The following is a 144179-nucleotide window of genomic DNA, read 5'->3' as shown; positions in this document are numbered from 1 at the left end:
TAAGGTAACTAGTAATGCACAGACGTAAATATTTCGGAATTCATTTTGATCGTGAAATTCTCGAAAATTAATATCGTACAAAGAAAGCTGATTTTATTATTACACTGGTATGTTGGTAAAGAAATCAGGCTCCAACCAAACTAAGATCAATATATGTTTTACAGGACTAAAACTATTATCCCTAAAGAACTTATAACGACACGCCCATTTTTCAAACATATATTTTTAATTCGTCAGATTTCAGATAAGCATATACATTACACATAGATGCATGTCCGCCGAGACAAAATTAATTATCAAATTTGAATTATATAAAGAAGCTTTGAAGTTGAGTAAACATGTAAAAACGGAAAATATAGTCGCTGCAGTTTTATTTTTATCACAGCAGATTGGAAAAGAGCAAGTTATACATGATAACCGAAATAGCAAAGATTTCACGTGGTTCACCGATGGTTTTATGGTATTCATTAGCACTTTATAACTCCTGACGATGCGTTTTTATGTGAAGACACGCAATTTAGTGTTCACAGAAAGAAGCTATTTTGACAAATGAATGAGGTCCCATCATGACAGAAATAGATTCAACCGTCCTCTAGGAATACGATGTCTTCTCGATGTTCATGCATATTCACATTATCATGAATATTCCATGACTTCTAGATTATTATCGGACATATTAAACACAATGGAGCATATTGTGAAGAATGAAATAGGCATACTTGCTGGTTAATACTATAAGGCTTTTCTTTATTTTGGCATTTTTTCTATGTTGAACTGAACAGCTCAAGAAAAATATCAATATATACAGTAATGACATACAATATATATGTGGATATGAAGAATATTCCACAAGGCTTACAGAATGTAGCAAAACTACATGTCGCATTTTGCATTTTATTTCAATCCCTCGGATAGAATATCTTTATTCTCCATATCCACAAAATTATAGTATTTTTCTCGTATCTAGTTTTTTATAAAAAAAAAATCTCATATATTCCGTCCGCTATTTTCAAGCTTCTGCAGGATACCTATATGTTCTTTGAAGCCCGCTATCTAAGTACAAACATCCACATACGACATAGTTGTATTGCATGTATGACAGAACACAAAAACTTGATGAATCAGCACGCTGTCTGCGTACAGTGTTTTATATAAACAAACCACATACCTATAATTTACTTGTCCATACTTTCACGTCAGTTCCTTAAAGAGATTTCCACTTACCTCTATGTTTTAATGTAACCAATAATGATACTAATTTATCATGCGTGTTCGACCTCTACATATTATTGAAAGTCAATATACTGATGTACTATGTATGATTCTGTGTATACGGTCTGGTGCTATTTGACCTTATTGCACTAATGCAATTACTAAATTTCCATGGGCTCTATCTACATGTATATTGATGGCTTTAAGGAGAATATGGTGAATTATTGCTTCACAAGCCTACTATCGCTACGTCATATGGAAAGACAGCGTAGTGATGTTCACAAGGAATTTCAGTACTGGTTTTATAATTCTAACGTCTTGTTAACAGCCAGTGTGAAGCGTGTGTTAAGTGCGAGGTGCGTGGTTTGGGAGATTGTGGTATGTTTATGTTGTGTCTTCATGTATAGTGGAACTGTTGCCCTTTTTATACTGATATATGTTTGCTTGTTAATTGTTTGTTCGTTTAATTATTTTAACGTCTTATTGACAGCCAGTGTCATGTAAGGACGGCCTCCCATGTATGCAGTGTGTAGCGTGTGTAAAGTACGAGATGCGTTTTTTGGGAGACTGTGGTATACTCATGTTGTGTCTTCTTGTATAGTGGAACTGTTGCCCTTTATAAACTGCTTTGTCACAGAAGCATGCCGCCGAAGACACCAAACAACACACCCCACCCGGTCACATTATACTGACATCCGGCGAACCAGTCGTCCCACTCCCAGGGCACAGAACGCATAGCCTTCCTCACAGGGGCGAACGCTCAACTCAAGGCCATAAATGAGGCGGTGCCAAGGGAGGCAATATGAAACATGCATTTGTCTAGTGATAGAATTTCATCTTAGGCAATCGGTGTAGATGTTGTGGCGTAGGTATTCAAGTTATATGTGCCGTAACTGAGAAAATATTTTGACATGTTAATTTTTCTTCACTAATCATTTGAAATTCATAAGGTTTGATTAACAAAGCCGTGAAAATCATTCAAATGGCTTCAGATGCCTTATAAACGTTGGTTACAACACCGAAATTGAATGTATGTACTGTAAATAATATTGTTGTATTGTATGCCTATGTTTAGATGGAAACTCTCCTGTAGAGATCACTTTACAATTACTAATAACACGGTAAAAATGTGAAATGAAATTGTAGACCACCATTTGGCTTCATGGTCTGTCCGTAGATACTCATTTCGCTTCACGGAGCATTTTCTGCTCTTATTTATATTTGTAAAATTAAAACCAATGCATTGAATAATGTAATTTTCAAAATTTTAGTAACATTTGGTGATAATGACATATTAAAAGCTTATCTAAATACGGCATATTTAACTTCAATTAACTTCGTTTTTTGGAAACGTAATAGTCCTCTATGGTAAAACTACCATTTTTATACTTTATCAGTTCTATTGACGCAAGTTCAATTGCAGCCTGGCTTTTAATAGGACGTTAATAAATCAAACAAACAAATGAATGGATTTTAGTTATGAAATAGACATTTCCGTGAACGTCTGCTGTACGTTGGCTAGGCCCACACCAATACTTACTGATTGTATCGAGTTGTTCTACATACATCTCTGTTTGCTAAACACACATGTTCGAGACCGTATCGATATATCATGAATATATAATCTAGTTATAATTAGTATTAACTCGGTCTATTGCACGACTCCAAAGGCAAGTGTTCGGCAATACCAATTAAATAAACGCATGGCTCAGCTGTGATAGGATAGGCTATGTCTTCAGAGAACGATAAACCTATAACTTCTCATTATGGGTGGTACGGTCAAAGCGGAACTGCTCGTGATGTAAATATTAAATCAATGATTAATACCACTGCTTAGAATATGATGTGTAATTAAACATATAATGATTAATGACGCAAAGCGTCAATTACAACAAGGGGTGTTGGAATGACAAAGCGTGATGGTGTTTAACATCTGTTTATTTAACATTTTAACCTTGACGATGCCATGGCGTTAGATTTGCAGCATTGAAAGACTAAAATTATGTTGGGATGGGACGACTGGTTTGTCCGCTGTCAATTTAATGTGGCCGTGTTGTGTGTGACGTCATATATATATATATTATGGCGTTAAGACTATCTTTGACGTCACATTAGTGTGTTTACACATGTGTCTTACTTTGAGTATTTATTAAAACTTCTTAAAATCCATTGTTTGTTGTATGTTTTTTGTACTTTGTTGCCGATCTAACCATAGTGAATTTACTAAAACATACAGACAGATATTGTGTGCACACTGAATCAGCGGCTGATAGATCCATGTGTCGAAACTGATAGGCGGGTCTCGGGTCAGTAAGATCTTTGCACTTTATTTAAGTGGTCTATAACATGGAAAAAAGAAAAGTACATTACATGTAATTAAAATATATGTAGGTATCGTTGAGGAAGCATTTACCTTAAGCCATGGACGTCACTCATTCAGATTTATAATTAATACAACATTGGTTTCTTTTGTTTAAAAAAGTATAAATTGTATACGATCAGGTCCGGCAGCACGGCAGCGTCAGTGGAAACATAAGAAACAATTAATGTAATGTTATATTAAAGTTGCACAGTACGGCCGGTCATTTTCGCAGTACAAGCAGTTTACGATTAACTTTAAGCGAGAAAGTCTGATTTGAAGGAATTTAATTTTTCTTTTGGAATGTATGTCATTTATCTGTTGAAATATTTCGAGGATTTAAAATATTCATTTATCACAGAACTGACCCATTCAGCCATGTCACAAATATCGTAAGAAACACGTGTAATATCACTATTGTGACGTCATAGGTAATAAATAATATCAAATCCTAGCCTGATTTCGCCACTCTTATATAGAAACGAAAGTTTTGTCTATATTTTCATTAACATTAAAGGGACAATTCACTCAGGCTAATTCTTTTACATAACCAAGAAGCAAAATATGCCATAATGTATTGTTCTTCATTTCTTATGAAACATATAACATAAAATATTGACAAATTCCACGTCACTGTTTAGTATTTTAATTAATATCGTTGAAATATCAAATCGTTGATCAATACGATTAAGCAGGTACAATAGGGACTCTGTACCCATACCCGAGCCAAAGTCACGCACGTTAAACAAATAAACTACATAACCACCGAGATAGTGATAAAATGATTTTTAGGCAAGACAATTCACCTAATAAGGTAAACACACTACTGTCAGAGCGATTTGAACAGTTCTAGACAAAAGTTGCATTACTCTACACCCAAGGGACAGGGTTCGGCATACAAGAAGTTCGACCACAATGTGTAATGGCGGACAGCGAGCAAGTTTGAACATTTCACACACATGTCGCCACCGTGGGCTTTTCAGGCCTATCACAGTAAAACCGACTGATCTAATTTCCATTAGTTTTTTCTGATATATGTACAAATTTTAATGTTCTCTTAGACTGAATTGTCCCTTTAACATTTATAATGTGATAAGTAGAATCTTACAATAATATGAAATTTATTAAACTCGTTAAAATAATTCGATATGCCACTCGCCTGTAACTCGTTTAATAAATTTCATGTTACTAAAGATCTTCTATTTAGAATACATAATATTAATTGAAAAGGGAAAGTAATATCAAATATCATATGAACATCGCGGTTTTCAATCATCTTTTGGATTTTGAATTAAGAGTGTGTTTGAGAGCATTAGTTTTGCTTACTGATTTGTACTGATATTTCTGATTCTGAAATGTTTATCATAAATATTTACCTTTTGTGGAGAAGAAAGCATACTGATTCATAAAGCATCGATACACAGTCGCTATTTTCTTCATTGTATGTTCTCTGAGCCGATGGTTATGGGAAACTTAGGAATCTTTTTATCGACTTGTGCTGTAAATACGTTTAAACATGAAGTCCTCAGAAGTGCGGTTAACCTTGTAGATATCGGGAGCATGTTTGTATTAAGTTATTGCCCATACGTATAATGGAATAGATGTACTCTATGGTGACAAACTTCTGATGGACGACGCTGATGTTGATCTGTATGTCACAGCAGTGATTGGTACAAATCTTCATTAATTGTATCTCGGTTTGGCGCGTGTAATTCACAGAGGTCATCCTCAGATCAAACATTAGCCTGGCTATCAATACGAGACTCGGCCACACAAACAGATCTGTAATTCTGACAAATTTTATCTTTCGGGATGTCAAAATACAAATTCTGAGGAATTAATTTATCACGTCAAAATACGACCTGGTTCTGAGCAGTTTATGTTTCTCGCGAAAGACACATCCTTATTCTCACTCTATTTACATGAATGAGAATCTGTATTTCAATAAAATATAACATAAAATTAAAGTTTTAGTCCTACTAACAGTTCCTTTGTTTGATATAGGCATATCTATTGACAGATATTACGGATTTAATGGAAAAAAAATATGAAATAATAATATGAATTTCATTAATAGATATAAATACTGTGTATATTCATTTTCTATCGTCTGAATTGTAGCAAAAAACTGGAAGATGATGGTTTTGTTTTGGTGCTTTTCGATTACGACCGACAGACATATGCTCCCTACATCAATTGCCTCAGTGTTTTGTTAATGACTTTAGTGTTTATGTAAATTTTGAGATCTCCTTTGGCTGTCCGTGTAAGTTTTCTTGGTGTACTGTTATCTACAATATGTCTTCTTTTATTTAATTTTCAACCAGAAAAAGTGTGTCTCTTGCCCTATAGCAGAACATTTAAGTAGACAATCCTTGCGATTGTCCGTGTAATTGTCTGTGTATGTTCATGTCCAAGTTGAATTTATTACCGACATCGCCCACTTGGTACATTAAGAAAAGTGCAATTGTCTTCATAGATACAGTGTTGTAATTCCACGGTGTGGTATAAACAATAGCAACAATTCAATTTATTTCCCTCAACACTCGTTATAAACTGATCTTTTGTATGTTTACGTTGTATACAATTACCATAGTAACACTATAATACATTTGGACTGTATAGGGATGAGTTCACCTTGTAGGTATAGTTTTATGTGTTCATGGTTATGTAGAGCCAAAATGTATCTAAGATTTGTTCTTTGACTCACTTTTAAGAAAACAGTTGTGTTTCTCCCAGTTCCTAAAGTAACCGTTTACCGTCTATACAACAGTGTAAGGATCTTTATAGACTTTAACACTGTATATTAAACCTGTCTATTGTGCTTTTGTCATGGCTTTTGTAATGTTTTATAATCTGTGAGGTAGACTCTGGGTTCTGTTCGCTGACGTAGACAAAACAAAGTCGATAAACGTGGTAGATCCTTCTTAGCACTAAGCATAATGGAGTGGGACGACTGGTTCCCCCGTTTTCAGTATAGTGTGACCGGGTGTATTGTTTGGTTTTTCGGAAGCATGCTTCAGCGATATAGTATTATAAAAAGGGTAACAGTTCCGCTATGCAAAAAGACACAACACGAATATAATCTCTCAAACCAAGTACCTCGCACTTCATACACGCTACACACCACATACAAGGGAGGCCGTCCTTACATGACCCTGTGTGTTAATAGGATGTAAATATATATTAAACTAATCCAAACACAATAATTGTATGACCTATTGTCTACAGCCGTTACAAATCTAAACAAAACGAAACAACGAAGTACTTGACACTAATATAGCAGAATCAGAGATTGAAATCTCATTTGAACAATTGGACACTGTTCAATATAACTCAAATAGTACTTTTGACATAAAAAACTAAAACCAAGTTATGAAAATCCAAACCAAATACAACAAAGACAGTGAATACTTAATTTCAAATTAGTATGGAAATGCATGGGAAAGAATAAGAAATGAAATTACAACCAGGTGTTTAATAAACGTAAGCACTCGTATGTCCACACACTATCTCAAATATATGTAAAACAAGACTACTGTTTGCATTAGATGTTATATAAGTCAACAAATTATATGTAGGAAAATGTTCCCAACAATTGGAAGTTTCTACTCTTTTTAGAATTAAGCATAAAGGGGGAAATATACCACAGTTTCCAAAAAACGTCATTTAATCGCCATATATAAGCCCAATCACATGTACTCTCCATCAAACGTTTTGGCTTAACATCCTTTGATGAGATAAAATCACTGATTGTAACCCGAGCCCTTCAAAATCAAGATAAACCGTGACACAGATACTCCTGTACACAATTCTCCATTGAAATCGTGCAATGTTTTGTTCCCTTTAATGACCACGATGGTCATCTTTGTTTCACTGGAAAAAAACACACATCAACATAACATCCACTACAGTGATAGGGCGGTTGTGTTTCAGTAGATGGATAGACGGCTATATTTGCAAAGGGACATGCAAACTCATTTGAAATACTTATTACGATCTGCAGTAGATTACAATGACTGACCCCAAGGAGCTGATGGGGATGAGACAGGGGGATAAGTAAATTTCGGCATAATTACGTATGATTTGAACTAAAATTGGTTTTAACAAGGACAAACATTAGTTCTTCATAACTGCATGGTCAGTTGGTAGCCGCAGATCCATTACATTAGTTCTTCATAACTGCATGGTCAGTTGGTAGCCGCAGATCCATTACCCCGCTACTGCTGATCGAGCGTCTGTGCTGATCATATCTGAGATGATCAAGCACACACACACTCAGGTCGCAGTGGTAAATAGTGTAGTCCTTGGTGTAATCTCTTGTGAATATCATGATGGGTGAATGATTACTAGGACAGATAAAACATTTTATAACAATGATTTCCAATCATTTACATTTGTACTATACTAGTTGTTGATGATTTAGTCTATAAAATAACGTAATAAAGTGTTACTAAATAGTACAGTTGTAATATGCTACCTCAAGTTTTCCGAAATATATATGTGGTGCAGTCGAGTTATAAAACGACTTGTTGAGATACTTGAGGTCCACTATAATCATGTAAAGTTGACTAAGCTTATCACGAAAATGGTAATTTATATCTAGACGTCTGGTTAAAAGTCGACTTACCGACAATAATATCTCAACAAGGGTACATTGTCTAACAATAGAAAATCCTAATGGTATATTACCGTTACAACTTTAATAGAGTTTTGAGTAATTGTGTAGGTAATCATGGAACTCCAAGAAATTTCGATTTGCCATTCACGAATACTTTTTTTGTCGGTAAAAGTATTTCGTTGTTAAGTTAACCATTTTATATACCAAATTGATGTGTTGTAAAAAGTGTTCATACAGTTGCAATTTTGATGATTTTCCCAATGTAATAAAAACTTAAGAAAGCCTTATTAAGAAGGATGTGAAAAAATTCTTTAAACATTTAACACTTACATTATTGTGCAACTTTTGAAACTGATGCAGCCTACATACTTATTCAGCAAAACCTTTCACCTATCTTTCGAAATCTCTTTAGTATTGTTCGGTGGTCCCTGAATGACCTTAACTTTGCGTCAAGGTTAGCCTTTAATACACCTAGTAGGAGGATACAGATAAAGTACAGATTTTATTTGTATCACTTCGTGTTTATGATCTCTTGTGTCTTAATTCATTAGTTTCAACATCAAAGAGATGACGAATAATGTTGGCTCTGTTCGTTCCATTTCTCGGACGGTATTGCAGGGTACAAATGGATCAACAGTGGAGATACTAAAGTGATGGCAAACGTCTCATTTTTACTATATTTTGTGCATTTTGACAAATTTTCAATCGTTTTTCACGAATTTGTTTTTCAAGGGTTTCCCTGTGTGAAAATAGACAGTTTTTTGGCAGATACAAAATATAATGCTTTATAATTTTTCAATATATATGTATGATACAAATTTATAATTTTCATCAGCGTAATAAAGTAAGGAAATCATACATTTAAATTGTGTTACATTGTATGTGATCGTCTAATTCACGTTTAATAAGGCAATTATATTAGTACTTAATTGACATGTCCAGGAAAACAGTCTTTATTACCATTATTACTTAATTTATACTTCCCAACCTGAACAAAATGTTAAAGAAAAAATAATATGATTTAGCTATTGTCACGTCATTCATACATTGCAATCAAAACAACGAAATATGTTCCAACTGAAATTACTTAATGCTCAACGCAATAAAAACACATTGCAATCAAAACAACGAATTATGTTCCAACTGAAATAACTTAATCTTTAACGCAATAAAACACTTGTAAGTCAAAACAACGAAATATGTTCCAACTGAAATGACTTAATGCTCAACGCAATAAAAACACATTGCAATCAAAACAACGAATTATGTTCCAACTGAAATAACTTAATCTTTAACGCAATAAAACACTTGTAAGTTATGAGGTAATTTACGTTAATGTACGTACACGAGCATTTATATTTTATCATATAGCAAAAGGACACCGCTGAATAGTGATTATTAGTAATGATTCCATGGGGATCGGAGAAAGAGGCCCTCGAGAAATACAGGCTAAAATGATAATCTTACAGCATATCTTGGTAATAATCTAATATAGAGTTGGCAACTCGGTCACATCACCTACGTCATCCCACATCACTTTAAGCGATTAAAAAGCAAATTCAACATCTTACAAAGATACACAACCGTATTTCGGAAATGTATATCTTTCATTTAACGTATAATTCAATGCCAACACTTTTACACAATTGGAGAAATCCGAGAAAATTCTCAGATTCTCAATGAGTGTGGTGATTAATGTACTACATTTATATTATTTCACTGCACACTGTCAATTGATAGTTTACGTTGCTAATGTAACATGCGGTGTCTGTAGGGTTGGTTGTCCTCAAGATGGATGGTACATGTATTTAAAAAACAAAAAACAAGTTGAGAGCGTATCGCATTTTTTAATTTATTTGTAGGCTGTGTTGAATGTGCAGCAATCTAAGTTCGTATCAGTTTACTGTTATGTACTTTTTAAAGTTTACACGGCATTGTATTTCAATAAATAGACTGTTCTGAAAATGGGTTTTTAGTTATTTTTCAAAAATAAAAGTTGTGACTACAATGCAAGAAAAAGCAGAAAAAACACCAAACATGTAACGTTGCGCAACAATTATTTTTTTGTATTTGATCGATACTGTTTTGTGCATTTAAGAAAACTTGCGCCTGTCTTCTATGTAAAGTATACACGGATACTATCATATACATTCAATTTTATTACTATTATTATTAAGTACTTATAACTAACAATTTTTAGCATCCAGAATACATCACTCATTCGCTAAATGAAATTAAGCATAACAATGTCAAGCTTATGTCATGGCGCGGCGTCCGTCGTCCGTCCGTCCGTCAACTTTTTCTTTGAAACGCTACTAGTTATATATTTCTGCATGGATTCTAACCAAATTTACTTGGTGTAAAGGTGGACAAATTTTGAACCTAGAAAGGGCATATGAAACATATGTTATCTAAATCGTAAAAGCCTAGGTTTGTTCAGAAGAATTCAGAAATATCTTTCCACTTGTACTAGAACGAAATATTTTTATGCATGTGGTATCTCTAATTTTTATATTGTTCAACAGTTTGGAATGGTTTTTAATTCCAACTTGATATATAATCTTTTAAAGCACAAAAACAGAAAGCAAAGTGAAGTTTAGATTGCCATTTGACACTCCATCTGCTGACATGTTTCACGCGTTAAACTGAATGCCAATAGTTGAGTATAAATATAGCATCAATTATCTGGCTCCTGAATACCTACGTAATGCTTTCCATCTGCAATCTCATGTTGGTACCGTATTACAAGATCTAGTCGAGATCAGACTTTTTTTCCAGTTCCTAAGCATCGTACCAAATTTTCCGCAAAAACCTTTATTATTTTCAGGAAGTCAGATTTGGAATGATTTACCATATAATCTAAGGGAGTCTGTTAAATCACTACTTTTAAGCTTTCACTTAGTAGACAGCTTAGAGATCACATGTAACTCCTGACAGTTTTATCATCTTAATGATTTTTATCAACGTTTGTTTACTTCAGTATTATACGACGGCCGATAGCGGCCACCACATAACAGTATCAAAGTAATTGTTTTGTGTACATGTACATTTTTTTAAATGTACATGTACAGTACAACTACTTAATATTGCAAAATGTGTACATGTACATTTTTTGAAAAAATGTACGTGTACACATTTTGCATTTACATTAAATTAACATTCCAAGCTTAATCGCTTGACCTTAAGGTCAAAATCAAGCAGAGAACAAGTATATCGCGGGAAATGTAATGCGAGTGTTTTGATAAGAAACTGAAATACAAATGCGAGAACACGTACGCGTTTGTATTGTGAGCAGAATGAGTGCAGGTTTTGTCATGGATCCGATTATATGTAAGTTGTATTTTCTACTATTAAATGTAAGATTTGTAAAAAGAAAAGCCGGTATACCACGCCTCATTTAAAATAAATCATGCTGATGGTTCTCGGTTTTAGTACACATTTTGTAATATTAAGTAGTTGTACTGTACATGTACATTTTTCAAAAAAATGGACATGTACACAAAATAGTTACTTTGATACTATTATGTGGTGGCCACTATCGGCCATTGTAGTATTACTCCATATCATATCGACTTTCACATAGAGATTTAAGTATATTTTTGTCTATGTGTCCTAACCATCTGATATTTAAACCTCAAAGAATTTAGTATATAATCAAATATTCTCCAGTGCTTATTACATGTTGCCAAATTGTAATTATAGCAAATAAGATAGTGCTATGTAAGCATATAAAAATGTCATTTATTATTTTTTCGGCGATAATAGCATGTATATGTATTAGGCAAATGCCATTGAATTGATCAACATTTATGCATGAAAGGTATGTATCCTGTGATATTTATTAATAAGCTACTGTATTATAACTTTTTCATTCTTTATATTTCTCCTATTTTTTATGTATGTACTTTAAACTAACCTATTATTACATTTTTCACTAACTATAGAGGCCCATGTGGTAGATAAGCCGTTAACAAAGCATGCTCATCCTCAGTGAATAAAGTTTATTATTATTTTTATAGCTTGTGTATCATGATGTCTAGTGTGTTTTATTAGTATTCTACACTACAAATGACAGGAACAGATTAATTTTCTGTGTCTGTCTTCTACACCTTCTTTATATCTGTCTTTGTTACTGTCCCGAGAGAACGTGTCACCTTTTCGCCCGATCATGTTTTTCATCAGATCAATAATGCACTATTTCGACTCCATTAGTCACGCTGTCCCGGTGATTGGTTTTTTATATGATACCTCAGAGTATCGTATCTCCTTTATCGATATGAAGAGGTTTTAAATTAGAAGTGGAATTGGTTGATATAGCAAATCATCGGCAATGTAAGCTTACAGTTTAAAAGTAGAGTGTGGACAGAATAAAAAAAATAATTGATTGACCATCCATCGTGAATATTGCAGTCATATAAGATAGTATGTATTGTTGTTTATTATACGATTGTATAGTCAAGCGTGAATTGTGTATAAAGACAGATACCTTTCCTCGGCTGCAGGGTTCAAGGAGAGTGTAAATCTGGTTTTATGTTGCAAGCTCTGTTTGTTTGTTTGATTAAATTAACGCCCTATTAACAACCAGGGTCATTCATATAAATCATTACTCTGGGACAGGTTACCAGAAGTTATTTATGTGTCTTTTTAGTTAGCTAACTATACGTATTGAGGTAGGCGTGTAGTAATTTTGTCAACATGCGTTTAAATTGACAAAATGTATGGAGAAAAAAACATAGACCTTTTGCAGATAACATTTACCATGTAATCATGTAAAAATGACCAATAATACCTTCTTCTGAGTCTCTGGCAGCATGCGTCAGTGATATTTAAGATTGATGCCACTACCACTATGTTTATGACATCTGGCCAATGTCTCATTAAATCTGGCCAATGTCTCATTAAAGTTGTTTATGACCTCCAGAAGCGATAGGGATTCCTTGCTTGCAAAGTAGTTGAAAATGTTAACAATGCATATATCGTATAACATTGGGCAATGAGAATCTCCAGATATCCCAGTTACAGCGCAATGACAACCAGACTAGTTTTCACAGAGATTACGATACCGGTACTTCAATTTGTACAGTGGCTTTATTAGAGACAAATTGGAGTTGGCTGGCATGTTTTCTTTATCTGATATCCCACCCTCCCAACCTGTCGTATAATTTCTCTTATATAAAAAAATGTGTTGCATGAAAGTGGTATAGCTCATTTACATACAATGAAATGTATCATCGAACGTATACCTTACGTTTTCGGAAGGGAGGTAACTCGTACAGAAATTTTTCCTACTAATGTAAGGTAGAGTTTATGTTCGAATTCGAATCGAAAAGATATGTTTAGGTCACCTGACCATAGGTTATGGTGACCTATTGTGATAAGTCTTTTGTCCGTCGTCGTGCGTTGTCCTTCGTGCGGTAATATTTCCTTGTGAACGCGATAATTTCAGATAATATTTGCCGAGCTTAATGAAACTTTATATGTAGACGTGCATTGGAAAGATCTCGGACGATTTCGAAAATCGACTTGATACGACTTAAATTACGGAGTTATTGCCCTTTGCACTATTAATAATTATTATTGACCCTAGTGAACGGGATAACTTGAGTAAATACGAACCAAGCTTAATAAAACTTTGTGCTAAGACTAACATTGGAACGATCTCGAACGAGGTCGAAAATCAGCATGATTCAACTGTTATTTACGGAGTTCTTGCCCTTTGCACTATTACTAAATATTGGACCTTGTGAACGCGATATTTGTAGTAAATATGAATTGAATTTATTGAAACTTTGTGAGTAGACTAACATTGGCAAGATCTCGGAGGAGGCCGAAAATCAGATTGATTCAACGGGAATTTACGGAGATATTGCCCTTAACACTAATAATTACTATTGGACCTTATAAACACGATAACTTTAGTAAGTATAAACCGAGTTTAACGGAACTTTGGAATTAGACTTAACATTGGGAAGATTATGCACGAACTCAAAAATAGGCCTGATTCGACAGTAATTTACAGAGTTATTGTCCTTTACACTAACAATTATTATTGGACCTTGTGAATACAATAACTTGAATAAATATGCACTCAGCTTCATGAAACTTTGTATTTAGACTTACATTGGAAAAATCTCGGATGAGTTTGAAGATCAGCTTGAGGCAATGGTAACCCACGGAGTCATTGCCCTTTGCGATTATAATTATTGAATATTGTGAACATGATAACTTGAGTAAATATGATCCGATCTTAATGAAACTTTGCATATAGACTAAAATTGGAAACATCTCGAATGATTTTGAAAGTTATATACGGAGTTATTGCCCTTTACAATAATAAATATTGAACCTTGTGAACACAGTAATGGGATTAAGTTATAAGCACTATGATTACCCGATAGCAGGTGAGTGAATGGGGCCAATTGTGCGCTTGTATAAGTCAGAGTGCAATCTGATTAAAATACAAATTTTTATTATAACTACGTTTGATAAGAGGATCTGACAACATTCCATTAGGGGTCACGTCCAGATGACCTTTGGAAATGGCCAATCAAATCTGCATTGCCAGAATGTTGACTGGGGACGAAATAGTTTGAAAAAGCTGCCCGAATCATTTTCGTATACGTAGTCATCTCGAACAAAGAGCACAGCAAAGCAAAATGTATACGTATACTGGGACCAAATTGCGTTATCAATTGACGTAGTAATGTGTATAAAATGTATGTGATCTGATGGACACGTGGTAGAAAGGTCATCCGAACATGACCCTTTATGGGATGTTGTCAGATCCTCTTTTGAACGGAGTGGTTATAAGGATCGGTATTTTAATCAGATTGATCGGAGTATGAAAGTTTTTGTTGCAAACTATGTTCATCCTGCTTCCGATCACAATGCCGTGATCAGATGGTGTAATTAATGTATTTGACGTACATATCTGAATCGAAGTTTTTATCCTAAAATATATACCTTACGCATAATTAGTTAATCTAAATCTAACAAATTACTGAACGTATAATATAAGGTATTCGCTGAGATATTTTTTCTATTAATAATTGATATCATTTCTGTTATCCCTACAGAGATGTTAATGAAAACAAATTACCAACATATTACTATAAATTATACTTTAACATTTATACTCATTCGTAGATCAGTTAGCGATTTGAAATGTACATTTTTTAGCCAACCATCATCCATCATCAGATGGTGGGCTATTCAAATCGCCCTGCGTCCGTGGTCCGTGGTCCGCCGTCCGTCCGTAAACAATGCTTGTTATCACTATTTCTTAAAAACTGCTGCAGGGATTTTGTTCAAACTTCACATGGAGGGTCCCCTTGGTCCATATTTGTGCAATACAGATTTTGAGGCTGATCAGAAAAACAAGATGGCCGCCAGGCAGCCATCTTTGATTTTGGCAGTTGAAGTTTGTTATCGATATTTCTTCAGAACTACTGAAGGGATTTTGTTCAAACTTCACATGGAGGTTACCCTTGGCCCCTAGTTGTGCAATACAGATTTTGAGGCTGATCGGAAAAACAAGATGGCCGCCAGGCAACCATCTTTAATTTTGGCAGTTGAATTTTGTTATCGATATTTCTTGAGAACTACTGAAGGGATTTTGTTCAATCTTCACATGGAGATTACCCTTGGTCCCTAGTTGTACCATACAGATTTTGAGGCTAATCGGAAAAACAAGATGGCCGCTAGGCAGCCATCTTTGATTTTGGCAGTTGAAGTTTGTTATCGATATTTCTTGAGAACCACTAAAGGAATTTTGTTCAAACTTCACATTGAGGTTACCCTTGGTCCCTAGTTGTGCCATACAGATTTTGAGGCTGATCGGAAAAACAAGATGGCCGCCAGGCAGCCATCTTTGATATTGGCAGTTGAAGTTTGTTATCGATATTTCTTAAGAACTACTGAAGGGATTTTTGTTCAAACTTCACATGGAGGTTACCCTTGGTCCCTAGTTGTGCCATACAGATTTTGAGGCTGATCGGAAAAACAAGATGGCCGCCAGGCAGCCATCTTTGATTTTGGCAGTTGAAGTTTGTTATCGATATTTCTTTAGAACTACTGAAGGGATTTTGTTCAAACTTCACATGGAGGTTACCCTTGGTCCCTTGTTGTGCCATACAGATTTTGAGGCTGATCGGAAAAACAAGATGGCCGCCAGGCAGCCATCTTTGATTTTGGCAGTTGAAGTTCATCAATATTTCTTGAGAACTACTGAAGGGATTTTGTTCAAACTTCACATGGAGGTTACCCTTGGTCCCTAGTTGTGCCATACAGATTTTGCGGCTGATCGGAAAAAAACAAGATGGCCGCCAGGCAGCCATCTTTGACTTTGGCAGTTGAAGTTTTATCAATATTTCTTGAGAACTACTGAAGGGATTTTGTTCAAACTTCACATGGAGGTTACCCTTGGTCCCTAGTTGTGCCATACAGATTTTGCGGCTGATCGGAAAAACAAGATGGCCGCCAGGCAGCCATCTTTGACTTTGGCAGTTGAAGTTTGTTATCGATATTTCTTGAGAACCACTGAAGGAATTTTGTTCAAACTTCACATGGAGGTTACCCTTGGTCCCTATTTGTGCCATACAGATTTTGAGGCTAATCGGAAAAAAAAGATGGCCGCCAGGCGGCCCTCTTGGATTTTGATAGTTAAGGTTTGATATCCCCATTTCTCAAAAAGTGTTGAAGGGATCTTTCTCAAATTTAATATGTAGGTTCACCTAGGGCCCTTGTTGTGCATATTGCATTTTTGGACCAATCGGTGAACAAGATGGCCGCCAGGCCGCCATCTTGGATTTCGATAGTTAAAGTTTGTTATGGCTATTTCTCAGATAGTACTGAAGGGATCTGTCTCAAATTTCATATGTAGGTTCCCCTAGGGACCTAGTTGTGCATATTGCATTTTGGGACCGATCGGTCAACAAGATGGCCGCCAGGCAGCCATCTTGGATTTTGATAGTTAAAGTTTGTTATCGCTATTTCTCAGAAAAGTACTGAAGGGATCTGTCTCAAAATTCATATGTAGGTTCCCCTAGGGCCCTAGTTGTGCATATTGTGATTTGGGACCGATCGGTTAACAAGATGGCCGCCAGGCAGCCATTTTGGATTTTTATATTCAAAGTTTGTTATCGCTATTTCTCAGAAAGTATTGAATGAATCTTTCTCAAATTTCTAATGTAGGTTCCCCTAGGGCCCTAGTTGTGCGTATTGTGATTTGGGACCGATTGATCAACAAGATGGCCGTCAAGGAGTCATCTTGGATTTGGATAGTTGAAGTTTGTTACCGCTATTTCTCAAAAGGTACTGAAGCGATCTGTCTCAAATTTTATATGTAGTATGTTTGAAAAAGTGGAAAAAGTAGAGAAAAGATCCATCTTTCCTTTGTCAGATATAGATCATTCTTTGGTGGGCACCAAGATCCCTCTGGGATCTCTTGTTTTCAATAAGCGTTTCCCTGTTAATATTCATGACATTTTTAAATTACAAACACACTATGCATATCGCATCGTCACCAAGGACAGGTTTCACTTTATATTTTCGATTTTATCATTTTCATTTCAAAACTAGTATTTGCTTGAAAGTGTGTTTTTTTTCTAAATGCTGTTCTGAACAATTTTAGAACCCATGAGGGCTTTGCTTTAAGTGAGGGTCTAAATTGAAAGAAATCGTATCAAACGGCATTAAAGTAGCAAATGGAACAGTCACTATTGATTCTAGTCTCTGTGTTTAATATTGCAGGCCTATGTTTTACCAGCACCGAACACTGAATTGGCGGAACAGTTAGCTATCAAAACGTCATCTGATCTAAATACGGATTCTCTATATTAGTGTGACGGTGGTAGAATAGAATTTTTTTTTGTTTAATCAAATTGGTTAATTTAGGAAACTAATGGTTTAACAAAATAGTGATAAAAGTGAACTGAAAGACTTTTTAAACTCTCAAACTCAGTTATGTATTACATTCCCCATTAAACAGGCAAATAAATACTGTTTTGTTGACTTAAAAGTTTGAAAGAGTACTTTTTACGACTAATCTACTATTTGAAAGTAGAGGAAATCTTGAAAATATCATCGCACTAAATGCTTTAAGCAACTGAAACGATAATGATACTTATCTCTCAAATATATTTTATATTATATAGAAATTACCTTATTTATTCTAATTAATCATTTTTATATAGACAAACCTGCATATAGGAAATAAAGTTCTGTTTGTCCTTCAACATGATTTACAATAATTTTACGTACATAATTCACATAACACACAAAAACTTCCGGGAAAAAATCATCTGTAAAATGGAGTAAGGTGATCAGCCATTGCGTCCGTTGCCCACAGCCATCAATAATTCACTACTTCTTGAAAAGTGAAAACCACTTTGAATTTGATGGACAGGTAGCATACCTATAAGGATGCAAATATGTACAAATGGATGTGGCGACCCCTGGACACTAAAGGGGATAAATTTGGTTACATGGTTATAAGCAACTTCTTTGCTGGAAGATATGAACATATATTACTCATAATTGGCACATTATTATACTTTGGTGATTTTAAAATATGCATATATGCAAAATAGATGAGCTGAACCTCTGGGATATAATGGGCAGGGCCTGTGATAATTGAAGTTAGTGTTCTCGTCTTACCTTGGTTTTTACTTACAAACAAGACTGCTTAAATAGCAGGTATGACTGATTTTTAGAAATTAACCTTAATTTGGTCGAAGCAGGTAATGTTGAATTCGTTTCCAGGATAACTTAATTCATCCCCATGAAATCGAAAAAAATCAAGGTTCAATCCTTATATTTAAATTCAATCGTATTTATTTTTTTTATTATTTTTCATTAAATCATTTTGTCTCTGGACTTGTGGAAGTCTACAACGAGAGACGTAAGCAAATAGGGCGTCATTAGAATACAACCAATTAAAATAGATAGTGCAAATATTACAATTTGTTATACACTTATTTAGAAACTTATCAGTGTAATTCGGTTGAAACATAAACCGTTGACAATAGATTTAGAAATGGTTGCAAAAATCGCCCGCCAAAGCTGCGGAAAATAATGTCTAGACTGCGTGATACGATTGTCTCCCACTTCGATTCAAAGTGGAAAGTCACCGTAAATCCGTAACGTGATGGGACCGGCATTGTTTTGTTGGTTTATGTAGCCTTTGGTTTTGATACAAGTTAAACAACTGATAAAAGGGTAATCAACATTAATTAACTTTTATATAGTATTTCTTATCGTCGTTTAAGTTTTTCCATCATTTAACAGACACGCTCTGATGAACATATATGTTGTCTAGTTGCGTCATACGTCACACGGGGACATGGTACTTTTAATTCTTTGGTAAACATGGAACAGAAAAACGATAAAAGGACAGAAATTTATCCTTTTGTCCAATCAGAAGGTTACTTAACCTTATCATGTGTAGACCAGGCCATATGATTAGGCCTTCATTATCCCCAATACCCGACCCGCCTTCACAAATAGCCAAAACGTCTACACTGATCCTTCACTGACGACGTTAACAAAACTAATGCTAAAACTGTAAATGTTCTTGAAATTGTAAAAAATCTGTCAATGATATTTGCGCTTTTTTAAATAAATCTAGGCCTACTGTTAGCAAAATAAGGTCTAGAATATTTTCATGCGCAAAAATCGATGTTTACATACACAAGGAAAATGAAATGGTTTCACGGAAAATGAAAGTGGTTTCATTGAGTCCGACTTCAGTGAAAGGAAAAGCCATTACATATTCCACATCCTCTAAAGAAAAATTACTTACAAGGGCTATGTTAATCAAAGTACACCATATAAATGGCCATTCAACGGACAAATCGGTATTCTGTATCCATAGGAACATTAGCAAAAAGATTTAAATGTCAGAATGCTATCATGAGTAGAATCAAACAGCTTTTAAAAAGCTTCCATTCTAGAAAATGGCGGATTCACGAAAGTATGTTTATGGAACAAAAGTGTTCCAGAAAACCAATTTGCTATAAAATGAATTATGGTTGTTGTTACCGAAATCATTAAAGTTACTGAAATTAAAGTAACAATGCAAAATGTTAACTATATATGAGTAACGGGAAGACACCTAGAGTGAGAATCGAACGCAAATTTAGATGATTTAATGACTATTTCCGATGAGTATAAACTGTCTTTTATTCTGTTTTGTACTTTAAAGCTCCGTAACTTCCCGTTACCGACAAGGCCGCTGAGGTGATAAATAACAGACATTCCCGAGAGATCACTGTGATAGTTAATGTTAATCCTCAGAATGCCTTCGATAAACGACATAGGGTTAACAAATGAAATTAATTTTCTTGTCCTAATCGAAACTGAACAGAAATTTCCTGAAACCAGCCAGATAACTTGCATCGTATACTGCCAATAAAAATCCTATATTGGCTTCAACCGGAAGTGGGACTCGAGAGAGAGGATCAAATTATGTCTTGGAATTGTATTTGAAATCCCGCGATTTATTCAATCTGTGGTTTCTGCAGGAATTGTTTACATTCCCAGAACCAACTGTAAGCCAATAAAACACAGTTCATCTGTGATGACAGTGTCTTCTATCTATCTGTGCTGCATCAATATTTCGAAGAAAAACGCATCGTGAGCAAAGCGCTGTATCGGGTCACTAGTTTTACGATTTGTAAGTACAATTGTTTTCCATATGTTATATCGGCTTGAAAAATATATAGCGAATCTGTCATGAGTTTCCCTTCATATTAGATTTATAATACGATTTTACAGTTTTTCATTTGCTGCGAACAATTCGGCGAGGATCCTCAAATGTTAAAATCTATAAATTTTAAAACAAAACAATTTAAAAAAAAACAAAAAAACAAAAAAAAAACGAGGTATGAGTCGATACTGATTTTAACCACTACTGATACATAGTCTAACCGTGTTGGTGCCCTATGATAACATATATGTCTGTACAATATGTACAATGACGTCTTAGGCTTTTATCAGTCACCACTGCCACCTCATTACAAACTATAATGAGCCACTAGGGAAGGTCAGCTCAAAGTAATTTACCGCATAATAAAAACATGTCCTATAGCAATTGCAAGCAAACATCCATCTCTAATAGCAATGCTTGCTGTTTCTAGATAATGAGGAAAGTCTATGCTCTCGAACAAATATTATCATACATGACATGGTCATAGTAACAGATTGAAACGCTCTCAAGTATCTCCGCACTCACTTATTATTGCTAAATGATGTTTTAATGAGACAAATATGGAAATCAATATTTAAGCATTGATGCCACCTTTTTAATTTCATCGGTGTATGAAAGAAATGTTGTTTGTCAACTGTGTGAATCTGCGTAGACGTATGAAGTGTAAACCATATTTTCAGAACCCGATGAAATTAAAAAAAATAGTCACATCAATGCCTATCATTATTTGTCATCAGAAAATTTTGTCTTTTCACCAGCGCAGATCCTTAATATATTTTAATGATTTGACGTCCTATTTACAATTAAGCCAGTGTCATTCCTATGGATGGAGGTTGGATCCTGAAGTTTCACTGGCGATAACACATAAGCAATTGTACTTATCTTCATTATCTTTTATTTATCTTCAGTTCAGCAAACCCAGGGACTCATGCACTTACAGAATTGATTACAAATCAGGAAGGCTAATGTAGGGTAATATAAATATTAATCCGTCTATCTTCTTAAATAATCTAGATCATTTCCGTGCAAAGAATGAATTCCTATCCTACAGTAGAACAGTTGATGAATATATTATACAGATAATTTCCCTGGATATTATATTGTCTGTCATGATAAGTGAGAGTAGCGATAATCTAACTGACAGACTGGAACGGGGTCAATGTGACCTCATATCTCCCACACAGAGAATGGTGCTTGTGCTGTTAGCTTAGTACCATAATATAATAATGGAGCACTTCAAATATCCTACAGATGACCTTAGGATAATAAAACTGTCTAAGAAATGTTTCTGTAGCGTTATTTTCTGAAATTTAAGACTGTTTTAGACTTATGCGTTTTAATCTGGGTCTGGGGTTACAATGGCACTGCTTTTGTTGTTACAGCTGTCTATAAAACACAGTTATGATTGACATTTAAACACGAAAGTTATTTCTAATTTCTATCTTTTTGTCTCACCTCCTCGATCAATATGATCAATTCATCAGCAGGTCTAAATATTAATACATAAATGAAATAACAATATTCCGTACTATTAATCACATGTAAAGTAAATAAAGTCATACCCTGGCAAAAATGCAAACATCGCATTCTAGAATACTGTCCGAATATCTTTGTTATTTTTCTTTAATTAAAGACACCATGTAATCAAACTAACCATGCTCTTGAACTTCCAATCACAGAGACGTGATTATGGTATAAGGGATATAAATGAGCCGTAACTGCATATTTGTGTAATTGGTATTCGTATCTTCTGCACTAGTTTATAGATATGTGCTTACTTTCTTATCGTTACTGCCTCCAAGTGCATATTGATACTAAATAAAACCTTTTGCTGAAGACCTGTTAACTGCGTTTCGAAGCCTTGGAATGACATAACACGAATATATTGTATACTAAATACCGACATTCACACACATAGCACACAGGAGAGGCCGTCCTTTAATGACCCCAGCTGTTATAGGACGTTAGGTCTAATCAAACAAACAGCTCATCATTTGACGTTTAATATACAATGCACAGATAATTTTACAAGCACACCAAATCCAATGGATGTAAATGATTTATAATACACAATTTTATACCTCGATATAAACTTCACCATTACAAGGAACCACAACGCGAATACACAAAAACATATAGATAAAACCGCACCACATAGAAGGCCGTCTCTACATGTATATTACCTTAACTAATTGGACGTTAAACCCAATCCGCCGAACCAAACCATTCACTAACTTCTAGGAGTCAGGGGTTATATTCACTAACATCTAGGAGTCATGGGTTATATTCACTAACTTCTAGGAGTCAGGGGTTCTATTCACTAACTTCTAGGAGTCAGGGGTTCTATTCACTAACGTCTAGGAGTCAGGGGTTCTATTCACTAACTTCTAGGAGTCAGGGGTTCTATTCACTAACTTCTAGGAGTCAGGGGTTCTATTCACTAACTTCACTAACACTAACTTCTAGGAGTCAGGGGTTCTATTCACTAACTTCTAGGAGTCAGGGGTTCTATTCACTTACTTCTAGGAGTCAGGGGTACTATATATGAATTCAGTGTTGGTATGTTAAACTATATTTACATGATAACATATCCACATCAAACAAAATGCAGGTCCATTAGAAACGAAGAGTTTTTTTAAACATTCTTTGCGCGGTGGTCGAGTGGTTAAGATGTTCCGACAAATAACCATAAGCTCTGAAACTCTGAGAAGCGAAGCGGTGGTCGAGTGGTTATGATGTCCTGACATATTACCACAGACCCTCCACCTCTGTGACACGTACTTACATGACCAGTAAAACTACACCACCCAACCCACACTTTATACTAATTAATAGACACCCCTTAGGTTTAGTCTACACGCTGGCATCATTTAGTCAGACAATGTGAATAGATTCCAAATGTAAGATTCCCTGCACTAATTAGACATGTGCATTATCAAACTGAAGGTTTTCATTGTCGTCCTGGCAGCATTTTATCTTAGGAACGGAGCCTTATTTTCCAAAAGCATATCCTGCGGTCACCTTTCACTTTGTTTCTTGTGTAATTAGGACGGTAAAGAGGTGCAGATGTTCGGGAGTAATGCCAAATTTCCTCAATATTATTACAGATCCGTAGTACCACTCTGGTACATAAATGATATGACGACACCCCATTTGTGATAATGTTTTGGTGACCTTTGTGCTGCCTGTACTGCAGTTTTTTTCCTCCAAGCTGCATCAATTATAAACGACATTTCGTCACGGCGTTCACATACATGAAGCTTTTGGTGGAATGATTACAGACACGAAATTATTCTGACAACTCTTGAAAACTTAAATTCACTTCCAAGTTTAGCCAATACGCCGCTTCAGTCTGTTACGTCATGTGACTGTCATCACCACGTCACTTAATTTAGGACATTTTTTATGTACACAGGTGGAATATTATATATAAAGACAGTAAATTTGGTATTACTTACCAAAGCATATTGTAATAAATACAATCCAAGTATGCATGGAAAATTAATTTAGACATTTTGACACTATACAAGGAAAGTACGGCACAAAATGGAGTTCGACATCAACGTTATCACTCAAATATTTCACTTACAGTCAATAATAAGAACAAAATTCAAAGTGTTTCTTGGTTTCCCTTGTGACCAAGTATTACTCGGACAATAATAGTACATGTATATGTTTGATTTCGTGATTTTGTTGATAATTAACTTTTAAAAACAGTTTTTGGTGTCTTATTTAGAAAGTAATGTCATGCACCATATCAATTTATGGTGACATTTCTCGTAAAAATATTTTGTAAAATTTTTGCTTCATGACAAAGATATTTCGCGACACAATGCCTACACAATCCATTGAAACATACATTTCACATGATCATCTTAAGAAAGTTTGTTATCCAATTTGAACAGTCGAACAAATGTCAGGACAAAACGTCTGCGACCCGTCACCAAATAAACAGCGATGAGACACACGCAGGTGTAGAAATTCTTTATATATTTACCCTTTGGATACTAACCAATGCCTAGCTGACAATTTCTCTGTGGAGAGTTGGCTGTAGTGTAATGAGTTGGACACCCAGATATACTATCTGTCACCACCCCTTTGTCCAGACCTGGCCCCCAGGTGTCTACTAGCTGTGCGTGTTACACAACCTTGATACAAGGAGTGTTAAGTTTATCAAATGTAGCCGTCATAACAACTCACTTATACAATATGTCGTGGGTTTGTCAGTTAGAAATTTTGTCCCCTGGGCTAGACACACAATAGTGCGGTCTATAAATCCAGCTTCTACTTCCCTGTAACGCTATCACAGTGTTACTGATGGAGTGTGCAGCTCGGAGTCTTTGTTAGTATGGTGTTGTGGGATAACGTTATCAAAAAGTTGAAAGGTCTACTATTATAAGTAGACAGCAAATATGCAGCGGAACGAAACAACAAAATCACCTAATTAGCTACAATGGAAATACTAAGATAGTACAAATAGTTATGTTTGTTAGAAAAAAATTACATGTATTTATCATGGTCCTTGGATACAAGAATAATATTGTTTAATGAAATATCAATTATTCCATTGAACAAATAATAACCCCACTTTAATGGTGATACCAACTGTTTTGTTACCACGATTTGTAAAATTCCCTTTTAATGAACATTTCGAGTAAATTAACATTCATATTTCTCGATAACAAGCCGCGCATGCATAAAGTATGAATATATGTAGTGCAATAGACAAACACAAATACAACAGCTTCTAAAAAGTCAAATAACGATAACGACGACAATACCGTATAGCCACTTCTGGTTGAGATTTCTCAGTCATTGCTATGATCGCAAAAAAGTGACCCGCAAATGATTGAGCAATTGTTGAACCATATATACCCTTTGAGCAAGATCTCGAAAATAATGGCTAAAATACATTTATGGTTATACATTTAAGTAGAGACATATTGGTAATATCCTTTATCTGTCTAATTTTTCGTACCCCAGTTACCAGGGTAATCATTTTGTAGGACGTTTCCTGAATACCATCTTAACTGTCTGATAAAAATAATGCTTGTGTTCGTTATAACGAACTCCTGACTCACCAGACGTGGTTAATCCGGACGGGATATGTCTTGTCATCCGCTTCATTACAGACCACTATACATGGTTCGACCTTTCTCAACTAAGTCAATAATAGGGCGCCAATTCTTTTCCGCATGATCAACTAGAGCTTCAAAGATCAGACAATACATCTAACTAGTCTCATTACAAATGAGCTATGTACTTTTTCACTGATAGAATATATTTTCTGCGTCGTTGATATCAACTAAGATCATAGTATTTGTCTGCTTGTCTGCCTGAGTGTTACTAGGTCCAATTATAAATAACAGTAGCCGAGAGAAACTCGTCTAATATTGTAACCTGATTGTCTCCTTTGCGTATTGAATATGATATTCTTGATAATTCATGTTGAAGAAGATGTTTGGTTCTGTGTCTAGTCCCGCATATACTGGAGTTTTTACACAAACGGACATTTTATTATTTTTGTGTATTGTCACAGGTGGTCGATTATATTAGCATCCAGTATTAACAGCCAGTGTGATATATGGACAATGACCTCATGTGGGAATGTCTGAGAGGCTGTGGAATGTTCGTGTTGTGTCTCCTTGTGATAGTTGACACTATTACCCATTGTATAGTATTATTTACTGAAGTACACCGCCACAGACACCGGACCCCCACATCGCATCCGCTCACATTATACTGACAAATGGCAACCAGTCGTTCCTTTCCTTTAATGCTAATTATTAAAGCAGGAACATAACCTACCACATTTATAGACTATGGTGTGTCTCGGCCAGAGGACAGAACCCAGAGTCGTCCTCATAGGGGCGAACAGTCAACTGTGCCAAGGTCGATTTGCTATATGGAACAAACGACACGGTGTTATCACAGCTGGACCCTTTTTATGGATATGTCTTTCAGCTATGATTATTCGGAACTGAATCGGTATGGCCCTAAAATGAGTTTGGGCATAAAATATGACAGTAACCATGGTCAAATCTTTATTCCCGCCTCCTAGAAATGACTTCTCTGTGTTTCCTGATGTAAACTATGACAGTTTGATATATAACTTGTATTGGATAGAGATTTATGCATAGTTACCTGATGAGTAGTCGCCTAGAGTAAAGGAAGAACATTTCAAACCGCAATTAGATGTCACGCAGTCTCTTCCTCTATGTGACCTATTTACATAGTGTTTACTGGTGAAGTCGATTGGCAGTGGTTTACGAGTGATTTCTATACAAATTAAGTCGGTAACAATGTCGCTCACGTCAACAGAATTCTACTTTGCATTAAATTATTGTAATTCGGCACAGTGAGTTCCGTCGGTTACGTGGGTAATGGACAATCCCGGAGTGTTACGAGCCCAGGTGAAGTGACATTGTGTTTGAAAGAATGATCTCTCAGTCCATTGTTAGAGTCATAGTAATTGTAGGGCGCTTATGAAAGTGGTAAATGAAAGTGGTTTGAAGCTACAATTCTATTCTATTGATACGATATTGAGACTAATAAACCAAGCCATTACAGTTCTTTCTGAGTGAAATCCTTTCCTAATAGCCAAATATTAAGAGGTTTGCTTGTAAACAAAAAGGATAACCACATTACGGAGTCTCTGAATCAGAATTATAACAGTGCTCTCAATACATAACTATATTTTGTGAGTGTCTTTACACCAATATACCTGAAGATATATTACTTTTCTTCTGTCGTATATAAATGTTTATAGCTTCAACGACGCAATCATTATGAAATATTGAAAAAAAATGATTGGTGAAATATCTTATAAACATATCTTATATATCTAATGGGTTCCTCTTTGTTTAGTTAATCTGCCATTGCGAGTAGGTATTGATGGTCACGAGTTTAACGTCATTATGTCAGAGGAAACGACGTGAATTTCCCTCACCAAAAAATGAAGTCACAATTAATACCTATCCGCAAGGTAGATAACTCTGTAATATACAAAGACGGCATAAACATTAAAACAATAAATGTTCCCGTTCTCGCCGTATACATTGTAACATAACGAAATGTACAAAGAAAGCTATTCTATTGTATTTACATTTAACAGAATGGTAAGACGTTCGAGACCACACCGGTTGGGTGTAAATGTATCGTTTATAATAACACTGTTGTTGGTCAGACTGTTGTATGCCATATTTTATTTACTGTTTCAGACCCAACAGGTATGCCATATTTTATTTACTGTTTCAGACCCAACAGGTAGCGTTCCTCTGTGTGTTGTTTACTCTGACCGTGACAGCCAACTGTATTGTCCTCACTCTCATCTATCTCTCCAGGAAACTCAAGTCGCGGATGAATATGTTCATCGCAAATCTGGCCTGTGCAGGTAAGATGACTTTGCTATTCGTTTTAAGTATCAACACCCAGGCTCATGTTGAGGACATTCGGAGTACCCAGAGTAAAATCAACCGAAATACAGGTGGAATGTCGGTCTAGAATATGTCGAGGCACCCTCGGTAACTGAGGAAGGACGGATTATAGTAGTGCATGTTTGCACCATGCCTACCATATACTACATATTTATTAATAAGCTATTATTTTATGCATATTGAGATTGCTGTTTTTCAAATTTTGATATAGCTGATGAAATTGTGAAGTTTTACTCTGTAGATTAGGTATTCAATAGTATTTTGTTGGAGGGTTATATCTACATACGTAACTAAAACGTTTTTGATAAAATCCCCATTTTTTGAGATATTGCATTAAGCATCCCGTTTCTATATATTTTCCAAAGAAAATATTAAATTTTTACATTTTCTATCGTTGGCGGAAGGTTCATATAATGTCTCAACGCATGAAAGTCGGGAAAAAGAGTTTTTACGTAATTGTTCACACTCAATCTTTCATGTATTTTATTTCATCGCAAGCCTGAAATATAAATATTCTAAAAATATAATTATTATTAATAAACCTTCGAAACGCTTTCATTGGAATTAAGTAAGGGTGTTTAGAAGGGATGTGTTCTGCTTTATCATTAATGTACAATCAAAGCTACTTAGGGTTTTGATTAGAAACGGATTTCATGGTCATAAATTGTCTCTTCAATACAACTAACCATTTACATTTGGAATAGTTTATCTTACAAAGAGAGAAATGAGTAATTTCCTGCAATGCAAATGATCTAAAGAATCAGGCACAATGAGCTCACTAATTGATATTGATAACTGCATCTCGAGAAAGCATCTGACGTCCAATCTATCCTATGATATACGATCCGACATGAAACATTGTTACCGTGATAGCTATAGCTAGTCTATGACGAGGATTAAAGTCGGTGTCCTATATATCTGTATGTCAGAGGACCTTTCGACCTGGCCGAAGATTTCCACATTCTTTTCTCATTTCCCCACTTTTATTCACTAATTGTAGGATTTACTTCATTAGGGAGGCATGATTTACATCAATGATCTATCGGTAATCTACATTGTGGTATATACTTCTGTCTCTCCTACTGGTGTAGCACTGACTCGTCCGTTGTATACTCTGATGTCGGCTGAGATTGCATTTCATGGCTACCCGTGGAATATATAATAATGTGGCGTCGCAGCTTCATCAAAGACGCTGCTTTTTTAGAAACAAGCCACACCTTGGATATTACTACATTTGTGACCCTCGAGTAGAATATCCCTTTCCTGAAAACTCATATTTAATACATGAATACTCCCGGCATTTCATACACGACTCTCCAGCCGGCACAGAAAAATAACCAAATATCTACACTTTATTAATTATAGTCACATCCATTAAATCCTATCTCTTATTTACACCTTTAAGAGCTATTTCCCCTTGTGGTATATCTTGGTTATTAAGTCATATTTTATAAGTGTGACATTATGATTTTCAGAGCAAACGACCGAAATATTTAGATCACAAAGTAATGACGTCACAACCGATACAAACCCAAATGAGAAATAACCCTGTAATAAATTAGAACGATATACACAAAATATGTAACATATGTCATTCACGGTTTTGATGTAAAGTATGTGTTGATGATCTGCTGCAATCGTTCAGTGTGGTTGCAATCTAAAATTTGCAAGAGGGAAACCATGAAAATTATTTGCTGCGACTTTGAATGCAAAAAAACCAGTGATTCTCAGCAAGTCATGCGCGTAAAATTGAATCTCCGTGAGTTTGGTGCGCATACCGAAAGACACTGCGAATATAAATTGGTTAACTACAGCTATTCGGAAAGGGCAGTTCAATGTTCGAATCCATTCTATCGCCATACGGTAATGACAAGCGATGACTGCTTCCTTGCATAAAACCTGTACTGTTGTCAGTTACTGGTGACGTGTCAACGGAGAAATAGGGTAAATAATCCCATAAATTACGTCAATATAATGCACATTGTTAATGCATGAAGCTAACAGACGGTTGGGTATGGAAACAGAAAAAACCGCCACTTTTTAAAAGTAATGTAACATGTATTCTAGTTTTCTTGAACCACGTCTTCGTGATTTGAATTTAAGCTATTGCCGTATTATTAATTCGTTGAATAACACTTCTTTCTTTAATTGCTTATGAAGTGATTTGGAAGCCTCATCGAAAACGTCATTATTTCTTATTGAGCCAATTTCCATCTTGAAAACGTAATATAATGACTGTTTCGTATAATTTGTCGATTTAAATCCTAACAAGCTAACCACCTTAAATGTAAATGTCTTTAAGGCAAAAATAGTCTCCTCCAATGTGATCTGCCAATCAGTGATGCGGTGTCCGTCCTCGATGCTTGTGAAGGAAGTCAGCAGCTCTGACTAACATATAAATCTTTTCACATGACCGATTTCTCGATTATCACTGCCAAAAGAAATTCATTTCGTGACAGCTAAACACCAAAAAAAATATTGCTTAGAATGCAATATTACGAAATTCATCTGAACACAATTTCATTCCGCATAGCTGATGAGAGGATTTTGGTTGGTAAATATACATGTGTCGGAATTTCATCAATAGTTCGTTTGTTTAAATGATAATTGGGCAAGATTATTATTCGTTTGTTTTAACAACCGCTCCAAATTATCATTACAACAAACGAATCGTATGTGAAATTCCAATACAAGCATTGCATTTCAGAGATTTTAATAAAACCAGAATAGGAAATAGCTAAATGACATTATCAGGAGATAATGTTAAAAACAAAAAAGTACGCTGTTGGTTGGTTCATAAGAATATCATCCTTTTATCAGGGAGGTTTAAGGACGACCTCCTATGTATACAGTGTGTTGTGGATGTGACGCGCATGCGTGCTTTGGGATACTGCAATATGTCCATATTGTGTTTTCTTGTTATAGTTGAATTCTTGCCCTTTGTCAGTGCAATGTCACTGAATGATGTCACAGAAGACACAGAACAAGCACTCTCTACCTGGTCACATATATTGACAAGTGGCATGTTATGGATAGATACGTGACCTTTCCACAACAAACCGGAAACAGTCTACAAATGTTGGGTACTAATAGGCTGAAACGAAACTAGAACGAATATACGTACCCGGCCTACTATACCTTTCGGTCGGGTACCAAATTGTGTCCTTGTGGAGCAGTGCCTAAGAAAATCACTCGGGCACAATTTTTTAAACTTTTTTTGCATGTTTTCAATTATACGTTTACATAGTTTATATGAGACATTCTATAAAAATGTCTCATTTTCAGTTTAAAAAATCTTGAGAAAAGAATATGAAAATATGGCACACATATAGGTTTTATTTTCTGTTTACCAAAAATCAAAATGTTAAGTTAAATCACTTGAAAAAATATTGCATCAGGTTACCATGGTAACATTTTATTATTATATCAATTTGAGCATGGCCCTCCTGTAACAAATAATGTTTTTGTTATAAAATCATTTTATACTAATGTGTCACATTTACCAAATTTAAATTAGACTGTTATGATAAAGATTTATGAAGCAATAACATTTACATTAAATATCATGAAATAATTTAGAAGACTTTTAATGATGGTTTGAATCGATTCACGGTGATAAATATACCTACGAGTCCCGGACCATACACTCATAAAATTACAAAACGTCCCATAGAAATTTCAGATTATTTCAATTATGCAAAGAGGGACCCATTGTTTTGAACAAATCAGCTGAAATCGTGCCATAGTTTTCAAAATGTAGATTTATTACTGAATTTAGTGTTTTTGTCATTAAATAAGCTAGTTTTTCTTGCAGTTTTAAAAAATATGCAATTTAAATAATGCATTTATCATTTCCACAGGTAAGAGTAATTCATATATTATTTCTAATACATAAAACTGGTCATTCAGCAAATGTTATTGCCTTCAAATCAATACCAAATGCGTGTTACAGGAGTGACTATTACATAAAATTGTAACAGAATGGACATTTTTAAAGCAGATGGAAATCGTTTTGATAATTAAGTAACAACTTATAGTCATTATATTATCATATTTCACAAATTCCATTTAAATGCATTACATAAAATTAAAAAGTCATGTCACTTTTTAATATTTTTAATTTTATTTAACTGAATGCATTTCTAGCAGAAGAAAAGGAATGAGTATGAAAGTCACTACTGTTACAAGATGCATTTCTCTCTTATTACAAAATGAATAGAATATACTACTTCCAGAAATTTGGGATTTCTATTATTATTGCATTACACATTGACTTAAAGCATATTTTAACTTTATCAATAATCCATGAATATTTCTACTGCTGTAATTCTGTTCAAGCATGTGGCTAATATCCCAGCAAAGAAGACGAGAACAACAACCAGATAAAAAGATTACGAACTTCCGATCTTTTAAAATGTCTTATATGTTACTGGTTTTGCATGTTAAAGAGTTATCTGACCTTGTGGGTAGGTATTAATTGTGACGTCATGTGTTTCCGAGCGTAACGTCATAATTTTCGGAGAAAACGACAAAAATTGCGCTCACAAAATGATGACGTAACAATCAATACCTACCCGCAAGGGAACTAACTCTGTAATATGCAAAGACGGAATTTTGATTGTCGCCTGTAAATTCGAATTGTAATATTTTGACGCATATGAATCAAATCTATCTTATTTTCGTTTAGGATGTTATTATATATACGATGTATAATGTTAAATATTCGAACTACAAATATGACTGCTGAGAAAATTTTATCAAAGCTCAGATGAAATGATGATGAATTATTTGTTATTCATGCACACATATATTTCTATATATTACCCTTAAAATGCTGAAAAGTATCGAATCCATTGATTTCAATATTAAGACAAAAGTTTTTTTTTCTTCTTAATAATTGTCTTTGTTTTATTCTTGAAGCTGTTAGGAAGACTCTGGGTTCTGTCCAACTGACCGATACACACCGTATTCTATACTAGAAATTGTCATTGGATAATTTGACGGGCTTTTCGCCAGGAATTTCGGCCAAGGTACGGGGATATCGAGATCCTAAAACGACGATGGTAAAGTACAATTTACCGTCATTTTCCGTGAAATTAGTGGCATCATAATCAGCGGAAGGTGCGACTAAACTACGGCTAAGTGTACTTTACCCACTTTATTAGGACAATCGATGGATGCAGGCTGGAAGCCTCTATATCCATATCAACAATATACATTCATAAAATCAGTAGATAAATTCCAGTATATCAATGACTATGGTCATACAATATAGACTGTTAGATTTCAAAACAAATATTTTTCCATTGTTCATCTAACATTACTTCAAAGTTGTATACAGTATCTGCATCTATAATATTTGTGGCAAATTATTCCATTTGTCTACTATTCTGTTACTGAAGAAATTCTTTCTTAATTCTAAATTGCAATGTTTCTTAAAATTGTTCTCAGAGTGACCTCTCGTTCTGCCTGAACTGTCCATTTGGAAAAAGTTCTCAGTTACTCCACGATCATATATGTTTTTAACTATTTTATAAAACATTTATTCCACGTCGTTTTGAGATCTCGAACCCCCCTTGATAAACATGGCCCTTTATATCAAAATGCTACAGGTCTCATTTCAGGTCTCTTTACCTTTTGTATTTGATAAGTAGTAGTTTAAAGTTGGGTGTTTTGGCCCCTTTTACCTTGAATATATATGTCAAGGTCAATCAGAGTTGTCATTTATGCCAGAATGCTACAGGCTTAATATTAGGCATGTGGAAGATTGTTTAATGATTTTTGTTTTCGAAAAATTACATTTTTGAACTTCGACTCTTACATGGTTTTTATTCTAAATAGCATAAGCAAGGCAATGCGGTGTTTAGGATGACATGACATTGGAGTTGCCTGGTCATAGTACAGATTCAAAATACACATTGAATTTCTGTTCAAGCATTGCTTGTAATTATCTCTCCTGTTACAGTTATACTATCTGAGTCGAAGTCACTACTGTTAAAAAATTAATATCTCCCTTGTTGCAAAAATGAACACCACACATGAACATTTGTATTCTCATTACATTGGCTTGAAGTTAATTTCAACAAGAAGCTTTAAGTTCAAGAAAGTGTCTTAGCAATAATGTGTTAGCCATTATTCAGATTGTCACTCCTATTACACCTGTATACTATCTTAGTTAAATTTCACTCCTGTTATAAGGCTAAAGACTGTTGACTTAAGATGTGCAGTTATTCTATTGTTTCTATAAATGATTGTTAGAATGTAAAAAGTGAAAAAAGCAATGCTGAACCCAAGACAGTTGAATAAAAGTACTAAGATACTAGTGCATTTTTTCACGGCGTCACTACTCTTACATGACATGTCCCTCATATCACACATGGTAAAACCATCTTTTTAATCTAACCACTTACCAGTTAAATATGGTTGTTAAATCAAAAACATCAGAAGACTTATTAATTGTATTGTCAGCTTATTTACCAGAAGTAAAGGTGTAAATTGAATGTATTTATCAATTCTGTTTTAACAATTGTCCCGCCTGTTAAAATGGAAGAGAAAATTTAACAGAACACTTGTAATAGTGGTGACATTCAAAAATGTACACATCCACTTTTATGTACCCATTGTTTCAATTTCTTGTTGTAGTTCCAAAGTTTTTGCAACTTCAGTAATGAATAACTTATTTGATGCATTGTTTGTAATTAGTCAGATAACAATAATGCTATTTAGCCAGTACAAACACACAACAGTAACAATAAAACTTTCAAAATTCTATATTTTAACAAATTGTTTCGGTAATTTTTTCAAATCAATGAAGTGCTTTTTCATTCTGCATCTATGTAAACCTGGTCATTATTTTATATTAAAAAGGCAACAAAGAAAATCAATGTTGAAAATTAAGGAAATACCCTGTGACATGCCTATTTTGACATTTTTTAAAAAATTCTTCAATAATATCATAAAATTCAATTCATATTGGGCTTTTGTGAGGCAGATCACCTTTTTAAGGTACATTTTGAATAAAATATAACCCAGATAAAACATTAACTTATAAAGATAATTTCTCAAACATCATGTGACGTGAAGTGAAACATTTCTGTTGAATGTTTCGTATTTTATTTTTTGTTTAAAACATAACGACCATTCTTAATATCAACCGTACTGATCACAAGATGTAAAATGTGTAGACTTGCTGTGTAATTTTCCTCCGAATTGACTTTCATATTTATATGTGAAAAAATATCTCGCTGTAAATTTGATATTTTATACGTTTCAGCTTTATTATCTAGTATGTGAGCGATATAATACAGGTAAGATACAATGCATACAAACGTTTTTATAATAATTTACATAATCGTTATATTGCTCCATTAACAGTAAGAGGCACCAACTAAAGCTCTAAAGACGACATCATTATCTTCTAAACGTCTTTTGAGCTACAATATTGCAGCTTAAACAAAACCAGATCGCTCTTATAAAGACAATTTAATGAATGTGTGTTTCGTGTCTAATAATTGACTTTGTGCAAATATGATCACAAGCCGTCGGAGAGTGATACTGTCGTTATAATATCACTATCGGGGCTGCCATGTTGACATAATACAATGGATGAGATTCCCAAGGTCCCTCTTCCTAATAATGCTTTGTCTGTGATATAGATTAATTGCTGAAGAAGACCTTCATTTGTTCCCTTTTGGCCAGTTATACGGTTATTTACTGACTTTTGGAATCCGATTAACTCCTTAACCCTGAAGAGGCAGATGAACTCTTCCGATCCAATTGCTGGAATAGTTTATTTTGAATTTTTAGGGGTGGATGAGATGAGTTACTTGATTAGTGCTGCCGGACTAAATGTAAAGTAATTTAGGATGCAAACTATTTACACCAGTCTGATTTAAATATACATAGGATCTCTAAGCATTATCCATTTTATATGGAATATAATGACACGATTCGAAGAGGCGTTTTGATTTGGTCAGACCTGGCAGGGTCGTAAAATATGATATGAGATGAACACTAACTAGGACTAGGAAATGTTTCTATCTTCCGAGACAAACCGTAGTCTAAGTATTCAACAGACGATTTGTGGAGTGACTAATTAACCTGTTGTCAGTATACTGTGACCATGTGGGATGTGTCTTCTCGCGTAAGTTACAGTGATATAGCACTATCAATACGCTTATGTTCCCCATTGCAAGGAGACACAAGATTACACCGCAGCCTCCCAAAACACAGCCACAGACATTCCAAAACATTGCATAGATGCGAGACTGTCAATAAATGACACCTGGTTGTTAATAGGACGGAAATTGATTCGACCAAGTAATCAAATTTGCAAATGCCATATTTGTAACGACTCATGGCTTTCGAACGAAAACGAACAGTAATGTTAGATGGCGCGCAATAAACCGTAACATTATTATACACCTAATGAGATTATATCGATTTGTAGCCAATAAATAAAATTATTGCGTACATAACTCATACATCTGCTTTGACCAAGTTAAGTCTTCCATCAAATTGACGTCTGGATAATCATCAGTTCGCATGCATATATATGTTATCGATTGTTTTAACTTCGATAAGCCCGATATGACGAAATAAAATATAAACTAAACAGTGTAAATTCGATTTATAAATTCACAGAACTATGCTTTATTCAACCTAGAAGATCAAATTGTACAGTACTTCGATAACTCCGACATGCTTCCTCGTATTCATGTCGTTTTCATGTCGTTAGACTCGATGCCCTTTTTATGGGCCTAAAAGAAATCGACTTGTTTCACAAACTTTGTATCTCTTTTTATCGCATTTAGTATTTCTCGCCCGTAGAAAACACTGGATGTAGTTTAGAACGCACCTGGGTTTTTCACCTGAAGCTGCACCAATGTTTTGTCTTTTAATGGCCCTAAATGACCCTGGCTGTCGATTGGCCGTTTAACAAAGCTTAGAACTCGTGATATACCAGCGAACACAAAACCATTTACAGCAATAAACATGTCTATTATGAAAGCTGCTCCACGTGACCACCTGTCGAGAGGAAGTTGAACAAACCAGTTTATTTCATAATATTGTTCTGACACGTGCATTGCGCATAAAGCATTTAGAGTATGCAAACATCATCATTATGTATTGACCAGATTCACTTTCTCGTCATTAATAGAGGGGGTCCATATACAAAGATTTGACGTATGAAGGCAATGCGTTTCTCTTGTCATAAATTCTATTTCCGGCTGATATTAAAAGACCAGTAGTGTTCCTGATTTAGCAAGTTAAATATTAACATTCTGCTCTACTAGATAATACAAACATTTGGCCACATAACCATCAATAATTTTGCAAAAATAATTTCTGGTAGCGGTTACAATTTACAAGTAATCGACTTTTTGACAACTGATGTAGTGTTATTAATGTTTTTTTTTATCATCTCACGAGATTAACAGCCTCGTTCTGATATTGTAAATGTCGGTGATACAGAAAACTTTGGCAATATTACATATTAGTAAGTCAGATAGAACTGTCATGGTGAAGGATACGTTTTTTTCGATATCCGATGAAAAATACTAGTTATATATATATAGATGATATTCCTAGTTTTCTGATGAATAATACAAAAGTGTCCACGAGATGAAAAATAATTGTTATTCATCAACAATAGGAGTTTCCTATTTGCTAGATTTCACGTCTTTGTCCTAGGATTAGACCAAGTGATACCAGTACTAACTAGCCATCGATAGTGATTTGTGAAAGTTGTAATCCTTCGCAAGTGTAAATTATATGTTAAATCATAGATTAAAGATGCTCCACCGCCGACAGCGCTTAAATGATATTCATCATTTGAACAATTGTTGGTGTTTAATCGTGTATATATATGTCTAATTAACACAAAAAATGATATGAAATAATTGATTTTGCCTTTGGTGCATGCGCAATCAGTCCTTCATTCTATATAGGATATAGTGCCATGGAATTTTTTTGGATGCAAATAATTATTTTTTATATCTTTAACTTAAAAGTAAAATTAGAAGCTCAATTTTTCAATGGTGGTAATGGTGTAAAGTAAGTAACTTTTGTAACCGAAGAAAAATGCTAAACAGTCTGTTCCTGTTGATAGAGAAAAAATACCTTTTGTCAGCAGTGGAGCATCTTTAATGTGTACACCTCTGAGAAGTCAAAATTTTCTTGTATTAAACTTTTTTTTCTCATATAGATTTTTGGAAAAAGGAGTTCATACCATAAAAGAAAATGGAATAAAAAACATATGTCCGTGTGCTCGTTTTTGAGATTTTGTCACTCAAAGATACCTAGTTGACAAAATATTGGATTTTATGGGAATTTTGCCGTTTTGACCATATAAGATAGAGATTAAAGCCATAATTTCCTAATGAGGTGTTTGATATGTATGAATGTTTGTAGAATTCATTTTCTAGTAGTCTTCTTTAAAAATATACCAGTTTTGATCAATTAGACTAATATTTTTTCTCAGAATAACAACATATGCTACCCCTACCCCTTAATTTTGTGCTACCAAATGCACCATTTTCAGCCATTTTTGCCAAATTTAACCCTTTATAGAAAAAGTTCTGGTATTAAACTTTTGTTATTATTTTGCATATCAATAGGGAAACGGTTGTTCTTTCTAAATCAGGAAGAAAAATTGGGGGTCCGTGTGCTTACTTTTTTTTGCCCCATTTGAATTTTTGTTATTTTTCAGTAGTTTAGAGTAAAAAATAAAAGTGCTAAAATTACCATTAAATGTAAAAATAAGGTCACAAAAGTGTATCGTTTCACATATTAATGCTCAATATTTTAATTACTATGAACCTAGTAACGATTTGCATCACAAATTAGCTAAATACAGCTAAAAATGCTGGCGCAGTGATGATTTAAGTAAAAACAATTTCAGTAAAAAATGGTAAAACTGTGGCTCTACTTGAAGCGAAAAAAGACACAATTTCAAAATGGCCGCCAAATGGGCCATTTCTTAAAATCCCCGTATAAAAAAATCTACTAAAAATAGAAATGCAATTTTTTGACAAAATTTGCATCTGGCAACTTGCTACAGATACTGATAAATTGTATTTGAAAATCTCAAAACTTCTTTGATCTATGTTGAAACGAGACTTCAACGGGACTGAAACCTTTTGTCAGCAGTGGAGCATCTTTAATGTGAGATCTTGATTTGTGGCATTTCGTTCTGTTACTCACCAAACAACTGTCTTCAGAAGACACCAGGTTAGGTAAGACCGAAATGTGTTTAGGATTGGTGGTGACTTGGAGATGGAGGAAAGAAGAAGGCTCAGTATGGATATTTGTCGGGACACCTTATGCATTTTGTCACTGGAATCACCAAAGGTGTGGCCGGAAGGTAAAAGAGCATAATAGGATTGACATTGCATAGCTTTACATGTAAAGATTTAGATTGCGTGGCATTGATTTACTTTTGTTTGTGCCGTTTCCTCTATCTAGTCGTCACAGACGAATCAAACAAGCACATAAATACTACGCTTGCGGAGCAAAATACCAGCGAAGAATTGATGAATTTGCATAAAAAGGAATTCCCAAAATGGGATATTTAGTTTAACGACGAAACCAAAATGGTTTGATGACGGCTTTCTGAATTCAAAAGCAATAAAACGAAGTTTTGAATCGTGTTTGAGTGAAAGAAAACCATTTCTTCCAAAAGAGTTCACACTTCAAATTGAAAATAAAACTATTGTTATATCTTTATATAAAAGGATACCATTGGGTCGAGTTTTACATATGTATCATGCCAAAAATAATCACAATGAAGCATTACATAAAAAAACCGAAAACTAAAATGAGAAACGAACTTACCCAGCCAAACTTACCTAGCTAAACGAAAACATATAGGCAAAATATTCTGTCAGAAATTGATTAGTTCAGTTAACTTGGATGGTGTATATTACAAATGATATGAATGGCAAGAATATTAAAATAACAAAGGGACAACTACACAATAGTTATATGACATAACAACAATATACAATGTGTAGCCAAACTGTCTCAGCTATCAGTGACCAATCACGGAAATGTCTAGATCTATCTTCTGGCCGCAATTCTCTATTATATAACCATTCTTTAAACTTTTAAATTAGAATAAGGAATGTCACCATCAATTGGTATCTTTCAACATGTTATATTTAAAATCTTAAAAGCATCACGAATATTGTGCATACTAAAACACCAAAGTCCCAGATTGGTTATCGCCTGTTATTGTGAGAACTCGGAGAAATCAGGTCGCTAGCATGAACAAGGATTAAGGCTGCACAGTAAATAACTGCGCTTTATTCAAATTTACATCGAAAAGGAATTGTTTCAGACGGATTGCCTGAAATGTTTGTCTGATGTAGGCTTCATAGTCATGATGCATTATACTAAAGCATAGCCGACGTCTAAACGTTTACGGAAAAGTACTGTTCTATCTAAGTTATATGTGTCATAATTGGGCGAACATTTTGATATGCTAATTTTTCTTCGTTGATCTATTAAAACCCATAAGGTGTGATGAGACAAATGGACAGACAAACATGCATGTTGACATCGAATTTAGGCACTTTGAAGGTTCCTGTTTGTACGTCTTATGTTGGTTTAGAGATAAAACATATATGCAGAAGTCCTTTATCAATTTGACTTTAACACTGATACTGGCTGGCGACCCTTTATCGTGATGTACCAATTATCGTGATTTTAAATGGCGCGATACACAAAATGCGATTTTTTTTGTGTGTATAAAGATAACAAACCAAAATTATCGACAATATTATCAAGTTTTAGAAGAAAATTCGAATATTTAGAGAATGAATGGCGAATTTCAGTAAATCTTAACTCACAAGAATGACATTAGTCAGGGGGAAGTATGATATCGGCTTAATTCTAAGATAAATAGTCCCGATTTGTATGTCGTCTACTTCCTATGATGTCAAGGAACAGCGTTCAAAAAACGAAAGTTGGAAGGGAGATAATTCAATCTTTATAACTTGATACAAAAGAACGCTGGTCGGGGTCACCTAAGCGCTTTTGACCAGACGACAAAATACAAAGTAGACCACTATGTTGATATAGTTTGTTATTTCAATGTTTATAGAATCAATAACCATCGGAAATCTTTTAAATATCTTTATTATTTATTCAAAATGCCACACATTCATGAAGACATATTAATTGTTCTTTATTTTTCCCGAGAGTAAATCGTGAAATGGCGGGCGTCATTACCCCCGTGATGGCATAATCGACCGTAATCTTACGGTATGACTGGTGGCAAACAAGACATGTTTTCTCTCTTTTGCACGAACGTTTTCACATCAAATAATTTTTAATGTTTAGATATTCGTGAATATATTGATATGAGATTTTATTTATTTCATCACACATAACTATTTTTATTTTTTTATGTAAAAAATTACGATAATGGGTACAGTAACTTGACGTGATCACGATATGTTACGGTCTTTTTCAAACGACCGTTTTTATTATAAAGTTGATTATGAATTGATAATACTGTTATTAACGGAACTGTTGTGAGGTAAAGCTTATTTAGATGACTAAAAATCATACATTAAATGCAACGTTTAGAAAAAAAAAGAGAAAACCCTCCATTTTTTCTCGATATTGGGTCGCTAGCCAGTATATGAATGCATATTAATATTATACTTTTTTGACATTCTGTGTGGAGAAATACATCACGAATTCTCTCATTAACTAAACCAAACCATATATTTTTCTTTAAGTTTGCCCTTCCATGGAAACATAATTTTGTTGCACACGGTGTGCTTGGATTAAGGGCCATATTGGTGAAGACTTAAAAGTAACAAGATATGACTGTAGATATCGATATCTTTTTTTTAATTTCTGACTCATACTAGATCGCTTTCCCGTCCTGCTTTATTTGATGTCTGTTGATCAAGATCTGCTAGTTTTTTTGACAAATGATTTATCGGACTTTAGGGTTTTACTTCATAAATTTTGTAATATATAGGACGAAAACATCGTTCTATGACGTCGAATTGAAACTTCTATTTTGCACTACAATCTGGCATCGTTTTACATCCTTGCGTAGATTTAGCCTAACGACAGTACCAGTGGTGTTACCAACACTGCCAACAACAACATGCGATGTGTCCATTGAAATATGGTTCGTTTCTCGTTACCTCTCCCCAATGGCGGATTTGACCGGCTATAATGACGGATATTATCCACTATTGACGATTTAGTTATTCCACACTGATGTGGTGATTTCTAAAGCTTCTGTTTGACTCGGATTGTAATTATTGTTGACAGTCCGGAGGTCAATTCAGAATCAGTAAGATTCCGTATAAATGATACAAGCTCCCCATGGACCCGATAGAAATGTCAAAACCGTAACGCGTCTAAATCATTCTGTACAGTCTACACATGCGTGCTTTCACTCGGCCGGACAAAATCTCGATTTAGGAGGCGTAACAGCTTTTATGCGTGTTGATTACGTACAAATCATGGCACTGTGTAAATTATTGTATGTCAGGGGAGATAACATCCAATTACTAAGGAAAACAGCTCTGTCTATTTACTACAGCACAACGTCAACAGGGTCCTGTCTCCAAAACACCCAATCCCGTGCTTTATAGTGGCTATCTATAAAGGTCAGTTATTCAGGACTAATGGACGGCAGATGCGTAGTCCGTCAAACAGGAAATCAATGGGTTTTACCATCAGGGATCCTCCTTTAGGTTAACCCTACGATTGGGGATACACGTATCGGAAAATGATGAGCCCTTGATAGATAATTAATGGACACGATAGAGTAAGATTGGAAAGTGTGACTTTAGGTATCAACAAAGAAAGATACATACACATCTTTTGAGGTCCTCGTTGACACCAAATATATTGATAATGCTATTGAAAAATAAAGGTGTTATTTCCTTCAAAAATGGAAAGGTTTTGCTTTTCAATGAAAACAAACAATTTTCTGTTTTACTCAAAAGTAAAGGTTTTCTTATCTAATGAAATGCAACTTTTTTGTTGTTTTTTTCAAATACAGGTGTTCATTTCTATTGAAAATTGACATTTTGGAATATGTTTTCTATACTCGTTTTGATTTAGCTTGTTATAGTCCGTTATCATATTTAACTTTATTTTTATGTATTAAATATTGTTGACCAAATTCATGACGTGCCAATAATTCTTAATTGTGCAATTCACTTTGAGACGGAAAATTGCAAAAAGGAAGTCAGGAAATAAAGAAAATGACTTTGGCTTTTTCATTATCTATTTGGTATCTAACGGACACAGCTGGACACATTACATTACATTAAGTCTAACATATTGTTGCAACTCTGACACAAATCAAGCAATATTGTTAGAATAAATTTCAGATAATTGATGACCTTAGATATTCAAAATGTGACCTTGAGGTTCTGGTCAGACGTCCGGGGCAGCAGAATAGATCAATTAAATCAATTACCAATGTTTTCTTATTTACAACACATGAGCGAAATGCGAATTCAAGATGAAGTTAACAGTCATCAAACCATGCCATTGATTACAAAGCAGGGGTTGTTTAAAAACAATACCATACGAACACTTTAAATCGCCATGAAAAATTCGTTAGAGGCGATAGCGCGAAATAAAATCACCTCGAGTATAAACTAATTTATAAAATACAAATGATTTCATTTCGTAATAGTAAATCCTGACATTAAAGTGTCACGTAACACAGTCGTAAGTCATGGAAATAGGTTATATAACACAAAATGATGGAGCCAATTAATGGAATGTAATAATTATCTCTTTCTTTCCATAACGCAAATGTTATTTTTCCTTGACAAAAATGATTTACTTCATTTTAAAGCTACGTACATACTTATTAACAATCAGGAGATATGCAATAGATATACAATAGAAATTACTCCTGACCCCTAAACTTTTAATTGTTGAATGCTTTGCTGAAGAATACAGCAATATAGAATTGCATACAAACGATTTAAACAGGGCATTATGTTTATTAATCATTTTTATTTTCTTTAAGTTATATTATGTTTAAGTTTTATTATGGTTTTATGCTGCACTGGTGTTAAGTATTTTTCTTAACCAAAAACAGGAGCAAATTGGTATTTTTCTTCAGTTACAAAAGTTACTTACTTTTCACCATTATCATCATTGAAAAGTTTGAGCTTCTTATTTTACTCCAATATCAAAGTATCAAAAAATAATCAATTTCGTCCCAAGTCCATGGCACTATATTCTAATCGAAATGAATTACTGATTGAAATTCCACAAAAAGAAATTTTATATTATTTTTTATGTTAAGAAGACATACATTTACATAATTAAACAATAATTATTGTTTAAATGATGAGCATCGTTTATGCTGTATCGGTGGTGGAGCGTCTTCAATAACTTGGTAAGTATAATGCTGAAGTTGAATTCTGTGTCTATAAGACATTTTCTCTGGGAATTAAATAGTAACTGCAACAAGACGTAATAAGGACAGATAGAATTGGATTCTCTCGTCAATGGCCTGTTAACAGTCGAGGGAACAGATGATACACGGAGCCTAACGAAATGTCACGAGCCTGATGGTACACATACATCTCCGACCTCCACTTATAGTAGGATGGTCTCTGTTATATAATGATTACAGGTCGACTCCCCCGATTTACCATTAACTTTCGGACGCCTGGCCGTTCTTAGCCCTATCATTAGTCTGTACTCTAGGATATGAATCAAACGTGTAAGTAATTCGAGGCCAATGTTGAGCCATTAATGTAAGATAATCTGTTATTAGTGCTGACTGACAAAAGGGCCAACTACTAAGTGGAATACCGGATACCAGACAGGCTCCATATTGCTTGTGATGGCCGAACGTTTTTGTTCTCCTTGATAATTTCAGTAGGTAGACTGACAATTACCTGGGAAGGAGGAACAGACAGTTTATGTTGATAACCAACACCCTAATCATTGGTACACTATACAATAAAATATACGTTTACTTTGGTAAACATTTCAGTTGACTGTTCTGTCACGCGGTTTATGACAGGTTACTGTTAGGAATATCTATGATATTATTTATTTGTTTTAATCTACTCGAGCATGCTTAATATTCTAAGTTTAGAATTAAAATACAAAGCTTCATTTTGAATATAATAGCCGTTTCTTTATTGTGATATATTGCTTTAACGTATATACCTGTGTTTCTTTTAGCTAATCCTTCTTAGCAGTTCTCAATACCGGTAACTCTTGCGTCAGTTAACTAGCGACTAAGTGCTGTTTACATGTTTGTTCCTGTATGTTTTGTATATTATCATTTTGTATTTATTCACTTTAGGCCTAAGTTTGGAAGTGTAGAGATAGATATTTTTCCGCTCCGCACCCGACTGTAATAAATCAGTATTTATAGAAAATCCTATTTTTTGGATTATGCTTTTTCACAGACTACATTAGAGCTATTTCCCCAATACACTAGCTGTAGCGCTGTGAAAGTTGGTGGAGAATCCGGGTAAGTCCACTTTGTAGCTGGACTACGATACGGTCACTCATTGCTAAGATTGATAAGAGCAAGAAACATATAGTTTGTACAAATGGAGAACTGGATATTTCACCAGGGTAACACATGTTAAACCCTTGCCATGGACTTTGCCAGCGTTTTGGGACACTACCTCAGATAAACTATAGAGGACCAGTTTTAAGTAAGTGTAGAAAATGTGGAAGAGGTGGAATTCTTTATTCTGACCATCGCTTCTCTTGTCCCGCTAAGAAATGTGTCGTGTTTTAAGTGTGGAAATCTTGGACATTTCTCAAGAATGTGATTCAAAAAAGTGATACGAGAGAAGTCAACGCCTCAGAAATGTTCGGCAGAGAAAGGTAGCAATAAAACAAAGTCCCGCGCTAAGAAGATTAGAGATAAACAGAGAATTGAAACTTTCAGATTAAAAAGGGAGTTTTTCGCCTCTGCACCCTTAGCGTCTGTTTGCAGTATGAAAGTTATGCTAGACATTCCCTTGTGTTCATTGGATGGAGCTAATATGCATTTAACTTAATTTTACCCTAGCAGCGGATGTAAACAACAAAAACATTGCTTATCTAAGTGTCTGAATCACACTTACAGTATATGTGAAATGAAAGATTTCCTACTCTGATAATATCATGGCAAATGTATACTACATTTATCGATAGGTCATTCCATCAAGGATGATCACAAACTAACAGTGCTGAATTGAACTCTAAAATACGTGATTTAAATCAATCTTTGCAACGACACATTTTAAAATCAATTCTTTCTTTTTCTGTTGATGGAGTAAGACACACGATTTAATACAGTGGCGAATAGATAACTCATAACTCATCATTATTGAAACTAGAGGGTACGTTAGCCATATCTCTAATGATACTGATCAATGATAAATCTTAGTTCTGATCCCTTTTGGGAAGGACTGACGGGACCCAACAGGGAAATAAGAATACATCTTTGAAACCCCTGAGTAAATAAACACTGAATCTTTAGTCAGAACATTTACTGACAACACAAGAGGGTGCCGAGTAAGCGGTACCTGTCCTTTCGGCATTTTTATACCATATATTAACTAGAGAAAATAATTCGTAGGTATTGGTTCAGTTGTTTGGATAACAAAGAAATACATTATAACAAAAACACAAAGTAAGACTCCTCTGGATATATAGGACGACACGAAATTTCCTTTACTCCTATTAATCCACATTTCTTATCTCGTTAAATGATATTTCCGTGACCATCGGCTAAGTAATTACACATCCGGTGTAGCTCTCTATACACACCGTAACCTCTTCCTACAGAAGCCTTGTCCTGTTTCCTGTGGTCCGCTGTATTTCTGGGCCGATTTAATTACAGACCAATCAAATCTGACTCACTTTTGGATGTTACCCAAAATGCGTTTCCATTTCACGAAGTGTAATGTGATATTCCAGAAAGACAACTTCCGTGTGAACCGCCATTTCTATACAGGGGAATGGTAAACCGGAAATTGACATCACAGCAGGTGGTCCTTGACGTAGATTTAATAGTACATAAAGGTTATCAGCAACATGGTGTATTTAATTTATGAAAATCAACAGATTATATATGTTATATTTGTACTATTATCAATTATTACCCTTTTATGAGGTTAATAAAGGTTTGACAATCTTATTTGTATTTTAACAAGTTGATACAATACGGATATACTGCAGCCTCCCAAAACACAAACATTCACACACCGAAGCAGCCTGACTGTTGATAGAGTTGAACCTGATGCACCAAACCAGATATTTGTGTTACAGATTACTAGCTGTCTGTCACGGAATATGTTTTCATTTAATGTGACATTAATTACCAAATATACAATATCATCCTCTTGTGGTACCTTAGCAAACTCCCAGTGCAATGTTAAATACGACATTAATATGTCAGTTCATCGACGTATACTGTAAGGTTCTGTGTCAATAAATATACAGAATTATTGATTTATAATAGCTTCAGTTGTACAAATGTCCGTTACCATTTGTGTAATTCCTATTTAAATTGCTATTTTATCCAGTGATTGTCCAGTAGTATTTTGAATTTTTTTAGACATTTGACATCGATTACATCTTGGAGTAGACTGTTCAATTTGTAAATTCAATTACCCAGAAACGGGAAATTAAGTTGTTACTTATCTGCAATCGACATCGTTTTTTAAATATTTTCATCATAAGACCTCTGGTTCTACTGTTGACAACAATTTACTATCTTTAACACATCGATCAAATCTCTTCTGTTCCGATGGTGTTGATGAATGGGGTAAATAGGTTTAAACGTTAAAGTCTCTCAGAGTAACTTAAAGTTTTTCACTCCTATAATCTGTTTGATGCCTAAAAAAATACATTAAAAAATACATTATCAAAACAATTGTTCGTTATTTGCAGTAGCTGGCACACTGTTATAGTATCTTACTACATTAGTAGTTCCTACTTTTCCTGGATATAAACCCGTTTGACCACACCAGCTGTCGTTCCGTTGGTGTGTCTATAGGAAGTTAAACTTAATAAGCCAAACCACACCTACTATACATATATCAGTTTGGTTCTGTCATTAGTGTAATGGTTTAGGCCATGGGCTAGGAGGGTCCCACATGCAACCCCCCCCCAAACCTCCGAACCAATATTTTTCTGAATCCTTATGATCCACTGATCACAAATCAAAATGTTAACATTGCATAAGTTGGGATGAACTTCCGGTTATGACGTCATCAAGATGGCCGCCATCACGAATTTCACTAAAAATTGAAAAATAGTCATAACATTGACATTTTTCAACCGAAGTAGACAAATGAGGTATCAAAATGACCACAATAGAACAACAAATACATATCAGGACCAAAAAATTCAATATGTGTAGTGATTTCTACGCAAGAAATGAAAAAATCGGATTTTAAGCTCAAAAATGGTGATTTTTCAGCAAATTTTTCATATATGGCTTGACGCAGCAAAAATGTTTTCCAACAGCAAACTATTACTTCTAATAAGTTTTTTGACCACTTATCAATCAGTTTAAGCAACAAAAACAACAAAAACCAATGTTAACATCGTATAAGTTCCGGTTATGACGTCATCAAGATGGCCACCATCTCGAATTTCACTATAAAATGAAGAATAGTCATAACACTAATATTTTTCAACTAAAGTAGACAAATGAGATATCAAAATGACCACAGTAGAACGACAAATACATATCAGGACCAAATAATCCAATATATGTAGTAATTTGTACGCAAGAAATTAAAAAATAAGATTTTAAGCTCAAAAATGGTGATATTTCAGCAATTTTTTCATACTTGGCTTGACGCAACAAAGATGTTTCCCAAAACAAATTATTACTCGTAATCTGTTATTTAAACTCCTATCAATCAGTAAAAACAACAACAATAACAAAAATATATAGAAATGCAAAAAAAGAATTGTTGTTATACCATCATTTGGTTTACAAAACATCAACGGATGCGACATATGATTGTTATTTTTTTCCCAAACCGTTGACACTACAGTTTCCTGGTGTCTTGGAATTTCCTGAATATAACATTGGCTATTGACGATTTGTATCTTAACAAATTTGAATTCAAAGTTGGATGAATATCTAAGTTGGACTCCAAAATAATCCATTTTCATGTTCGAAATTTTGTAGAATTGTAGCCTCCAAACTGAATTATTACAGCAAAACGCCAACTAATAGCTATAGGGTATCAAATCAAAACTGATGTAAGCCTGTTATACCGTAAATACCATGACACTTTTCGAAACGTGTCTTTTAGAGTGAGCACATCCATTGTTCATTTCCTGTGTATAACGTAAGGAAATATCAGATGGTTACTACAGTGTCACATATTTCTTTCACTAGTTCTTTACGATAATCATTTTCGTTGTGCATGCTTTCTCGCAAGAGAGTCGTCTTCGACCTCGATGACCTGATGTGACATTACATTTCCGGGTTACCATCGTGGTTCTAACTTGTCAGCCGTCCATTGTCATAGTTAACATAAGAAACAACGGATTCGGGGATGTGGGAGCTCTTCTTGTTTCCAACCTAGCTTCACCTAGATTCACATATCGTATATGATGTTCCAGACTTCCCCGGCATGATGGAAAAGACACCAGATCCACATTCTGCGGCGGATTGATTTGGTTCTCCTTAATTCGTATGAAGCACAATTCCTCATTCTTGTAAACCGCAGTGACCATAGGTGGCACAGGTGGATTCTTTGAGGTCATAAATGAGGTCTGCAGTGAAGTTTCACTCTTTGCCAAGTCTGGAAAGCACTGTAGAGAATCTTTTACTGGAGAGTCTTCAATGGTCTCTTTACGCATACACCAGATGTGACACAACAACCAGCACCTTCAGGGGAGTGGGAAAATTCAGACAAATGAAAAACATTTAACATTTATGGTCTCATTAATGACCTCGATGATATCACCTGTGCCATTTATGGTCGAAGAGGGTCCACAAGATTGATGAATAGTACTTCATACGAATTATGGAGCTATGTGCTAAGGAGAACTAATTCCTCTATTGGAAGAATGTGGATCTGGTGTAATTTCCATTATGTCGGAGAAGTCTGAAACAGCATATACGTATTATATGTTAGAATATGAAAGAGATCCAACATCCCTGAACCTGTTGTTCCTGATATGAACTCTGGCCATGGATGGGTCATAAAAGATGACAGGCTAGAACAACACTGATAATGTAGTGTCACATGAGCTCATTGACATCAAAGACGGCGCTCTGGCTTTCGACGAATTGGATACTGATATCTCGATTACTCTGATTCGGACTGCATGTACCAGCTACCAGATATGCCGAGTCTCTTCAGTGGATAGTATAGTGAGGCGAGAAAGCACGCACAATGATAATGGTTATCATTGAGAACCAGTGAAAGACATATGTGACATTGTAGTAACCATCTGACATTTTGCTAGTGCTATGCATAGGGAATTAATGAATCTGCTCATTTTCAAAGACACAAATGTTTTGATATTAACGGAAACACAGGCTTAGCTTAGGTTACATTTGTTACGCTATCAGTAGGTGTTGTGCTGTAATAATTACATGTATATTTGAGACGCTTCTAATCTACAAAATTGAGGGTATAACAATAATTCTTTTTTGCATTTCTATATATTTTTGTGGTTGTTGTTGTTTTTACTGATTGAGTTTAAATAACTGATTACGAGTAATAATTTGTTTTTGGGAAACATTTTTGCTGCGTCAAGCCAAGTATGAAAAATTTACTGAAGAATCACCATTTTTGAGCTTAAAATCTTATTTTTTAATTTTCTGCGTACAAATTACTACATATATTGGATTATTTGGTCCTGATATGTATTTGTCGTTCTATTGTGGTCATTTTGATAACTCATTTGTCTACTTTAGTTGAAAAATATTAGTGTTATGACTATTTTTCATTTTATAGTGAAATTCGAGATGGTGGCCATCTTGATGACGTCATAACCGGAACTTATACGATGTTAACATTGGTTTTTGTTGTTTGTGGTGCTTAAACTGATTAATAAGTGGTCAAAAAACTTATTAGAAGTAATAGTTTGCTGTTGGAAAACATTTTTGCTGCGTCAAGCCATATATGAAAAATTTGCTGAAAAATCACCATTTTTGAGCTTAAAATTCGATTTTTTCATTTCCTGCGCAGAAATCACTACATATATTGGGTTTACTGGTCCTGATATATATTTGTAGTTCCATTGTGGTCATTTAGATACCTCATTTGTCTATTTCGGTTGAAAAATGTCAATGTTATGACTATTTTTCAATTTTTAGTGAAATTCGTGATGGCGGCCATCTTGATGACGTCATAACCGGAAGTTCATCCCAACTTATGCAATGTTAACATTTTGATTTGTGATCAGTGGGTCATAAGGGTTCAGAAAAATATTGGTTCGGAGGTTTGGGGGGGGGTGCATGTGGGACCCTCCTAGCCCATGGCCTAGTTTGTCTGTTGTCGTGTATTACTCGTGAGCAGACTAGACCTAATGCGATTTCACTAGTGACAAAGAAGAACATGATTCCGCGGGAGCAGTGATATCTTTGGACTGGTTTGGATGTGGGTTGTTGTATATATCCGTATTAAGATCAGAATATATATGTCTTGCGTGTTATTTACCGCCGTTTTCGGGTTAACATTGAGTTTAAGTAATTATTCGTCTGAACAATTTTTTTAGGATATAGAAAAGGAAAGTATTTTGATCTGTCTGGATGTTTATCGATTTTTTTTCAAAATTGCGAGATTAGGTTTATAAGAAATAACACAAATGCAGTTAAAATAAAAGTGTACACTGTATATGACATCCATTTCTATTGAACATCATGTAATCTGTGTCTAATTTTGAGATTATTCTGACAACCGAAATCAACTCTCTTGATATCTCTCCATTGTATTGATGATCATCACTTCACCGTAAGGTATATATGGGTTTTACAGAAGCATACCGCCAGAAATACACTATACTTATATCGGGCGAACCAGTCGTCTCACTTCATATGAGAGCTACGAATATGGGTACACTGTCGTCAAATCAGGTTTTAATTATGGATTTTTTGTTCGTTATATATGTGCTAATATGCGTACATTGAACGTTTAAACTTAACAGAATATGATATGATCCTTATATTTTAAACCGAGATTGTTGTGGTTTTATCTCCCTAACGTTTCTTTTGTGTTTGTGTTTCGAACATTTGGTTAGTTTGATGGTTTATTTACGTCCTGTTAACAAATGTGATCAATTAAGGAGCCTCCCATGTATGTGTTTGTGGAATTGTCTTATAATTTTGGAGCCTGCGGTATGTTCGTCTTGTAACTCTTTGCAATTTTTTATTTCCTTTTTTTCTGAGATGAATATCGTTATTCAGTATCTAAAATTAGAGCAATGTATGGACGAGAAGTTTTAATCACCACGTAATATTATTGAAAATATTAACATTACGTTTGGGTATCTTTGACTACATACTGATTATACAATTCAAGTACTGTTTTCTGCGAACACAAATTTAAATTTTCGCGAATATTTGTAAAATATATATATGTCACTGTCAGTAAGAACCGTCGATCACAGGGACCTGGCACGGATTTCTAAACCGGTTCATCAGGCCATGTCTTGATCCATACTTGGCCAATGTTCTTGATCAAGCACTCATTGAGAATTTTTTTCTCTTCAAGGTAAGATTTGCGTCACTAATAAATAGAACCTGTTTATTATTAAACAAATTAAGGATTTAAAAAATGTCTGGTTTCTCTAACGTAGAGTTCATACCCTTAATACTATAATATATATATTTAAAGGGACATGAACTTTAAATAATTTGTTCTGTATGCTTAGATATGGTTTTCAGATGTTTATTGAATATTTTATTACAATGATTGGTTATTTAAAACGACAGGAAAACGTGGGTAATACCTACGTCAAAAATGATAAAAATAGACCGTCATATTCTATTTTTGGAACACAAAACGAAAGCTTGCCGAAAGCGAGGTTATAATGAACAACAAACTTGCTGACATGTCAAGGAATATTAGTTTTCCACATTTTAAGATTAATTTCTAATTTACAGTGGTTGACAAATGAAGTTTAAGCCATATTTGTTATAAAACAATTTGTATATAGCGTAAGAATGACAAGTCAAAAGTCAAACGAGACTTTTCATTCGACAGTGCACCGCGAAAGGAGGTTCCTGACTTATTGCATATATGTACATCACGCAAGTATAAAGTGGGGAGTTGCTCCGTCTCATACATTTCAGTGATCCATTTATATTTGCCTACTTTCCCAATCGCGCACGTTACTGACTCTTGACGTACACTGTTTTCTATCGGAATTCGTTTATGTTCGCTTCACCCACGTTTTTGACCCACCATTTTGTTTACATATACAGTGCATTGTGGGTGGTCACTAAAGTTCAACCCTACTATACTATCGTTACAAAGTTCGACCGGGCCGGTTCAAAATACAGAAAGATGGAATTCCCATTATAATTATTTCATTTGACACATTTGCACATTAATTGATATATATTACTAAGTAAGGTATCTGACACGTCGTAAATATGTATTTTACTCAAATTTACATGGTTTATTTAGGTTCATGTCCCTTTAAATACTGATGGTTAGAAATTCGTGCCGGGTGCCTATGCCATCAATTACGAAGTTATGTTTTCTCCGTAGTGTTTAAAATTAGGAAAACACGAAATATTATACAAAAGTTTGTATATATTATATAATAAAATCCTTGACAGTAATATTTCATGAGTTGAATTTCATGATCCACTCTCCATATCCCCTTCCTCTCCCAAAAAAATGTTTTCGCCCAGTTCTGCAATTGCCAGAATCTGATTTTTTTCGCTTCAAAATAGTTTCAAAGCATTATGTACATTTTATAAAAGACAAAAGAAAATCTAGCAACACTTGACTTTTCGTGTATGTGTCAATACAATTATTCCCTGGTCTTCAAAAAGTCATCTTAATAGCAGGATATGATTGTCTAGCAACCTTACCTTTTGTCTGACAATGTGATCACGTTACTACAGGTCGTCAGCCTGTCAACGCAGTGCAATGTCATATCTTATTTGGAGTTCAACTGGAAGCTTGGTAGACATGTGCCCACATAGACGATAGTCGAAAGTTAATTGAGGGTGAAGTGCTGGATTCAGTGTCTGAACATATCTGTGGGTTGATTCTTTGTAGTAGCAGTAAATTAGATTTTGATAAATCGTGGTTTGACGTTTCTTGGTATGTAATATTCTTGATTAACTGGAAGCTGTCACTTTGAAACAAAGTTAGACAAAACAAAAGTCCATTGAGCACGAAAGCAGATATTAGGAGAGCATATTATATATTAGCTCGACAGGGACGTTAACCAATAAATACACAACTGTATGTCTGTAATTTGATGTGTTAACATCATTAATGATTTTAAAATCCGATTGCGTTTCCGAAACATATATTGAAATTTTATGTATTGCATTTATGAAGTAATTTCACGTGATTTGGATAATAACATATGTAGCAAAACTCTAAGAAGACGAGCTTGTTTGAAAGAATTTCTGCTTATTTAAGCACTGATGTCACTATTTTCTTTTAAGTTCATCGGGGTATGAAAGAAGTCTTAGTTTGCAAACAAAATTCATTTCATACCCCGATGAAGTTAAAACAATGGGACATGAATGTTTATAGTTAATTTTTCAGACTATTTGATAAAATAAAATACTTTTAAACGTACTAATCCATTAATTTCACAATGGATTATTTCTTCCAAATCAATACGCAACGTCGATATATATATTGTGACGTCATGATAATGTCGGGTTTCACGCCATTCTTGCAATTTTTTCACAATTGCAAGAAAAATAATGTGCCAATCAGAAGGTCGGATTTAGTATGAACACAAATCAAAAATAATTATTACTAAGTAAATGAAAACCGCCGGTTTTGGCTCCTCTCCTCCTCGTTTATACATTTCTACATCTTTGAGAAACATAAAACGAATTTGCTTATAACGAAATATACTTTCACACGAATTTATTTAATGGTCTAGTTGACGCTATAGTCTGACAGTGCAGAATGTAGTCTTGTTTTTAAGTGAGATTTTGGGCCAAAATAGAATTTCAATCACGATCAAACAAAGTGTACACTTTATTGTTTATGATGGGGAAATCTGCCAAAAAGACATTGTTGCCGACTTTGGAATTTGTGAGTAAATGTAGTAACTACGTTTATTTGGAATACAATCATTCTATGACTTTAATTAACTGGTAGTTTCAGAAGTTATAACGAATTATTTCTCTTTGTTCAATAGGATTCGTTATAGCTGTTTTACCGTATTCTAAATATATGCCAGCAAAGTTATATGTACCGTTACTGTCATGTTTATATTTCATCTTACAAATATTTACATTTGGCGAAGCGCAATGGTGTTAATGTGATTTCAATAGATTATTGAAGGATAGCATTTGGTTGAAAATTTGACCTTAGGTTGTTTCCAGAGAAATCTATTGATATTAGCTTAAATTGGCTTCTAGAAATTCAAAGTGGTACTTTTTATAATTTACGTTTTTTATTTTAGAAAAGTTTAATCGTTATTTGTTTTTCAATTTCGACACATTTCCCTAGAAGATGAATCGACATTAACGTAACATATTTGACGCACTTTTTATTTTTAGAATTGTTTTTAAAATCCATGACGGCTCTATTTGTCTTCATCGATCGCCTTTTGCTTTGATGTTTATCGAATCATCATAACAATATCTCATGTTGATAGTTTGTCGTGAATATCTTTTTCAATCAAAGTGCCGTGAGATGTTCGACATATCAGCAGATGCAAGGTTATACTGTACCCTTAACTTTATACAAGAAGCTGTAAAAATATCAGAATCCCCAGGTTTCCTTATGAAGAGAACAAGATGAGCGAGTTGCTTGATTATATTAACTTCCGGGGTCTTTCAATGACGGCCTCCCCTACCGTGTACGCGACGTGTTGCGTGCGTGTTTTGGGAGGCTAGAATCTGTTCGTGTGGTAATCATGTAAGACTTTTTGTAGTGTTATCTCATTGGAAGACACGCCAATCGGTTACAATATACATATGATAACGGGCAATCCATTCGCCCCAGTCCTATTATGCTGAGTGCTGAACAGGAGGAAAAATTACCACTTTTATAGACAACGGCCAGGCGTCAGAACCCAGAGCCTACCTCACAGGTGCGATCGCATAATCAAAGGCGGTATCAAAGGAGACAGTTGGAAGTCAGTTCAATAAACGAGTGAATAGGAACTTGGGAGTCTGTGACTCGCACATACACACACGTAAATATATTCCACTGATATCACCGGGGAATCGAGGTATCGAAAATCACTGCTCGCTCCTTAAAATCATCGCCTTATCACCACTAAATCATTTCGTTTGAACACATTTGTGTCGCACTTGCTTATAAATCAAGCCTACTGGGTGTCAGATCGTATCTCCTGTTTGATTTAGACATAACGCTGGATTTAAATTGTTATTTATAATCCCTGGAGAACTGATGCAATTAACTATTGTAAACATCACGATTCTCAAACCCAACAGGACTTAGAGAAGCGATCAAGTCTCTGCTGCCATATTTCCGAGAACTCATTTGAAAGTCGGACAAATCATTTCAGGCATACTTGCATTTATAACTCCCACTAAACAATTAAACTAGTGACGGATGTGTACATGCAATCGTAAATCAGATTTTGCAACGCACTGCAGTTCGTGTTCGTGAATAGTACTAAACCGACGCATTCATTTTAGTTAGTTATAGAGTTAATTTTTATGTAGTTATAACTGAAGTGATTACAAAAAATAAATGGCTTTTCCGAGTTTGCGCATCATTATGTAAATTGTATTTATTGACAACCAGAGAAAATAATAAATGCGTATTAGTATTGATATATTCCGCTACTTTAAAAAATTCATCCTTGATGAAGTAGGATAAAACATTTCTTTGGGTAGAAGGTTTAAATCATCGGTGGCAGCAGACTTTGTAAACAAAATGACATTTCATATCTTGATTTCGATATCGTCGGCGGCAAGCTTAGGTCTAACCCTATAAAAAGCACTAGAGTACCACTAGTACAGTGACTCACAACACGAAACTAACGCAATCCAAAAGACACAGGGAGATTGGTCGACCTTGAATGACCTTTAGTAGTACGTTACACCAAACCACAAATACCTGATAAACACAACACATTTTGACAAGGTTACGCTAATGGCTTGATTGATGCAGTACTGAGCATAGATTAAACCTTTGGATATGAAAGACATTAGTACTATAGAAGTCATGATTTGAGTTATGTTTAGCCATCTATATTTTGGATGGTATAGTTCCTCTGTTTGCACTCTTGATTTGAGTACGACATTTTGTGAGGACGGCTTTTGTTTTAAAGTCTCTGACCGGGACACACGTCAATTTATATAAGATATCCTGAGAGCGAGACAACCACTTAGTGCCTAATTTGTGTCATTTTGGCTTGTTGGTATTTTTTCCAACGCGAAAAAGCGAAAATGGCACAAATCAGCCACCATGCACTACCTTTCAGAAACAGCTTTTTATTAGGTCAGCTTTTTATTAGGTCACCTGAGACCTATTCTAATCGCCTTTTGGCCGTCGCCGTCCGTCGTGCGACGATAAACAATTTACATTTTCGACTTCTTCTCCAAAACCACTGAAGCAATTTCAAAGAAATTTTGTGCAACCCGTCTAAGGCATAAGGCCAATCAAAATTGTTAATTATATGACCCCCAACCCCCAAGGGGCTGTGGGAAGGGCCAAAAGGGGTAAAATTGACTAAAATATCAAAAATCTTCTTCTCCACTCACAGATGTGTAAGAATTGAATACTCTTCATGGATAGAAAAGTCTCAAGGTCCTCTACAAAAATTGTAAAATGTATGAACCTTGGGTCTCGGGTTTTCTACTGCGAAGGGGGTTAACTTTACTATAGCTTATATTGGGAAAACACAGTTTTGAACATTATTTGGTCATATGTAGTAGGAAATTAGTCAAACGTTGTCAGAATTATCCCTATGAAATGACCATTGAATCCTATTAACAAATTTTCCATGACTGACCCCCAGGGGCTGGGCCAATAGGGTACAAATATGCTAAAACTTAAAAGATAGTCTTCTGAAATTCTGGAAATGGTAGAATCAAACACTTTCCATAGATGGAAAGGTCTTAGGGTCCTTTACAAAAATTGTGAATTATATGACCCTGGGTCTCACGTTAACCCCTGATGTGGGTATCAAGTTTACGATAGTTTATATAGGGAAAATACATTTATGAGGATTTTTGCTCAATTTCATAGGAAATGAGTCCAACTTAGTTAGAATTATTAGCCTGAGATAGTATTTTAACATCATATCCTTATTGGTCCTCACCGACCCCTTGGGGCAGAGGGTGGGGCAAAAAAGGGGTCAAATAGGCTAAAACTTAAAAAATCTTCTGAAATTCTGGAAATATTAGAATCAAATACTTTTCATAGATGGAAAGGTCTTAAGGTCCTTTATAAAAAATGTGAATTATATGACCCGGGGGTCTCACGTTTACCCCTGGAGAGGGTGTCAAGTTTACAATAGTTTATCTAGGGAAAACACATTTATGAACATTTTTTGCTCAATTTCGTAGGAAATGAGTCCAACTTGGTTAGAATTATTAGCCTGAGATAGTATTCTATCATCATATCCTTTTTGGTCCTGACCGACCCCTGGAGGCAGAGGGTGGGGCCTAAAAGGGGTCAAATAGGCTAAAACTTAAAAAATCACCATCTTAAATTCAGTAAATGGTAAAACCAAATACTTTTCATGATTGGAAAGGTCTTAATGTGTTTTTTAAAAATTGTGAATTATATGACCCTGGGGTCTCACATATCCCCCTGGGGAGGGGGTCAAGTTTACTTTAGCTTTTATAGGAAGAAAACATTTATGAACATTATTTGCTCAATTTTCATAGGAAATGAGTCAAACATGATGATAATTATTAGCCTGAGATATAGTATTTTAACATCCATATCGGTCCTCGCTGACCCCCTGGAGGACCAGAGGGGTGGGGCCAAATAGGGTCAAAATGACTAAAATTTCAAAAAATCTTTGTTTCATTCTATATTCAAACTCAGGTGACCGTTAAGGCCCATGGGCCTCTTGTTTTCTTAATGAGAATGATGAATATTGTGTATAAGATTTGAGCTCATTGTCTATACGCCATCACCGTCTGAACAATTAAAATGAATTCAATGTTAATTATTATAACCCGGGTCGTTTTATGTTCCCCGCCGTCCTCGCGTTAGTTTACTGTCACGGCGTCAGGCGACAAACCATATTTAAAAAACATTCATTGTTAACATATATTACCCAGAAAATCTGGCATTTGTTTGAAACCCTCAGATAAGGCCATCGATATACATTTATCGCATGTATATAATCCTTGCTTTTTAAAAAGACTTTTGTCTCGGAAATGTGGTGGGCCTTTAATGACAACGTCCTCTGCACGTGCTTTGGGGACTGAGGTATGTTGGGGTTGTGTGCGTCTCTTGCCGTTGTATAGTGCAATATCAACGAGCCATACCGACACGGACTCAGAAAGGCACACCCCACCCGGTCACATCAAACTATGTCAGCATGTATCATATCAGACTAACGTAAATCCAAAAGGGTCACAAAAGACCATACTGTAGTAACACTTATGAAGTCTCACGACTTGTTATTTCAATCACCGATCTACTGAAATACAACCCCTTTTTAAATTGAAGGTAAAATAGCTTAACATTAATAATTATACTGAACAGCTGAACGATATAATATTATGTTATTTGCCTAACGCGAGTCGTCTTATATTTCAGTAAAATAATGGCCTTACTTGACTACCACTGGACCTGACTGCACACTGGTTAAATTAATCTTCATTGTTAACATGACTACACAAGACACCTTTCATTAGTATCCTCATCTAAGGCATTCGATATAATCTTTTTACATTATCGTTGTAAAGTTTGAAAAAAAATATTTCGGAAACGTTATGGGCCTTTCAAACCACAGGGATAAATACAGTAATGAAATAACTGGGTATATCAAACAGATCTAACAAACAGCATACTGGTCATCAACATATAGATTGGATACGTGTGATATTCAAATCCTATTAACACAAGCCCGTATCTACAGGTCCACAACCGCTGCGCGAATTTGGAGGCCATGGAAAGTAGGAAAGACTTTAATTACTGCAGAAAAAGCACCATTTCGGAGGCGGGATAGTAGACCTGTAGTCGCCGAAAGGTCGTTTGGGATTTACCATTGGTGGGAAGTAGCTAACAGTGATGAGGGATGTCAGCAGCGTTCTAAGATTACCGTCGTCTCAGTTCTATCTGTAATATCTAACTTCTATTTTTAGATTTAGTCCTATTATAGCTGTTAATGTCTAATCAACACTTTGATTTGACGAAGGATGGTCCGAGCAGCTTCTCAAATTGTAACGGTTTGACTTGGTCAAACAGAATTACTAATACAAAAAATTCGTACCTCAAATATAAAGTTCCCTATTGAAACTGGGCGATGGCTTGGTATCCTAAAAGAGAATAGAATATGTAATTTATGTCATGTCGATATCGGAGATGAATTTCACTATATTTTCAAATGTCAAAAAAGGGAAATTTAAACTATAAGAGAGACATGATTTGCTCAGTAGTACACCAAATATCCTACCTTTTTAAAATTAGAGCGTCTATTGAATGTTTGCAGTATCCAAGTTATGAACTTTGCATTTTTTTTTCTAAGAAAGGTGATGATATTACTTTAAATAAAACAATATAAAATATAACGTTCTGTATTTTATACCTTGTACATGTATATTTTGTATCCATCTTGTCATGTATATGTTTATGTATATTATAGATTTTGTATATTATAGATTTTGTATCCATCTTGTCATGTAGATGTCTATGTATATTATAGATTTTGTATCCATCTTGTCATGTATATGTCTATGTATATTATAGATTTTGTATCCATCTTGTCATGTAGATGTCTATGTATATTATAGATTTTGTATCCATCTTGTTATGTATATGTCTATGTATATTATAGATTTTGTATCCATCTTGTCATGTAAGATGTCTATGTATATTATAGATTTTGTATCCATCTTGTCTGTAGATGTCTATGTATATTATAGATTTTGTATCCATCTTGTCATGTAGATGTCTATGTATATTATAGATTTTGTATCCATCTTGTCATGTAGATGTCTATGTATATTATAGATTTTGTATCCATCTTGTCTGTAGATGTCTATGTATATTATAGATTTTGTATCCATCTTGTCATGTAGATGTCTATGTATATTATAGATTTTGTATCCATCTTGTCATGTAGATGTCTATGTATATATATAGATTTTGTATCCATCTTGTCATGTAGATGTCTATGTATATTATAGATTTTGTATCCATCTTGTCATGTAGATGTCTATGTATATTATAGATTTTGTATCCATCTTGTCACGTAGATGTCTATGTATATTATAGATTTTGTATCCATCTTGTTATGTATATGTCTATGTATATTATAGATTTTGTATCCATCTTGTCATGTAGATGTCTATGTATATTATAGATTTTGTATCCATCTTGTCATGTAGATGTCGATGTATATTATAGATTTTGTATCCATCTTATCACGTAGATGTCTATGTATATCATTATTTGTATTCATCTTGTTATGTATATGTCTATGTATATTATAGATTTTGTATCCATCTTGTCATGTAGATGTCTATGTATATTATAGATTTTGTATCCATCTTGTCACGTAGATGTCTATGTATATTATAGATTTTGTATCCATCTTGTCATGTAGATGTCTATGTATATTATAGATTTTGTATCCATCTTGTCATGTAGATGTCTATGTATATTATAGATTTTGTATCCATCTTGTCATGTAGATGTCTATGTATATTATAGATTTTGTATCCATCTTGTCATGTAGATGTCTATGTATATTATAGATTTTGTATCCATCTTGTCATGTAGATGTCTATGTATATTATAGATTTTGTATCCATCTTGTCATGTAGATGTCTATGTATATTATAGATTTTGTATCCATCTTGTCATGTAGATAGTATATTATAGATTTTGTATCCATCTTGTCATGTATATGTCTATGTATATTATAGATTTTGTATCCATCTTGTCATGTAGATGACTATGTATATTATAGATTTTGTATCCATCTTGTCATGTAGATGTCTATGTATATTATAGATTTTGTATCCATCTTGTCATGTAGATGTCTATGTATATTATAGATTTTGTATCCATCTTGTCATGTAGATGTCTATGTATATTATAGATTTTGTATCCATCTTGTCTGTATATGTCTATGTATATTATAGATTTTGTATCCATCTTGTCATGTAGATGTCTATGTATATATAGATTTTGTATCCATCTTGTCATGTAGATGTCTATGTATATTATAGATTTTGTATCCATCTTGTCATGTAGATGTCTATGTATATTATAGATTTTGTATCCATCTTGTCATGTAGATGTCTATGTATATTATAGATTTTGTATCCATCTTGTCATGTAGATGTCTATGTATATTATAGATTTTGTATCCATCTTGTCATGTAGATGTCTATGTATATTATAGATTTTGTATCCATCTTGTCACGTAGATGTCTATGTATATTATAGATTTTGTATCCATCTTGTCATGTAGATGTCTATGTATATTATAGATTTTGTATCCATCTTGTCATGTAGATGTCTATGTATATTATAGATTTTGTATCCATCTTGTCATGTAGATGTCTATGTATATTATAGATTTTGTATCCATCTTGTCATGTAGATGTCTATGTATATTATAGATTTTGTATCCATCTTGTCATGTAGATGTCTATGTATATTATAGATTTTGTATCCATCTTGTCACGTAGATGTCTATGTATATTATAGATTTTGTATCCATCTTGTCATGTAGATGTCTATGTATATTATAGATTTTGTATCCATCTGTAGATTCTATGTAGATGTTTTATCTCTGTATATGTATATTATAGATTTTGTATCCATCTTGTCATGTAGATGTCTATGTATATTATAGATTTTGTATCCATCTTGTCATGTAGATGTCTATGTATATTATAGATTTTGTATCCATCTTGTCATGTAGATGTCTATGTATATTATAGATTTTGTATCCATCTTGTCATGTAGATGTCTATGTATATTATAGATTTTGTATCCATCTTGTCATGTAGATGTCTATGTATATTATAGATTTTGTATCCATCTTGTCATGTAGATGTCTATGTATATTATAGATTTTGTATCCATCTTGTCATGTAGATGTCTATGTATATTATAGATTTTGTATCCATCTTGTCATGTAGATGTCTATGTATATTATAGATTTTGTATCCATCTTGTCATGTAGATGTCTATGTATATTATAGATTTTGTATCCATCTTGTCATGTAGATGTCTATGTATATTATAGATTTTGTATCCATCTTGTCATGTAGATGTCTATGTATATTATAGATTTTGTATCCATCTTGTCATGTAGATGTCTATGTATATTATAGATTTTGTATCCATCTTGTCATGTAGATGTCTATGTATATTATAGATTTTGTATCCATCTTGTCATGTAGATGTCTATGTATATTATAGATTTTGTATCCATCTTGTCATGTAGATGTCTATGTATATTATAGATTTTGTATCCATCTTGTCATGTAGATGTCTATGTATATTATAGATTTTGTATCCATCTTGTCACGTAGATGTCTATGTATATTATAGATTTTGTATCCATCTTGTCATGTAGATGTCTATGTATATTATAGATTTTGTATCCATCTTGTCATGTAGATGTCTATGTATATTATAGATTTTGTATCCATCTTGTCATGTAGATGTCTATGTATATTATAGATTTTGTATCCATCTTGTCATGTAGATGTCTATGTATATTATAGATTTTGTATCCATCTTGTCATGTAGATGTCTATGTATATTATAGATTTTGTATCCATCTTGTATGTAGATGTCTATGTATATTATAGATTTTGTATCCATCTTGTTATGTATATGTCTATGTATATTATAGATTTTGTATCCATCTTGTCATGTAGATGTCTATGTATATTATAGATTTTGTATCCATCTTGTCATGTAGATGTCTATGTATATTATAGATTTTGTATCCATCTTGTCATGTAGATGTCTATGTATATTATAGATTTTGTATCCATCTTGTCATGTAGATGTCTATGTATATTATAGATTTTGTATCCATCTTGTCATGTAGATGTCTATGTATATTATAGATTTTGTATCCATCTTGTCGTGTATATGTCTATGTATATTATAGATTTTGTATCCATCTTGTCACGTAGATGTCTATGTATATTATAGATTTTGTATCCATCTTGTCATGTAGATGTCTATGTATATTATAGATTTTGTATCCATCTTGTCAGTAGATGTCTATGTATATTATAGATTTTGTATCCATCTTGTCATGTAGATGTCTATGTATATTATAGATTTTGTATCCATCTTGTCATGTAGATGTCTATGTATATTATAGATTTTGTATCCATCTTGTCATGTAGATGTCTATGTATATTATAGATTTTGTATCCATCTTGTCATGTAGATGTCTATGTATATTATAGATTTTGTATCCATCTTGTCTGTAGATGTAATGTATATGTATATTATAGATTTTGTATCCATCTTGTCATGTAGATGTCTATGTATATTATAGATTTTGTATCCATCTTGTCATGTAGATGTCTATGTATATTATAGATTTTGTATCCATCTTGTCATGTAGATGTCTATGTATATTATAGATTTTGTATCCATCTTGTCATGTAGATGTCTATGTATATTATAGATTTTGTATCCATCTTGTCATGTAGATGTCTATGTATATTATAGATTTTGTATCCATCTTGTCATGTAGATGACTATGTATATTATAGATTTTGTATCCATCTTGTCACGTAGATGTCTATGTATATTATAGATTTTGTATCCATCTTGTCATGTAGATGTCTATGTATATTATAGATTTTGTATCCATCTTGTTATGTATATGTCTATGTATATTATAGATTTTGTATCCATCTTGTCACGTAGATGTCTATGTATATTATAGATTTTGTATCCATCTTGTCATGTAGATGTCTATGTATATTATAGATTTTGTATCCATCTTGTCATGTAGATGTCTATGTATATTATAGATTTTGTATCCATCTTGTCGTAGATGTCTATGTATATTATAGATTTTGTATCCATCTTGTCATGTAGATGTCTATGTATATTATAGATTTTGTATCCATCTTGTCATGTAGATGTCTATGTATATTATAGATTTTGTATCCATCTTGTCATGTAGATGTCTATGTATATTATAGATTTTGTATCCATCTTGTCATGTAGATGTCTATGTATATTATAGATTTTGTATCCATCTTGTCATGTAGATGTCTATGTATATTATAGATTTTGTATCCATCTTGTCATGTAGATGTCTATGTATATTATAGATTTTGTATCCATCTTGTTATGTATATGTCTATGTATATTATAGATTTTGTATCCATCTTGTCATGTAGATGTCTATGTATATTATAGATTTTGTATCCATCTTGTTATGTAGATGTCTATGTATATTATAGATTTTGTATCCATCTTGTCACGTAGATGTCTATGTATATTATAGATTTTGTATCCATCTTGTCATGTAGATGTCTATGTATATTATAGATTTTGTATCCATCTTGTCATGTAGATGTCTATGTATATTATATAGATTTTGTATCCATCTTGTCATGTAGATGTCTATGTATATTATAGATTTTGTATCCATCTTGTCATGTAGATGTCTATGTATATTATAGATTTTGTATCCATCTTGTCACGTAGATGTCTATGTATATTATAGATTTTGTATCCATCTTGTCATGTAGATGTCTATGTATATTATAGATTTTGTATCCATCTTGTCATGTAGATGTCTATGTATATTATAGATTTTGTATCCATCTTGTCATGTAGATGTCTATGTATATTATAGATTTTGTATCCATCTTGTCATGTAGATGTCTATGTATATTATAGATTTTGTATCCATCTTGTCATGTAGATGTCTATGTATATTATAGATTTTGTATCCATCTTGTCATGTAGATGTCTATGTATATTATAGATTTTGTATCCATCTTGTCATGTAGATGTCTATGTATATTATAGATTTTGTATCCATCTTGTCATGTAGATGTCTATGTATATTATAGATTTTGTATCCATCTTGTCATGTAGATGTCTATGTATATTATAGATTTTGTATCCATCTTGTCATGTAGATGTCTATGTATATTATAGATTTTGTATCCATCTTGTCATGTAGATGTCTATGTATATTATAGATTTTGTATCCATCTTGTCATGTAGATGTCTATGTATATTATAGATTTTGTATCCATCTTGTCATGTAGATGTCTATGTATATTATAGATTTTGTATCCATCTTGTCTGTAGATGTCTATGTATATTATAGATTTTGTATCCATCTTGTCATGTAGATGTCTATGTATATTATAGATTTTGTATCCATCTTGTCATGTAGATGTCTATGTATATTATAGATTTTGTATCCATCTTGTCATGTAGATGTCTATGTATATTATAGATTTTGTATCCATCTTGTCATGTAGATGTCTATGTATATTATAGATTTTGTATCCATCTTGTCATGTAGATGTCTATGTATATTATAGATTTTGTATCCATCTTGTCATGTAGATGTCTATGTATATAGTTGTATCCAGATTTTGTTATGTATCCATCTTGTCATTTGTATCCATCTTGTAGATGTCTATGTATATTATAGATTTTGTATCCATCTTGTCATGTATTGTCTATGTATATTTAGATTGTATCATCTGTCAGTAGATGTCTATGTATATTATAGATTTTGTATCCATCTTGTCATGTAGATGTCTATGTATATTATAGATTTTGTATCCATCTTGTCATGTAGATGTCTATGTATATTATAGATTTTGTATCCATCTTGTCATGTAGATGTCTATGTATATTATAGATTTTGTATCCATCTTGTCATGTAGATGTCTATGTATATTATAGATTTTGTATCCATCTTGTCATGTAGATGTCTATGTATATTATAGATTTTGTATCCATCTTGTTATGTAGATGTCTATGTATATTATAGATTTTGTATCCATCTTGTATTGATGTCGTATATATGATTTGTATATCTGTCTGTAGATGTCTATGTATATTATAGATTTTTGTATCCATCTTGTCTGTAGATGTCATATGTATATATTATAGATTTTGTATCCATCTTGTCATGTAGATGTCTATGTATATTATAGATTTTGTATCCATCTTGTCATGTAGATGTCTATGTATATTATAGATTTTGTATCCATTTTGTCATGTAGATGTCTATGTATATTATAGATTTTGTATCCATCTTGTCATGTAGATGTCTATGTATATTATAGATTTTGTATCCATCTTGTTATGTAGATGTCTATGTATATTATAGATTTTGTATCCATCTTGTTATGTAGATGTCTATGTATATTATAGATTTTGTATCCATTTGTCATGTAGATGTCTATGTATATTATAGATTTTGTATCCATTTTGTCATGTAGATGTCTATGTATATTATAGATTTTGTATCCATCTTGTTATGTAGATGTCTATGTATATTATAGATTTTGTATCCATCTTGTTATGTATATGTCTATGTATATTATAGATTTTGTATCCATCTTGTCGTGTATATGTCTATGTATATAATTATGTCCTTATGTAAAACATGTTCATGTGTCTGAGTGAAAGAATTGAAATCTTGAGTCATCGGCAACCAGATAGCTCAATCGATTGACCATAAAGTGGGTCCCGGGTTCAAACCTAGGTCTGGCAATGCATTTTCCTGACACTACAATATTTGGTGCATCTGACCACTCCTGTTTTGAGTTAGGTAAATACATGATAAGGTGATGTAGAAATCTTCGTGTATTGAGTCTTCGGGGAAAAACTAAATAGAGAGGGAAGAATGTAACGTTCGCCGGCAATCAGGTTCCCCATTCGGTAGAGTATACGGCTAGAGTTCGGGAGTTCTGGGTTCTAACCCTGGTCTGGCCGTGCATTATATATCCATGAAAAAATGTAAATTATTGGGATTGTTTCAAACAAACTAAATCACATCATCCCACTGTATGCCAGGTGACAGCAGGAGTTCGTGTTGAATCAATCATGTTGGTCAACTTATCGTTTTTTTGTTAGGAGTATACCATCAAACCAAATAACAGGAATGAACAGAAATAAATGCGTTTCATCGTTATTTAATTGGCATGATATATATAATATATGCTCCAACACCGACAGATCTAAAACGATACTCATCACTTAAACAATAACTGGTGTTTAATCGTGTATATATATGTCTAATTAACACAAAAATAGCATAAAATAATTTATTTTGCTTCTGGTACATGCGCAATCAGTACTTCATTCCATATAGTACATAGTGCCACTATTTTTTCGGGACTAAACTATATTATTTTTAATATTTTTATCTTGAAGTAAAATTAGAAGCTCAAACTTTTCAATTGTGTAAAGTAAGTAACTTTTGTTACTGAAGAAAAATACTAATTTGTCTGCTCCTGTTTTTTTTTCGAAAAAACCTATTTGTCAGCGGTGGAGCATATTTAATTAATGTATGTTCTTGAAATTGTGCGTCACATGGGCTCAACCTCAATTAAAATATGAGTTGAAAAAATAGTATGCACAATATCTGCTCATTAGGGATACAAATGTGTAAATGTTGCTGCATGAACTGTTGAATCGACTGTCTGATGTTTATACACCTTACGTGATGAACTCGCCCGTCAAAGCTAGCACACCTTCCTGTCGGAAACAAATATGACAGTCAATGAGGCAATAACAATACAATCACATTAGTGTTTTTGCTGATTTTATCCCATTGTTAAGGTGACTGACGTTGATCATACATTAATTTGCTGACGGTTCAGTTCACGCCTTTCAATTGTACGAATCTGTTGGGATATGGGCACCCACGTTCTTTCCAAGAGTGATATATTAGAACGATTACAACTCATCCTTAATAATCCAAACTGTTTCAGTGGACCTTTTATATTTCAGTAACTACAATTTTGTATACGAAATCCTGTTCGTTACCGTAACATATAAAAAAGATTTTCTCTCCAAATTGTACTGATTAAGGAGAAAATTATATACGATTGTCGACACTAATATTTTAAAATAATTTTGCAAATTTCAACACAAAAGTACTCGTCAGTAATAGCATATCCAAGATTTGATCTAAATAGTTCAAATACTTTTATCTTAATTAATATTTTCTTCAATATTGTAGGTAAAAAAAAGTGCTGTGAATATGTCTTTTTAGTCATTAGTTGACATGCCGGACACTCTACAGATCGTGGTGTCCGGAAGTTTGAAGTGTTCAACATTTTATAGCTAGTCATTAGTCGTAGTTGTTCTGGTTGATCAGGTGTCAGACACCTTATTTCTGGGCCTCTCAAACGTGGCAGAACAGGTTGTAGATAATTTATTACTTACCTTTTACCTCGTTGAACCTAATTAGATGAGTTGTGTTATCCTCACAGTAGGGTAATAGTTTTTTTCATTGAGCTCATGATGGTGCCGTCATATGCCTGTAGCAGTACTAAAATGTTGGCCATATTCTAATACAGACATTCCGGCTCTTTTACTTACATCAAGAAAATTCGTCCAACAAAATTTGTCTGTACGCTTGTTCCAATTCGACCCAATTAAGTATGGGAAAAAAGAATCAAGCATGGATCTGTCAAGTGGACAGGAATATATCTGCTTCCGTAAAAGATTTTGACCATCAACAATCGTCATGCCTCGGGTTGACAAGCCATAATGTTTCACTCTGGTTGAGATATCCCTGTTCACTTAACATACCCAACCAAACTGCTTTTAATTGTGTTTATTGGTTTCTTTTTTTCCGTTTATAAATGACTGAGGTTATCCTTTTTAATTTTGTTTCAGATTTGCTGGTTGCCTTTTTCTTTGTGCTGACCGACATTATATGGAAGTTGACGATACAATGGTATGCCGGTAACATCGGTTGTAAGCTCATCAAGTTTATCCAGGCAGTTGGTACTTACGGCTCTACGTACGCCCTGGTCGCCTTAAGTATCGACCGTCTGGATGCCATAGCGAGGCCAATGAGCATGAGAGGAAAAAGTACGTAAATTACTGAATTAAACAACTTTATATACGCGTATACAATAGTTCATGTCACAATGATTTTTATCAAATTGTCGATTAAATAAATTCAGGATCAAGATATTTCCTTTTAAGCTTTTATTTTTTATATCTGGGAAATAATTCGTGCATACAGTAATTTTGTGTGTAATCCATTTTTTTTACATACACAATATATGTAAATCAAACTAAACAACTTATTGAGAGAAAGTCCATTACGATTGACACACTTGTCGATTTAAACTGCATATAGCCAATTTATATCTTATTAAATAATTAAAAAAAATGAACTCGACGTGGAAATGAATTATCGCGTGAATATCTCGAATATAGTTACAGTAGAGCCATATTGATTTGATTCTCGAAATTCAATTGAGTAGTTAGACTTGAAAAATAATTTGGTAAACAAGGTCTGTTGAAAAAGGTTATTACCAAATCTAATGAACACTGACTGCAAGCAGTATGAATGTAATGAAAATCTTAAATAATACACCATGAAATAAAATGTAAGAACCATTAAAAAATAAGTAATGAAAAAAGTTATTGTGTTGCGTTTTGCTTACTCTCTGAACACGACAATATTTCCTGCTGAATTGAAGTCAGCTGTTCAAGGATCCCGTAAATCAACGAGCTGTTACGTCAATGTTATATTGTTGATTTATAGGAACATTAAAATTAACAGAAATGGTCGGTTGAAATGTAAATATGAGGAATTATTATTCTTTTTTATTGTTTAGGGGTGCACTTGTTTTCACAGATATTTCAACATGACATAAAATTGCAGTTAACACACCAGTAAACTACAAAACATAAAAATAGAAGCTTGTTTGTTTTGCTGCCGTTATCAGAAAGTCTTGTTAAAATTTATCGTAAGTTTGAAAGACTGAATGAAAATATCTTGATATGCTCATGTTTAATGCAATTTTTTAAATAATTATTTTATCAACATTTATTTTCAAAATGAAGTCTCTTGATTATCTGCAACTATGTCGTGTTTCATCGATAAAAAGTTACGTGATATCTCACTTATACATTATAATGCGTGAATAATGGTAGGTAGATCAGCAATACTTTGATTGGGGTTCGACTATATTATATAAATGAATATATTTTACCTATTGTTACCATAACAACAGCCCGGCGATGCCGTATCCTGATTGGGTTAAACTGGTCATGTGCTGTGATTTTCTCTATCCCAATGTTACTGTCCTACAACCTACAACTGGTGGACGGACACATGCCGCAGTGCTGGATGCAGCTACCCGAGCCATGGATGTGGAAGGTAAACGTTTTCCTTTTTTCTAAATTTATTTGTATTTATAACCAAAATATTTTCATTTCCGTTTTACTACATAACCTTACCGACTGCGAAATCATTTACACTTGCGTAGTCGCAGTGGTTGCTACGCAAGAATACACACACCGGACCACTGACTTCCGCAAGTAGTGTGAAAGCGCATTCGATAAGGCCTATTGTATCTGTATTGACAAATCTTCAGTATAATGCAAGTATGAATAAAATGTAAATATTAAATTATATATCAGAAAATAAAACATTTAATTAATATTGTATAAATCGGATGAAAAAAGATGAAGTTTATAGTGAAACTATATTTTGTGTACTCTCTGAATTTGACAATATTTCCCGCCAAATTGAAGCCAGCTCTTCTTGGATTCCATCAATCGACCGGCTGTTCCAACAATCTTATAATATTGAAAAAAACAGAGATTTATTTTATTCGAACACTTAATCTAAATGCAGCTACTAAATCTAAAATGTAAATATACAACAACACAAACAACATAAAATAAGCAAATCGACAGCAAACATAATATCTTAAGATAATAAAAGAGAATAAAAAATATAACAAAAACACAAAACAAAATATGTATTTTTGTATGTCTTTGCATAAAGAAATACCCGGTATATGTACCACACGTGTAACTCAATTTTAGTGACACATTTTGTTTAAAGATGCTCACCGCCGACAGAGCATAAATGATATTCATCATTTGAACAATAATTGGTGTTTAATCGTATATATATATATGTCTAACTGACACAAAAAATAATTTAAAATTATTCATTTTGCCTTTGGTGCATGCGCAATCAGCACTTCATTCCATATAGGATATAGTGGCACGGAATTTTTTCGGGATGCAATTAATCATTTTTTATATTTTTAACTTTTAAATTTTTAAGTAGAATTAGAAGCTCAAACTTTCCAATGGTGGTAATGGTGTAAAGTATGTAACTTTTGTAACTGAAGAAAAATACTCCATTGTCAGCTGCTGGTTTTGATATTGAGAAAAATACCATTTGTCAGCGGTGGAGCATCTTTAATATCTCTGACATTTGAGACAAGAAAGAAATATCCGGTATGCGTATACCACGCATTGTAACTTAAGTCAATATCAAAATACCTTTTCCATCTTTATAATTATGTCAACCGGTGTACAGGGCAAATAAACCCCGGGTATTTATCCGTATATAGAGCGAATACAGTCTGACACTAGCAATATCAAGTACATGTATCTAGCATGCGATGCTGACATCTTTATTTGGCGTTTATATAGTCATGCAGCAATTTTCTCTTTTTTTTCCCTATAAATATTCAAAGTGAAATACAAACAACTGTTGTGTAGACTATCTAATTGAGGTCTTTGTATTGCTAAACATAATATACAAAAATGACAAGGAAAACGAAAGGTTTGCTCAATTTGGAGAGAAAGGAATTTATCTGAACATTGAGCGAGTTTCTGTATTTGTCGCGCAAAATGCGAAAAATAAAAGATTGGATTCCGATGATGTCAACAATGGAAAGACAGATAAGATGGTTGACGAGCAGAGAGGAAAGAACCACTCAATGGACATGGAAACCATTCGCATTATAACTATATTTCACACGTCTAGTGGCATGTTTATATAAACCTGAGAAACTGTTGGAAAAGATTTACAATAATTTCATTTGCTATGACAATCAATTAAATGACAGGTCTTATTTGACTGGAAACAACCCAGGAGAGGTCTTTTAAATTTTAAACTCTGGCGGTTAAGCAGAAGTAGGTTTGGAGTTAAACTCTAGGACTTGCTCTAGGGGCAATCTTGACATTCATGTAATCGAAATGCAATTGAAACAGGACGTGATGGTGATTTATTGTTTATTCATATATCCTATTAACAACCAAGGTCATGTAATGACGTGCCAGGTGTGTTGGTAGTGGAAACCGGGAATAACCGAAGAAAAACCACCGACAATCGGTCTGTACCTGGAAAAGCTGTCACACGGAATTCGAACTCGCGACCTAGAGGTGGAGTTGTGGTAATATGTCGGGAATTCTTACCTACCCGACAACCACGTGACAGTGACAATATAATTATTTTACATTGGGTAAAGAGGTAATGTTATCCGTGTGGACAAAACGACCGTCGAATTATCAATTTTATATACACAAAACAAACATACGACCACTGAATATAAATGAGAATATAAAATACAATAAAAGGAAAGGAAAAAAATATTAGAAAAAACATCGAATGCAATTAAATCTTCTATGATTGAAGCCGAAAGGTTGCTCCTAGGGAGCTTTATGATGATTGTCAAAAACGATGTTAATCAATTAGTTGAAACGGCAGAAATTTCCGCGTGGGAAGTAACCATTCGCCTCAAGTGGCTAGAGGATTCAGTGTATTTTGGGTAATCAAGAAAAAAACAAATTAAGTAGAATCCGTGACAATGAATGACAGAAAGAACTGGAGTCAAGATTACAATATAATATTAGGTTAATGATGTTGATAGTGAAAATTTGAAGATAATAAAATCGATTGTAACAAGATGGTTTCTTTGATGTGGATTCGCCCCCGTGTAGATCATTATTGTATATTTATGATTGATAGTAGTTATAATCATTATTATTATCGACACAAACTAAAAGGCTATAATCATTATTCACAGCTTTATGTTTAATACACAATTACCGTGCCGTATAGCCGATTTTTCTCGCAGGTTACCATTTTTTGGTGATTTTTATTTCTAAACAGAAAACGATATTTTAGAGGTTTTTAATTTTCGCTATATGGCTTTAAAGGCCCACTTCCTTTCCGAAATGGCTTTTAATTTTTAAAATTGGAATGTAAAATGAGATCGATAATTTTTTAGAGTCACAAAAGTTACTAACTTACCGTTAATATCAAATTTAAACATCATCTTCTGAATCGTTTAATTAAAACAAACAAAATGCCAATTTTCATAACGCGGGTCGTCCTATGTTTCCCGTCGTTATCCTTAAAGTTATATGTGCCTTATTTTTCATACTCACGAATCAAGATGAGCTTTTAATATGTTATTCATCACCAAAACTTACCAACTTTTTGAAAATTACAGTGCTTTCAATGCAAAGATTAAATTTTACATGTACAAATAAGAGCTGAAAATACTGCCAAAAATCGTTTATTTACATCAATAGTGAAGTGAAATGAGTACATACGGTGAAACCATGAAGCCAAATCGTGGTCTACAATTTCATTACATAATTTTTAAATGTTTTTAGTAATTAGAAAGTGACTTCTGCTGGTATGTATGTCTTCATTTAAACATATTTAAGGCATAAAAACAACAATTTTTCAGTACAAAATTCTGTGTTATTACTAACGTTTATAAGTCATCTGGAACCATTTGAATGATTTTTACAGCTTTATTAATCAAACCTTATGGTTTTTAATGAATTAATGATGAAAAAATAGCATGTCAAAAATATCGCCCATTTACAGCACATATAACTTTAATACCGTGCAGTATTTGACTATCGCTTCGGAAAACGACAAAACAGCGAAATAAATCTCCACAGTTAATATCGTCGAAATTTTGCCAATGTTTGGTGATGTTACCTCATCATCAGTCATCGATATCAATTTTCCCTATTTTATATATGTTTTTTTTAAAAGAAATATTTAAACCTGGCTATTTGGTATGGGGACATGCTTTGATGGTTCTGCTGATATTTATACTCAACATACTTCAGTGATATAGAACTATAAATAGGGTAATAGGCCCGTTTTACAAGAAGACACAACACGAAAACACATTGCACTTTACACAGGCAAAACACCACATACATGGGAGCCCGTCCTTACATAACCCTGGCTGTTAAAGGGACATGAACCTTAAATAATTTGTTCTGTATGCTCAGATATGGTTTTCAGATGTTTATTGAATATTTTATTACAATGATTGGTTATATAAAACGACAGGAAAACGTGGGGAATACCTACCTCAAAAATGATAAAAATAGACCGTCATCTTCTATTTTTGGAACACAAAACGAAAGCTGGCCGAAAGCGAATTTATAATGAATAACAAAATTGCTGACATGACAAGGAATATTAGTTTTCCACATTTTGAGATTATTTTCTTATTTACGATGGTTGACAAAATGAAGTTTAAGCCATATTTGTTATAAAACAATTTGTATTTAGCGTAAGAATGATAAGTCAAAAGTCAAACGAGACTTTTCATTATACAGGGCACCGCGAAGGGAGGTTCCTGACTAATTGCATATATGTACATCACGCAAGTATAAAGTGGGGAGTTGCTCCCGTCTCTTGCATTTCAGCGATCCATTTATATTTACCTACTTTCCCAATCGCGCACGTAACGGACTCTTGACGTACACTGTTTTGTATAGGAATTCGTTTGTGTTCGCTTCACCCACGTTTTTGACCCACCATTTTGTTTACATGCATTTAATTTTGCAGTGCATTGTGGGAGGTCACTAAAGTTAAACACAAATATACTATCGTTACAAAATTCGACCGGGCCGGTTCAAAATACAGAAAGATGGATTTTCCATTATAATTATGTTATTTGACATATTTGCACAATAACTGATATATATTACTTAGTAAGGTATCTGACACGTCTTAAATAGGTATTTTACTCAGATTTACATGGTTTATTTAGGTTCATGTCCCTTTAACAGGACGTAGATATTACAAACCAAACCACACCAATGATATCCAACGGAAATAATCGGCTATACCATATGTAACTAATAGAATCTAATATCAGCATTTGAATTGTCCTGTTTGCCTTCTAGTCGGTCAGTGCCACCATGTCAGCTCCTAGGCTATCCCGACTTTCCGCACATATGGAAAGGCTTTGACATTTACTTTGAAGTGTTTACGCAGATCGTGACGACTCATCAACTCTTTTGTTTCTGTCGAGTGGTCTCGTTAGGAGTTTATTACTGGTGGTGACGATCCAATCACGTGCTGTTCATTTCAATATTGTTATCTTTTTTGTAACGACGCAGTGAAACGAATAGCGTTTTTGTCGATTGGAATGAGAGATATTGGAGTTACGAACAGTGTTATGAATGTTAAATCGGTTCTCCCAACAATAAGTTAGGTGTCGGAAACTGACGCCTGAATTGGCACGGAAGGCTTCCTGATAAAAAAGACATTGCAAGACGATATTATTTACCATTTGTCAAGATAATGGTGATGCATTCTGATTTCGATATTGTCACTTTTAAGCGAGGCATGAGAATTATCTATAATCAAGAAATGCTGTTACCAAGGGTAAACACAGGATTACGTAGATGACGTAAATAACGCCCGTTGTCAGTATAATGTGACGGGATGGGGTGTGTTGCTTGGTGTCTTCGGCGGCATGCCTCAGTGATATAGCACTATAAAAAGGGCAACAGTTCCACTATACAAGAAGACACAACACGAATACACCGCAGTCTCCAAAAACACGCACCTTGCACTTCACTCATGCTACACACTGCATACATGGGAGGGCGTCCTTACATGGCTGTTAATAGGACGTTAAAAAATCAAACAAACAAACAAACAAAGGAATCGTGTCAATTATGAGAGTCTCACTGTTTTATCTATTGTGTAGGATTTGTGTTTGTCGATAATTTCAGGAAATAACATTTATTTATTTCTAATTTGACTTATAAAATTTCCATGCTTTAACTGACTTGGAACCGATACTTTTTACGGCATGGTATTTTCGAGATATTGAGACATTATTGTGGCCGGAAAATATAATCCATGAAATGATGATGATTAGATAAAGTTTTAACATACATAGCATCAACACTCGAAAATTCGCTTAGTGATTATTAAACTATCTTACATTATCAAAAATCGTTATCTTTTCATACGGCGAACATAATCAACTGTACAGTATAAATTTACTAAAGATAGGCCTAATACCTTAAAATCATATATTCATTTTGTGACTTTTTTCCTATGAAATAACTACGCCAATCAGAAGCGACGTTACAAGTCTCACTATCACACGCGAACAAAACAAGAATATACGAGTCTTGTAACAGGAGAGGAGAAGATGTAGCGGTCAAATTGGGACTCAAACCATGGACCTCCGAACACAAACTGGGTGCTCTACCGACAGATCCATTTGATCACAGATGACCGGCCCAGCCCAATCCCACTATACCAGCGTGAGTAAAGAGAAGACAAAATAATGACCAGACAGACCCAGGATCTCCGATCACTTGAATGCTCTACCGATTGAACTAGCAAGTCGTTGCTGACCGACCCAATTCATTCCTGCTACAGTCTTCCAAGATACAAAATAATACCACTGTATTATAAAGTCGGTTAATCGATACCAACAGAATTACTGTACTATTTTCTGTTACCTCGTTTTGGGTTTAAGGTTTTCTTATCTTAGAATATATAATGAAACCTATAGACCAGACCAACAAAATACGTCAACGTAAACACTCATGAGTTCGAGTCAAAGAAATTCATTTGTGAATATTGTGTCGGTGGGAGTGTGTCCTTAATCGACACAACACTTGCTCTTGTTTGACGTTAGGCAAATCAATGAGAACGCACCTAATATCTGTATTTTGATTCGGCGTTGAAGTTGCATTCATTACCATCTTGTCACATGTAGCGTGACTACCAAGACACCTAGTGGAAAAGACAACTATTAGAGCATTAGATACACTTTGCATGATGTCAATGATATTTGCTTAATGCCATCTTATATATCTTGGTATTGTGTGTGTTTTATATAAAATGAACATAAAATGTATTTCTTAATATTACTTCCGCTGTACGTTTTGCACCACAAGCGTTGTTGTAATAAAAGAAATGCCATTTCTGTTAAAATCCGGATATATATTTCGTGTTGACATGCATTTAGATATAGACTTTACAAAAAGGTATGCATTTCTAAACAAGGACTTCTACATATTGTTATTAATCAATGGAATGGCTAATGGAAATGGAATTGATGGGACATAATGTTTAACCATGAAATGTGTAGAGAGATATTGACAGGAATTCGTAGGTTTTGTTTATCAATCCGGTTATTGTTTTCGACATTTACGTGAAAGAAAATATATACTTGACAAAACAATCAATTTCAAACCTGATACATTAAAATAAACATTCTGTTTAGGTGACTTAACAGGTCTGGCGGATTCAGAACGATATAATTGATAAGACTGCACTGCAACTCTTATCATACAGGGAAATAATTTGTAGTTCTGCTCCTGCTTAGCGCTCAGCACTCAGATAGTGGGACGACTGGTTTGTCCGTTGTCAGTATAACGAGACATGTTGTGGTGTACTTGTTTGATGTCTTCGTTGGATACTTGAGATAGCAATAACAAGGAGGCAAGAGTTCCACTATCACAAGGAGACTCAACAAGGATATAACGCAGCCTCCCACATCACACAGCCATTTACATGCGTCAACATATTGCGCTCATGATAGGCCGTCATTAAATGACCTTAGCTGTTATAAGCACGTAATTAAACCAAAAATAAATCTGTTATGTTGTAAATTACTACTTATTACGAATTCCCTTTCTATTGCCAGGTATATATTACATTGATAGCCATTCTGCTACTCATCATACCAGCCCTTATCATCGCCTTCTGCTACATTTTCATCGTCATCGTCATTTGGAGGAGATCAAGCCTCTCGCTGAATACCGCCAACAGCAGCGAACAAACGCGGATCGTTTCCAAAGGTGGGTACATAGAATTTATAGATTCGTTCACCTGGTCCTAAATTTCGACACACCTATAATATTCCTAAGTATCAAAAGTATGGGTGTAGAGCGTTCAATTCTAGACCTAGCTGCTACAGAACCTGAGATTAGGCTGAAAGAAGAAGCTTTTGGGGGCCATTTTGAAAACTAATATGGCGGCCACCAGGAGTCGTGGTGTTTTGGTGTGCTTCTACAATAGTATGTCCTAAAGGAGATATACAGTAAAGACGTTTCATGTTTTCTTCAAACTTAAAACGATTGTTATGCTTAGCCCATCCACTATAAGGAATAGCACGGTTTTAGATGTAACTTTCAAATTGTAATACAATACTAGTTTAGTTAGTAAGAGAAAAAATTGTTGTGTTCAGAAATAAGTTGATGATACATCATAATTTAATGTTACATTTACGCCATTATCATATATCTATAAGACAGTTAATATCGTTTGAAGACATTATACATAAGTTATTGATTTTGATGAAATGTTAAACCTATTGTTGGTAAACAAAGTAATCCCTGATAGCACTATCCTCGATCCTGCATTGGTTACTATCTCAGTCGTTATATCCAGCCGTTAACTATGTTACAACGAAACTGAATGGTCTATGTGCGACAACCTCTGTATACGATAAGATAATGTTATTGGGTCTCCATTGATGTACAGCCGACACTATGTTGACAATGAAGTAAGGCGCATTTCGCTTTAACATAGCTTACGGCTGGATATGACGACAGTGATAAAGACAAGACAGATTCGATATTATTTAATATATGTTTAATCTTACTACCAATGTCAGAAATAATATATGCATAAATTCACCATGCTTACATAAACAGATTCAGGCAAACTTTGATATCGACCTAAATAAGTAAAAAAAAACACTTATTGATAGACATTATTCAAATAACCACGGTGGTTATATAAATCATAATATTAATAGGATGCTCTGGAGAATAACTTTGGATTGATTGCTTTAAGGTCTTATTACCAGCCAGAGTCATGTAAGGACATTTCAATTGTATTTATTGGTTTAGGAAAGGCTGATTACCCGGAGAAGAAACAACGACCAGCGACCAGAAAATAAAACAAACCGCGATGAAATGTTGGGTGTAAAATAATTGTTGTTATATGATTACAGATGCTACATCTCATTCCCCCTCCGACCAGAGAAAGCGGGTCCACTGGACGGAGTGTAACGTCAGTTCACGGGGTCTTATCCCCAAAGCTAAAATCAAAACCATCAAAATGACATTCGTTATTGTGTTGGGTAAGTTACAACAATGTAATACCATCATAGCGTTAAATTAGGTTATGAGTTTGGAGTTTATCCTAAATGAGTAGGTTCCTTTTTCCATCAGTAATAAAATATGGTTTCAATCTATATTCGTTGATGTTATTCAAACAACATTACTGCAACTTATTTACTCAATTGAATGGCAAAACTTAAAATATTCTTATTGAATTATAATTGGGTATAAAAATATCTACGAGTTATTTTCAAAAGTTTTGGCAATTACTTTTAAAAGTGAAGCATTTTCTTGAAACGACATTGTGTCTTTTTAAAATGTAACTAATTATTCAAAATTAGAAAGGATAGAAATTGTTTTCATTTCGTTTCTTTCAGCGTTCGTGTTATGTTGGAGTCCGTATTTTGTATATGACTTACTGGATGTATATGGTCACATACCCAGGACAAACGAAATGATCGCTGTGAGCACATTTATACAGAGCCTAGCTCCACTCAACAGTGCCGCCAACCCAATTATTTATATGTTGTTCAACAGCAAAATGTACAAAAAATTCTTAAAGAACAAACACCATAACGGTTCACCGATTACAAGTGCAACACGGAGTCATGTATAAGGACCGTAATATTGCCTTATATGGTATTATAGTTATTGTACTGTCTTATCTACAGACGCTAACGAGTTCCACGCCCAGAGAGTACATGGTTACTGTGATTTTTTTAAAGCGCATTTGCAAAACGCGAGATTTATTGTATCAGGAGCCCTCATGGACGGCAAAACAAAATATTTGAATTCCAAACCAGCGACACGATCGTAGATATGAAGATGTCCTGGCTATCTGATGTGGTATCTACAGACGGTAATGAATTCAACACCCAGATGGTACGTTGGGTAATGTAAAAAAATCATACAATTACTTCCACAACGCTTTTGGGTATTCTGGTCATCAGTGCTTCTTATCATATGCATATCGCCAAGGGAAGTAACTGTGATAGATCAGAAAAGCTTTTGTATAAGAGAATCGAGTGGCATTCTGGTACATGGAATAAGGATGTGAGAGATGATTTCATTCACAAGATATGATGCATTGTGTACATCATGTTTTGTGGTGTTTTCAGTGGTTGTCGTCTGACTTGCAGTTATGCTCTGTGACAATGACACTGGTTTGATTCAACCATGAATATTGTTTGGCAGAATGATACCAAAAGCCATTATATTACGTGGCAGTATGTGGTAACTCGAACTGTAATGATTAGCTGACAGGTCGGAAGTGGTTTTCACAAGGTTATGACGGATTTTACCCATCATGCATTATCTTGCTTGTTCGGGTTGATAACAATGGCGCACACCTTAGTCAGGTATACTTATTACCATTGTTGATATATAATTAAATAAGCATACCTGTATGTAATGTATATTGGCAGTATTATCAGTATGCTTTACGTAGAATAAATCGCGAGGGACAAACAGACGAATCAATTGTATGAATATTATTTCATTAAAATCATGAACGGATACTTATGCTGTTTTTTACTTCTTATTTCTGTCTTTTTTCATATTTATTACTGTCACAAATCACATGTCATTTCTTTAAACGGCGTTTATTTTCAAAATTGTTGTGTAATAGAAGATTGACAATTTTGTAGAGCTTATCTAAAAACTACATTTATCGTCACCTTCTGAAAAAAAAATTAATTAAAAATTGAAATAAATCAAATGCTAATTTTCATAACGCTGGTCGTGTTATGTTTCACGTCGTCGTCCTAATTACCGGGCGATAGTTGACTACCACTGACGACAAAACAACGAGATGAATCTTCACTATTACATAAAGATTCAGCTGTTAATCTTGCATTCGTTTTGTGACGTAACCTCACATTATCTATGATTTAGTCCGCTTTGTTTCAGAAAGGCAGTGTGGCTTTACATATTTATTACTCAAGTAAGGTTCATTTTATATACAGACATGCAAAAAAGTCCCAATGTCATATAAATCACACAAGAATGAAGGACCGCAAGATAAAAATACGCTTTACGTTTTCGTTACCGAAGCCTCGCAAAACATACAAACATCAGCACACCACAACATATTCAAGACATAGGAGACCGTCCTTAAACGACCTTGTCTGTTAAACCCAACAAAACCAAAGCAAACAAATGGAGCGTAAACACCACGAAATACAGCTAAACTAGAACATAGAACCATTTTTGTTTTCATAAATCGCCATAACTTTAACATATTCTCATATATGAGCAGATATCTCCGGCCGGATTAATATAGGTATTCCGTGGCAGATGCATGTGCCCTGTTTGGTGGTCTCGATACGTTCGTCTCGCAAGTGATAACCCGGTTTGGTGTAAATAGTTCACTTATATCGTGACTTCAATGACGATAGTATATCTATGATATAGTCCGCTTGCATGGTTTCTTCATCGGCGATAGTCTATCTCTATCAAGTAAATAAACGGCCAGTCTCCATCACGTGACCAGATATTGATATCGAAGTGTGACCGTTATATAAGGACAACGATATGAGTAGACTTCATCCGCCTAACATAGATAGGGCCGGAATAATAGTAAAGTAATCATTACTGGAATATCATAAATATATATATCATATGTCTATATCAATAATAAAACATTGTAACATGATGAATGACATTATACTGTAGACATTTTTAATCTGAAGAGTAACATATGAACAGGTGTATACTTCACAAACAAGAATATTTTTACTTAATACTTAATCGTTCATATTTCCATAAACTATATTCAGTTTCAAGGTGTATTTTTTGTATTCACCAAATGCAACACATCATATAGGTTGTACAAGTTCATAAAGAACAAAATTAGCATTTAATAGTAACTCATAACAGATGGCAGAGAATAATTAACATTCAACTACTTATACAACTTAGCATGTTTATACAATGTATATTTACACACACATATATATTTTCCAACTGCTCACCCATTAGGAGTTTTTTTTTACATGAAGCTTGTAACTTACTTAAAAGTTAAACATTTTTACCCTTGAATTTCTGTAATAGTATTAGTCTTCAATATCATTAGTATTACAAACAGTGCGTGCTCTCTTGTCTCGTTGAATGTTATTGTAGCGTCCGGACTCCATGCAAAGAGTATGTGCATGCATACGATATTTACTCAATATGTGTTTAATATAATATATCTAAATGATTTTATGTAAACAATTAATAACAAAACCAGAGGAAAACTCATCGATAACATATCGTTATCTAAACAAATAACACATAATTATGTATACAAATAACATATTATTATGTAAACAGATAACACATAATTATGTAAACAAATAACATGTTATTATGTAAACAAATAGCAAATTATTATGTAAACAAAAACATATTATTATGTGAACAAATAACAAATAATCATGTATACAAAAACATACTATTATGTTAAAAATGCTCCACCCCGACAGAGCATAAATGATACTCATCATTTGAACAATAATTGGTGTTTAATCGTGTATATGTATGTCTAATTAACATAAAACATAATATGAAATAATTTGTTTTGCTTTTGGTGCATGCGCAATCAGTAATTCATTCCATATAGGATATAGTGCCAGGGAATTTTTTCGGGATGCAATTAATTATTTTTATATTTTAAACTTTAAGTAAAATTAGAAGCTCAAACTTTTCAATGGTGGTAATGGTGTGAAGTGAGTAACTTTTGTAACTGAAGAAAAATACCAAATCGTCTGCTCCTGTTTTTGATAGTGAAAAAAAATCATTTGTCAGCGGTGGAGCATCTTAACAAAAAACATATCATTTTGTAAACAAAAAACATATTATGTGAACAAATAACATATAATTATGTATACAAATAACATATAATTATGTTTATAAATAACTTATTATTATGTTAACAAATAAAATATTATTATGTAAACAAATAACATATTATTATGTTTACAAAAACATATTATTATGTAAACAAAGAATGTATTATTATGTAAACGTTAGCGCTCCTCGGGAGATATGTAGATATTTTCTGCTATTCATAGCCGCTGTGTGAAACAGAAAAATACATTCAATCCATATATTTAAATAAGAATAATTAATTGAAATAAAATAATATTGAAAGGTTATTATGTTATATTTAAAAATATCACACCCATATACGACGAGAAAGGAGATTCATAGAATAGCTGGATGACAAAGTCGTTCCACAACGTCGCGTTTCCAAGCTTCCGCCTTCCGGTCGACCAAGTTTTGCAAATGACAAACGATAAACAAGAAATATAGAAAAAAATAAGTTTTGACTGACTTATTAAAGTTAACCTTTGGTGATTCTTTATCAAGAAACAAAACATTAAAGAATATACATTAACATATTGTGGGGGACTATTTTTAATGATATGAAGCTGGCGTAATGTTTGAAATCAGCTGATCGATGCACGTAAATCGTTGTATTCATAGTGTATTCATGGTGTTTTTATAGGCAAATGTTTGCTTTTGTCAGTTGGTTGATTCATATAGTGACGAAACACTCAGAATGTAAATATATAATTATGTAAGCAAATAACATATTATTATGTAAAAAATAACATACAGTTATGTAAACAAATAACATATTATTATGTAAACAAATGACATATTACTATGTTTACATATAACATATTATTATGTAAACAAAGAATATATTATTATGTAAACAAATAACATTATATTATGTAAACAGAGAACGTATGAATATGTACACAAATATCACAGTTTTGCTAGAACACATACCATCAAATATGTTACGTTGATCTACACTAAAATGTGTTTAATCAATTCTTATCTATCATGGTGCGCATTATGAATGTCAAAAATATGACTATCATTGCTTAATAAAAAAAATAAACTTGTCGTCAATAAAATAAGGGCATGCTATACTTTTTTTCCTTATTTTTTTGTATTATTTTCTATAGGGAAATTTAAGTTAAGGAATTTCTTATAGGGAAGGAATGTTCATGAAACTTGGCCCTGTAGTCAGCACAAACAGGTCAAAGGTCATGAGACATGTTGTGAAGTAGCACTTCTTGTGTGTCACATATGTTGTGACGTAGCACTTGTTGTGTGCTACGTCTATCAGTTCTTGTCTAGATCTAGTGAGTAATTTTATACATTATTCTATTATGGCCCTTTCCAGAGGGACCTGTTCTCCTCGTCTTCTTTCGGGAAATATACCTCGCCAGACAACACTATAGGAGAATTGTTCTCGAGGGAAAGGGCCATAATATATTTAGTACGTCACATGACATTCAAAATGACGTCATATATTTGGTGCTCATTCCCGGGGAACTATACCGGAGAACTATACTTTGGTATAGTTCCCGTAATCAGGTATAGTCTCCCGTAGTCAAGAGTGACAGAGAATGGTCGCAAAATAGACCACGGCTGTTATCCAATTACATTCCTAGTAATTATCATGTGATGTATTAGTAAGTGTATAATAATGAACAATACTATCAGGTTATTGTTAAGTTGGAGGACATGTATCATTCTGGAACATATGGCATACTGTAAAAATATTACTTTTGTTAAATTAACATTTTTCACATTATTATTTGTTGGTTTGTAGCTGACATAGGTTTCATACAAATTTTACTTGTAATAAGATGTTTGATGTAACACGTCAGGTCCAGTTTCATCCGTGAGATAGATTATATAACTATCTCTCCACCTGTCTCTTAGATATAACTAGGCCAGGTAGACTGCTAAAAATAATCAAATGTTTGTCCATGTGGCTGACACGCTGACCAGAGGCCAGTGTCCGGAGACCTGGCGGTGAGGTAAGGTGTCGCTTTCTTATCATGTATATGTGTATCCATGCGTCGTCCTATAACAAGTCTATTTTGTCTGTAATATATATCATTCGTTCTAAATGCATAATAAGGTAGATGAAACAATGCTTAGTTTTCAATTCAACATATTTCATTGTTTATTTGTTTTCCCCAGATACATAACATGCATAAATTGAGCCAGAAACTGAAGCTGTCAGTGTTGTATGATTGAATTTTGTAGATTTGTGTTTTTTTTTTTCATATAAAATTTCACGAATGTGTTACCTTAGAATTGCTTCCAACTTCGTGCCAAGAGTAGCAACGGATGTAGAAAGCAAAGTAATCAGAACAAATATTAGGCTTACGATGCAGCTTAGGCAACAGAAAAGATGCATCCCAAGTTGAATATTCTGTTTTTTATGTTTTATCAAGTGAACAGCATGGTGTCATATGCTATGTTGACCAAAAAATGACCAACTACGCAAGATTTGACCTTGAAATGGTAAACTTCCCGTTTTCCACTTACTATGGTGTTGTTTGCAAATACAAAAAAATAAAGGTGTACAAAAACCGAAAGCGTGGAGCTATTGGAATAAAAAATAGAAAAAGTAAAAAATCCCCAATTAAATTCCAGCTTATTCACTATATCAATCAATATAAACTGTTCTGTCATTAGATGAAAATAAATGATATTGCTTTCCTAGCTAATTAATTATATATTACGAGTAAAGGTGAAGCATTAGCTTGAAATTTCTAAAAATAGACCTTCCAACAGTTATATCTTTAGATGACAATTTTACAGGTTTCAGATTTTCGCTTGAATTTTGTTGACATTACAGTCCAAAAAATATATTTGGTATACAAGAACTGGAAGTGGTGTAGTATTTCGGTGAAAATTTGATATTGCAAAATTAGGTGTCAGAATTAGGTCACATTTTGGTTTCAAGACTGTAAAAAATATATTTAAAATCATAAGCGACACACATATTTAGTCAAAATTTGCAAAATATGCACTCTTGAAAATGTGATATCGTTTTACGAAATTGAACATTAAATTGACATAGTTTTAGGCCAAAAGACAGGGCAACATAAAATCATCCCTAGCAAAAGTACAAGGGACCTTTTTAATCTTTTAAGGTATCTTACAGGTTTTCTGTCATATTACTAAAAATGCACCTGGCTGTTGTAAAATTGGTTCGTGGGCAAAATTCAATGGTAGCTGTAATAAATCCTCTAGTCGCGTTTTACGATCATTCAATAGGGACCTTTTACCTATATATTTGTGACCAAACAATGTACTCTTCAGAGAATTATATCATTTGACGACATAAAACATTATATTGTGCAACTTTAGTTTGGCCTTTTGGATTTTTAAACGTATTTCAAGGGTTGGCATAATTGTTGCTACTATTACATTTAGTTTAAATAAAATTTGTTCGCGGGCAAATTTCTATTGTTTATATGTTCTGACGTCATTGTGATGTCTTTTTGTAGATAAATGTAACCAAACCATATTTTTATGTTTCACTTAATTAACTTTCATCGTATGCCAATATTCTGTATCATCTAGTATACTACTATTAATTTTCCAAAGTCAATGACCATTTTTCTTACCTGTGAATAATTCTAATTATTTGACCTGTGAATAATTCTAATTATTTGAGCTGGTCTAATATTAAAATCATTTATACTGCTTTCGACAGAAGAATAATCCAGCCTGCTGGCTTCTCCTTGTCCATTTCGTCCACAAGTATATCGTGTTTTGTTCCTATGCTTGCTATCTCCAAGTATCTGTAAGTTTCAAAGGTCTGTATTTAATATTTCGACTTCCTCTTTATATTATCTCTGTCGCAATGTACTAATATCAATTCAAGTGGATTTAAAAAAATTCTTTAATGTTGAATATTGTTTTACAATGGTTAGCATTTTATCCGCAATTTCAGCATTAAATTATATCAATTTGTTCTCCAAAGCTTTAATAACAAAAACACAATTACTAATTGTATAGAACTACTTAAGATTACGTATGGAGTATATTTTCCGATACGAGACATATTTCAAAGGTCCACTAATAGAGTACAAGTCCCTTATAGTTTGTGGGCATTTAAGAAAAAATATGTTTATCATTTTTTCTGATTACTTTATTTCACCTGTTATTTATGGTTCCTATTGGAGACGCTGTTCGAGTTTTAAGTAACTCCTTTCTCGATGTGTTGGAGTTTTGCATTCTAATCTGACCGGTCTTATAAATTTGTCTAGCTTCTGTGTATGTATTCTTTAGATTTCGTACTGCGGTTTTTCTACACGGCCCTTCATGTTGATACTGTCATATTTTTCCGTTCTTTTTAAAGTAAAGCGTTCTCCCTCTATGTCTTGATCATTTACAATACAGGCGTTTACATTCATCTTTAAAATACGCGAATCCGTACCACTCTTCTAAACATTTCATGCATTTTATTCCATCTCTTTGTGTGTCGTTTTGGTGCCTTCATGTCTAAATCAAACTTATATTTACATCAGTATCATTAAACAATTAGATTACGCTAAATCAGGAGTATATGCCCCTGAGGGCATCGTGCTACTAGTATCACTGAGTACATAAGCCCAGGTATGCGTATTACCGTCACGCTTTATTGGCTACTCACCAGCACATGCGTGGCCAGCTTATCAAACCAATACATGTACAATTTGTATGTCGTTTTAATTAGTGCTAACAATTGTTTGTTTACATCAAAAATGTTCAAGGCCATTTTCACGAAAGTTTAAGCTGTACATACGATATAACCACACAATTCTGGTACATTTTCAGAACATAAAGCAGTTAATCACAAAATACCAACATAACCCTCAGATAATCGTTGACAATCTTCAAAAACTTTTGGAAGCAGATAGGGTCAGATAACTCTCATTCTTCATGTGATTTTCAAAAGTAATTTTAAACACTTGTCTGAATATTGGAATAACTCATTATAATAAATTAAGGTTCCATTGAAAATCATACTGGATCTTTACTTTTTTTCATTTTTTGTCGTTAGGTCACTTTTCTGTATCTGTTATTTAGTCAACGGTAATAGTGACACTGAACATACATATATAAGTATGAAAGTATCCGGATTTTAATTGTAAGACTATTTTTAGAAATATTTTTATTAATTTAAATATAAATTAAGGATATTATATAAATATTATAATTATTGATATAAATAATAATATGAGTTTTGCATTTTTATGCTTTACAAAAAGTCACGCTAAAAATTGTGTTACGCACATGACATGCGTTAACCATTTCAACCGTATTTTCTAGGCTGATTACCCGTTGTTTACTTACCAGAGGTTGGCAATACTACCCTAAGTGCGCCTCCTATTATACAGCCTTATCAGTCATGTCACACTGTCTACAGACAAAGTTATTCAATGAACGTCCGATAGCACATATTTCCGTTGTGTTTACTCACATATTCCACAATTGCCTTCATATTTTAAGTGTATTTCACTCTTCTCCACTATGATATTGCTTCAAATCGCCTTTGCTTGCAAAACATAATCAAGCCATACATTTGATAAAAGTTGAAGGTAAACATGCGCTTACACTTCCGTTATCTTTTAAAACGTTTATAAATGACAATAACAAGTCATAGTTCATGTTATCTTTTCACTATTGAATAATAATGTCGGTTGTTTTTTAACGTCAAATCGATTAGAGCGCTCCAAAATTAACAATTACAGCGTACCCCTTGTGAAACGATCGCTCAGTCTCTAGGTTATGTACTGTGGGATTCACTTAATCTAAAATCGGATTTATCAAAATAATTCTCAACTTGAAATAAATAATTATCCATGTTCAAATACAGAATGTGTTTTTTTACCTTTGCTATATTGAAATCTGATACCAAAATTGATAATTTGAAACGATTTGCCATTCCCCAAGGGCCAGCATAACCCAGTTCTACTGTGTGGTAGACCAAGACCCATATTATAGCGCTTTTCGTCAATCATGTAGAGAGCCCATAAATTAAAAGTGAATTGATAATGATTATTTTGTTATTGGACACGCAAGGTAAAGTTAGACAATAATTCGTCATTTCGAACAACGAATAACGAATATAACTGTTTAATTTTACCTTGATATAGCGGAACATGGGACAACAGTATGACTTTATTTGTTTAGATAAGAATACAGTTATATATCAAGAAAAAAAATTATTTTAAACTAATTTACACCAATCAGCTGAGAGAATGGCATTTACCTCGAATGGTAAGAACGGAGATATCAGAGCGGCACAAGCGAAGGACGACCATGACGTTATCGATGAAAAATGGGAAAGAGAACATCTCCGATTTGGATTCGGGAGTTGGACACCCGAGTAAGACATTTTAGGTTTTAGAAACTTCTCTCCATGAACTGTTTTTCAAATCTGATACTCCCTTTATTGAAACTACTCTTAAAGTTATATGTGCCATAACTGAGCAAAAAAAATGACATGCTATTTTTTCTTCAGTAATCTATTGCAAACCACAAGGTTTGATGAATCAAGATGTAAAAAACATTGAAATGGACAGTAGATTTTGTATGATGCCTTATAAACATTAGCTACAACATTACAAGTATCATTACTACCAATTTTCAATATGATACTAAAACTCGAAAACATGAACCAAAAAGGATACAAGTATCTCAATATACAACAGATTATATAATGACAACATATGCTCACAGATGTCTGCCTTTTCTTTAGCTGGATTCAAGGCTTCAACACTATCCGGTGGTTCGTGTTCTGGACATGCGTTTTCAGTTTCTTCCAAGGCTACATTGTTAACGGTGTGATAAATGCTATCATAAGCACTCTGGAGAAACGATTTGAGCTCCCAAGCTCCAAATCAGGGCTTATTGTGAGCTCTAACGACTTTTTCGCCTGTTTTCTGGTGCTGGCCATCAGTTACTATGGCAGCCACCGCCACAAGCCTAAGATTATAGGGATAGGGATACTAACTCTGGGACTGGGTTCATTTGTGTTCTCACTACCTCACTTCATGACAGAGATATACAGCGTGGGTACAGACGGTAAGTAAAATAGCATAGACATCGACGGTAAGTAAAATAGCATAGACATCGACGGTAAGTAAAATAGCTTAGTCATCGACGCTGATGGTACAATGTAAGTAAAATGGTACAGTCATCGACACAGTTGTAAGTAAAATAACATAGACATCGACGGTAAGTAAAATAGCATAGTCATCGTCATCGACGTTAAGTTAGCATAGACATCGACGCATTCAATAGCAATTCATCGACACTGATGGTACAAGTAAGTAATATAGTAGTCATCTTCATTGACGGTAAGTAAAATAGCATAGAATAGTAAAATAGCATAGACATCGACGGTAAGTAAAATAGCATAGACATCGATGGTAAGTAAAATAGTAGTCATCGACACAGATGGTACAATGTAAGTAAAATAGTACAGTCATCGTCATCGACGGTAAGTAAAATAGTATAGACATCGACACAGATGTTAAGTAAAATAGTACAGTCATTAATTATTATCATTTTACTAAGGTTTCAAATTGATGTTATTCCCAAGCAAATTAGAGCGATTCCTTATTTATGGTTTGATTGGGTTTAACGCCCCATTAACAGTCAAACATTTAAGGACGTGCCACGTTTTGGAGATGGAGATCAACCAGAGTACATCGGGGAAAACACAAACCATCGGGCATATATGACAATGTCATACCGATAATGAAACGAAAGATATTCAAGGAATCGATTAATTGATTAAAATAATTTGAATTTATTGCGAGTATATCAATATCACACCAATCTGATTAAAAAACAGATCCTTATAACCACTCCGTTCTGATTTAAATACAGATCCTTATAACCAGTTCGTTTGATTAAAATACAGATCCTTATAACCACTCCGTTCTGATTAAAATACATATCCTTATAACCATCCGTTCTGATTAAAATACATATCCTTATAACCACTCCGTTCTGATTAAAATACAGATCCTTATAACCACTCCGTTTTGATTAAAATACAGATCCTTATAACCACTCCGTTCTGATTAAAAAAAGATCCTTTTAACAGATCAGATCTTATAACCACTCCGTCTTATCTCCGTTTGATTAAAATACAGATCTTATAACACTCCGTTCTGATTAAAAAACAGATCCTTATAACCACTCCGTTTGATTAAATAAGATCCTTATAATTAAATCAGATCTTATAACCACTCCGTTCTGATTAAAAACAGACCTTATAACCACTCCGTTTTGATTAAAATACAGATCCTTATAACCACTCCGTTTGATTAAAATACAGATCCTTATAACCACTCCGTTCTGATTAAAATACAGATCCTTATAACCACTCCGTTCTGATTAAAATACAGATCCTTATAACCACTCCGTTCTGATTAAAATACAGATCCTTATAACCACTCCGTTCTGATTAAAAAACAGATCCTTATAACCACTCCGTTTTGATTAAAATACAGATCCTTATAACCAACTCCGTTCTGATAGAAATACATATCCTTATAACCACTCCGTTCTGATTAAAATACAGATCCTTTTAACCACTCCGTTCTGATTAAAAAACAGATCCTTTATAACCACTCCGTTTGATTAAAATACAGATCTTTATAACCACTCCGTTCTGATTAAAATACAGATCCTTATAACAACTCCGTTCTGATTAAAATACAGATCCTTTTAACCACTCCGTTCTGATTAAAATACAGATCCTTATAACCACTCCGTTCTGATTAAAATACAGATCCTTATAACCACTCCGTTCTGATTAAAATACAGATCCTTATAACCACTCCGTTCTGATTAAAATACAGATCCTTATAACAACTCCGTTCTGATAGAAATACATATCCTTATAACCACTCCGTTCTGATTAAAATACAGATCCTTTTAACCACTCCGTTCTGATTAAAAACAGATCCTTATAACCACTCCGTTTTGATTAAAATACAGATCCTTATAACAACTCCGTTTAATAGAGGATCTGACAACTTCAAGGTCATCTGAACATAACCCATTATGAGATGTTGTCAGATCTTCTAAAACAGAGTGGTTATAAGGAACTGTATTTTAATCAGATTGATATCGCACTGGTAAATGATACATACTATATTGTCGTTGTCGAGTTATTTATGGGAATCACTTACATTACCAAACTCAACCTATCCATACTACAATCATGAGTAATAAATGATATGTATCATAATAATGACGAAATTGATGGAAATAACTTAAAGGTGCTCCTCGTATTTCTGCTCAGTTTTCAATCTTTACGAACACCATAATGTTTTTTACGTTACCTGGGTTGTATAGTTTACATTTCAATAAACATGATGTCACTGAAGAAATGTAAAATTAAACTAAATAAGGTAATATGCGATTATCAATTCAGGTATTACGCTTATACATCACTGATATGAATTACCGTAATACTAAAAAAACATATCAGTGATGGAATGTAAACAAACATATTTAATATCATATACGTTTTTGTCTTAAAACACACCATAGCGATATTAGGTTATGAACATTCTGTTTAGTGTTATGGTTTTTGGCATGAACTATCCATTTGCATAGTCTATCAATATGACGACAAGTCAGCATTTCTGTCATTTTATAATAAAATGCAATAAAATGATCAATGATATATGAAGATGTGATATGAATAAATATATTATTCATATATCTATTTATAGACATACAACACAAGCATCTTTCGGAATCGAAAGCAAACTTAAACCTTATATAAATTCCTTTCCCAGAGAAGATTGAATATGCCGCAGCCTCCCTAAACATACCGACATATATTGTACACACACACGGAACATTCCCTACGAAGGTCGTCCTTAAATGACCCTGACCGTTAATAGACGTAAAACCTTATCAACCAATCAAAAACAAAATGGTGAAAGTAACGTGTTTAAGTTTCATGATAAAGAAATAATTGGATATATTTATGAAGAATATCAAACTCGTTTTGTAGATATAGACAGTTTTGAAAATGTTTGCCGACTTCAAAATAGTACCACATATTGTAAAGTAGAGAAAACGTCACACCTACAGAATTACCTCTGGGTGTTTATGCTTGGGAACGCTCTCCATGGAGCGGGGTCGACGCCCATGTTTATCCTGGGGACGACGTTTATTGATGAGAACACCAAGGCCAAGATGACGTCGTTATATCTAGGTAAGGATATATGTACTATCGAGGGTTGATCTTCGATTACCTTCCGTAATCATGAACGTTAAAATTTAGATTTAACTATACCAAACACTAAATTGTAGCTGCAGGTTATAAATTAGATATATCAAAACTATAAATTAAAAGAAAAAAAACATTTCCACTGCAACCATACCGAACGCAGATGATCTGCGTGCTTGATAACACATTAAATTTCCCCGTTGTTTAATTGGCATTCGTTCTCCAACAACACTTTTCTTTCGAGAAATCGGAGACTCAAACTTGGTCAACAAAATTCACTGCCGACTTAAGTCAAAACTTTATATTGAGAAAAGTTATTTCCATTATGCAACCTTTGTTTAAAGTCCGTTTTTAACTTAAGTTTGTTTTGATAAATCGGGACCTGTTCTAAATTCAGATTAAGAAAGAAAACCCAGAATTACAAATACATTTTGTACAACGCAGTTGATCAATTATCATTTAATGATTAAAAAAAAAATTAAAAAAAAAATAAAAAATAAAAAAAAAATGATTTCTACAAATATTATATTCTCTGAACTTTTGTCTGTTCCAGGTATTATGTATGCTGCGGCGTCCATCGGAGTAGCCGCGGGTTATATGCTTGGGGGACAAACCTTAAACTTATTTACGGACTTTCACGTTCTAGATCCAAAAAAGTAAGTCTGTAATTAGCATTTACTGTTAACGCATTAGGTAACTTAAGTATATGTTGAAATCAAGAGAGAATGAAGGTGCTTCACGTTTCTCGGACTATCGTAAACTACTGTCTATATCGTTTTCACTATATTATGGTTCATGTATTCGTTATAAGAACATATTCGGGAATACATAAATTTGCAATCAAAGGCTCTTAATGACAATATATATATATCAATTATGAACCTTTGCTGAGGTCCATATGGTGTTATATAGCTAGCGTAGAATAAATAATGACCGAGGGCGTATCCCGAAGTCATTACTTTTAAATTCTACAAGGGCAATAACACCACATGGACCGAAACAAAGACCCTTTATTTTTTATATTAGATCTGTCGTTTTTTAAACAAATGTTAAAAACAATTATAATGACGCAATAATAAGAACGCAACACAGAATGCAGCGTTTGTGCAATGAATGTTGCAAATGAATATTGACTAGGTATTTCTAAAAATGGAACCACCGAGTCAATATGCTATATATTGAATGTCATAACATGATATTTGATAGGACCATCTTTTAAAGTAATTAAGCGTGTGATGATGCTATACATAGGGACTGAACGGTGCTTTTATTGCGTTAAAGATTGTATGAACCTAATTGGATACATTTTTTTCTTTTATCCCCGTATTTAATTGCGCCCTGTAACTGTTCTGTCGCGGTGGCCGAGTGGTTAAGATGTCCCGACATATTACCACAAGCCCTCCACCTCTGGGATGCGGGTTCGAATCCCATGTGGGGCAGTTGCCAGGTACTGACCGCTGACCGGTGGTTTTTTCTCCGGGTACTCCGGCTTTCCTCCACCAACAAACCTGGCACGTCCTTACATGACCCTGGCTGTTAATAGGACGTAAAACTAAACAAACCAAACTGTTCTGCTTCAAAACATAGTATCTTCGATAGACATAAACAATGCTTGATTTGCTCTCGTTTGGTTTCGTCCAAACGTTCTCATTTTACAACTGTTACAAAAAACTTGAAACCCCAGGGGGAAACATGAGACCCCAGGGTCATATTATTCACAAATTTTTGTAAAGGACTTTAAGACCTTTCCATCTATGCAGAGTATTTGATTCTACCAGTTCCAGAATTTCAGAAGAAGATTTTTGAAGTTTTAGCCTATTTGACCGGTTTTGGGACCGCCCCTAAGGCCCCTGGGGATCAGTCATGGAAAATTTGGTAATAAGATTCAATGGCCATCGCATAGGGATAATTCTGACTACAATTGACTAATTTCCTATTATAATGACTAAATAATGCTCAAAAATGTGTTTTCCATATATAAACTTATATATAGTAAATTTAACCCCCTCCCTAGGGGGAATCCTGAGACCCAAGGGTCATATAATTCACAATTTTCATAAAACACCTTAAGACCTGTCCATCTATGAAGAGTATTTGATTCTACCATTTCCAGTATTTAAGAAGAAAATTTTTAAAAAGTTTTAGCCTATTTGCCCCTTTTGGCCCCGCCCCTCTGCCCCGAGGGGGTTGACCAGGACCAATATAGATATGATATTAAAATGTTATCTCATGCTTATAATTCTAAACAAGTTTGACTCATTTCGTATTAAAATTGAGCAAAAAATGCTCATAAATGTGTTTTCACTATATAAACTATAGTAAACTTGACCCCCTCCCCAGGGGGAAACGTGAGACCCCAGGGTCATATAATTCACAATTTTGGTAAAGGACCTCAAGACCTTTCCATCTATGAAGAGTATGTGATTCTACCATTTCCAGAATTTCAGGAGAAGATTTTTGAAGATATAGCCTATTTGACCCCTTTTGACCCCGCCCCTAAGGCCCCTGGGGGTCAGTCATGGAAAATTGGTTAATAGGATTCAATGGCAATCTCATACTGATAATTCTGACAATATTTGACTCATTTCCTATTACAAATGATCAAATAATACTCAAAAATGTGTTTTCCCTATATAAACTATAGTAAACTTAACCCCCTCCCCAGGGGGAAACCTGAGACCCCAGGGTCATATAATTCACAATTTTTGTAAAGGACCTTATGACCTTTCTATCTATGAAGAGTATTTAATTCCATCACATCTGTGAGTGGAGAAGAAGATTTTTGAAATTTTAGTCAATTTTACCCTTTTGGCCCCTCCCATAGCTCCCTGGGGGGTGGGGACCATATAATTCACAATTTTGATTGGCCTTATGCCTTAGAAGGTTTGTGCAAAATTTCATTGAAATTGCTTCAGCAGTTTTGGAGAAGAAGTCGAAAATGTAAATTGTTTACGGACATACGACGGACGACGGACGACGGACGACGCACGACGGACGACGGACGACGGACGACGACGGACAAAAGGCGATTAGAATAGGTCACTTGAGACTTCGTCTCAGGTGACCTAAAAATGGAACCACCGAGTCAATATGCTATATATTGAACGTCATAACATGATATTTGATAGGACCATCTTTTAAAGTAATTAAGCGTGTGATGATGCTATACATAGGGACTGAACGGTGTTTTAATTGCGTTAAAGATTGTATGAACCTAATTGGATACATTTTTTTCTTTTATCCCCGTATTTAATTGCGCCCTGTAACTGTTCTGTCGCGGTGGCCGAGTGGTTAAGATGTCCCGACATATTACCACAAGCCCTCCACCTCTGGGATGCGGGTTCGAATCCCATGTGGGGCAGTTGTCAGGTACTGACCGCTGACTGGTGGTTTTTCTCCGGGTACTCCGGCTTTCCTCCACCAACAAACCTGGCACGTCCTTACATGACCCTGGCAGTTAATAGGACGTAAAACTAAACAAACCAAACTGTTCTGCTTCAAAACGTAGTATCTTTGATAGACATCGACAATGCTTGATTTGCTCTCGTTTGGTTTCCGTCCAAACGTTCACATTTTACAACTGTAACAAAAATGACAATTTACTAAACTTTAAAAGTTTATGTTTGATGAGTCTCCGTAAATCATCTTTATCTTCATGTTATCTTCGCAACATTTGTGAAAAGTGGCGAACATTTTATCCCTATCTACTTCTCTTACATTAATAGCAATCCCCATTCAAGTTTTAAATTGGCGAATGTTTATCTTTGATCCGATAGTAAGATAATTCTCCGTTTTCCGTCACAACTTCCAGGTATATGTTTCTTTCGTTGAAACAACAATTTTGCTAATTTTAGACCAGACATTCTGAGCTTTTGTCGTGATCATAATTCTCCAATTAATGAATTCTCTATTCTGACCCAATGTAAACTCTTAAATCACTGATCTTCTCAATCAAATAAAATACTACTATTACTGCCAGACATCGTTTTTTTAATTCTCGCTGTATTATATTGTTTGTAGTATAGGTCTGTCCCCTATAGACCCTCGCTGGGTAGGTGCCTGGTGGATAAGCTTCCTCATCAGTGGCGCTGTCATGTGTATAGTTGTCATACCGATATGTGCTTACCCAAAACGGTTACCAGGTAAGATTGTGACAATATGTGCGTACCAAAAACGATTTCCAGGTAAGATTGTTATAATATGTGCCTACCCATAACGGTTACCAGGTAAGATTGTTATAATATGTGCCTACCCAAAACGGTTACCAGGTAAGATTGTTATAATATGTGCCTACCCAAAACGGTTACCAGGTAAGATTGTTATAATATGTGCCTACCCAAAACGGTTATCAGGTACGATTGTTACAATATGTGCCTACCCATAACGGAGAATATGTGCCTACCAAAAATGACTACCAGATCTAATTGTTAGAATATGTGCCTAACCAAATCGGTTTCCAGGTCAGATTGTTCCGTCTGTGGGTACTGCAGAGTTATCTGCCCTTGACAAACTTAGGTCATTAATATTGATTTAAAGAAAATGCGTGAACAAGTTAAGGTAGAAAATTACCCAATATACCATATTTAAAAAGTATAGACCGGAAACTGAGACTCACTCTGAATAAAGCGGTTTATGAATATTTTAGGTCTATGCATGAATGAATAATAATATTATCACGTTAAATCTTTCCATATAATACTTAAATTTTATAAGTTTATACAGAGAAAAATTAAGATAAAAATAAAACAATAACATGAGTTTTCTATTGCGCAAAGGTTATGGCGATTACCCAACTAAAGTCTAAAAGTTTCTGCTTTATATCCAAAAATGGTGGCCTTGAATAAAACCCTTGAAAGAAAAATTTCTAAAACCTATGTTCACGCAATCTGATTAACATTCAGATTCTTAATCTCATTCCGTATAGGATCTGGCCCGATTTATCGTCACAAACTTAAAGATGCTCCACCGCTGACAAATGGTATGATTTTTCACTATCAAAAACGAGGAGCAGACGATTTAGTATTTTTCTTCAGTTACAAAAGTTACTTAATTGTACACCATTACCACCATTGAAAAGTTTAGAGCTTCTAATTTATAACTTCAAGTTAAAAATATAAAAAATAATTAATTGCATCCCGAAAAAGATTCCGTGCTACTTATATCCTATATATGGAATTGAAGTACTGATTGCGCATGTACCAAAGGCGAAGTAAATTATTTTATAATATTTTTTTGTGTTAATTATACATACATACACACGATTAACACTTATTAATTAGTTCAAAGATGATGAATATATCATTTATGCTTTGTCGGCGGTGGAGCATCTTTAAGTCAAAAACTGACTCAAGTCATCAATTTTCATATAAGTTACATAAGGAGAAAAAACTTCAGTTTTGACTTTAGTCTTCAATTTTGTTCCAGAAATCGTGGCCTGATAACATCCTGCACGGGGTCACGTGTTGGTGACCTTGTAAATTAACCAATGAAATCACTACCTCCTAATATCTTAACGGGACGGGAATACATTTGTAGTCTGTAAGATCTGTCAGCGTCATTTTCTTGGATATATGTGACGTTGCGTACAATGTTCAGTCACTTTTATGTAACGTCATTGAATAAAAAAGGCATTTTTTATAACGTGACGACCGCTATTGACGTAACGTGATAGAGCAGTCAATCAAAAATTGCATTTTTGTGTCATTTCTTCAAATCAAAGGTCTTGTTCGATAAAAAAGTAAAACAACATCGCAGACTATATTTTCTAACATGTTAGACGAAAAAGACGACAAATAGACGAAAAAGGTTTTTTATGCTAACAATTCATGTCTCTATGTCATGAATTTGTACCGTTTTGTACAGTGTGTCCTTGTGATTTCTCTCTGTTTAACCCTTTGAGTGCCACAGGAATCCTCTTAGAGAGTGCCAAGCCGTGTTTCGATCAAAATGTGATTTGAAAAAAATATGACGTAGAACAATTGAACAATAGAACCAGCGATGACGTCACGTCATTATCACGGCAAGCCTGGAATTCCTCTCGTCACAAAATGGATATTGTTGTGCACAACTGATAAAAGTACATGTTTGTGTACAGTTCCTAGCCAAGTGAATTCTTACCAAATTTGACATACTAATGGGAAATTTTCTACTCTTTCAGCTCATGATATTTGCATAGTTTCTCGTCACTGATTCTTTTGAGAAAAAACATATTTTCTAAACAAACAAAACATCTTCATCGCCATGTTTAGCATAACAAGGAAAGGAAGGTGTCAGCTTTGAGTTGTGCACAAAACTAATGATATCTTAAAAAATAAACATTGGAGAACTAAGCAAATATAATGAGCTGAACATATAGATGAATTTGGAAAAAAATCCACTAATAAAGAGATAAGAAAAATTCAAAGATAAAATGAAAATAAAACAAATATATAGGAAAATTTAACAATGCGGAAAGACTCTTGACCCGAAACTGTTGATGTAGCGTTTAAGGTCATGTGCTATATGTCTATTTTCAGATATTTTAACAGAAGTTTTTAAATAGAATTATATGAATCGTTGAAATAAAAAACAATGTATCGTCTCAAATCACATTTTATTCCAAACAGAAAACCAAACAACATTTATTCTTCGTGACGTCATCTGTACATGTATACATGTGTCTTACATGTAATGTACGGAAATGCCTTGAACGTACCGTATTCGCACATTTGTATCACTCTAAAATGTATAAAAAAAACTAAGAATGATATAGGAAAAACAGACGGTCAGCCACCGAGATACATTGTATATCCATTCGGTAAATAAATGATAGCGGTGGATGGGGGAACGAGAGAATGGTACAGCGATACGGTATAAGCACAGGGGTTTGGCTCTATAGATAGTTCTCTCTCTCTCTCTCTCACTCTCTCTCTCTCTCTCTCTCTCCCTCTCTTTATTTATATCATACAAGGTAATACTGTGTCACAGTATTACATATATATATTTTAATAGAGAGAAACATGTCTATAGAGCCTAACGCCTGTGGTATATATATAACCGCAACATAGCAAGCCAAGTACCCAAAACAGGGATAGTATCGTAATGGCTAGCGAGGTAGGTGTAATCGATAACTTCACTTTCATATATTTCTTTATTTTAAGATAAGGAATTCGAACAAATGATATATTTTTTTCTCTTGTAGACTTTGTGCATTTTCAAAATCTATTTTTTTTTCAGAAAGATGAATAAGGCGGACGAGTCCGCATAAAATCCTATGCATGTATATGTGTAAGTTATTCACATTAATCAGAGACAAATCTGAACAGTATTGCCAGCCGCGCGAGTACACCAAAAAGCCCGCGAAAAAATATCCTACAATCGACTAAAGTTGATTTGTTAGTTACTTATTTTTGTTGATGTCGATATTTATTGACGTACATTTGATGTGTCGGTAATTATTAACATTCAAGCGAACGAGAGCTATTTGTCTAAGCATACATTTGTATTTAACATAAGACATGTTTTGTGCCTGTGCTTATCTCAACAGATAAGAATGCAACTGACAATCAATGTTCTCGTATATTTATGATATTGATATATTGCGCTAATACCTGTGCATTTTATGTTGCTCTTAAGCATAAATCCCTTAAAATTAAATTATATAACGTAAATTTTATATACTTAATTATCGCCTTTTGCCCGTCGTTCTTCAGCCGTCCGTAAGCATTAATAATTCTTTTTACCGCTACAGGTAATTCTCGGAAAGTATTTGAAGTGATTTCTTTTCATTTATATTTCCCGCTTCCTATGAACATGCATATTGTAACTTAGGACAATTTTAAGTATTTTACTGCTACGAATAGACTTATGCTCAATTTCGGCTGAAACGTCTTTTCAAATGGTCAATTTTGCAATATAGATCTACCTGATTTTATTTATTCATTGATTCTAAACAAGTTGCCAAACATCCAGAAAATTATCTACTCTTACAGATCATACATCAGTAATTTTAATTAATATTGTTTTTTTTTTAGAAAACCGTGTCCTATGAGCAAGCATTTTCACGCTATTTGTTAAAAAAAGAAAGTTTCATAAAGTTTTAACGGTGCAAAAATAATGATATTTTGAAAATGAAACATCGAAAGACTCAGCAAATAGTATGAACTGAGAGGGCAGACAATTTCGTATTGTTATACTAAATTTGGTAAAAATCCGTCGATAAATAAAGCCATTGTTCTTAGGTGAAAAAAGTCGAAACATTGGAGCAAACAATCATGTCGCCATTTTCCCGTCGAGCCGATCTTCTGGAGCGCGAAAATGACGTTGCAAAATAGTTAGATGACGTCATCGCTATTGTTAAACTGTCGAATTTCAGAGAGCCTAAAAAAGGCCCTTTGGCACTCAACGGTAGTATCATAGAGCCTATATATATAGGCTCTGTGGCACTCTAGGGGTTAATCTTTTTCTTCGGATCTGTTGATCGGCAACTCTGCAAACAAAATCATTTTGAAGTATGACGTCACAATTCATTATAACGTAATGACGTCATAGAAGTGCGTTTTCGGGGAATCTCTGTATCAAATTTTACCGCCATGTGGCACTTTGACTGAAACCGCATAGAGATGCGTGTTACATTTTTCGTGCCAAAAATAGTCATTTTCTCACCAAAACGCTTCAATAAAAGAAAAAATATTGCAGATATTTTGACAATTGTCCTCCCGTTATTTAATAAATGTATATCCTTTTAGTTTTTCAATTTAAAAAATAGTATTGCACTTATATTATTTAACTATTCAACGTTTTCTCCAATGAATTCTGGCGTGACGTAAACGTGACCGAATATTGTGTGTTATGTCATCTCTAGTCATTCTGCTCAAAGAGCATAACATAATTTAAGTATATACATATGATCGTTATATCGATCTGTTGAACTCCTGTACAGGTAGTGAAAAGGTCATCAGAGCGTGACTCCTAATGGGAAGTTGTCAGATTATGTATGTAACGAATGACAATAGGATACGGAAAAAAGTGAGTGTAAGGATGCTTTGATGATGAAAATTTACGATTCGTTCAAGGAAGCGCAAAGATTCAAGCGGAGAGAAAGTCGGAGGCGTACGAAGGAGGAGACAAAATAGCAGAGGATAAATTTGGGAGAGATTGGAAAGCATTTCCTTTGGCCATGAAAAATCTCGTAAGTGAATTTTTCTGCTCCTATTTAATCATATTAAACTGATTTTAAAAATTATACATTGGATATGAAAAATAAAAAGCGTCATTATCTACTTAGGGCATTATTTTTATTTTATACGACTACATATGGGTCAAATAAGAAATATTAACGGTATATTGCGGATTACACGATATTTTTACTAATGGATGTCTGTATGATATGAATTACTTCAAATTGTAAGTATACAGCAAATATGCTATCCTATCCGTGTAGACAAAAAGTCAAATTTCCAAGGCATCGTGTACATTTATTAAGAAATATATAAAACACGGTCACACGATATAGAATTAATATTAAAATACAAGATGACAAATGAAACAAATTATATAATGCAATAAAACGCAACAAACCTTCCGACGACCGGGGCTGGCGGCTTCATTTGTCCCATAAATGACAAAAATGTCCACAAAAAGCTTTAATGTTAAACAACTCATGTAAATAGTTCAATAACCACGTGATATATGATAACGTTTGTGCGGGACTTTTGTTTCTATTGGTGATGAAATTAAACTAAACGATGATATTACGCGCTACCTTCAATTCAACGGGAAAATTACTCACGATTACGTTCTATCATCACTGACGATACTAGTCCCGCACAAACATTATCAGGTATTAGCGTACATGAATTATTACCATTTACATGGCTATTTATCACCAGTACATCGCCTTAATTTCAGATATTGAATCCTACGTTTTTCTTCCTGTCGATCGGTACTTGTACGGAGGGACTCATTGTCGGCGGTGTGGCGGCTTTCGGTCCAAAGTTCATGCAGGAGAAGTTCAACCTTCCGGCAGCTCTAGCTAGCTTTATCATGGGTAGGTAACACATATTGCAGATAACTAGAGCATGGAGAAAGATGGATGGCTAATAAACATTCTACACAAGTATTAGCTTCTCCAAAAGCCAAGAAGACTACCATACAGCATTATGTATTAGTAAGTAATGATAGGAAAGCTTGGCGAATTGTTCTGTTCACAGTTAGCTGGCATAGTTCTCACGACAATTCATTTTTGAAGAATGATAATTTAAATACTTTCACATTCAATGTAAAATAATCAACTTCATGATATCCACGAAAGGGCCACTTTGGTTATAACTGCACTGTAATTTAGCGCAGTAAAGCATAGCATTTTGTTTCAACAACTCCCATGTACGGACCTTTACTACAAGTAGGTCATGAACAGCTAGCTAACAAAAGTCATATCACCGAATATTTGAAACCTCTCTAGACTTACCATTATACTCTTTTCAGTACATGTAGCGTCGCCTTATGTGGTTTCCGAGAATAATGCTCGACTACCAGAAAAAAACATGCGGGCTTATCTGGGTTTATCTTATGAAAATTTGTTTGCAATAATTTCCCCACTGGTACCCCCTACACACATGACATCTTCAACAACAAGTAACCAATCAACACACGTAAATAATTATAGCTAACCAATCAAATTGACAGATTCTTTGTAACCATATGAAATCCCAACAACATGGCAAAGCGACCGATTAAAATAGTTACCATCCTTGGATGATGGTAGTAATAATGTTTAGTATTGCTGCGTGTTATAACTTTACCTTTGTATTCTCTATTCTATTCTATAGTAAGTGGAGTCCAATACTTCAGATGTTATGATAGTGTGTTTCTTTTTACTACCTTGGGAAATATACTGCAGGCCTAAGCACTTTCGCAAACAGTACTCTGTTCAGTGTGTTTTATTACTGAAACAATATGGAAATACTCAAAAACAATTATTGCCCATCAACGAATTACATTACAATACATATCTTTGCCTTGGGCCAAGAAAAGATGACATTACCATAATATATTTTCGATATCGTAAAAATTGCGTAATTCCGGTGATGGTGACGTCACGTTTTAGTGGGACTGAATGATGTTTCATTCACTTGAAGGATAAAGTTCGGGGTCAAGTTTGAAAAGGTTCCGTCAGATGTGGAACAAATTCACGTGTTCGTTTTGACGGATAAAGCATTTCGTATTGACGAATAAAGCGGCAGTAGTTATCCGTCAGAATGTGAGGGCAGTTGCTGGATAAATATACACATGTTAATGTTGTGTATCATACAATGGTATGGATTGGATGATGTGTTTAAAGATGATTGACATTGGTATTAGTTCTTTTGTGGTCTTGTTTATCTGACCCTGACCGACTTATCTCATCAGCGCAACTGTAATCATATCACTATTCAAAAGCAATGTGATTTACGTTATAGGAGGATATCCAATTATTTTGCTATTTAAAGTAACGTACTTACAATGTATATATCACTTAGACTACTCCCTATTGTCCACTAACAACTACACATCTACTGTCACCACCGTCTTATACAGTATAACCAGGCCAGACAATGGACAACCTCGGTTAAACTAACACGACAATACAGGTTTTGCACCTGGTTTGGGTTCAGTAAAAGTACAACTAACCCCATAAAATGTCTACCCGAGTCCCCTCATGGCAAACCTCATTTTCTGGTCAAATCCATAATGGCTGAGATAACTATACGTTAAGTATTGATTTAAGTATAGTATTGGACCTGATCGGACATGAAAAATGATTGAGATGTCAAATGATGTCATGATGACCTATATTTGTTTAGGATAGTCTTTTGTCCGTCGTCGTGAATTGTGGCTTTACAATTCCTGATAAATACGATAACTTATTAAGTATTAATTGAGCTTAATAGAACTTTGTAAAGCTTAACATCAGTAAAATCTCAGAGCTAACAACTTATTCGTCAGTCACATACAGAGTTAATGCCCTTCGCAATAATGCCATTATTGGACGTTTTTAACGCGAAAACATTAGTTTATAATCACCAAACCTAATTGAACTTTGAATGCATCCTGACATCAGAATTAACTAATAATGAGATTTCTCGAACAAGATCGACATATTCGACAGTTACTGACGCCATTGCTGCCTTTTGTTATAATTAAAATTTTACTTTGAACACCAATTAATAAATTACTGAAAATGTACCAATATAATATCTGTATGCTTTACTAGTAGTTTCTGAAAGTTGTCTTCTACGTAGTGAAGCTATCTATAGTTCATAAGTAAGATTTGAATTTAAGAAATAAATTCTTACATATGAAACGAGTGTCGGAAAATTTACGAAATATGTTGGTGCATTTGGAACCTTCCTACTCCACGGCCTAAAATAATTTTCCAACAAAACCACCAAATAGTATTTTAATTGGCTCAACATTACGTGAATTATCCTACCCTGTACAAATGTCTTACGTTTACATATGACAGGTATTATAACGGTGCCCGGGGCAGGAGGTGGCATGTTCCTCGGGGGTTACCTCGTCAAGAAGTTAAAACTCAAATGTAAAGGGATCATCAGAATGAATCTGGCCTCGGCGTTAGCTGCTGCTGTGATGGGCTGTCTGTTTCTGATTGGCTGTCCATCCCAGGACATAGCGGGGGTTACCACGGAATATACCACGCGTGGGTAAGGACGTTCATAATTCGAAAACGCAAAGTGGTTTGTTAGTCCTTTTCCACAGTTTTCACCATATTCAGATTATTCGAGGCTTTTAGGAGGATTTACGGACAGTGACTATATTTCTGAAAGAAAACCCCAAAAAACAACGATTTATTACTAACATATTTCTACAGTAATGTAGGGAGCAGGATGTTAACGTTTCGTACTGAAATTACGATATACCTAATTAAACACATTGTGATAATACCGTATAGGCTGCTATTTACGGTTTCCCCGATTTCCACTTAAAACAAAACTAATTGTAAAAAATAAAAAAAATAAACTAAAAAGAATAAATAAATAAATAAATAAAACCTAAAACAAAACTGTGTTAAATTTTGACGATCTGTTGTTCCTGGTATTTATGATGATTTATTTATTTATTTATTTTTTACACATATGAACTAATCATGCTTGCATATCTACACAAAGACAGCTTACGGGTGAACCGAGTTTACAAAGCCAGTGTAATACTGGATGTGGATGTTCCGCAATGTTGTATGAACCTGTTTGTGGAATGGACGGGTCAATTTATTTCACTCCCTGTCACGCCGGATGTAATCTAGAATACGAATGGCTAGAAGGACCAATGGGACCATTTAAGGTAAAAGAATGAAATATTACTAAGTATTATCTAGAAAACAATTTTTAGAATAATAGGTGTTAAATTTTGTATTTACATGTTCTTCGGATTTAGCAAGATGAAATAAGTTAAGGTCATAAATGCCGAATATTGTTTGTTTTCACCAGTTGTTAATCTCTGTATATAAATGCCATGCTTGCCTTTTTATCAGGGCATATTTAGGTTGCTAGGAGTTCTTTGTGTCATTTATATGGTATTCTTGACAGTTTTACAGTAACTGTTCTTGCGTCGCAGCGTCCATGATGGCTATGATGAATAACACACATCTATCAAAACCGGATGTTACGTCACCAATACCGACCACACCGGAAACCTCCACTTCGACAGGTTCCGCGAATGTAACGGGCCCACCGATTGGTGCGTTCCAGGGAATCTGTTTGTCAGACTGTAAACTATTTTACGTGGTGGCGCCACTGTTGTTTCTGGGGATGATGTTAACGTTTATGACCGTCTCACCGACACAGACTGCAACAATGAGGTAAACACGATGGAAGGCTTTACGTACAGACACATTGTTATGGCTAGTGTCTATATAGTATTAAGTGGTTTCCAGTATAATGGCCAAGTTTAAGGAATGTCACATACAGTCAAATTAAAATATTGATACGACAATGTTCTTGTTCTGTGACACAAATTATCATTTCCCCGTGGGTGTAATCAAGTGATTTTTGTTTGTTTGATTAGTTAAATGACAAATTTGTTTTAGGTATGGCTTTTAGGAATGTCACAAAATTACTTTATCCAACCTATGGCAAACTACATTTGTGCTGGTATTTGGTAGGACAACCTATTATTAGTTTTGATATTACGTGTCCTTGCACAGCTTCTAAAGCTAGCATCGCCTCGGTGATTACAATATTTTCTTGGACACAATATAATTTTCGTGTCACCCTGTAAGCCATTATTTAAATAAACCCGGCATCGTATAGCGGAATACATTGTAAAGCTGTACATGTTTTTAACGTTTATTTTTAATCGAAAAACTACCTTTTAAATATCAATAAAATATCAATTATAACATACCATTTTTGATCGGATATACATGTGTTTATTTTTGTGCAACTTTGTTCCAAAATGTAGTTTTGAATATAGATTATTGAAGCTTAAGTTTTGATAAACGTTTTCATTTCTGCTCTCATTTTGTGTAATAAGGGGGATCACTCTAACGTTCGTATTGTTATAAATATAATTCAGCCTAGCGCACGAATGAGAGTGCCGCATATGTATGGCTTGTCTACATGTTAATTATACAAACAAAACTTTCTTTATGGCATTGTATTTCATAATGTTAGTATGTCTTTTTATTTGTCTTTTCACTATTGATTCTTTAATTTGCAACATATCGGGCTGATTTATGTACAGTTTCTTTGATCTGCATATCCATAGCCAGTATATGTGTTTTCGTGTCTCATAAGTCTGTTCAGTTGGGCATTTTGTAGTTGAAATATACGCATGAACTTTGTAACGTGTGGAAAATGTGACATGAAATGTGTAAATGTGCATGAAACTTAAAGATACTCCACCGCTGATATATAGGATTTTTTCTCAATAAAAATGAAGAGCAGAAGAATTAGTGTTGCTTCACTTACTCTACATCATTACCTTAAGTATTTTATATTATTTTTTGTGTTAATTATACATATATATATATATATATCTTTAAATGCAATATTTTATTGATTTATTGATTAATTGATTGATTGTGTTAAAGTATATTCCAATCGCTATAGTGTTTGTTTTTTTATTTCTGAACCTACAGGTGCGTCCCTGAGTCACAGAAGGCACTAGCTGTCGGTACCCAGTGGTTGTTGTTGAGACTGTTAGGTAGGTACATATATGATATTAAAGGAAAATGGCCTAAGGAGAAGCTACTTATTAAGACCATCTGCCAAATAAGGCCAGCTCGCTAGGGCCCAAAATGACCATTTGTAACACAATGTACTACCTTTATATACCCGACCTGCTTAATAGGACTTTATTGATATTTTCTTAATGACCAATTTTAAGAAAAGGCAATATCTATATACATATCCGCTTTATAAGACAATTCTTCTAAATTTCCAAATAAAAACAAATTATGAATAAAAAGACCACCTGGTTATAACGACCATCTTCCTTTGTTCCTTTATAGTCAGTTTTGAATGTATCAGTTTAGTTATTTTAGGTCCAAATATATACCAAAGTTTGGTCTTTAATGCTATACACCGTTTTTTTCTACCATAACATATAGTCTGCTACATTTAATTTATTATTTCTCATTTTCGTACATGGTTGTCCAAATATTAATTTCATTATTTCTCATTTCGAACATGGTATTCCAAAAATTAATTTTAGTATTTCTTGTCCCGTACATGATAGTCCAATAATTATTTTCATTATTTCTCATTTCGTACATGGTAGTCCAAATATGACTTTCATTATTTCTCATTTCGTACATGGTAGTCCAAATATTAATTTCATTATTTCTCATTTCGTACATGGTAGTCCAATAAGTAATTTCATTATTTCTCATTTCGTACATGGTAGTCCAAATAGTATTTTCATTATTTCTCATTTCGTACATGGTTGTCCAAATATTATTTTCATTATTTCTCATTTCGTACATGGTAGTCCAAATATTAATTTCATTATTTCTCATTTCGTACATGGTAGTCCAAATATTATTTTCATTATTTCTCATTTCGTACATGGTAGTCCAAATATTATTTTCATTATTTCTCATTTCGTACATGGTAGTCCAAATATTAATTTCATTATTTCTCATTTCGTACATGGTAGTCCAAATATAAATTTCATTATTTCTCATTTCGTACATGGTAGTCCAAATAAGTAATTTCATTATTTCTCATTTCGTACATGGTAGTCCAAATATTATTTTCATTATTTCTCATTTCGTACATGGTAGTCCAAATATTATTTTCATTATTTCTCATTTCGTACATGGTAGTCCAATAAGTAATTTCATTATTTCTCATTTCGTACATGGTAGTCCAAATATTAATTTCATTATTTCTCATTTCGTACATGGTAGTCCAATAATTAATTTCTCATTATTTCTCATTTCGTACATGGTAGTCCAATAAGTAATTTCATTATTTCTCATTTCGTACATGGTAGTCCAATATTAATTTCAATTTTCATTACATTAGTCCAATAAGTAATTTCATTACATTTCGTACATGTGTCCAATAAGTAATTTCATTATTTGTCATTTCGTACATGGTAGTCCAATAAGTTATTTCATTATTTCTCATTTCGTACATGGTTGTCCAATAATTCATTACATTATTTCTCATTTCGTACATGGTAGTCCAATAAGTAATTTCATTATTTCTCATTTCGTACATGGTAGTACAATAAGTAATTTCATTATTTCTCATTTCGTACATGGTAGTCCAATAAGTAATTTCATTATTTCTCATTTCGTACATGGTAGTCCAATAAGTAATTTCATTATTTCTCATTTCGTACATGGTAGTCCAATAAGTAATTTCATTATTTCTCATTTCGTACATGGTAGTACAATAAGTAATATCATTATTTCTCATTTCGTACATGATTGTCCAATAATTAATACAACTATTTCTCATAAAGTACATGTTAGCCAAAAAATTAATATCATTATTTCTCATAAAGTACATGGTAGTCAAATAATTCAGTACATTATTTCTCATTTCGTACATGGTAGTCCAATAATTTCATTACATTATTTCTCACTTCGTACATGGTAGTCCAATAATTAATACAACTATTTCTCATTAAGTACATGGTAGCCAAAACATTAATATCATTATTTCTCATTTAGTACATGGTAGTCCAATACTTCATTTAATTATTTCACATTTCGTACATGGAAGTCCAATAAGTAATTTCATTATTTCTCATTTCGTACATGGTTGTCCAATAATTCATTACATTATTTCTCATTTTGTACATGGTTGTCAAATAATTAATATCATTATTTCTCATTTCGTACATGATTGTCCAATAATTAATACAACTATTTCTCATAAAGTACATGTTAGCCAAAAAATTAATTTCATTATTTCTCATTTAGTACATGGTAGTCCAATAAGTAATTTCATTATTTCTCATTTCGTACATGGTAGTCCAACACTTAATTTAATTATTTCACGTTTCGTACATGGTAGTCCAACACTTATTTTAATTATTTCACATTTCGTACATGGTAGCCCAATAATTTGCTTAGGTCGATAGGTGTTGTTGATAACACAACAATGATCCCACCATTCAAATCAATATTACACAAAACTGTAAATGATTTATCGGGGTAATGGCTAATATTACAAGTTTAAACAATTGTCTCCGTATACAATGGACATCTCCGCTTTCTGTTAACGATTGTTTAAGTGTTCTGAATGCTGCATATTGACTTTCTCGGCTATTCAATTTTGATTTCCATTACATAAGACATATACTTCTCGCATTTTAAAAATCCTGGAAATACCTTTCAACATATTGAGGTAGATATACAGTTCGCTGAAATAAACTTTTACGAAATCCCACGCGAATGTTTTACTATTACTTTTCTAAATTGCACTATGCTATAGATCCATTAATGTAGCTGAAAGTACCCGTAAAAATGCAATAACTCCTATGTATTGTTTTAGCATAAACATCGGGTAACTTTCTGGTATATTTGTTTCAGGAACAACCCCGGGGCCGCTTATTCTCGGATCAATAATTGACAGCGCATGCAAAGTCTGGCAGGATGTTTGTGGTGAAGTCGGAAGTTGCTGGATATACGAAAAGGCGGACATGGGGATCAGGATATTTGTTTGGTGGTGTCTAGTGAAAGGCTGTAGTATATTGTGTTACTTCCTCGCCCAGCATTTCTACAGATCATCTACACACAAATCGGACGAGGAGGAGGAGGAAGCCATGCACTCTATACATAAAACGGATGACGACGAGGAGGAAGCCATGCACTCTATAGAAAATATGGACACCAGAGAAACTAAAATCTGTTAAACAGAATGGTTACTGGTCGTTACAGCAATTTTTCATTATAAATCATTATCATTCATCACCATTGAACTGGGTTCAATAATGAAATTTTAGTTTCGACTCCTCACCAATGAACTGGGTTCAATAATGAGATTTAGTTCCGATTTTGCATTTATTTTAGTTTTGTATTCGATATATGTTTACGATAAATTACTAAAAACACTTAACGTATAACATATATTATCATTAATGTAACATTTGAATGGGTATACTGAAGGAAATTAGTTTAAAACAGTTTATTGTTAATTTCATTACATTTGAATCAATGATGTGCTAAATATTTCGCATACAACAGCTTATGTTTCAACACCTACTTTTAAAATATGATGGATTGGAGCGCCAAAATGGCAAAAACAATACATAGCCCTATGCTGAATCCGTATAATCACGTAAAACGCTTCATTTGATGCCTCCCCTACCAGTGTCATTTGACTAAAACTTGCTTGAAATGATCCTGATATAATCTCGACAAATTGTTGTTACATATCTGATTGATCCAAAATCGAAGATCGCTACCATGACACCATATCTAATGAATTTCCTATACGACTATTTCCAAGGTATTCAGATGACCGTTGAGGCTCCGGGGCCTCTCGTTGTAAATTTTAAGATGTTGAATGACACCAGGTACCACATATTTAAATACTTCCCTAACGATTAAAAAGGGACGCATTTACAACATAATAAATTGAGCCTTGATTTTAAATATTTACAATAGTCACATATACTGTTGTTAAATTATAAAACATGTTTAGTTTTATACGACATAAATAGTTAAAAGCGAAATGCAAAAAAGACCATATTGTTTTTGGATTTTGACGATGTTTAAGCATACGTTGCTGTAGTATGATATATTTCTAATTTTGCAATCGTTATATTTACCGACGGGAACTACACAGATATTACCTTCAATTTTGTGTACTTTAGGGAATGTCCTGTCTATCAGTACAAAACCGTACGAGAGCTATTAATTAAAGCGGAAATCAGCGGAAAATACACTTAACCTCTGTGATCGGAACTTAAATACACAATGTGTGTTTGATTGAATCCGATAGATCATCTAACGATAGTCGTGTATCATCATTATCTCTTGTATTGATTAGTTTATGACGTATATACAAATCAAAGTATAGACAAGCACTCGTGATGAGTGATATCCAATAACTACACTCTCGTGTATTGTGTGTTTAAATGAAGTGGATTGCTAGTGTAAACAGATATGGCAATATTAAAGGAACTGCAGACTGTATATAGATTACATTGCTTTGGGTATTATGTAAACTTACTCTACCATCTAAATTAAACTAACGATTGATGGATAGACAGTATGCATCGTAAACGATAATGTCACATCGGTATCAGGTGGAAACAAGCACTCTCGCTATATTACTCCTAGGCACATAGACTACACTGACTCTGGTATCATGAATACGTACGTTACCATTTGATTGGTTCAACTAACAGTTCAGTGGAAATCTGGACCAAATAAGATATTTCGCCTGTAACGAATTTGGAATAGACCGCAGAATCAGTTTCGAAGCCTGCTGATTGGGTATAAATGGTTTCAAATGTTTAATGTGTTGGTAGGGGGAATATATGTAGATGTTAAATATATAAAGAAATTTTAAAATTCTGTTAAGTCTGTTTCTTAAGGGGGGAGGGTAATTATTATAGGAGAATTTTATTAAAATTTTGGTCAATTTATTTGGTGCGGGATTCACACAACAAACAGGGACACCCTCCCCCACTAATATATACTTTGCTGGATCGACTATCATTAAAAAATTTCAAGGTAAGTGAGATGACCCATCTTCAAAAATTAGTTGAAGGTTGGCAGACTTGATAACTCCATTTTAACGATGGACCCAGAGCAAATGTAATTAACAATTGACGTCTTTGGGAAATAATTTTGGTTACTGTCGGTCTACTGCGAAATTAATGCACGATATCTAAAAACAGTTTTTTGTTTTCTCTTTTAAATCAGCGTTCTGTGTTTAATGCCGCGTCTAGAAGTGCGCAGCTATCCGTCCTTGGTTAATAATGTTTTGTTAGTTGAGGTTTACCTTACAAAAGGTAAATTGAATACAGTTTTTCGAGATAAGTATTTAATCGGGCCATAGTCGTAATTTCAACTGGTACCACATCGTCCCTGTCCACAACATCCGATATGATATAACCCTACAGTTATTACAATTATTACAGGTCCTGTCCATTCTTCTTTTCTTTTCTTCGCCCTGTACAACGTCAGATAATGATATAACCCTACAGTTAATACAATTATTACAGGTCCTGTCCATTCTTCTTTTCTTTTCTTCGCCCTGTACAACGTCAGATAATGATATAACCCTACAGTTATTACAATTATTACAGGTCCTGTCCATTCTTCTTTTCTTTTCTTCGCCCTGTACAACATCAGATAATGATAAACCCTACATTATTACAATTATTACAGGTCCTGTCCATTCTTCTTTTCTTTCTTCGCCCTGTACAACGTCAGATATTAACCCTCAATTACAATTATTACAGGTCCTGTCCATTCTTCTTTTCTTTTCTTCGCCCTGTACAACGTCAGATAATGATATAACCCTACAGTTATTACAATTATTACAGGTCCTGTCCATTCTTCTTTTCTTTTCTTCGCCCTGTACAACGTCAGATAATGATATAACCCTACAGTTATTACAATTATTACAGGTCCTGTCCATTCTTCTTTTCTTTTCTTCGCCCTGTACAACATCGTCAGATAATGATATAACCCTACAGTTATTACAATTATTACAGGTCCTGTCCATTCTTCTTTTCTTTTCTTCGCCCTGTACAACGTCAGATAATGATATAACCCTACAGTTATTACAATTATTACAGGTCCTGTCCATTCTTCTTTTCTTTTCTTCGCCCTGTACAACGTCAGATAATGATATAACCCTACAGTTATTACAATTATTTACAGGTCCTGTCCATTCTTCTTTTCTTTTCTTCGCCCTGTACAACGTCAGATAATGATATAACCCTACAGTTATTACAATTATTACAGGTCCTGTCCATTCTTCTTTTCTTTTCTTCTCCCAGTACAACGTCAGATAATGATATAACCCTACAGTTATTACAATTATTACAGGTCCTGTCCATTCTTCTTTTCTTTTCTTCGCCATGTACAACATCAGATAATGATATAACCCTACAGTTATTACAATTATTACAGGTCCTGTCCATTCTTCTTTTCTTTTCTTCGCCCTGTACAACGTCAGATAATGATATAACCCTACAGTTATTACAATTATTACAGGTCCTGTCCATTCTTCTTTTCTTTTCTTCGCCCTGTACAACATCAGATAATGATATAACCCTACACTTATTACAATTATCACAGGTCCTGTCCATTCTTCTTTTCTTTTCTTCGCCCTGTACAACATCAGATAATGATATAACCCTACACTTATTACAATTATCACAGGTCCTGTCCATTCTTCTTTTCTTTTCTTCGCCCTGTACAACGTCAGATAATGATATAACCCTACAGTTATTACAATTATTACAGGTCCTGTCCATTCTTCTTTTCTTTTCTTCGCCCTGTACAACGTCAGATAATGATATAACCCTACAGTTATTACAATTATTACAGGTCCTGTCCATTCTTCTTTTCTTTTCTTCGCCCTGTACAACATCAGATAATGATATAACCCTACAGTTATTACAATTATTACAGGTCCTGTCCATTCTTCTTTTCTTTTCTTCGCCCTGTACAACATCAGATAATGATATAACCCTACACTTATTACAATTATTACAGGTCCTGTCCATTCTTCTTTTCTTTTCTTCGCCCTGTACAACGTCAGATAATGATATAACCCTACAGTTATTACAATTATTACAGGTCCTGTCCATTCTTCTTTTCTTTTCTTCGCCCTGTACAACGTCAGATAATGATATAACCCTACAGTTATTACAATTATTACAGGTCCTGTCCATTCTTCTTTTCTTTTCTTCGCCCTGTACAACGTCAGATAATGATATAACCCTACAGTTAATACAATTATTACAGGTCCTGTCCATTCTTCTTTTCTTTTCTTCGCCCTGTACAACGTCAGATAATGATATAACCCTACAGTTATTACAATTATTACAGGTCCTGTCCATTCTTCTTTTCTTTTCTTCGCCCTGTACAACGTCAGATAATGATATGACCCTACAGTTATTACAATTATTACAGGTCCTGTCCATTCTTCTTTTCTTTTCTTCGCCCTGTACAACGTCAGATAATGATATAACCCTACAGTTATTACAATTATTACAGGTCCTGTCCATTCTTCTTTTCTTTTCTTCGCCCTGTACAACGTCAGATTATGATATAACCCTACAGTTATTACAATTATTACAGGTCCTGTCCATTCTTCTTTTCTTTTCTTCGCCCTGTACAACATCAGATAATGATATAACCCTACAGTTATTACAATTATTACAGGTCCTGTCCATTCTTCTTTTCTTTTCTTCGCCCTGTACAACGTCAGATAATGATATAACCCTACACTTATTACAATTATTACAGGTCCTGTCCATTCTTCTTTTCTTTTCTTCGCCCTGTACAACATCAGATAATGATATAACCCTACAGTTATTACAATTATCACAGGTCCTGTCCATTCTTCTTTAAAGAAATTACATTAATGTTTTTGTATTCCGGACATGGAAAAAACTATCAAAATCACATTGTTTAAAAAAAAAGTGATTAATACGCATTCTGTTAGTCAATAGTAGTTTATTTTATAATTAAGCTGAATTATATTTAGTTCCACTTTAAACATGCACTTGTGATATACGATTTTGGTTCGATTGAAGACAACATATCTTCACAATTTTCTGGACTTCATTTTGATTGTCTCTATCGATGCAGTTGAAGGCAGCACATCTTAACAACATTATCCTAGACTTCACTTTTGATGAACTTTATCGATGCGGTTAAAGACAGCATACCTTCTTTTTTCACGTTCAATTCTTATTTTATTTTACATTTCAGTACATGTTACGGTACGGTGTAGTATATTAGGAATATGTCAAGACTGAAAATAAAATCACACGGTATTGTTACAAACAAAGATACCATTTAACTTCGTTCAAATATATGTTGATATAATGTACATATTATTGAGAGAAAATGAGAAAATAAATCAAAGTTATGTACGTTATGCAATGTATATGTAATTTATATTGACTAGAAATATGCGCAGATGCATTAACATTTATATAAAAAACAATCCAAAATATAAATATCCTTAAAATGAAAAGAAAAAGGAAAGATGTGTTTTTAAACTTTATCTTAAAAACGTAATTCTAATGTCTTGCTTTTGATGGACAGGATTGGCGTGGTTGAAGAGAGCTTATATTCGATTTTTTTTGCATTCGAAATTTATGAAAAGAAACTTTTTTTATCGTTACCATAAAACTTCATTCTAGACTAGGATCCACCAAACGCCATCGTTAACATAAAGATAAAGGTACACGATAGAGTTAGCGTGAAAAACAACCAGAACAAAACATCATCCAGGATAAGGCTGAGGCTCCGACATGTAATCCTTTTATTAGCCTTGTCGGCATCGATCTTATCAAATCCGTCCAACATGTAGTTGTTGGTTAGTTTTTCATTGTTTCCAGGTATGGGTTCCTCTGTGACGTCATTACTCGATAAAGAGTCCGTCCCGTCCATACCTTGGTCCTGTGCCTTAGTTTTGACCTTTGTGCCCCTCCGGAGTTGTCTGTAAAGCCGGAGTGCCCAGCGGATAACCGTCGGTAGTTCCGTGTCGTTCCCTTTGTGATAGAGTTTGAGGACCAGAGCCGTGAGGATTACTGCTAGACCGGATATAGTCAGGACCACGACCAAATACACCTCTACAATACCAAGAAATCGTAAAAAGTTAAAACTCCGTGATTCATTATGTAAATAGTAATAATTAAAGTAAATGACGCAGAAAAAACATATTGCCTCTATATCCATACATAAAATATTTAAAATTGATTTGTTACTCTAATCCTTTTAGGGGCCGCGGTGGCCCAGTGGTTGAGATGTCTCGACATATTACCACAAGCCCTCCACCTCTGGAGTTCGAATCCCATATGGGGCAGTTGCCAGGTACTAACCACTTGCCGGTGGTTTTTCTCCGAGTACGCCGGCTTTTCTCTACCAACAAATCTGGCACGTCCTTACATGACATTGACTCTTAATAGGAAGTTAAACCAATAAAACCCATTATATTGACTTTGTGCGAGTAAGTCATTTTCATTTAAAATGTTCCACATATAATATACACAATGCATCTTATTCGGGATGCAATTTATGATGCACTTAAAATGACATTCGTGGAAAAGCGAACAATGAAATAGCATTAATGCTTAGATTACATTTAATAACCATTTTTAAAAGATGATGATATAACGTCTGTTTTGATTGGATAGTTTTCATGATCTAATCCTCGTGATTTTCATAGAATTCTATGACGTTGTTGTGGCGACGTCGAAACTGGTAAACGTTACACAACTTTCATATTGTCATCACGATACTGGATAGGATCGCGAAAAAGGCCTATGTCATTAACAGTGTAAATGAACTGAAAAATAGAAAATTTAAAGTAATCGAAAAATAGAAAATTTAAAGTAATCGATACAACTGATTTAACATTGTCAACAATTTTCTGTCAGTTGTTCCTATTGGGGGATCGGCTGACAAACTGGACACGGCACAGCAGATCCCGATCACGACTTAATTATAAAGTTTTTATACATAGCTAGCCAGTAGGTCTGTATTTTGTTTACCTTTAATCAGAGAAAACTATATAAATCCCAACATATCCATTCGGAAACATCGCACGTCTCAACTTTTGTGATTTAGGCCAATCGATTGTAGAGCAAGCTTCACAACAATTTCGGCCGTTTCTTCGATATTAAAGATAACTATTACAAGATTTCTTACAAACAGGTGTCTTGGAAAGACCACAAATGCACTAGTAAATAATCGAATGGGTAATTCTGGCAGAAAATGCATAAAATGCTGCACTTTTCGTACCACATACTTTTTTTAACACTCGACTTCGTCTAGTGTTCAAACTAAAATTCATGATATAAACTCCAATAGGCTTATGGAAAATGACATTCTATCGTCTAATTACATAATCTCGAAATATGTTTAGTCTACAATGGATAAACAAATCATTATCGTTATGGACAGAACAGTCATCTCCGTCACAATGATAATGACGTCAAGATATGTGCATGACAGTTCGTGCACTGAACAACACCAAATGAGTTAAGTTTAAACAGCGAGGTCACAATGAAATGTAAATCAGAATTGTCGTCGCTTGTTCTAGCTTTTAATTTGTGAAACTTACAACACCTAGCTTTACAAGACCTACCCATGACGGATGTATGCAGTGACGTGGCTGGCATGTGTGTAGACACAACCGTCAACAAGACCTCCAGGGCGAGAACCACCGTCAGAATGAAGGATATGCGCTCCCCGGATTCCGAGGGCAGCTTGAAAACCATGGGAGTCAGGAGTGACGTCAGCAGGATCGGTACGATTACATTCATGACGTAGAACTCATATCGTCTCTCGAGTGTCATAACAAAGGATAAAAAATTGCGGCCGTTTGTTGATAAAGACGATATGTAGGTATGGTATAACTGCCATTCCCCGTTAGTATGATAGTCATTGGTTAATATCTGTGATGCATTATTCCTGATTCTTATGTCTTCCACATTGTACGGCCAGCCCGATATCTGTATCATAAGAAACAATGGTATATCTAAAGTGATTGACATGTTATGTTATGTCCGTATTAAATTTTCTGATTAACGCATTTTCGTAATTCTATCAGATGTACAACAAAAACAAATAACAAACATGTTAAATGACATAATTTGGTGGTTTTACAACGGCAACGAATACCTGAGATCTACTTGTTCATTTCTTTAAACCATTCTGGACAGACATGCCAAACCGCGAGCTCCATTACTAAGTTTTCTAAAATTCATTTCTATTGATTTCATCTAATACTTTTTAGCTATTTTTCTATTATATATTTAACAGATAAATTCGTTTAAAATAATTAAAAAAAATAATGAATATCTGTTGAAACACTAGCACCAATGATAAAACACTAGCTTAATATGCCCTTCGATCTTATTTTTTTATCAGAATTCAAGCTATGGTATAAACAAGTGCAATATTTTACGGGGTCTTCGAAATAATAATTCCAACGAGATGGAAAGAAAGCTACATGGACACCTCAGCTACATCAAATGCACAATTAAATAATAAATAGTCTGCATATACTGAGAATTGATTGCAAAACAGAAAAAAATGTATAAACACTTATACAAATGGAATAAATCATCTTACCGTTATTGAGCATGTTTGCACGTCGAACGGAAACCACGTGGTATCTACAGAACAATGTGTGTTATAGAGACCAGGGGGCTCCCACGTGACATGTCCTTGTGACGTCACACGTAATAAGAGATTTGATCCGGACATGGATGTTATTTGGTTAAATCTGAAATTAAGTATATATTGGACAAAATAATATTCACCAAAACCTGTTTGCTATTTACCAAAAAGAGATACAGTGTGAGCTTTGTTTGCTTTCAGTATAATGTTACAGAATGGGATATGTTTTTCTCAGCAAAATAGTGTTTATTATCATTCAATGATTTTGAAACTGTTCTATCCATATTATGTAAATTTAATCATCACACTGGCAACCAAGGACCAATGATGTCTGACTAGTGTAATCGTTGTCTGTGACCAGGAAGGTGTGTTTGATCTGTGTCTTTGGTAGCATGCTTCACTGAGATAAAAATATAAACACAAAACCTCATTACAAACGCTCCATCTGATTAAAGTACAGATCGTTATTATCACTGCTTTGGTTAAGAGGATCTGACAACATCCCATTAGGGTTGATGTCCAGGTGACCTTTTGAAATGGCCAATCAAATTGCTGCTGCCAGAAGTTTTAATGTGACTTTAGTGGACAAAATTATTTGAAAAAGCTGTCAGAATTATTTTCCTGTACGAAGTCATCTCGCCCAAAAAAGCACAACAGATCTAATTGTATATGTCTACAGGGACAAACTGGGGTTATTAATTAATGTAGCAATGTGTAGAAAATGCATTGGATCTGAAGTACATATGGTACAAAGGTCATCCGAACATGACCCCATATGAGATGTTGTCAGATCCTCTATTGAACGGAGTGGTTATAAGGATACGAATTCCAATCAGATTGACAACGTCCTCGCCTATATATGATGTGATGAGGTGTGTGGAACTTTCTGTAAGTTTTGGGATTCTGTTGTATATTTGTGTCTCTGTGTGATAGTGGCGCTATTTGTCTTTTTTAGTGCTATGGCATGGAAGCATGCCGTCAAAGATACCGAAGAGCACATCACACCTGATATTGACGAAGAGCAAAACATAACTCTAATTGGATTATGTTCATTCAGGATAGTTTATCAAAAAAGGACATTTCTGAAATGGCCTATGCTAAATATCAAGGGTAACTGTTACTGCATACATCAATTTCGTTGTCTATTGTCTGTTTACGTTGTAAGTTAGACAATAAGGTGAACTGGTATCACTAATGAAGTACGTACGTATTGTTTATTGTCTGTTTATGTTGTTTACGTTAGACAATAAGGTGAACTGGTATCACTAATGAAGTACGTACGTATTGTTTATTGTCTGTTTACGTTGTAACGTTAGACAATAAGGTGAACTGGTATCACTAATGAAGTACGTACGTATTGTTTATTGTCTGTTTATGTTGTTAGTTAGACAATAAGGTGAACTGGTATCACTAATGAAGTACGTACGTATTGTTTATTGTCTGTTTATGTTGTTAGTTAGACAATAAGGTGAACTGGTATCACTAATGAAGTACGTACGTATTGTTTATTGTCTGTTTACGTTGTAACGTTAGACAATAAGGTGAACTGGTATCACTAATGAAGTACGTACGTATTGTTTATTGTCTGTTTACGTTGTTACGTTAGACAATAAGGTGAACTGGTATCACTAATGAAGTACGTACGTATTGTTTATTGTCTGTTTACGTTGTTAGTTAGACAATAAGGTGAACTGGTATCACTAATGAAGTACGTACGTATTGTTTATTGTCTGTTTTACGTTGTTACGTTAGACAATAAGGTGAAACTGGTATCACTAATGAAGTACGTACGTATTGTTTATTGTCTGTTTACGTTGTTACGTTAGACAATAAGGTGAACTGGTATCACTAATGAAGTACGTACGTATTGTTTATTGTCTGTTTCGTTGTTACGTTAGACAATAAGGTGAACTGGTATCACTAATGAAGTACGTACGTATTGTTTATTGTCTGTTTATGTTGTTAGTTAGACAATAAGGTGAAACTGGTATCACTAATGAAGTACGTACGTATTGTTTATTGTCTGTTTATGTTGTTAGTTAGACAATAAGGTGAACTGGTATCACTAATGAAGTACGTACGTATTGTTTATTGTCTGTTTACATTGTTACGTTAGACAATAAGGTGAACTGGTATCACTAATGAAGTACGTACGTATTGTTTATTGTCTGTTTACGTTGTTACGTTAGACAATAAGGTGAACTGGTGACACTAATGAAGTACGTACGTATTGTTTATTGTCTGTTTACGTTGTTAGTTAGACAATAAGGTGAACTGGTGACACTAATGAAGTACGTACGTATTGTTTATTGTCTGTTTATGTTGTTACGTTAGACAATAAGGTGAACTGGTATCACTAATGAAGTACGTACGTATTGTTTATTGTTGTTTATGTTACGTTAGACAATAAGTGACTGGTATCATAATGAAGTACGTAGTATTGTTTATTGTCTGTTTATGTTGTTAGTTAGACAATAAGGTGAACTGGTATCACTAATGAAGTACGTACGTATTGTTTATTGTCTGTTTATGTTGTTACGTTAGACAATAAGGTGAACTGGTATCACTAATGAAGTACGTACGTATTGTTTATTGTCTGTTTATGTTGTTACGTTAGACAATAAGGTGAACTGGTATCACTAATGAAGTACGTACGTATTGTTTTATTGTCTGTTTATGTTGTTAACGTTAGACAATAAGGTGAAACTGTATCACTAATGAAGTACGTACGTATTGTTTATTGTCTGTTTATGTTGTTAGTTAGACAATAAGGTGAACTGGTATCACTAATGAAGTACGTACGTATTGTTTATTGTCTGTTTACGTTGTTAGTTAGACAATAAGGTGAACTGGTATCACTAATGAAGTACGTACGTATTGTTTATTGTCTGTTTACGTTGTAACGTTAGACAATAAGGTGAACTGGTATCACTAATGAAGTACGTACGTATTGTTTATTGTCTGTTTATGTTGTTAGTTAGACAATAATAAGTACGTACGTATCTGATTACTGGTTTACACTTTTTGTTTGTCAGTAAGGATGAATGTACTCTAATGAAGTACGTTTATTGTCTGTTTACGGTTGTTACGTTAGACAATAAGGTGAACTGGTATCACTAATGAAGTACGTACGTATTGTTTATTGTCTGTTTATGTTGTTAGTTAGACAATAAGGTGAACTGGTATCACTAATGAAGTACGTACGTATTGTTTATTGTCTGTTTACGTTGTAACGTTAGACAATAAGGTGAACTGGTATCACTAATGAAGTACGTACGTATTGTTTATTGTCTGTTTATGTTGTTAGTTAGACAATAAGGTGAACTGGTATCACTAATGAAGTACGTACGTATTGTTTATTGTCTGTTTATGTTGTTACGTTAGACAATAAGGTGAACTGGTATCACTAATGAAGTACGTACGTATTGTTTATTGTCTGTTTATAATGAAGTACGTACGTGTTAACGTTAGACAATAAGGTGAACTGGTATCACTAATGAAGTACGTACGTATTGTTTATTGTCTGTTTATGTTGTTAGTTAGACAATAAGGTGAACTGGTGATCACTAATGAAGTACGTACGTATTGTTTATTGTCTGTTTATGTTGTTAACGTTAGACAATAAGGTGAACTGGTATCACTAATGAAGTACGTACGTATTGTTTATTGTTTGTTTACGTTGTTACGTTAGACAATAAGGTGAACTGGTATCACTAATGAAGTACGTACGTATTGTTTTATTGTCTGTTTATGTTATTGTTTGTACGTTAGACGTTAGACAATAAGGTGAACTGGTATCACTAATGAAGTACGTATGTATTGTTTATTGTTTGTTTACGTTGTAACGTTAGACAATAAGGTGAACTGGTATCACTAATGAAGTACGTACGTATTGTTTATTGTCTGTTTACGTTGTAACGTTAGACAATAAGGTGAACTGGTATCACTAATGAAGTACGTACGTATTGTTTATTGTCTGTTTACGTTGTAAGTTAGACAATAAGGTTGGTATCACTAATGAAGTACGTACGTATTTTTATTGTGTTTATGTTGTTAGTTAGACATAGGTAACTGGTACACTAATGAAGTACGTACGTATTGTTTATTGTCTGTTTATGTTGTAACGTTAGACAATAAGGTGAACTGGTATCACTAATGAAGTACGTACGTATTGTTTATTGTCTGTTTATGTTGTTAGTTAGACAATAAGGTGAACTGGTATCATTAATGAAGTACGTACGTATTGTTTATTGTCTGTTTACGTTGTTAGTTAGACAATAAGGTGAACTGGTGACACTAATGAAGTACGTACGTATTGTTTATTGTCTGTTTATGTTGTTAGTTAGACAATAAGGTGAACTGGTATCACTAATGAAGTACGTACGTATTGTTTATTGTCTGTTTATGTTGTTAACGTTAGACAATAAGGTGAACTGGTATCACTAATGAAGTACGTACGTATTGTTTATTGTCTGTTTATGTTGTAAGTTAGACAATAAGGTGAACTGGTATCACTAATGAAGTACGTACGTATTGTTTATTGTCTGTTTATGTTGTAAACACGTTGTAGACGTTAGATCAATAAGTACGTTTGTATTGTTTACTTGTATGTTGTAGTAGACGTGGGTATCACTAATAAAGTACGTACGTATTGTTTATTGTCTGTTTACGTTGTAACGTTAGACAATAAGGTGAACTGGTATCACTAATGAAGTACGTACGTATTGTTTATTGTCTGTTTATGTTGTATACGTTAGACAATAAGGTGAACTGGTATCACTAATGAAGTACGTACGTATTGTTTATTGTTAGACATAGGTGTTTATGTTGTTTGTTTATGTTAGACAATAAGGTGAACTGGTATCACTATATGAAGTACGTACGTATTGTTTATTGTCTGTTTATGTTGTTAGTTAGACAATAAGGTGAACTGGTATCATAATGAAGTACGTACGTATTGTTTATTGTCTGTTTATGTTGTTAGTTAGACAATAAGGTGAACTGGTATCACTAATGAAGTACGTACGTATTGTTTATTGTCTGTTTATGTTGTTAACGTTAGACAATAAGGTGAACTGGTATCACTAATGAAGTACGTACGTATTGTTTATTGTCTGTTTACGTTGTTAACGTTAGACAATAAGGTGAACTGGTATCACTAATGAAGTACGTACGTATTGTTTATTGTCTGTTTACGTTGTTACGTTAGACAATAAGGTGAACTGGTATCACTAATGAAGTACGTACGTAACCACTTGTTTAGACATATTATTGTCACGTTACAGACCACATGGCAGCTTACGAAGTCTCTCGATAAGTACAAGAACGTTATGGCCATGTACGTTACAACGTGCACGTTTACAACGCACTATACCCACGTTGTTATGAGCACAGATACTTTATTAACCACTACGTTAAGGTAATTATAATCACGTTACTACCACTCTACGTACCACGGTAAATTATAATCACGTTACAACCACTACGTACCACGAGTAAATTATTATCAAGTACAACCGTTACTACGTACCAAGTGTAAATTATAAATACGAATTACAACCACTACATACCACGGTTATAATTCACGTTACAACCACTTATTGTCCTACGGTACGAAATTATGATGACGTTAAAGACCACTACGTATCACGGTAAAAAATTATAGATCACACGTTACGTACGTACACGGTAAATTATGATCACGTTACAACCACTACGTACCACTGTAAATTATAATCACGTTACAACCAACTACGTTACCACGGTAGAATTATAATCACGTTACAACCACTACGTACCACGGTAATAATATAATCACGTTACAACCACTACGTACCACGGTAAATTATAATCACGTTACAACCACTACGTACCACGGAAAATTATGATCACGTTACAACGACTACGTACCACGGTAAATTAATGATCACGTTACAACGACTACATACAACGTTAGTAAAATTATAATCACGTTACAACCACTACGTACCACGTGTAAATTATAATCACGTTACGAACCCACTACGTACCACAGTAAATTATGATCACGTTAACAACCACTACGTACCACGGTAAAATTATGATCACGTTACAACCACTACGTACCACGGTAAATTATAATCACGTTACAACCACTTATACGTACCACGGAAAATTATAATCACGTTACAACCACTACGTACCACGGTAAATTATGATCACGTTACAACCACTACGTACCACGGTAAATTATGATCACGTTACAACCACTACGTACCACGGTAAATTATGATCACGTTACAACCACTACGTACCACGGTAAATTATGATCACGTTACAACCACTACGTACCACGGTAAATTATGATCACGTTACAACCACTACGTACCACGGTAAATTATGATCACGTTACAACCACTACGTACCACGGTAAATTATAATCACGTTACAACCACTACGTACCACGGTAAATTATAATCACGTTACAACCACTACGTACCACGGTAAATTATGATCACGTTACAACCACTACGTACCACGGTAAATTATAATCACGTTACAACCACTACGTACCACTGTAAATTATGATCACGTTACAACCACTACGTACCACGGTAAATTATAATCACGTTACAACCACTACGTACCACGGTAAATTATGATCACGTTACAACCACTACGTACCACGGTAAATTATGATCGTACCACGGTAAATTATAATCACGTTACAACCACTACGTACCACGGTAAATTATGATCACGTTACAACCACTACGTACCACGGTAAATTATAATCACGTTACAACCACTACGTACCACGGTAAATTATAATCACGTTACAACCACTACGTACCACGGTAAATTATGATCACGTTACAACCACTACGTACCACGGTAAAATTATGATCACGTTACAACCACTACTACGTACCACGGTAAATTAATGATCACGGTTACAACCACTACGTACCACGGTAAATTATAATCACGTTACAACCACTACGTACCACGGGTAAATTAATCACGTGTACAACCACTACGTACCACGGTAAATTATGATCACGTTACAACCACTACGTACCACGGTAAAATTATGATCACGTTTACAACCACTACGTACCACGGTAAATTATAATCACGTTACAACCACTACGTACCACTTCGGTAAATTATAATCACGTTACAACCACTACGTACCACGGTAAATTATGATCATCACGTTACAACCACTACGTACCACGGTAACGTAAAATCCACGGTAAATTAGATCACGTTACAACCACTACGTACCACGGTAAATTATGAATCACGTTTACAACCACTACGTACCACGGTAAATTATGATCACGTTACAAACCACTACGTACCACGGTAAATTATAATCACGTTACAAACCACTACGTACCACGGTAAATTATAATCACGTTACAACCACTACGTAACCACGGGTAAATTATATGATACCACAGTAAATTATATCACGTTACAACCACTACGTACCACGGTAAATTATAAGATCACGTTACACACCACTACGTACCACGGAACCACGGTAAATTATAATCACGTTACAACCACTACGTACCACGGTAAATTATGAATCACGTTACAACCACTACGTACCCACGGTAAAATTATGATCACGTTACAACCACTACGTACCACGGTAAATTATAATCACGTTTATACAACCACTACGTACCACGGTAAATTATAATCACGTTACAACCACTACGTACCACGGTAAATTATAATCACGTTACAACCACTACGTACGTACCACGGTAAATTATAATCACGTTACAACCACTACGTACCACGGTAAATTATATTATCACGTTACTAAAGTTATGATCCACTACAACCACGTACGTACACGGTAAATTATGTATCACGTTACAACCACTACGTACCCACGGTAAATTATATCACGTTACAACCACTACGTACCACGTAAATTATAATCACGTTAGCAACCACTACGTACCCATGCGTAAATTTATGAGATCACGTTTTACAACCACTACGTACCACGGTAAATTTATAATCACGGTTACAACCACTACTACGTACCACGGTAAATTACTAATCACGTTACAACCACTACGTACTCACGGTAAATTATAATCACGTTACACCACTACCACTACGTACCACGGTAAATTATAATCACGTTACAACCACTACGTACCACTGTAAATTATAATCACGTTACAACCACTACGTACCACGGTAAATTATATAATCACGTGACAACCACTACGTACCACGGTAAATTATGATCACGTTACAACCACTACGTACCACAGTAAATTATGATCGTACCACGGTAAATTATGATCACGTTACAACCACTACGTACCACGGTAAATTATAATCACGTTACAACCACTACGTACCACGGTAAATTATAATCACGTTACAACCACTACGTACCACGGTAAATTATAATCACGTTACAACCACTACGTACCACGGTAAATTATAATCACGTTACAACCACTACGTACCACGGTAAATTATGATCACGTTACAACCACTACGTACCACGGTAAATTATAATCACGTTACAACCACTACGTACCACGGTAAATTATAATCACGTTACAACCACTACGTACCACGGTAAATTATAATCACGTTACAACCACTACGTACCACGGTAAATTATAATCACGTTACAACCACTACGTACCACGGTAAATTATAATCACGTTACAACCACTACGTACCACGGTAAATTATGATCACGTTAACAACCACTACGTACCACGGTAAATTATTAACACGTTACAACCACTACGTACCACGGTAAATTATGATAATCACGTTACAACCACTACGTACCACGGTAAATTATAATCACGTTACAACCACTACGTACCACGGTAAATTATAATCACGTTACAACCACTACGTACCACGGTAAATTATAATCACGTTACAACCACTACGTACCACGGTAAATTATAATCACGTTACAACCACTACGTACCACGGTAAATTATAATCACGTTACAACCACTACGTACCACGGTAAATTATAATCACGTTACAACCACTACGTACCACGGTAAATTATAATCACGTTACAACCACTACGTACCACGGTAAATTATAATCACGTTACAACCACTACGTACCACGGTAAATTATAATCACGTTACAACCACTACGTACCACGGTAAATTATGATCACGTTACAACCACTACGTACCACGGTAAATTATGATCACGGTAAATTATGATCACGTTACAACCACTACGTACCACGGTAAATTATGATCACGTTACAACCACTACGTACCACGGTAAATTATAATCACGTTACAACCACTACGTACCACGGTAAATTATAATCACGTTACAACCACTACGTACCACGGTAAATTATGATCGTACCACGGTAAATTATTATCACGTTACAACCACTACGTACCACGGTAAATTATAATCACGTTACAACCACTACGTACCACGGTAAATTATGATCACGTTACAACCACTACGTACCACGGTAAATTATGATCACGTTACAACCACTACGTACCACGGTAAATTATAATCACGTTACAACCACTACGTACCACGGTAAATTATAATCACGTTACAACCACTACGTACCACGGTAAATTATAATCACGTTACAACCACTACGTACCACGGTAAATTATAATCACGTTACAACCACTACGTACCACGGTAAATTATGATCGTACCACGGTAAATTATGATCACGTTACAACCACTACGTACCACGGTAAATTATGATCACGTTACAACCACTACGTACCACGGTAAATTATGATCACGTTACAACCACTACGTACCACGGTAAATTATGATCACGTTACAACCACTACGTACCACGGTAAATTATAATCACGTTACAACCACTACGTACCACGGTAAATTATGATCACGTTACAACCACTACGTACCACGGTAAATTATGATCACGTTACAACCACTTACTACGTACCACCACGGTAAATTATAATCACGTTACAACCACTACGTACCACGGTAAATTATGATCACGTTACAACCACTACGTACCACGGTAAATTATAATCACGTTACAACCACTACGTACCACGGTAAATTATAATCACGTTACAACCACTACGTACCACGGTAAATTATAATCACGTTACAACCACTACGTACCACGGTAAATTATAATCACGTTACAACCACTACGTACCACGGTAAATTATGATCACGTTACAACCACTACGTACCACGGTAAATTATGATCGTACCACGGTAAATTATGATCACGTTACAACCACTACGTACCACGGTAAATTATGATCACGTTACAACCACTACGTACCACGGTAAATTATAATCACGTTACAACCACTACGTACCACGGTAAATTATAATCACGTTACAACCACTACGTACCACGGTAAATTATAATCACGTTACAACCACTACGTACCACGGTAAATTATGATCACGTTACAACCACTACGTACCACGGTAAATTATAATCACGTTACAACCACTACGTACCACGGTAAATTATAATCACGTTACAACCACTACGTACCACGGTAAATTATGATCACGTTACAACCACTACGTACCACGGTAAATTATAATCACGTTACAACCACTACGTACCACGGTAAATTATAATCACGTTACAACCACTACGTACCACGGTAAATTATAATCACGTTACAACCACTACGTACCACGGTAAATTATGATCACGTTACAACCACTACGTACCACGGTAAATTATGATCACGTTACAACCACTACGTACCACGGTAAATTATGATCGTACCACGGTAAATTATGTTACAAACCACGAACGTACCACGGTAAATTATGATCACGTTACAACCACTACGTACCACGGTAAATTATGATCACGTTACAACCACTACGTACCACGGTAAATTATAATCACGTTACAACCACTACGTACCACGGTAAATTATGATCACGTTACAACCACTACGTACCACGGTAAATTATAATCACGTTACAACCACTACGTACCACGGTAAATTATGATCACGTTACAACCACTACGTACCACGGTAAATTATAATCACGTTACAACCACTACGTACCACGGTAAATTATAATCACGTTACAACCACTACGTACCACGGTAAATTATAATCACGTTACAACCACTACGTACCACGTAAATTATGAATCACGTAACAACCACTACGTACTACGTACCCACGGTAAATTTATGATCACGTTACAACCACTACGTACCACGGTAAATTATGATCACGCTAACAACCACAACGTACCACGGTAAAATATATGATCACGTTACAACCACTACGTACCACGGTAAATTATGATCACGTTACAACCACTACTACGTTACCAACGTAAATTATGAATCACGTTTACAACCACTACGTACCACGGTAAATTATGATCACGTTACAACCACTACGTACCACGGTAAATTATAATCACGTTACAACCACTACGTACCACGGTAAATTATAATCACGTTACAACCACTACGTACCACGGTAAATTATGATCACGTTACAACCACTACATACCACGGTAAAATTATAATCACGTTACAACCACTACGTACCACGGAAAATTATAATCACGTTACAACCCACTACGTACCACGGTAAATTATATCACGTTACACAACCACTACGTACCACGGTAAATTATAATCACGTTACAACCACTACGTACTAACGATAAATTATAATCATCACGTTACAACCACTACGTACCACGGTAAATTATAATCACGTTACAACCACTACGTACCACGGTAAATTATGACAACGTACCACGGTAAATTATAATCACGTTACAACCACTACGTACCACGGTAAATTATAATCACGTTACAACCACTACGTACCACGGTAAATTATGATCACGTTACAACCACTACGTACCACGGTAAATTATGAATCACGTTACAACCAACTACCCCACCAACCACTACGTACCACGGTAAATTTATAATCACGTTTAACAACCACTACGTACCACGGTAAATTTATTCACGTTTCACGTTACAACCACTACGTACCACGGTAAATTATGATCACGTTACAACCACTACGTACCACGGTAAATTATGATCACGTTACAACCACTACGTACCACGGTAAATTATAATCACGTTACAACCACTACGTACCACGGTAAATTATAATCACGTTACAACCACTACGTACCACGGTAAATTATAATCACGTTACAACCACTACGTACCACGGTAAATTATGATCGTACCACGGTAAATACGTACCACGGTAAATTATGATCGTACCACGGTAAATTATGATCACGTTACAACCACTACGTACCACGGTAAATTATGATCACGTTACAACCACTACGTACCACGGTAAATTATGATCACGTTTTACAACCACTACGTACACAACGGTAAATTATAATCACGTTTACAACCACTACGTACCACGGTAAATTTATAATCACGTTACAACCCACTACGTACACGACATTACGTACCATCGGTAAATTATAATCACGTTACAACCACTACGTACCACGGTAAATTATGATCACGTTACAACCACTACGTACCACGGTAAATTATGATCACGTTACAACCACTACGTACCACGGTAAATTATAATCACTTTACAACCAAGCTGACAGAGACAAAATAGCCAAATACACCGGCGTACCACGTTTATGATCACCTTACAACCACTACGTACCACGGTAAATTATAATCACGTTACAACCACTACGTACCACGGTAAATTATGATCACGTTACACACCACTACGTAACCACGGTAAATTATAATCACGTTTACAACCACCACTACGTACCACGGTAAATTATGATCACGTTTACAACCACTACGTACCACGGTAAATTATGATCACGCTACAACCACTACGTACCACGGTAAAATATGATCACGTTACAACCACTACGTACCAAGGTAAATTATGATCGTACCACGGTAAATTATAATCACGTTACAACCACTACGTACCATACTAAATTATGATCACGTTACAACCACTACGTACCACGGTAAATTATAATCACGTTACAACCACTACGTACCACGGTAAATTATAATCACGTTACAACCACTACGTACCACGGTAAATTATGATCACGTTACAACCACTACGTACCACGGTAAATTATAATCACGTTACAACCACTACGTACCACGGTAAATTATAATCACGTTACAACCACTACGTACCACGGTAAATTATAATCACGTATACAACCACTACGTACCACGGTAAATTATGATCACGTTTACAACCACTACGTTACCGTTCACAACCCACGGTAAATTATTAATCAATCGTTACAACCACTACGTACCACGGTAAATTATGATCACGTTACAACCACTACGATACCACGGTAAATTATAATCACGTTACAACCACTACGTACCGACGGTAGTTAATCACGTTAACATTATACAACCACTATACACGGTAAATTATGAATCAGCGTTACAACCAAATACGTACCACGGTAAATTATGATCACGTTACAACCACTACGTACCACGTATAAATTATGATGACGTTACCAACATCTACGTATCACGGTAAATTATAATCACGTTCACAACCACTACGTACCACGGTAAATTCGATAAACACCTTACCATTCGTACCACGGTAAATTATAGATCACGTTACAACCACTACGTACAACGGTAAATTATAATCACGTTACAACCACTACGTACCACGGTAAATTATGATCACGTTACAACCACTACGTACCACGGTAAATTATATTCACGTTACAACCACTACGTACCACGGTAAATTATGATCACGTTACAACCACTACGTACACGGTAAGATTATAATCACGTTACAACCACTACGTACCACGGTAAATTATGATCACGTTACACAACCTCCTACGTACCACACGGTTACCACTAGCAACCACTACGTACCACGGTAAAATATAATCACGTTACAACCACTACGTACCACGGTAAATTATTAATCACGTTACAACCACTACGTACCACGGTAAAATTATTATCACGTTACAACCACTACGTAACCACGGTAAACCATTATAAATTAGATCACGTTACAACCACTTACGTACCACGGTAAATTATAATCACGTACAACCACTACGTACCCTCGGTAAATTATAATCACGTTACAACCACTACATACTACGGTAAATTATAATCACGTACAACCACTACGTACCACGTAAATTATGATCACGTTACAAACCACTACGTAACCAACGGTAATTTATAATCACGTTACAACCACTACGTAACCACGGTAAATTAATATTCACGTTACAACCACTACATACAACGGTAAATTATGATCACGTTACAACCACTACGTACCACGTAAAATTTATGATACACGTTACAACCACTACTCGTACCACGGTAAATTATGACATCACGTTACAACCACTACGTAACGTTCCACGGTAAATTATATAATCACGTTACAACCACTACGTACCACGGTAAAATTATAATCACGTTACAACCACTACGTACCACGGTAAATTATAATCACGTTACAACCACTACGTACCACGGTAAATTATGATCACGTTTACAACCACTACGTATCCAAGGTAAATTATAATCACGTTTACAACCACTACGTACCACGGTAAATTATAATCCACGTTAAACCACTACGTACAACCAAATTATGATCATACATCCCAGTTTATATTCACGTTACAACCACTATCGTTACCAACGGTAAATTATGATCACGTTACAACCACTACGATACCACGGTAAATTATAATCACGTTACAACCACTACGTACCGACGGTAAATTATAGATCACGTTACAACCACTACGTACCACGGTAAATTATAATCACGTTACAACCACTACGTACCACGGTAAATTATGATCACGTACAACCATTACGTACCACAGGTAAATTATGATCACGTTACAACCCCTACGTACGTCACACGGGTAAATAACGTTCACAACGTTTACAACCACTACGTACTACGGATAAATTATAATCACGTTACAAGATAACGTACGTTACACCTTACGTACCACGGTATAATCACCAACTCACTTTCGTGGTAAATTATAATCACGCGGTCAATTACAATATGAGTTTCAACACTACGTAAACACTATGATCGGTTCCAACGGTAAAATTATTATCACGTTACAACCACTACGTACCAACGGTAAATTATTAATCACGTTAACAAACACTACGTACCTCGTAAATCATGTGTTTATTAATGATCACGTTTACAACGCACTACGTACCACGGTAAATTAATGAACACGGTCACGTTTTCACAACCACTACGTACCACGGTAAAATTATAATCACGTTACAACACACTACGTACCACGGTAAATTATGATCACGTTACAACCACTACGTACCGGACGGTAAATTATGATCACGTTACAACCACTAAATACACGGTAAATATTATCATCACGTTACAACCACTACATACCACGGTTAAAATTATGATCAACGCGTACAACCACTACGTAACCACGGTAAATTATACCGATCCACGTTACAACCACTACGTACCACGGTAAATTATGATCCACGTTACAACCACTAACGTACTACGGTAAAATTATTAATCACGTTTCAATCACTGAGTAAACCTACGGTTAAATTATAATCACGTTTACAACCACTACGTAATACGGTAAAATATGATTCACCCTTACAACCACTACGTACTACTATAAATTATAATCATGTTTACAACCACTTCGTACACGGTAAATTATCTGATCACGTACAACCACTACATACCACGGTAAATTATACTCACGTTACAAACCACTCACGTACCACGTAAAATTAATAATCACGTTACAACCACTACGTACCACGGTAAATTATAATCACGTTTACAACCACCTACGTACCACGGTAAATTATAATCCTGTTACAATTACAACCACGTACACCACGGGAATCACGTTACAACCACTACGTACCACGGTAAATTATATCACGTTTACAACCACTACGTACCACGGTAAATTATAATCACGTTACAACCACTACGTACCACAATATAATACGTTACAACCACGTAATACGTTACAACCACTTCACGTATTAAATTATAATGTTTACAACCACTACGTAAATTAACACGTAAATTAATCACGTTACAACCACTACGTACACGTTAAATTATAATCATTGATCGTTAAATATAATCACGTTACAACCACTACGTACCACGGTAAAATTATCACGTTACAACCACTACGTACCACGGTAAATCATTATCACTTACAACCACTACGTACCAACGGTAATTATTATGATCACGTTACAACCACTACGTACCACGGTAAATTATTAATCACGTTACCACTACAACCACAACGTACCACGGTAAATTTATACGTTACAACCAACGTACCACTACGTACCAATTAAATTAATCACGTTACAACCACTACGTACCACGGTAAATTAATGATCACGTACCACGGTAAATTATAATCACGTTACAACGTATACGTTACCATGTCACGTTAAACCACTACAACGGTAAATTATATACAACCACTACGTACCACGGTAAATACATGTTACAACACTACGTACCACGGTAAATTATATCACGTTACAACGTATTCTAACGGTAATTTGATACGTTAACTACGTACAACCACTAAATTATGTCACGTTACAACCACTACGGTAAATTATTATGATCACGTACAACCACTACGTACCACGGTAAATTATAATCACGTTACAACCACTACGTACCACGGTAAATTATAATCACGTTACAACCACTACGTACCACGGTAAATTATAATCACGTACCACTACGGGTAAATTATAATCACGTTACAACCACTACGTACCACGGTAAATTTATATCAAAACAACACTACTACCACGGTAAATTATGATCACGTTAAAAACGTACCACTAAATTATTACGTTACAACCACTACGTACACGGTAAATTATGATACCATCTCGGTAACCACTTACAATCAATTTAAACTACGTACACGGTAAATTATGATCACGTTACAACCACTACGTACCACGGTAAATTATGATCACGTATCACGGTAAATTATATCACAAACTTTACGTACCACGGTAATACGGTATTGATCACGTTACAACCACTTTCTACCACGGTAAATTATAATCACGTTACAACCACTACGTATCACGGTAATTATGATAATCACGTTACAACCACTACGTACCGGTAAATTAATAATCACGTTACAACACCACGTACACGGTAAATTATAATCACGTTACAACCACTAACGACGGTAAATTATATGATCACGTTACAACCACTACGTACCACGGTAAATTGGGATCACGTTACAACCACTACGTACCACGAAATTATAAATCACGTTACAACACTATGTTTGGTAGTGGGGTTATAGCACAAAGGTGGACATATATATATTCCTGAAATGGGGTTACGATAATTTGACAAATATATATACATTTATGATGACGATTTGATCATATTATATTAGGAAATATTGCAACTGAAATAAGGCTAAAATACATATTTATAATCAGTCTAAAAGCATCACTTTGTGTACCTTGTGTAACCTTTTATACGTGCACGCCTCGGTACATTTTTACTAGAGATCTAATCTCTGTTTCAACAAATCACTAAATTATCAAACTTCGGGAATATTCAATTTTCACTATGTAATCTTAAAAGAGACAAATTCGGAAAATGATGGTCATATAATTATCCATTTGAATATGTTTCTGTATAAATAAAAATTCACTGTCTATGAATTTCAAGAACCAACATAACACAAAAGAAAATGTGTTGAATGTATTTTATAGTTCAATATACGTAGCCATCATAGACATAAATTGGGGGTAAACAATAAAACAAAATTTGAGAGTTTGAATTTATAATATAAAATTCATTTATATAGCTATAACGTGTTTCTCTTCTCTTTTAATCTATGTCGACATGTGTTATTAAAACAATCTTCAACAGTACATTTATTGATCATATAGATTATTATTTTTTGTATCATAATAATGATCGATATTGACGAAAATTCACAAAGAATTGGACATCTGAAATCTAGTAACTATCAGATATATCAAAATTCTGACATTGTGCATTATATTTGCATTAATCTTTCTCTATATGTCATTTGTTAATAATTTTGCAGTTTTTTGTTATAAAAATACATATACATGTAACCAGAAACATTTATTATGTACAAATGTATGCATGGGTGTTTCTGAAGTATATACATGTAGTGCTTGACACACGTTATATATTACGTACAAACGGTATATTTTACTTTTATTTTTAAACCAAAAAAAAAGTGTTTACAAATATGACATTATACAACAATAACATGATGGCCTATCGCTAACTTACCTGTGAACTGATATTTTGACACGTGACGTGTGCTAATCAACTAAGCGTGGCAGGTCACTAACACCTTTCTTACGTAATCCCCTCATTAGCCAGGGTTGATCACGCGCTTTAGTTACTGCAGTACACAGGTATAGAGATTAACGCGGCACGACATTGAAAGTATTCTGATTTTGAAACTTGATATTTGATATTTGGAAAAGACATAGACATCTTCATTTCGTCTGACCCGTGCATGACTTATTGTTCTAGTAAAGACACTAATGAATGAATTTGAGCGAAATATCAACAAGTCGTCGGATGTACCGTAATTACGTGTATATGAAAGCTGAATGTATTTCGTCAAAAAACAATTAGATCGGAAAATATCACTCCATCTAAATTCTAAATATGTGTTACGGTTCTCAAAACTTAGTATATAGAATTAAATCCACCAACTCACAGTAGAATTAAATGACAAACATATCTACTGGTAATTAAACAATGGTATTAAATGTGTATTAAGTCACACGATCCATTTCAGACAAAACACAATTAGTAGCTAGATGCATTTGCATATATGCAAAAAAATCTGTTTAGAATCATACCTTAAGTCGTATGGGCCGGTTTTATGAAAAAGTCGGAATTTTATAAAGTGGGTTCAGGGATTTATTTGACCAGTTGACATTAGACAGGTAAATCCAGGTTTACTTCTCTGAAATAGACTATAATCCTTCTCATAACATTCTGCTAATTATCAGATTATAAAAAGTGGGCAAATGGAGATACAGCCATCTCTAATACCGTAATCGCTATGAAACTCGTACTTTCGGCATTCAAAATTTTATCCAATGACGCTTTATATATCATCATGTAATACGTCAATTTCATTTAGCAAACCATTCCGTGTACACTTTAAGTAGACTTCTATTGTTATGATGTATACCTATAATTTTGCTTAGCCTATCTATGGTTAAGTTAAACATGGCTGATAATTATTTAATAAGGTATGTCGGAAAACATATTCTATAATTTAATTGTGATATTATATGTACTATTCAATCATAAGACACATATGTAAGACTGAAGGTAAATATAAATAATTCAAGCCTTAACTCGTATTTTTCAAAAAAAATAAATGAATTAATAAATAGAAAAAAAAGTATTTCATAAACCAATTGTGGCTTGATGTCATATGATTTTTACTGATAAAGTCTAATATGTTTTTATGAGTAACTTCATTTGACATGTGACACAATAATAAAAATTTGATTAATACGATCCATTATTGATATAGAATTACCTTATTTTCTATAAAACAAATGAATGTGTATATGAACATGAAGCTTCCTCGTTCTAAGCATTATTTTTGTCGGAAATACGTATGTCCTTTTTTCAATAGGACTTGATGTACGAAGTCCCTTATCATATACAATGTTGATAAACTCGATATTATCATATAGGCATTTGAATTACGAATGCCAGGCGAAGGTGTGTTTTTGCAATGTTGCCTGTTGCCCAATTCTGATTATCTTTGACATCTGACAATAAAATATTGTGAAATGAATTACGAATGTCTTTGATTCTACAAGATTAGTTAGTCGAAATTGAATGCACGTCCAGATTTATATGTACATTAGTGACGCATGGCGCCGAGACACCAAGCGAACCCCCCCCCCCCCCCCCCCCCCCCCCCCATTATACTGATAACGGGCGAACCAGTCGTCCCACTCAATTGCTGACATAATTATACAAAAGTATAATATCGATGACATTTGAACCCTTTCCTGCAATCTCTTTTCAGACTCAGATGGATACCATTATTTAATTTTTATTTGTTTAGAAAAGTAGTTCTTACTTTTAAAATTATGAAAGGTCAAGTTACAAATGTTTAAAACTCCATGTTTTCAAAGGTAATGTGTGTTAATATTCTACCACAGCTACCAATACAAATAGACAGTGTAAATATATTTACATTTATCAATATGGAATAATCTTAATATTATTATTAAACTCTCTAGCAATTCAACACTAGATGTTTTTCGAAAGAACTATTTGAAAAGTTTTTATATCAAACAGCAAGTTGTCGGTAATGTAGTCACGTGTGTCCGACTTTGTTCGCAGAAGTGGACAAATCTTTATATGAATAAATTTAGATTTGAAATTGCAAAATATGTGCAGAGTAGTTATACAGATGGTTAAAATTTATACTACTTTTACAGTTATATGACAGTATTTATAATTGTAAGTTATGTGCCTTATTTTCATAAATTATATAAATTAAATGTGGTGAGCCACTCGAGTAAAATTTGAAAAGGCTTGTATTTCAGGAAGCTGACATTAAAATGTTGTATCAAGTTTCTATCAACTCGTTTAATTATCATCTTTCATAATCTAAAGTTATTTAGTCACTACGACTATTGACAGCGACTATTGACATACAATTATTAATCATAACACTTATTGTTAATAATTGCCTAAACTAGACTGTCTAAATGTACACCCTGTAGAATAATATCAAGAGGCAAAAGTATCAATATAACGATAAAATGTGAGGCACTCGTTCACAGTTCTCTAAGAACGAAATGTACTGAAACACAATGAAAGGCGCACTGTGATCCTGCCAAAGTTTTTGTACGAACTTCATAAACGATCGGGATCTTTTGCCTACTAATGGAACATAATTACAACTAATAAATGATATATTAGACTGTAAGAAACTCAAGATATTCCAGTAACAGTGCAATGATAGACCAGAGTAGTTCTCACAGAGATGAGGTTACAGGTACCTTAATTTATACATTGACGTCATCAGAGACGAGTTGGCTGAATGTTGGTTACTACTTGACATCCCACCCTCCCAACCTGACATATAATTCGTTTTATATAAAAAATATGTTGCATGACAGTGGTACAGCTCATTTACATAAATCATGAAACGTATATCTTACGTTTTTGGAAGGGAGGTAACTCGTACAGTGAGTTTTCGTTTACATGCGAGTTCGAATCCCAAATGATTCTTTTGTGGGTTTTTTTTATGTGCGTGTTTTTTTTTTTTTTTTTTTTTTTATATATTATTTTGTTTTACATTAAGGGTAATCGCTGGCACATTTGCACAATATTGCTATGGAAATAACATACAATATAATCATGAATAATGATAATATCTGAGTAACTTTCTGCAAACTGTTTTTAAATCGACATAAAAGCAACGTCTTGAGTTATAAATATCTGGTGTAAAATAAGGAAAGTTAAAGGTTAGCTTTCTGAACAAAAAGGGTCTTTTTGTTTTTGATTATTACAGAAACATTATTTTTTAAAAGGTTTATTTTCAATAGCTGGGCACTACCTACTTTCAAAGTCACAGTGGTACCTGTTATGTTTTCATTGGAGTGAAAAACATCGATTTTTTTTAAAATACAAAACTCATAATGAATTCATGCAACAGAGAAAAATTTGTTTGTATTTAGTACATATGTAGCAGAGTTGAACAAGATTGATCATTGGTGACCAGCTAGCTCAAGCGATAAAGCATCCATCTAATGTTAAGAGGGTTCAGGATAAGAATATTTCTGTTTAGAAAAAAATATCGTCTTAAAATGTTTATGTTTACATAGAAAGTTTAAAAAAAAATTCCATACAACGAAACTATTTTAAACATGATATACTTCGTACACCAACACTTCAATAACCCGTACACAATGTTATTTTAAAAAAAATACTTCGTACGCAAGGCGAGTAAGATAGGTCAAACAAATGCGTTACATCTGTCTGATAACAATTCTTACAGTAGCAATTATACAAATTGTAAAAATACAAAAGTCAGTCAGGTCAACATTTGTAATGAAATGAAGCTGTGTTTCGATTCAACGAAAG

General features: G+C 34.3%; 3 protein-coding genes across 3 annotated transcripts; 2 read left to right on the top strand and 1 right to left on the bottom strand.

Moving 5' to 3' along the window:
* The first annotated feature begins 27197 nt into the window (after positions 1-27197).
* Positions 27198-82633, top strand: LOC138310141 (cardioacceleratory peptide receptor-like). The gene is made up of 7 exons (XM_069251268.1): positions 27198-27253; positions 28116-28288; positions 70529-70726; positions 71884-72029; positions 79618-79771; positions 80932-81060; positions 81418-82633. Exons 1-7 carry the CDS (start codon positions 27198-27200, stop codon positions 81654-81656), a joined length of 1095 nt encoding a protein of 364 aa, XP_069107369.1. The 3' UTR covers positions 81657-82633.
* An 8418-nt stretch (positions 82634-91051) lies between these two features.
* On the top strand, positions 91052-113646 carry LOC138310558 (solute carrier organic anion transporter family member 4A1-like). Its single transcript, XM_069251828.1, has 12 exons — positions 91052-91220; positions 91593-91918; positions 94878-95081; positions 95650-95752; positions 99117-99238; positions 104150-104265; positions 104985-105123; positions 107581-107779; positions 108245-108416; positions 108662-108933; positions 110215-110279; positions 113125-113646. Exons 1-12 carry the CDS (start codon positions 91093-91095, stop codon positions 113445-113447), a joined length of 2169 nt encoding a protein of 722 aa, XP_069107929.1. The 5' UTR covers positions 91052-91092; the 3' UTR covers positions 113448-113646.
* A 4552-nt stretch (positions 113647-118198) lies between these two features.
* Positions 118199-122020, bottom strand: LOC138310561 (neuronal acetylcholine receptor subunit alpha-2-like). Its single transcript, XM_069251830.1, has 3 exons — positions 121873-122020; positions 120884-121250; positions 118199-119366 (listed from the first exon to the last, which is right to left on the bottom strand). Exons 1-3 carry the CDS (start codon positions 122005-122007, stop codon positions 118936-118938), a joined length of 933 nt encoding a protein of 310 aa, XP_069107931.1. The 5' UTR covers positions 122008-122020; the 3' UTR covers positions 118199-118935.
* Between the last annotated feature and the right edge of the window lie 22159 nt (positions 122021-144179).

This window comes from Argopecten irradians, chromosome 16, assembly GCF_041381155.1.
Source record: "Argopecten irradians isolate NY chromosome 16, Ai_NY, whole genome shotgun sequence".
In the NCBI taxonomy this organism is placed as follows: Eukaryota; Metazoa; Mollusca; class Bivalvia; order Pectinida; family Pectinidae; genus Argopecten; species Argopecten irradians.
This window is presented reverse-complemented; position numbering and strand designations above follow the sequence as displayed.

Excerpts from the sequence above, each read along its gene's own strand:
- LOC138310558 (XM_069251828.1), top strand. The coding sequence starts at position 91,093 with ATGGCATTTACCTCGAATGGTAAGAACGGAGATATCAGAGCGGCACAA. Across the intron at positions 99,239-104,149 it reads TTACCCAAAACGGTTACCAG|GAAGCGCAAAGATTCAAGCG; the intron begins GTAAGATTGTGA and ends GATTCGTTCAAG. Across the intron at positions 105,124-107,580 it reads TCTAGCTAGCTTTATCATGG|GTATTATAACGGTGCCCGGG; the intron begins GTAGGTAACACA and ends TACATATGACAG.
- LOC138310561 (XM_069251830.1), bottom strand. The coding sequence starts at position 122,007 with ATGTCCGGATCAAATCTCTTATTACGTGTGACGTCACAAGGACATGTC. Across the intron at positions 121,251-121,872 it reads TGCAAACATGCTCAATAACG|ATATCGGGCTGGCCGTACAA; the intron begins GTAAGATGATTT and ends CTTATGATACAG. Across the intron at positions 119,367-120,883 it reads ACTGCATACATCCGTCATGG|AGGTGTATTTGGTCGTGGTC; the intron begins GTAGGTCTTGTA and ends TTGGTATTGTAG.
- LOC138310141 (XM_069251268.1), top strand. The coding sequence starts at position 27,198 with ATGTCGCTCACGTCAACAGAATTCTACTTTGCATTAAATTATTGTAAT. Across the intron at positions 72,030-79,617 it reads CCGAGCCATGGATGTGGAAG|GTATATATTACATTGATAGC; the intron begins GTAAACGTTTTC and ends TTCTATTGCCAG. Across the intron at positions 81,061-81,417 it reads GACATTCGTTATTGTGTTGG|CGTTCGTGTTATGTTGGAGT; the intron begins GTAAGTTACAAC and ends CGTTTCTTTCAG.